Source organism: Megalops cyprinoides, chromosome 6 (assembly GCF_013368585.1).
Source record: "Megalops cyprinoides isolate fMegCyp1 chromosome 6, fMegCyp1.pri, whole genome shotgun sequence".
NCBI lineage: Eukaryota > Metazoa > Chordata > Actinopteri > Elopiformes > Megalopidae > Megalops > Megalops cyprinoides.
In genome coordinates this window covers 19054102-19198280 of record NC_050588.1, presented here as the reverse complement: position 1 = coordinate 19198280, position 144179 = coordinate 19054102, and the positions used below count along the sequence as shown (strand labels likewise).

The 144179-nt window shown below is 41.3% G+C and overlaps 4 protein-coding genes across 7 annotated transcripts; 3 read left to right on the top strand and 1 right to left on the bottom strand.

Annotated features, from left to right (window-relative positions):
- The first annotated feature begins 53274 nt into the window (after positions 1-53274).
- On the top strand, positions 53275-72671 carry LOC118780001 (beta-1,4-galactosyltransferase 5-like). 2 transcript variants are annotated; one of them, XR_005005045.1, is made up of 10 exons: positions 53275-53728; positions 63735-63857; positions 64230-64343; positions 64441-64568; positions 66277-66393; positions 68398-68585; positions 68835-68957; positions 69288-69389; positions 69845-71137; positions 72264-72671. XR_005005045.1 is itself a non-coding variant. In XM_036532386.1 (9 exons), the coding sequence occupies exons 1-9, from the start codon at positions 53623-53625 to the stop codon at positions 69993-69995; spliced, it is 1152 nt and encodes a 383-aa protein (XP_036388279.1). In that variant the 5' UTR covers positions 53275-53622; the 3' UTR covers positions 69996-71589. The 2 variants fall into 2 exon arrangements, 1 of the variants encoding a protein (XP_036388279.1); XM_036532386.1 differs by lacking the exon at positions 72264-72671 and having other exon boundaries at positions 69845-71589.
- A 3123-nt stretch (positions 72672-75794) lies between these two features.
- LOC118779016 (EMILIN-3-like) lies at positions 75795-89577 on the bottom strand. The gene is made up of 8 exons (XM_036530838.1): positions 89555-89577; positions 89281-89296; positions 88692-88731; positions 88103-88208; positions 80473-80679; positions 79074-79193; positions 77962-78269; positions 75795-77590 (listed from the first exon to the last, which is right to left on the bottom strand). The coding sequence occupies exons 1-8, from the start codon at positions 89575-89577 to the stop codon at positions 75795-75797; spliced, it is 2616 nt and encodes an 871-aa protein (XP_036386731.1).
- Positions 89578-95279: 5702 nt separating this feature from the next.
- LOC118779079 (sterile alpha motif domain-containing protein 10-like) lies at positions 95280-115535 on the top strand. The gene is made up of 5 exons (XM_036530956.1): positions 95280-95292; positions 105435-105616; positions 109860-110028; positions 111890-112030; positions 115369-115535. The coding sequence occupies exons 1-5, from the start codon at positions 95280-95282 to the stop codon at positions 115389-115391; spliced, it is 528 nt and encodes a 175-aa protein (XP_036386849.1). The 3' UTR covers positions 115392-115535.
- Positions 115536-119559: 4024 nt separating this feature from the next.
- Positions 119560-135629, top strand: LOC118779078 (uridine-cytidine kinase-like 1). 3 transcript variants are annotated; one of them, XM_036530954.1, is made up of 15 exons: positions 119560-119616; positions 124101-124282; positions 124531-124637; positions 125525-125695; positions 127273-127344; positions 127703-127892; positions 128688-128749; positions 130563-130579; positions 131785-131883; positions 132618-132711; positions 133070-133132; positions 133474-133596; positions 134252-134359; positions 135087-135243; positions 135497-135629. In XM_036530954.1, the coding sequence occupies exons 1-15, from the start codon at positions 119579-119581 to the stop codon at positions 135577-135579; spliced, it is 1566 nt and encodes a 521-aa protein (XP_036386847.1). In that variant the 5' UTR covers positions 119560-119578; the 3' UTR covers positions 135580-135629. The 3 variants fall into 3 exon arrangements, with proteins under 3 accessions (XP_036386847.1, XP_036386846.1, XP_036386848.1); XM_036530953.1 differs by lacking the exon at positions 119560-119616 and adding an exon at positions 121647-121717; XM_036530955.1 differs by lacking the exons at positions 119560-119616; positions 124101-124282 and adding an exon at positions 124794-124812 and having other exon boundaries at positions 124594-124637.
- Positions 135630-144179: the final 8550 nt, after the last annotated feature.

The following is a 144179-nucleotide window of genomic DNA, read 5'->3' as shown; positions in this document are numbered from 1 at the left end:
CAGTTTGCAATTTTTACATATTAACTTTTTACATAGCTGGACAGTTACCGAGGTAAATCAGGTTAAACACCTTCCAAAGGAGTGAAATGTGCACTGCCTGAGAACCAAACCATTGACCTTTGGGGTACAAACCCTGCTACTTATGGCTGCCGAAACCTGGGTATCAATGTTATGTTCTGTCAAGATTTATCCTAGGGTTGAATGAACTCAACAGACTACCCAACTGATGTTTAGTAGTAGTACAGGCTGGGATGGGTGAGGATGAACAGTGATAGGATGTGGATTTTCAGCCAGAGTATACAGTCCAGTCACAGACTGGGGGTGAGGATCGGGTGAGGTGTTTCAGTTGGAAAGTGGAGGGAAGGGGTCATCTTTGATGGGTTGACAGATTTACCCATATTCCCCTGTATTATTATTATTATTCCCCTGTAATATATATTATTATTACCAAACTAGACACTGCATCAGTGCCACACTAGACTTGAACTCATGCATGATGACTTTAACAAAGTTCTGAGCAAGTGAATGACACTTCAAGTCTGAAAGCTCACCAAAAATGGTGAGTTTTCAGACCTGACATGTTCCTGCTGCATTTGTGAAAGATCATAAGCGTGAGTTGCAACACATGCCATGAAAATGAGAAATTTACCACGTCTGCTCTCTGGAAAATATCCAGGTGTAATTAATGCTGTTTAATGCCTCTATGGAGTTATAATCTGTCTCCCTTCATCACATGATGTGCAGGCAGAACAAACGGTAGTGGTTGTACTCCAGCATCCAGCACTCAGACCCCTACTCCACATTGCTACCCATGACCCTCAGTTCCAGAGTCCAGTGCACGTACCACTAATCCATACTGCTGTCTGCAACTCCGAAGTTCAGAGTCCAGTGCTCCAGCCATTACTCCTATGATATGTGATTTAGAAGATGTATACTTCAGGATAACAATACAACAACAACAGCAAAACAGTCTGCACCCATAACATCCTCCCTCCCTCACACTACACTGAACTGTCCCTTTTCAGTGATACATGCTCTCCACTCTAGTTCAAGCGCTCTTTCAGTGAGCAATGATGAGATGATTAGTGTGTTAACATTCATGCCTTAGCAGTTCCTACAAGGCCTTGTATTGCCTTTTTGCTTCCTGCCTCAAGGCTGCTGCGAAACTGAAGCATTTGTTACAAAATACAACTTATTAAGCAAAGTCTGTTGTCTTTAAGTTTATTCCCTTTGAATCCTTACAACCCATAAAACATGGGAATAGAACTGTTGTGCCAATTTTCTTCTATCAAGTTTTTTTCTGGACATGTTATCTCAAGCCTTCAGGAGCCACTAAAACCCAAATGTAACTTGAGGTAATTCTCAGTGTAATCTTCTAATAACTCACCAGTTTTTTGGATGAGGTTTTTTTCAATGGGTAAAGTATCTAGCCAAATTGAGGTTAGGATAAATGGCTTTTCACGTGATTATGCTCTTAAGTTTCTGTTTTCTCAACCTAAGTTTTACAAACTGCACAGTCATCCCGCATCCAGAAATGCACCTTCCCTCACAGCATTGTCTGAAGTTGCCTTAAAATGTGTTATTGATGCTTATTCTCAGCTGGCTAATGGTATCCATTTCTATGGTTTAATTTGATAATGTCGGTAATTACAGTTTAGCTTGAATGACCTCATCAAATGGATGTGCCCAAAAGCAATGGGATGGTTGCCAACAGATGAGTAAATTGTGGATTAAAAAGTTGATCTTGTGGGTGTAAAAAGATGAATACTATTCAAAAAATCAAGAGATAATCTCTGGTGTCTATTTATAGATATTTAGGGCCTTCTTTAGTGAAAATCGATTTGAGAGCACTTCAATGCAGTATTAACTCATGTTGAAGGGACCAGACAGTTTTAGAGACACGCACCCCCTTTAGTCTTTTTTTTCTTTGGTCTACCCTAAGAGATGAAGATAGCCACGTTTCTTTGTTTTGTTATTTAACCATGCAGTAAATTGGGTAGATGTAAAACACATGCCTGAGGGGCATTCTCATTCAGTTTGAACACCAAATAAAACAAACCATTGCATCATCAGGATGTGCGCAACACCCACAGGAAACTGCCACGCAAGCATTTACTCAGCCCTTTCCATTTCTTTAGTAATATTGCACTGGACAAGCAACTACTACTGAACATATATACAAAGGTATCCATTGGCTGCACATGAATCGACAGTCTTGTCAGTAACTACCTGAGGGGACAGGTGTCAAGCTGGATTCCTATACCTTCTGGAATCCTCCTTTGCCAACAGTGCACAGACAGTTGGATTTGAGTTGGAGCACCTGCAGCGAAAGAACTTTTAATGGTACAGCGCTACTGCAGTTTCACCACTCCGATGTAATCAGCTGAAGGGAGATTGATTTCAGACACTGTGCCACTGTAACCCTTACTGAAAGAGTCCAATCTACCTGATCTTGGCTGTCAGGCTGTCCTAATTATGTTTCTCCCTGGTTACAAACTGTGATGCTGGCTGGCGGATTGGTCTGCATGCTTCCAAAATGCATGTCTTATGCGTAATAATGACTTTAAAGCAGAATTAAGTGAAGCATGTTCATTTCACAAATCCCATTCAGTTCAGTCCACAAAAATGAAACGCATTTTAGAAGGGATGCAAAGGCACTGGGTCAGTTTTGTTGACTGGCTCACAATGGTCATTGCTAAAATAGATGGATGGGATGAGGATCTTGGATCGGCTCTTCCTGTCCAGCCCAGATCAATATGATTCCATCATCGTATGTGTTTGTTCCTAAGCATCTCTGTCCCTTCAGCTGGTGCTGTCTTGCATACTAATAAGGGTCAGTAAGGATATTCTGCCTTTCACTGCTCAAGCAGTGTTTAATAGAAACTTTCCCTTTTCCCCCTACATAGTTCCAACATACAGCACATTGGAACTAAGGAGTTGCCTGAAAGGATCAACGCAGCAGGGAAACACCTGAGGAACCCTGACCAATGCAAACCCATCTCACCCCAGAGGGATGAATATGATTATGTTTTAACTCTGTAGATTCTTGGTTGTACTGGGATAATTTTTATTTTTTAAGTCTTTTACACACACACACACACACAGACACACAAGAGTATTTATTAAAGCTGGTATCTTCAGACTAAATGCTGCAAGGCTTGTCTGTGTATTAAAATGAATTCCTTTAAGACATTTGGAAATATGTGTGAATTATTTTAATAATTTCTTAAGGGCAGGAAATGTGTGCAAAACAGGAATTCAGTTTTTTTTTTTTATTTTGTCTTTTTCCCTAAAAAGAGGTGTTCATTTATGTACAGAGCAGTTTTAGTTACTGATCAAACCATATCAAAAATACAATTAGTGATGGAGAGCATCCATGAAACATCTGAACAAATTATAGTGTTTTGCTAAGAGTGAAGTTATTGCCAAGTTATCCTTTCTCATGCTGAGGCAACAACTACATGGCACACCACTGTTAACTCAGGCTATTATTGGAGACCACAGTGTAAGCCTCTGGAAGGAGAAATAGCTTTGTGTTTTTGTTTTTTAAGAGTATAACACTTTGATTTAAATCATCCTAATTACATTTTTATGCTGTAATTGTTTTACACTTTGATTATAATGATTGTAATCAATTGTTGTTTCTTAAAGTTTTAAATTAATAACACTTTGACTTTGTGATAATCCAAAGTACTTTTAATGTTGTCCTTGTAGGAAGAAAATCTCTGTTCATATCTGCTGCGCAACATTTTCAATAAACACTCAAAGGCAAGCATGATCCAGAAACCTTGCTCTCTTCACCCTTCTCTCTCATAGTCCCGACCCCAATATTATTTAGACCCCACGTGGTGCTATTATATTTCTCTAAGACCCCTACATCACAAAATGCAGCGAGTAATTCCATGTCTCTACTGAAACTTTGCCTTTCTAGTTCTTGTTTTTCCCCTCATGAGTACTTTTGGGTCAGTCTAGCAGCGTGTCCTTCATTAACCTCTCAAGTTTATTATTATGATTATTTTTATTTTTTGTAGTCTGTTCAAATTCACAGCTTCAATGAAAAAATAATCTTCAAAGTGATTCCATTTGCTCTTTTGTCTGTGAGCTGACTGTGATATCATAAGCAAGACCAGTTAGATTTCATCACCACACTTTAATACTCCCACTACATTCTATCCTGTGGCACACTTTAATGTCTCTTCTTTCTGGATGGGCCCACTTTATTTATTAAAGGTCTCTTTATATTGCTTTTGAAAGAATGAAATGATTTAAAATTTCCAATTTTAATGAAAGGCTTATACGGTGTTCAGTTGTGTTTTAGTTCTAGCCTTTCTCTGTTGTGCCACTCAAAATTCTGTAAAGGGTTTTATAAACACACAACACAATAACTTTAAAGAAAATGCACTCCCCTGTCAAACCCAGGTCTTGTCAGAGTGGTGCAATGCATTAACATCCAGCCACCCATGGGTCCAGTGGTACATGTAAAAGTAGTATAGCTATTGACAGCTCTACAGGGCTGTGTTACTAAAGACAACAAGAGAGAGCAAGAACGTGTTACAAGATGTACAATCTTTCTAAAGCAAAAACATTAAGCCACAGGGATCATACATTAAATCCATTTGTAAATCCATTCCTCCTCCCCATCAGCTTTGTTACTGTCCAGAGCAGTTAGCTCATCATTCCCCTGGTCTGCTTATAACCAGGGCCATCAGCAAAATAATGGGGCACAGTTAAACTGGTGGTTCTCACCTGGTTTGTACAAAAATAAAAAAATACGGTGTAGTTCTGGATGGAGCTGTATTGGGTCCAGGAGCAGTGGTATCATGAATGAATATTAGTTTATTAGATTCAGAACATTAGCCTGCCTGCCCTGACCTGAAAGATTTTCAAAGCATTTTATTCACAGCGTGGATTACCTGCAGGTAGGGATTTAATTATGTAAACACCTTGGCTTGGAAGGTGAATAAGCCGATTGGAAATAGCTCTGTGATGTCAGATTGTATTAACATGTTTATAAACAATACACGTCATAATTTTCCATAACATGAAAATTTGATGCTGTGTGCCATGAGGACAAAATTTTAAAAAAGAAAGAAAATAAACTCTGGTAGAGGATGTCTATGACTTTGTTAGATACTGATATTTCATTTGGGGACTTTGATGTTAGTGCATGCTGTTTTTTAAAACATTGAGGACCTTTTCTCTCACTAAATGCACCTCATGATCATGGCTGAGAGGAATGGATTTCTGTTTCTAACCCAAAAATGTGACTGGCGCAAATGAACATAAGGGCTGCAATTACATGGTCTCTTTGAGATAAAGACAAGGAGGACAATAGGATTTTTTGAAAAGAGTTTCCAGAGCCTTGTCTTTACAATAATAACAGAAATCCTATAATAAATGCTCTCCAAAGCTGTCTGTAAGAGACTATTAATAAATGCTATAACAACATAATATGAGCAAATGCTACTGAGAAGATCAGGAAACACAGAAAACAGGTGAAACTCTCTCTCTCTTTCTCTCTGTCTGTTCTCTCAATGTTTTTCTAGTTCTTTGCATGGACTCTGGAAGTTTTAAAAAGTGTTAGAGAGGGCATTAACCTTCAGATTGAGCAGTGTGAAAAGGCATTCTTTCTCCCTATCCATAAACTTCAGATTGAGCAGTGTGAAAAGGCATTCTTTCTCCCTATCCTCCTCTTTCTTTGTATCGCTCTTTGCCTCCCCACCGACCTACACACACACACACACACACACACGCACACACTCCTCCTCATCATCACACACAGTCCTCACTTTACACTGACTTTCTGTTTTCCTCTTCTTCTTTAAAACACACAAAATATGATGCTGTGAGAGTGGCTTCCAAAAGCCAGCATGTTCAGACTGAAGGGTCATTTATCTGGATGTCACTAATTGTCTGTCTTAATCCAGGCACAGGAACATCCAGGTTTGCCTGGAATTTACTCTCTCAAAAGTAAAGGCAGTAAAATGTACTTTTAACGAGATTTTTTTTTTTTTTTTTAAATGAGACCTCTCATCTTCTCTCTTGTCTCTCAGTTTTCCTCTTATTCCCTTACTTTTCAGTGATTGGACTGTGTATAACCAATATCAGTTCACATTTATTTGTATTGTTGTCAGTGTTGATTGACAGAGAGGGGAAAACCAGACCAGCGCTAGGAGATTCTGATCTGTCACAGAAACAGCTTAGTTGCTGGAGTCACCCTTAATAATAAAAAAGGAAAACAGCAGAGAAGCTGAGACTGTTGATTAGCAGGAGAATCTAAATAATAGCCATGCTTGTTTTATGACCCCTCCTTTTAACATTACACTAAGATGCACATTTGTAAACATTATGACATTTTTTAGCTGTGTCAGTTGAGAATCAATTCTCTTCAACAATGATGACGTGGAGGGAGGGATTTATCTCAGAAGGGAGGGATTATTTGATAACTAGACCGAAAGAGCCTGATTGGAAATATAGCAAGGACATAGGGGAAGCCCCTGCTCTTTACAGTAAGAGCCATGGGATCATAACAGAATCAGGACCTTGGTTTATCGTCTCATCTGAAAGACAGTGTCCCATCACTGCAGTAGGACAGTGGGTTTCCTGTAAGGTCCAGAGGGAAGACTGCCCCGCCAACACCACTTCCAGCAGCAACCTGGTTTACACAGAAGGGCTGCCAGCCAAGCACTAGCCCATCCCTACTTATCTTCAACCATCAGGCAGGAGAGAGTCTCAGGGTGGTAAGACTGAATGTTGTTTTACAGAACACTTTTCATCTCAATGTTCACTTCAGAATGGCCATCTTATCAAACATTACACTAGGATTTTGATTATGGTGAGTTTTTATTTTAGAGTTGTTTTCAACTTGATGCTACACATCATAATTCTAGTAATTCTGTACCTGTGTTTGTGTCCTGGTTGCTCCTCTAATAGGCATTTGATGTATCATCCAATATTATCTTTGTAAGTCGATCTGGATAAGAGTGTCTGCCACATAAATAAAATATGTTTTTCCAATATCTGTATCAGTGAAATGACACAATCAGGAAAAAGCCATTTAAGGTAATTCCCTGTTTCTGAGTAAAAGCGGCAGGGCCCATTCATAGCCACGCGTAGAGGAAGGGAAGAGCACGTGCATGGCTACTGCAGAAGATGGCGATGCCCTCTAGAGTCAGATCAAAAGCACAATTACTTCCCTCAGCTGGAGACCTTGGTCTTTAGCACACTCAGTTAGTCATATTTCCATGTGGCCATAATGATGGCGATTTAAAAAGCTGCAGCAGCCTCAACTCTGTTACATCTGTCAGAGTGAAATGTTTGCCGTTTGCATTTGAACCCGACAGGGGGTCGGACACAGGGTGCCGATATTTTGGAGGAATTCGGCTTCTCCTCACATACCTTTGCCTGACCTAATCTTTATGGCCCCTGGGCCTATCACCCCCCTTCTCCCCACAGCGCTGAAAGTGTCTGTGAAAGCCTGCCGCTGTCTGGCACAGTGAGGGGAGCTAAGCTGCATGATCGGAGCTGAGAAGCACCAACAGCTCAGAATAATTGTTACATCGCTAAAGGGTTCCTGGAGCAGCCTGTATTGGACTCGATGCCTTTGGCTGTGCATGCTCTTGCATCTCAGTCCGCATCTGGGCCATCGCGGGCACCTCTTTTTCCAGGTAATTTGGTGTGAGGAGTTTTGCCACCCGTTGCACTAAATACGAGGGAAATGTTTCCCAATGAATCTCTCCTTTACCTTGAATAAACTCCTGTCAGTGGGCCACAGGAGCAACTGGCATGCTGTGTAGATTGAGGAGAGTGGTAATTCATCAATCAATAAGATTTCATTTGACAAAAGTCTTTTTACAGCAAACAGAATACCTTACCCGCTTTCCTTTGTGGGGAGGTAACACAGAGACAGTTTTGTTTAGATGTCTTTGCCTTTTTACAGCACAAGTTTACTTGCTGTCACCACAGAGACAGTCTTGCTTTTGCAACAGATGGAAACGTGTGGTTCAGTTAAATGTGGTTACTAGTGGTCAAATATAATATTATAATTTATTTGATATGTTTAATGTTCTTTTTCATTTAAAGAAAACCCTTGGTCCATTGTTTGTAACACAGTCTTGCTGCTTTATGTATTTGAGGAATAGCGACAAGTGAGAGCCACAAGGTAGTGATGGGAGAGGGAGATGGGAAGGCTTTATGATCCATGCTATGTGATGGCAATCTCTTGTCAGAAGACATAAAATTGTGTTTGTGTCAATGAGGCACTGATAACACACCCCATTTCGAGGTTCATGAAAGCTCACTCTCTCATCACTTTAGTAAACTGATGCAAATCACACTTTGAAAATAAGGTCTAATGCCGCTGAAATGTACCAGTGTATGTAAAAAAAAAATCATTACTGTATCAGAAAGGAATTGTCCCTGTTTCAAAAAGTACAGCCAGGAACAAAATCAAGAGCCATTGACTAATCTAGACTCTTGTCTGAAACTGGGTCAGACAGCCCACACACAATTGACCAAACACCCACTGACCAAACACTCCCCTGATCTGAGATCGAAAAATGTAATTGATTTTTCTCTCCAGTCAAATCATTTGGAAGGGGCAACGTTATGAGCTTGAATCAAGTCTTCGATTTCACATGGCTGTTATGCCATGTACCTGAAATTTCATTGTGAAGCAGTACAGTTATGTGATAACTGGCTTGTCACCGGAGTCAAAGCAAGCATTCTTGTCATTCAGCTCTGCTGCATGTAAACAGACAGTGCTAGCCTGGTTTCTCCCCTCACTGCCCTCTACTTGTGCCACACCTTCTCTCATTGACCGAGGTGAAAAGAGGGTGGGTGAACTCAGAAGAGATCCGAAACTCAGTGGATTATCAGGTATACAATCTGTGAGCCTTAGTCGTGTTGGTCTGCCTTATTTTGCTGCTGCTTTTCATCAGCGTCTTTTGAAGGACATCAATATAAAGTGCAGTGGTATCCCATGAGTGAGCTGGAGGATACTCTTAGGGTGAAAACTTGTCCCAGTTTTTGTGTCATGGAGCAGTTTAATATAGATGTATATACACTGTAGAGCATGCTATTAAATCACAGGATAGTTAGTGCCTTGCCCATCTTTATTTCAGTGCTGGTTGGCAGCTAGAAGCAGCACTGATTAGCCAGTTTAATGCCCAGCCTTCTGGTATCGGGGCAAATACTGTTCCCACAATGCCTATGGTCCTCTAAATTGCTTTGAAGTGTTTTGCCCTACAAATGGCAACATGTGTTTAAAATAAGCTGTTTCTGGTGACTGGTGTAAAATAAGCTGTTACTGGTGACTGATATGAAAGTTTTTAGATACCAGATGTCCGACTATTCCCACTGCTATCAGCACCTGTCAGGGTGTAAACACTGAGATTATTTTGCTCCCGTTTCACGTTTATACTTTCGTTTTGCTAACTTATTTTACTTTTGAATCAGATTGTTTATTCTTAGACTGCAGCTGACTTTCATATCAGTGACAGCATACTATTTTTTTGTTTCTAGGCTGTTCTCTTCCTGATTCCTCATTTCATCTTAAAAGACATTATTTAGTCTCTCTGTTCTATCAATCTCAGTTGTAGATGGAAAAAGTTCCTTTAGGATCGTAAAGGATCATGAATTCATTCAGGGCACCGGCAGACAGCACTTTATTTCCTTTTTTTTTTTTTTGCATGCACATCATTCTGCATTCAGCTGACTGAGAAATACCAGAGGAAAGCCAGACAGTGAGCTGAAGCCATAAAAACCAAAACGAGAGAACAAAACAACCAAAAACCCCACTTCTTTCCATTTTTCTTGTCAATAACAAAAACATATAAATAAAAGCATTTCAGTGCATCTTCCTTGTACAGATATAGAAAGAAAGTCTTTTCGGTAAACTTGAAAGCTGATGGTTTGAATACACTCTGCCACCCTGTGAGTCACTGTGACGCCCGCTGCTCTTTCTGACTCTGACTCCCTCCAATGTTTGAGTGACGGCAGCTACATTAAGTGTCTGTGACATTCTGCAACGTTGCAGTTTTATTTGCTGAAAGACCAACAGCGGTACATGTAAGGGCTGTAATCATTAGTTTGCCCTTTAGTTATGCTGATCCTTCAACGGCTGTTCGTATTAGGAGCTATAATTCCCTTTCAGTACTGTTAACTGAAAGCAGCTTCCACTTGCTGAGACAGGGGGAGAGAGAGACAAGCAGAAGCCAGCCAGTTGCACACTTTCTGAGCGCTGAGTCTTTTCTGCAGTTAAGCCAGACTGTACAGAGAGCTGTGCTTGGACCTTGTGACATCCTTTGATGACCTTGTCTTTCACATCCTTGGATAATGGATATGTTTTTTCAGCTCTGGTTGCAGTTTGTTCTTTATGGGCTCCACAGCAGCGAAATACCTTACATCACATCTGATCAATATTCGACGTGCATGTTATGATGATATGCAGTTCAGGTTATGCAGTTATTAAACATTTCCTGTGAGACAGGCAGTGAAGAGAGTCAGAGCAGAGAAAGGGGATCTATCTCCCTGAGTTACTGTAGGCTGTTACAGCCCTAATGAGAACAAACTACACAATGTAAACTATCATTATGCAAGTCTATTTTTGTATTGATATAAGATAACATTTTTGATACATGTGTTAAAAAAATATACTTTGAAATTGAGCTACTGCACATTTTGCCCTTAATTTGGCAAAACATAAAAGTACAAAACTTACTGCCAAACAAAAGATTAAAATCAATACTGCCACCCACCTCCTGGCTCAATCTCCTCGGCTGCCTCCTCTGATACACACACATAAACCCTTAAATGCCCACGCTGTCTCACACACACATTTACATGTGGCACACATTCACACACACTGGCATGCATGCACACATAACAGCATGCATGCACATGCACAAAAAGCTTGACTGCATTATAATTTTCAGGGTGAACTGGCACACTGATTAAGCTGTTTAACAGTGAGTGTGAGTCACACCACTGTTCCTTTTACAAGTGACGGGAGAGCAGGCAAGATGTAAGTCCCTCTTTTTCAAATCCTTCATGGCCACAACCTCTATGTTTGTGCATATTTCACCACCATAAAAACAGATGAATAATAAAGCTTTTTTTTATTCTTTCTTTTCGATATCACACAAAGGCTTAGCCTGTCAAGGTAAAACAGATAGTCAGTGTGGGAAAGCACATAGCATTTATGATTCTGCTCAAGCCGTGACTGGCATCAAAAGCCAGAAAGCCAAAAGAGAGAACATGACCGTACAACGATAACAACAGCAACGAAAAAAACAACATTACAAAAAAAGCCTTCTGGGAACAGGCTAGAAATTATTATTTTAAGTAGACAGTCCTCAACTAGCAACACAAAAAGGAAGACACCCTTATGTCAAAAATCAATGTCACTTTGATATGCTTTCAGGACTGCACATGGGGGCAATGGTCACAATCCAATATTCTAACTGGGAAGTCACCTTGCAGACAAATATCTCCTTTGACAAATTCAGGCAACACTAAAAGCTGGGAAATATCTTTAAATCCTTTCATGTTTTGAACTGACTACACTTTAAAAAAGCACAGACTATACAATCAATATGAATTAAAAAACTATACTTTATGAATTGATCCTTTTGCCAGCCTTTTAAATCTGTCCATAAGTCTGTCACCAGTCTGCCTCTGTCCATGGATACAATCCAGTTAGTTGGGGCTCCTGAGTGGCTCAGTCGGTAAAAGCATTTGTTGCGAGTGTAGACTGAAGACTACGGCCTGGGTTCAATCACGACCGTGCCACTAGCCGACAGTGACCACGAGCTCACAGGCGGAACACTTTGGCTTCGTTTTGCCAGGGATAGGGGTGAGTACATCGGCAGGGGCTTCGGTCCCATTAGCAACAGCGACCCCTGCTGGTTGATCGGGCGCCTGTGGTCCACGTGCCAAAGCTGCATACGAAATGTGTTCCTCCAACTCATCTCTGTGCTAGCTTAGCTTGTGGACCACAGTGCAAAAAGAAGCAGTGGCTGACATAATGTGTCTCGGAGGAGGGCACGTGCTTGTCCACGCTCTCCCGGATTGACAGTGGGGGTTGTGCAATGCGACCGAACATCGATGACAAATTGGGCATTCCAAAAATTCGGGGAATTGGCCATTCCAAATTGGGGAGAAAATGGAAAAATGAAAAAAAAAAAAAAAAAACAAACCAGTTAGTCATAATGAATGATTTGCAAATCACCCAACCTTCATGCCTCACTCTCATTCCATTGTTTTTATTTTGATTCTCTTAGATTCGATTTCTGAGTCTGAGACTGCAAGCTCTCTAAGACAGGTAGTGATTTTTCTGAAATGCATCAAGGGCATTTTGACCAGCATTACCATTCATCACATCACTGAGAAGGTCCAGAGACAGCAGCTCAGATGTGAGGGTGGGGCAGAACATTGTTTGTACACAGAGATTGCTTAATTACTTAATTCCTTAAGAAATCAAAATAAGAAGCAAAATGATGAGAGCACAATATCAATGTTAATTGATTGTTAAAGTCATGTTTTAATAATCAGTGAAGAAACAGTGAGGAAGGCATAACACAATTTCCTCTGATATTTCACATACATAATGATATAACACCCCCTTTCCCCCAGCACCAGCTGGGACATCATCAGGCTCATCTGAACCTGGCAAACTGAATCTACCGACTGAGACTGAAGCTGGATTCATTACATTAGAGTATGCAATTTCAGTGGTTTTGTTTTATTTTTTCCAAATGAAATGGAGTCCAAGTAATCTGCTTACCAATGCTGAATGCTAACACAAACAATTTTCAGGTTTTTGTATGTGCTACAGATCTCTCCTCAGAATGCAACATCATTTTTTTTTTCCTTTTTAGCAGCATTGATCTCTCCAACAGTCCACCCACAGACCCACTTTCATGAGCACAAAAATGATGACTCAATGACTGTGGCAAACACAAATAAACAGACACACACACACACACTCACACACACATACTAGAGACATGAATGTCCTTTACATACACATACACACATGCACTCCCTTGCACACACTTAGCATATATCTTCTGGAATAGTTACATATTAATTCTGTGGATATTCACTACATAAACTCCTCAGTGACAACAAAGTCCATGTTAAATTCATTGACTGCCATCTCCTCAGTCAACACCAGTATGACAGTTAGCCACTTCAGCCGAAAAAGTTTCCTGAAGTAACATATCACTATTAATCTGCCTGAAAAAAATTAATTGATGAACGAAAGCAATTTCAGCCAGATGGACATTTTCTGTTCAGGGAATATAATTGGTGTCTATTTTCATAACTCTCATGTTCAGGTCTCAGATTGAGATTCTTCTTCATTGAATTCATCAAACCATTTTAACAGTGGCTCCAAGAACCCTGCTGTCCATCACAGTCCAGCCACAGTCTGTTCACGTCTCCCAGTAGCTGTTAGGCAACTACAGGTGATGCTGACAGCAGAACTGTGCATTTACTGGTGAAACATTATATAGCTTTATGCCTAGGTGATCAGGAAATCTCCCAAAAGCCACCAAGCATTGGTCTAACAATTGAAAACATCAAAACAGTTCTTTCTCCCAGTTAGAAACATTCTCTGTTGATTAGAATTATGCCCATGTCAGATGTAAGTATAAATTATTCATTAACATACATAGCTTTCATGTTATACATTAACACAGATGGATATTTCCTGAAACAATTAAGGTTAAGTGCCTCCCTCGAGGGTATGACAGCTGTCCCTCACCTGGAAATTGAAGCTGCAGCCTCATGATCACAAGCCCTTTAGCATCACAGCATCTTGTAGAATCTTGAATATTTGAACATGATAATGAATAGACTTATAAATCACACCATCATTAGTGCTTAATGCAAATGTTTAGTGTTTCACTAATCACTCAGGCATACTTATCGTCTTTCGCAAAACATTTGAAACATGTCAGTGAGCTGTGGTTGGACATTAACTGTACAGTAATCCATGTCAGTTGTCATGACTTCCTCAAGAGGATCTATCCAATATGCAACCTTACATAACAAAGAGCAAGATTATTGGGTCAGAGATAATTCATGAGTTATAAGAAACAAAGAAGAGATACACCCATATGTACAAATAGTCCTAATTCATTTTATCGGTCCATGGTCAGCTCCACGGTAATCAGATGTGATTACTGAAATCTGAACATCAAGAACAGATACAAACTACTTTGTTCTGCTGAGGACTACAAATGAGCATATCTGAAACGATCTTTGTCTGATTCTGAAATTTTATGCAATAATAATATCCTTGTAGTAATATTAATAGTTTCATTGATACAGGGCAGCAACATGTGTTTAGGGGGTTGAGAACATAAAAATCCATGTGGCAGGAAGCCTGAAAGTAAGTAACTATTCCCTTCATTGACTAGCCATGGGTATTGGAGTGTTCTGACGTTAGAATAAAAATTCTGCAATGAAAAAGGGAGTACTCTGGCTAACAGGGTTTCATGCACCTACCAACCAAATTGGCAGATTTGCTTGGTGGTTTAATGCTGCTTTAATAAGTGATGGTCCTAGGATGCTTAACAGAGTGCATTCGAAAGGAACAATGGAACCTATGACAGATGTAACACTCATGGTGAAATAAGGGCACTTACATAATGACAACAAAGGAAAGGTCACCTGAAGTTTAAAAAGAAAAAACTCAGATGCAGTGATGATTTGGAACATACTAAAGCTGTTCCTGAGGATATAGTTGTCACTTACTAACATGCCATGGTCATAGGGGAATATGGACACGAAGGATGATGTTACATAATTGTCTAAGGGGGGGTGGGGTTTATGTGCGCCTATGTAAGCACGCACGCGCGTGAGTGTGTGTTCATGTGTATGCATGTGTATCTGAGAAAGTGTGTGTTTGAGTCTGGGGGTATGTGTTGTGTGTGTGTGTATGTGTGAGTGTGTGTGTGTGTGTGTGTGTGTGTGTGTGTGTGTGTGTGTGTGTGTGTGTGTGTGTGTATGTGTATGTGTGTGTGTACTTTAAGCTGCCCTGTGAATTGTCACAATTTTGTGAAGATAGGGAAGTCTTGATTCTATACAGCAATCCATACAGTAAGGTATTGTGCATAGAAGTTACAGGGTTGGATAGCATACAAAACCTGCAATGATATAACTCAGACATGCTGCCATCACTGTCAATGACTGACTGGTCCTTTTCCCGTCCCAATCTATACAGTACTACCATTCCAAGTAATGCAAACACTTTTGACTTGACCTTGTGACATCTCTTGCTGCCTTTCTCTTTCCCTCACAAAGTTCACAAATTTAAATTCACCAAACCCAACCAATTAAAACACAGTACATTTATGGTATAAAAATAAGCAAGATTAATAATAAAATGCCTCTCTCTCATCCCCTCTCTCTCTTTCTTTATCTCCCAAAATCATATTTACTCTATTAGCATGAGAACACATTAAGAAGTGCCAAAGCAAATAATTTCTCAGGAGACACTTTTTGACATCATTTTCAGGCCCTATGGATCCAAGGACATAACGTCAGAATCCAAAAACAATGTGTTGATGTCAATGGTACATGAAACAACCACCCTCAATGAACAATGATATTGGGCTATCAAGACATGAATTGCCAGACTCTTCACAACAACCTCTGAATGGATCACATACCTTGCACGTTTAGAAACATGAAATTTGCTGACCCATGGGCAATCAAACAGGACCGTACCATCTGGCATGTAATAGCACACTGGTGTGTTAAACAAGCTGATCTCATTTTCACCTGCTCCTAAAGGTGCCATTACAATAAAATTGTAATAAAATCTGGCAGAGACCAGATTTTACAGTCAGAGCATCAATCTCAGGCTGAGCTGTGATATCCACAGGTTATAGGGGAGAAACAAACATAGAAAGAGCTATCTGAGTTTGGTGGTAAAAAGATCAGAGGAGGTATTATACCTGTCAATACCTGTGTCTCTTGACTCAGGTCATTGAAGAAGGATTTCTGCAGCCAGACCTCTCATGGAGTGGTTCAACTGAACTCTTTTAGATTCAATTTTTTTGACTACAAGCCATGGAAATAATGTCCCCAAACCACAATATGTCTGACCCAATTACACACCATCAGAACTCAAAACAGACCTGTCACCCTGCCAAAAAGACATCATCATCAGATATCATTTCTTTGATTTCCTATGATTGCCCTTCCAGCACAGGGTAGCTCTCACTGCTTACATTTGACATGTAATGTATTCACAGCAAGAGCAGACTCCCACCTGGGTTTTGAACCTGCAAACCTCTGATAAGCAGTTCAGCTCCTTACCCTGCTATGCCACGGCAATGGAAAACCCAGTAAAGACATGTAAACCCCCTCCCTCCCATCCTTCCCTGGACATTTAGCATTCGCTTCAGAATGCCCCAGTGCCTACCTTCTAGGGAGAGGATGCCAGTCTCTACAGAAACTCATGGAGTCCAGAACTTAAGCATCTTCCTTTCTCCCAAGAGGTGAAAGAATCATTCAGTCTTCAGACTTCAGAGTGAGCAGGAAAACAGAATATCAAGGATTCATGCTGCAGAAACCTAGCTGCCACCTCCTTACACATGCACGCACACACACTCACACACAGACAGACAGACACACACGCACGCACGCAAACACAAACACGCACGCACACACACATCAGGCTTGGTTAGGCTGTGAATCCTCAGGCTTCTACACCACAGCTCAGAGCGGTGACAATCCAACCAGCGACCGACAGGAGCAACACTGAGGAGCTCACCCTCTCTGACTCTACTCAGTACAGCCGTCTCTCTCTCTCTCTCTCTCTCTCTCCCTCTCCCTCTCTATGCCTCTGTCTCTCCCTCTCTCTCCTCCTTGCCCATTCCCTCTCTATGTCTTTCTCTCTGTTTATCTCCCTCTCTCCCGCCCCTTTCTCTGTCCCTCTCTCTCTGTACCTCTCAAAGTCAAATATGTATTATTGGCATGACTGCATATTGTAAAGTGCTGCCGAAGCAAATCCATTCTTAAAACATAAGGACAACCAAAAAATAACAATGTAAAAACAATGATGATTCATTAACATGAAAGTTAATACTAATAATGACAACTGTGCTAATCAAGATCAACAAAACAAAACAGTGGTAAAAATTATATACATAATTTTTAAAAACATTTCATAAATGTAATGCTCTCTCTTATTTCTACAGTTTAAATTGCCTTGAAGTTTGAAAAATTTGAAATAAAAGATGTTTCATTGCATTACAGAAAGAAGCATCTACCAAAATGACTGGCTAAAGGAAATGAGAACAGTGCAAAAGCGTATAAGAGTATAAAGAGTATAAGAATAGTAATAATAAGAATTATTAATAATTAATTAATAATAAGAATAGTTAACATTGCAATGACAATATCAATAGCACTGCAAACAGTATTAATACTAATACAAAGGAGTAGCTTTCAACAACCCCCCTGTCCTACAGACATAAATGAAAAAAAAAAACATAAAAGGATTTAACAGTTAAATCCTTCTTTTCACTCTACTTAGGCAGGAAGGCAAGGGCAGGTGAGGCAAGATCAATAGAGAATAGGGATTTGGTGCTATGGAGGGTGTAGCAAAGGACAACAGCAGTCACGCCACCCGGCCTCAAACCCGGATCTACAGGGCACATGTAGTGAGTGTAGATGATGCTGGCTTGGTAAATGCATAGCATGTATCCCACATGTGAAGCCCCCCCCCCACCCCCCCCACAAAAAAAAAACAATTTGCTTTAACGGTTAATTGTATTGTTTGTTTGTAAATGGTTAAGTGTAAATGTAAAGTGCTTAATTGAGAACTGTTGGTTTTCCACCTTTCATAATTAAAAAATAAAAAAAAACTCAATAAATTGTAGCCGTTTCAATAATCTTTTGGCTTCAAATGCGAAAATTATCAATTATCGATGACATTAAATACAGGTAATATAGGTGCATAACTGATGAACAGGCAGCTCACTTTTTCCAGTGATTGTTTGCTGTGGCTGTGTGCTCAGGCTGGTTCATGTATTTTGTAATGCTTTGAAATAAGTCATTTGTTTTTCACTAGAATTTTATCCCTTCCTGTTTTATTTATGTGAGAAGCATCAGCCAGGTTTTTCACATTACACCCTCCATGACTTAGCAAATTCACATATTCGCAGGCTGTGTATTTGCACGACTATGCAAGCATTGCCCAGGCAAGGCAAAACAAAATAACAGTGATGAAAAACGACATCACTAACAGCAACAGCCACTGCACTGATAGAAGTATTGCATGACATCAAAATGCAGTCCAGTTAGCATTTGTGTGACACATGTTAGCCATATGACAAAACTGACAAAACGACAAAACTGGCAGATTGATAAACTCAGTTAGGGATAAGTAAGAGTAAATAGTCCCACTGGTTCAAAAGAAATGCAGTGCAGAGCGGCACCCTCCAAAAACACAATTGCCAACCAGTCTTTCGTTCTGCTCCAGAGGTATGGGTAGTTGTGCATGCAAGACGTGCTGCAACAGCAGCCTATACAAATAAGAAAAGAGGGATGAGCACCACAGAAGGTGTCATGGTTTATTTCCTTGTTTGATAGCATAAATGTAGACTGTGAGCTCATAAAGCTTTAAAATCAGGACACACAACATGAAAACAAAATGGCTGTTCCCTGCACTCAGAACAAGGTGGGGTGTGTTTCACTCTTAGATGTTCTTCAACCACCAAAACACAACATGTGCCATTTTTTTTTATTTGTAAAAACACACAGACAAGCACACATGCGCATGCATGCACACACATACACACAAGCCTCCTCCATGTGATGTTAGCCTGTCCACGTACCCCTATGACTCCGTATGCTAGCAAGTGATGACTACACCTCCAGGAACTGCTGTGGTTTATTCCAAATTATCACTACAGAACTGAAGGAAGAATGTTATTCTGTTCATGCAACATGCATCAAAAACATTTTTAAGGAATCTTAAACAATAAAAATGTATCAGTAATTAAAACACCACTTTCAACATACTGTACAAGCAGTACAACCATACAAAGGATGTGCAGTTGAATTAATAAGGTATAACTGAAGCACTTACTATTTTGTGCAGCACCTCTGTTTTCAGAGGTGGCAATCTGTGACATATTGACACATTTTCAGATTTGGTCCTGCAGTTTCTTTATGCTCTGTTATTCATGTGAGATTATTAGATGTATTTTTGTATCCTTACTTTTGTATGTTGCTCCGGATAAGAGCATCTGACAATTGAATAAATGTGAATGGAATGTAAAAACAATAATTTGTCAATAATCAGACAATTTGACACGCATTGAGATGTTAGACTCTGCCACACAGTCAGAGTCAGGATTTTTACATGGCATCTTTCCAAAGTGTAGAGGGTGCTTAGTAATCCACTGTTTAATTCAATTTGCAATGTATATGTAAATTGAGGAAAGTGTTGTTTGTCACGCCTTAAGTGATTTTCACTGTCATCACAATCTTCCCAAAGAACACTGAACAGCTTTGAACAAATGAAAGCAAGAACTTTATAATAGTGAGAGAAGGCCATTGAGCCTGCCAAGGCTTGTCATTTGGCTTTTGTCTTTAGTAGTATAACGATACACTTTATTTTATGGTATTTCTCAAGAATTCAAAACAACAAAAAATATTAACGGCAATAAATACACCAGTAAAACTAAATAAAAAAATTCTGGTATTTGAGAAGGCTATAAAAAGTGAAATTATCACTGTCCAACTTGGGATGGAACAAGCATTTTTATGGTGACCTGATTTTATAACGAGCTATTTGTAAATTATTATGTCCCAATGTGTTTGAAATGAAGCATTGATTTTCCTGGCTCACAGCACTTAGGCAGGCGGAAGCTAATAGCTGATTAGTTTGATAAGTGTTTTTACAGTGCTCTCCAGAGTGTTTCTGCTGTACTGGATCATACACCACCATGGCTACAGTCTGATGTAAACTATTGGCATGCTCTTAGTGCTGTAAAAAGTCAACATCACTACACATTTCTACAACCATACTGCAGGCCTTCTTGAAGGCTGGCTTATTAATACAAGTGTCTCAGGTTTCATGACAGTCAGTTAAATTAATGCATCACTGTGCTTAACTACTCCATATCTGTGTTTTGCACTCCTCTATGCTCCTTAATATTCTATATTAGAGGGTCTGGATATTTGATCAATGTTCAAAATTTACTCAGCTGGTCTATCTATTTTTCTTGATATACAATTTTCTCCTGGAAAAGATTTCAAATCTTATATGGACCAGCTGGGTAAATCTGGGGAAAATGTTGGCCTGATTGCCAACAGTCTGATGCTCCCAAACAAATTCCTAGTTAATACCCCAAAAAACTCTGGTTTAGTGTCATGCACTGCATACAGACAAGCATTTGACACAGGTGGAACTTACTGATATGTATACAGATTACAGGCATGCAAAACATTGGCCTCTGCATTAAAGCCTGGGCACATGGCTACAGTATAATAAAATTGTGAGTATGTGGGAATTTTAACCAAAATATAGAGGGGAATGGGGATAAAGTGATTCCCTGCAGCTGTGATCAGTCAAAACAAACTGTACTTGTCTTAATTTCCAAAAAGTTAGAAAACAAACAAAAGCCATAGAAAAAGAGAGAAAATTCAAACAAAAGCAGTGCTGACCTCATTCCCAGCAAGTCTCTCCTGCACCCACAGCTTTGCAGACTAGAGCAATTCTGTGCTTAGCCTTATTTCAGATAGCGTGCATTCACCATCATACAGAGCAATGGCTTGCTGAGGATTCAGATGCCCTTCAAAGCAATCTGATGAATACTGTTCAAAAGTGTCTACAGCCCCAATTCCTGGCTAATCACATAATTAAATTAATTGTAATTATTAATGTAATAAGTAACTACTATATGTATAAAGTAATTTATGTATACTTTGTGTATAAAGTATATGCACATAGTGCACAGTGTGTCTAAAGAACAGCTTAATACTTTATGCGTTAATTGTTACATCTTGTCACATGTCTTAGAAGAGCTTATTGAATATGTTCAAAAACCACAAGTAGGAAATAAGTTTTAGATGTGTCCTCTGGCAGAAAGAGACAGAATCAAGTGCATGGTTTTGAAGCTATTTGGATTCTGCTTCAACAATTACATTAGACGAATAAAGTGCACAGATCTGTACTGATGTATGAAAATGTAAGGTCATGTGATACATACGCAATAATGACATAAAGGCATCTGACACCGGCTCTATTGGTATGGTTTTTACATGCTGTCTTGTATATGTGTTGAAAATTGCCCATTATTGTATATATATTTATAGTATATGTAGTATAAATCTGAACTCACTGTAAGACATTAGCATTGAAAGAAGCCATTACTATACAGCACTGCCTAATAACTCAGTTTCAGATGACATTTCATTGATTTCATTCTGGCTTTTGAGTTATTGACCTTGTGCTGCTACTGTTTGGCATGTGTTGCAGTGGGAATGCTTTTAGCTGAGCAGCATGTCCGCTTGAGTAGATAAGAACCCATTCAGGGAAGACATATCTTCTTTCTGCTCTCTTAACAGGAAGTTAATTTGTTCAAGTGTTTCACATGGCAGGGGTGTTTGCAAAACAAAATATCCATCAACAATGTCAGAAAGTACTTACAGTTGCAGCCTGGTTGACTAGCTGAAAACATTACAGGTCCTTTGAGAAATTTGCCTTGCCAAACACAGCTGTGAATTAGAATTGCTTCCACTGTTTCAGAAGTAAGCCTACTAACATTTTGTGTATGGTGTCAGAGAGATTAATTAGCAAAATTGGCAAATCTAAGATTTAGCTGTAACTTTGTTTAGTTAGTTTAGTTTAGCTGATTCTCTTTGGTACAATTAAAATGATTTCACTTAGTGCTGAAGGGTGAGCCCTCCTCAAACTGGCCTTGAATCAGGAAAAGTAAACCACATCAGATTTAGAAAAGTCACCAGTTTAAAAGGAAGGTCTCCACCTCCTCTGCCATTGGGGGAGTGCCTCTGCCACCCAGACACCAGAGATATGTGGGATCAGTCACCAGTCAGGTGGCACTAAACCCTAGAGATAGTACAGTATACTCACTGTTTCTGTGCCCCAGTCACTACAAAAGCTGGATTGTTGTCCTACGATGGTTGGTACTTGCATTTGTGGTTGCCTTTTTCTGCGATAACTGAAATGCACGTTGACCCAACGTGCCATCCAAGTGCAAACACAGCTCCCTCTCCTCAAACATGTATTTATGTTGAAAAAATATGTGTTTACAAAACTGTGTCAAATATTTACAACATTTTAGGCATTGTGCCTGAGGAAGACTCATCTTGTCAACTTGTCAAGCACAAAGATTTTTATTATTTATTACTCTTATCCACATAGCATATTGCACCCTCTGTGGGACAGAAAAGAAAATTGTCTAGTCTTGTAAAAACTCACACTCTTTATTGCAATAGAAGTATGACTTCATTTCATTGTATTTTCAGTTTTTACCTCATGAGAGGGTATAGCACAGCACCACCGGAATAGCCATTTCCATCACTTACTCAAAGGCTACACTAACCTGTAGAGGGGGATCTGATGGATAGAAACTAGCTCATATGAGCTTGAATGGGTGGCATTAACAGTAGCCATTACACTGGAGATGGGTAGCTCTGTGTTCCTTCCATCCTCCACATGTCTGCCCACAAGGTTCCCCTTGGTCATAGGTGTGTCTATGCTGGGGTAATAATAGGTGTATCTTGCTTATTAGTCTGTGTTTGCCCAGCCCCCTCACAAATATCATGAGTTCACCAAATCAGAACATATGTCACTTCAACAATGGCAGAGACAGAATTTTCATTTTTAAGCACAATGAGCTGAACCAGTGATGTTACTCAGCAGAACTGTTATCTATTATTAATAGAGAGAGGAGATTCTTAAACGTGATATGGACCCCATGTCAATCTATCCTGACCCAAGGCCCCCTCCATCTCCAGGGCTGGAATGGGTGGTGGCTGGTGTTAAGGACATCAATTGCATGGTGGCTGTCTGCAGAAAGAAAATCTGGAGAACGTTTTAGAACTGGGGCAATCAGCACTCCGAGGACATGTCATTTTGCGATTGCTTTATGTTGCTAAACTTTTGCAGGTTTCATCTTCAAATGATACATATTTACACTCTTTCTTTTCCCCAGATAACTTTAGAGCTAAGCTCAGTGTCCCAGTTATTATGCGGAAAATGATAAATTATCTCTTGCAACGGTCCAGGGCTGTTCATCTTCTCTTTTAGACAGTATTCCCTCCATAAGCCTCCTTTAAATCCCTCGTCTCTGATGGATGCTCTGCTATACGTTGACACTTTTGTTGTGCTGGCTACCAGACCATGTACTGAGCAACTGCAGTGACTTGCTTTGTGGTCCTGCTAGTGGACCGCTTGCAAATCCACTCTCTCCTCCAGCCTCATTTCAATGCTAAAGAGACAAGGACCTGAAAACGCCCACCGTCGAGATTCCTCTCCACTGCCGCTGCCAGGCTCATTTTCCCAGAGGTTGTTGGACTCTTGGCTGAAGCAAAGAACAACACTTCTTGAAAAACAAGATGTCCTTTACAGAGACAAAATGATGATCTTTTGCTCAGTTTGGCCACAGGGTGATAGTCAGCATTCCAGGATGCAATGCAAAGCAAAAAGCAAATTTTCATGCCCTTGAATACTTGGCTGGGCAAGGATTATATTGAAATGCTTTTTCTAATCTTATGCATTGCTCATTGCGTCTTGAAAAAACAAACTGTTCCTTGACTGAGGCACCTCACCTCTGCTGTTCTCCTAAAACGTACCTAAGGGTGCTGGTTCCCCTCATAAATGTGCAAAAGAATGGAATCTAGATGACAGTTTAATTGTCCTTTTCTCCACACAGAATTTTCTTTCTTGTGTCAGACTGCACTGCGCAGATATGTTCTGCCTGTTTATGCTAGGGGAGTGTTTGTTGCTAATCTTTCTTTAGTAGTGAGACAAGTAATATCCTTCTGTTGTTCCCTTTTGCCACGCCCTGTCATGAAAAGACTGATGTTCCTTGCCCCATTAAAGGAACAATTCAGATTGTGATAAATTGAAGTTCAGTGATTTTTAGGGGGTGCAGAGTTATAACACTGCTTTTTGAGCACCAGCAGTTTAACATTCATTGGCGGATATTGTGGGTCTTTGTATTTACGTGTCAAAAACCTGACCCATGATGGTGGAGATCTTCATTGTTTCGCAACTGTTAAACTGTGTGTTACAATAACGTGACTTCTGAATTCAAAACCACCAAGTCCTAAAAGTAACTTTGCTGTAACATGTCTGCAAATTAATCTGGGAGGGAAGGATGTTAGGGTGGCTGGTGGTTTGATCGAGTATATTTATCTCCAGGTATTCTCATTTTGTTAAGAGACTCATTAACATACATGCATAAAAAGTGAATTTTGAAAAGAAGTTGCAGCGCCTTGTCCCTTTCATACTGCCAACTACCAGGACATGTCTGACATTCAAATATTCAGGTTCAGTAGGCACACTCTGATCTGTTCCTGCTTCCAGTGAGGCAGTTATATTTCATCACTATTTTGCAATGGTTAATTTTGAAGGCGTCACACTAGAAGAAATTGTTTCCAGTTGCATTTAAATGGGACATTCATGTTTCACCAACATGCAGTGTTAGCTATTCTTGGAGACGTCACATTGGAAGATGATCTTTCTCATCTTATTTGATGGTGAGATAAAAAAGAAATGATTTTAGAAGGGTACAGGACACTGTATTATAAAAGGTTTCATTGATGCCTATGCGTAAATACCCCAGAGGGAATTTTTTTTGAGTTGAAAGTAATTATCTAAAATGTTATTTTCGTAATTCATTTTGCTTGTTTATGTCATTTATTCAAAGAGCACACCCAGACAGTGTACACACATCCATTATTATGGTTATTCTTCCCACTTGAATAGAACAAGTATGAGCCAAGCACCCTGGACTGAACAGTAAAAATATGCATTTTGTTTGTAGTTCATACTAGCATCTTCAGGCATTGTTGGCCTTCTGCTGGACACGACAAATAAAATTCAGTGTGATTTGAAATAATTTATTCATACAAGCAAAATGTATCATTTATATTAAATTGCAATCGGGAACAATTATGAAGTCAACAGTGACAGAATTAATTGACAAAAAATGATTTACAGAAAATTTGGCCCGTGTCTGTTTATGAAGATGGGGACAGATGGGATATTGTTATTGTTTTGATTAATTTCAGGATGTAACAGATCATCATGTAAATTACCTCTTAGAGGTTACACAGTGTGCAGCTGGAACATACATTAGATGTGTGGTTCATGATGCAGTGGAATAATTGCACATGGCTGCTTCCTTGACTCTAACAGATGAGCTGGCAGTAATTCTTTCATACATTTGGGGATAAGCATTTCCATATTGTAAACTAGCCTGTCAGACACTGGGACCCTCTGGACAATATATTGCATAGAGATTAGATGTATCTTTTGTGGTACTTATACCTGGATTCAGGCAAAACTGCCTAGCCATTTTAAGGGAAAGCACTATTCAATTATACAATTATATTCAATTATATTCAACTATTCAATAATAAAAGAAACCCCCTTCCCAAATTGTCCATATGTTGTATCACAACAAAAAAAATGGTGAAAATGTTAATCTGAGGCCTAAGAAAGATTGAACAAACATGTTGAGGGCTTTGTCTTTTTTAAAATCCATTCCAACAAACGGCAAGTCTTTTTGGGTATACTCCTCTTTTCATGAAATTGTTTTCCACAGGGGCTCTGTTACAAGAATCAAAGGTCATTTTAGCACCTGTTTATATTGAAATGTCATTTTCTTAGCAGTGTGGAAATGGCAGCTCATTCAAAAAAACAGTAATCATTCCACTGATGTAAACAACTTCTTAAACTGGAGGGTTGACATCAATTCCCACACACAAATTTGTGCTATAATAGGCAAATTATTGATAAGTGATTGCTATTTGGCATACAACAAACCCCATTTGAGAGTACAAACCTGACAGGTGTGCCACCCTTTTTTTCTTTACAATATCATAAAAAAAAATGTGTCCTTCTACTTTGTGTCTCGGGAAAAATTATGAATGTCTCACACATTGTCCATTGTCAGTGGTCAGCTCTGTAATAATCAGACATCTTTCCATTGCAAGAGCTTGGAAGCAGTATTATCCATAAGGTCAATCCTTCATAGTCAGTCTTCAGGGCACTGTTAACCAGACCTCGTTCCCATGCATTTGTTTTACAGTTGCAGCTGTTTGCAATTGCCTTCCTCTCTTCTTACAACAGATGGGAAAAAATTGTCATTAAATATATGGTATTTACCTAACTGGGTACTATGATGTTGTTGTTGCTGTTATCTGCCACATAAAGGTTTTACTGACCTCACCACACAGAGAACTGTTTCAAAACTCATTTATCTCAAGAAATTACTCTGAAGAATTGCAGGCTCTGTTTACTGTGAATGGACTTTCTCTGGGCAAACCATGACAGAAAGATGCAGCTTCCTCCACCACCGACCCCTGGCCAAAGTAATGTAAGACGCCATTCAGAGATAAATTTAGAAGGACACTCTGGGAATACTGTCACAAGCAACTTTCTGGCTCAGGAGAATATGGCAGCTGTATGTGGCACAGGAAGGATGATTTAGGTGCCCGTACCATAAGATGGGGAAGACATGGGGATGAAGGGGGTTATGGGAAGGGGGGAGGCAGCACCTTGTGATGGGGACACCACAGAAAGTGTGAAGTATCACAAGCAGGGAGAGGATAGGAAGGAAGGGTTGGCTTTACAAACCCCACAAACTCAAACAATTACACATGCAGTCATATAAATAAAGACATTCATATGGGCCTGGAGGATCAGTTCACTGTGAGCGGGGCTGGGAGGGTTACTTCAAAAATGTATTCCGTTACAATTACTAATTACCTGTCAAAAAACGTAGTCGGTAACCTAATCGAAGTATCACAATATGAAAGTAATGTAACTTGATTACTTTCCCTTACTTTTGGATTGCTTCAATACCAAATATGTTGGTAGCTAGCAGGCTAGCTAGCTAACAGTACTAAAGTTGTCAGAACAAGTTGCTTGCAGTGTCTGTGGTAAAATTAACTATTTGGTCAGAAGAGACGTGATGAGGTATTAGTTTGATAGCTAGCTAGATAGCTATTAGTTAGGGTGACCATACGTCCTCTTTTTCCCGGACACGTCCTCGTTTAGAGACGCATGTTTTAGGTCCCAAAAGGAGGACATGTCCAGGAAAAAGAGGACATATGGTCACCCTATATTAGTAATATGACATTTTAGCAAAGTGCGTGAAAGCCAAATTAGCTAGCAAGCTATCTAGCTTTCTGCATTTTTTTAAATTGTAGCTAGCTAGCTATGTGTTTGTTTGCAAGGTGATAATTGTATTTGTCAGTGGAATGTGATAGTAGCTAGCTAGTTACGTTTATTGTTTTGTTTGTGTTGTAGCTAGCTAGCTAGATTTGTCTTTTTAAGGTGGTATTTATACTTTTCAGTTGAATGTGCAAGTAGCTAGCTAGCTATCTAGCTGATTTGGCTTTCACGCACTTTACTAGCTATCAAACCAATAACAGCTTCATCATGTCCTTTCTGAACAAATAGTTAATTTTAGCATTCGTACTGCAAGCCAAGATATTGACTTCTGATCTTAAGTACCGTTTGCTAGCTAGCTAGCATTAGCTAGCTAACAAACATTAAATTTAGCTAACTGGATTTCTGTGTAGCTAATGTTAGCGGTTGGTCTTACCTGTAAATGTTTCTTTAGATTAGATGTTGAGTCCTTGGATGATGACAGCATTTTCACAGCTGGAAGGCATAACTTGCACTATACTGTGATGCTGTTCCCCAACCCCCTGGGTGCCATTGTTTCTGTATTAATATCTCAGCGATGGCACAAGCTACAGTGTTGATTCAAGTGTCATTTCCGCTGATTATGGATATCACCATGCTGAGAGTGATCATGTCTGTATGACTATTATGATAAAATTCACTTCCAAGTGATATAAGACCTTGCACTGAGACATTTTTTCATAAATCCACTCAAAATCACTAAATGGGTCTGGCACACAATATGTATAATCCAGCAGTGTACTGCAGTGGTAAGTGAGATTTATAAGAAACTTTGCATAAACATTCAAGAGATATTAAACTTTGAATTTATGAAGTTTTTTTCAAAGATCCTATGACTCAATAACTTTTTATTCCAGATAATTTCCTCTTTTTTCAATCGGCATGACTAATTTGAGGCCTTGTCTTAGGCTGGTAGTCTTTCTTAGAGTTGAATAAGAGGGCTCATTGTGTAGCCCTGGGTCTGCTGAAAACAATGATATACAGTATTAGTGTATGAGTAGGACAGATGGGGTTATACATGCACACAAGTAAAAGTAACAAAAATGGGCCAAAATACCCCTGGGACACAAGACAAAACAATGGTCAAATTTCCACCCGGTGAGAACATTTTTTTCACTAGAGGCCATGATAATGAATTGGCAACTGTAAGATTGGCTATGGTTTCACTCGAGACCAGAGTGGTGTTGTGAGACTCATGAAGTGTTGTAATGTGTGCGCATGGTAATATGTCATTCTTTATTTTAAAATGTATTTTAAAATTGTAATCCTGCTAATAATCCCCATTTTTACTAAATGTGTCGGTAATCTAATTCTAATCTTTTTTTTCTGTAACTGTAATGGAATACAGTTACATTTATTTTGTATCCTAATTACGTAATGCCGTTCCATGTATTCCGTTACTCCCCTAGCCTGACTGTGAGGGCTTCAATTGATCACTTCAGCATAAGAGATATTTTAATGCATTCTTCTCATTCTTATATTTGTTCAGCCTTGTTGTCAGTAATTGTTTTGACATCCATCAGCAAGGTACTTGTTTTGATTTTATGAATTTATTCTCCTGGAAACATCAAAACAATTCAAAACCAAACAATGTTTACTTCAAACAGATTATTCAATTCTAACGAGCTAATTTGAATTTGAAGTGCTGAACTATTTAAAGTCAGAGTGGGTGAAGCCTGCCTGGATTCATTTGAATTCTTAATATGAATTCAGTTGGATTTGGCGTTGAGATTCCTTTTTCCTCTAAATTTGTGTGCAGAATCCCTTGACAGAGTCTGATTTCCTCTCATGTAATTGAAGGTATTCTGAAGAAGCCTTACCTGCAGCTTTGAGCCTCAGTAGACAAAGCTAATGCAATACTTCAGAAACCAGCTGCAGGGTTGCTGGTGTGTCAGACTGGAACACAGATTTGAGCTGAATCATATGCAATAACATCATAAAAACACATGCTGAAGTGGTGATACAGTACATGTTGAATCCTGCTGGCCCTGTGAATACTGTATTGCTTCAAACAAATAGAAATACCACAATGTACTTCCAAACTTTATGGATCTGGGTCTATTAATGTAGGCAGGGGTAGAATATTTTTTTTCAAAACATCATGGGTACAGGTGGGTGTGGTACTGACAAATCAGCATCATGTAAAACTACAAGAGGAACGGAATAGAATGGTGGACTTCTTCCTCTGTTCATGGGGGAGGGCAGGAAAGAAAAAATGTTGTGTTTGCCATAGCCATCCACAAAAGTGAGGTGTATGTTTTATCCTAAAATTGGTACTGATTACACTGAAATTTGACATGGTGATGATTATGGCACAGTGGCATGTTTCCTGGTTTCCTGATTTTCCCGAGTTTCTGGACTCTGTGTGTGATGAATGTCTAGTTCCACTCAGTATATTCAAGACTCATGTTCACAGCATCTGTGAAATTTCATTTTGTCCCTTAGACAAATTGTCCGTGCATGATGGATGAATTCCACTGCATACTAGGTAATGACTTTACGGCTTCTGCACTTTGCAGGTCAAAAATCTTCTTTCTAACAAAACAATATCCATGAACATGGAAATTCATCATGTATTCATAGAAACTTTCAGGAAAAATAAAAATAAAATGAGAATGCCCCAGCGCAAAAATGACTGTAAAATAACTCTCACGCATGTTTATTTTATTCATTACTTACAGTTTACACATGTAAGTCCAAATTAGGGGAGCAAAGCTTAATAACTGCGAAAATAGTAAATAACTGTGCAAAAGGTACAGCTGCAGCACCATGCCCTGACATCAAAACCTCTACCTCTCTGTTCCAGATTCCAGTGCACCAGCCCATACCATTATGATCACTTCTTTTTGTGTCAAAAGGCACAATATTCCTTTGCACTACTGTTTGCCTACAGCAGAGAATTGACAATCAGGTCCTATTTGTGTAATACAGTAAGGAGGACAGGCATACGGGTTATTTTTCTGGAAGCCATTCAATTCAACTACATCCCTGTGCTCACTGAGTGTAGTGTTTGTTTGCTGCAAACAGGTTCTTTGTCCTCTTGGCTAATTGAGCTGTTAATTGGTTTCCTGGAGCTGTCGGCCCTAAGATTTATTGTTCTTTGAGGTATTTCTATTTAAAAACAGCAGAATAAACTCTGCTGAGGACATTGGGGTTTAGCATGTAAGAGTTCAGTTTTAAAACTGCTTAACATCCCTCAGTTTTCTTCATTGTCAAGAACTCATAGCCCAGTCACAGGTGATTCTCCTCCAAATAAGACAGCACTCAGTACCTGTATGTATCTTCAAATATGAGCAGTGTATAGAGACGTTTACTGAATACCTACAATAAAAGACTGCATACTTTATATCACTTTTTATCAGTGAGATTTAGATTTAGCTGAAACTCTCTCTCTCCATGTACAGTATTTTTAAACAGGCTCCATTTCAGCTAAAATGACTGAATAGCCATCTAAACTCCTATGGAAGCATTTCCGGCCCACAGGGCTGTTTGTTGTGCTCATCCATCACATGTTGTCATGCATGGAATGTGGTATACTAATGTAAGTTCTTAACTTTGCTTTCCCCCCCACTCATACAGTTCTATTTCTCTGTTGAATTTTTATACAATATTTGCTTATTTGCTTGCAGATGGGGGGGGGGGGGCATGTTGTCAGTAAAAAAAAAAGAAAGAGCAGTCATGATTCATTTCGCAAGGTCTTTTATCTACACCTCTCACATTACACAAACTGCCCGAAACTTGGACCAGTCCAGTCAGTGAAATTATAGCATGAAATTGATTATTTTCCTCCATTTTGTTATTGATTTTATAGTCCCGCCAAACGGTTGATTTTAGTCATGCTCTTCTTTTTTGGTGTATTGCACTTCCCCGTGCCTCTTTTGGGTTGTTTTTTTTCTCTGTCAACCTGTTTCTTTTTCTTTTTTCGTTTTTTGTTGGTGTTCAGTTTAATGTCACAATTGTCAGCAGCACCCACACCTTTGCCCCACCTTTGGAATAGTGTAGAATATTGGCAGACCCAATGAATTCCATGGATATAGCAAAAAAGATGGAAAGAAGTGAGAACCAAACAAAAAAAGAAGAAAAAGGAAACATTATTCCTTCTATTCTGTCACACACCTCTCCTAATTGTTCAGGGGAGTGTGAATGCCTCTTACCTGATAAGTGTCTCCAACACACCTGGTGACTTTTCTCACAAACACTTGAGATAATGAGGCTGAACAATCAATAAATCAAAAGGGCATGGAACAGTCTTGCAGGCATGACCACAGATGTCACCAGGCATATAGTCATGCATATGGGCGGTAAGCAAGGTTAGGGTTAGTTGGGCAGCATCAGTGGTATCTGACTGCATGACCTGGAGCCCCCTGTGAAATGTTGAAATGAACCCTAAACACAAGAGAGAGAGTCTTCAGAAAACAAAAACACCAGCCCCACAAGAGTAGGGGAAGGGGAAATGGAACAAATACAAATCTTGCTTCTGTCTGAGCAAACAGCAGAAACTCTGTTCCTGAGCTTTGCAGGCTCTGAGATGAGAACGATGGTTGTAATGATGATAATGAGGACGACGGTGATACTTAATAGTGATGATGATGTTGATGATGATGAGGATGGTGATGACACCTCTATTATCACTCTGTTATGTTTTTTTTTTTCAATGTAACACAAATACACAATACAAAAATACAATAATATATAAAAAAATGGGGGGAAGCGTGAATTCATTCACTGCTGGAATAATTGGTGTCTGGTTCCTTCTTTGGTGTATGTGCTACGGATGTATGTGTAAATAATTCACAATTAATTACTGTGTATAGCTATTAAAGAGACAGTAAACAACTTGGCCTTATTGTTCCTAGTTATTGGGGTTGAGAAGTGTTGTCCTAAGGAAAGTGTTTTAAATTCTTGTTCTGTGGTGTAAAGGGCTCCGTTTGTGTATAGGGCTCTTTATAAATATTTGCTGAGCATATTGCTTGCAGCATTGGCTGTTTTGCATTGTGTACTTATCTGAGTCATACTGACAATTCTTTACCAGCAATATATATATATATATATATATATGTGTAGTACGTTTTATCCTTTTGTAACATCCACAGCTAGATCCAAGGGTCATCAACTCTCTGAAGACATAGAGTTAGTGTCTTCCCAAAAGACACTAACTGTAACTGTTATTGACATGAAATACAGAGAATTGTGTTCTGTTGTCCAATGTGGTTTTTTTGACATCAATATAAATTTTTTGAAATTGTGTACAAAACATTTTTTTGCATTGTACGCCCTGCTTCAATTTCAAACTCCCATTCCATACTCTCTCTCTCTATGTCTCTCTCTCTCTCTCTCTCTCTCCCAACTCTTCCTCTCTCTCTCTCTCTCTCTCTCTCCCATACTCTGACTCATAAATCATCTTGTATTCATCAGTTTAGGACTCAGCTCATTCTGCCAAAGTGTCCAAAGTTGAGTTGGGGACTGATGCAGTATTTCTGTCCTTCTCTCCTCCTTTTTACAGAATTTTTTTTAACAGAATTACACTTTTACAGAATGAAAGACTGAGAGCGCCTCTCAGGACTGATCACTAAGTGGAAATGGTAATGTGCACTTAAACACCAGCACATAGTAAATGTGCATAGTACTTTCTGACACTATGGGGACCCATCAGAGAGCCACAGCCTTTTTCATGTCCGGTTTACACCACTGCACCAAGCACTATCTCCTCTCTTTCGTCTGTCATCAATCAACTTGTGCTATTTTTTGGATGTCATTCAATCCATCTGCTATGGTGCTTTGCTCTGGCCTTTGAGTGATGAATTTAATTGAGAATTTAACTGAGTGATGAAAACTGTTTTGCCATATTTACAAACCACTGTTGGGCAGCTGGGCAGTCACTCAAGTAAATCAGAAATATTTTGTGAACAGAATTTGCAACCCCCCATCAGAAAAGGAAATGTTCCCTCTCATGATTGCTCGTTAACCAATGCATTGTTGGCGCGAGTGATTAAAAGCGTTATTTTCTTCCATAGTTGCTCACCACCATGAGTTGGATGCTTTAATTAATGAGTGTAGTCTGAACCTGTGCTCAGACTTTTAGAGATTAGAGAGATAACCAGGTTCTCTCTGCAGGGCTCCCTTTCACATCAGACTCCATGGTTTCTCCATGACTTTTCAATGGCAATTTAAGGATAAATTTCTTGAGTTAGATTTTCAAGACATGTTTTATTGCTGCAATGGTCATATACCCATGAAATTGGATTACTTTGAAGATGGATTTGCAAGGGAGTCACGCAACTTCAGACAAGTATGTGCCTGTACTGATATACTTTTGCAGATACTCTTTGCTGGGAATCATGAAACAACCAATGCCCTTTGGTAGTGGGATAAATGTACAAGCTGACATGCTCATCCATTTGTTAGCCATATCAGCATACAGATTTTGCTAGACATGACAGGTGATGACACCATCTTGGTGATCATCTGTTCAGCATTTGGATTCAACAGTACCAGCTCTGAAATAATTTATTTTGAAAGTGTATTGCTTTTAAGTTTTTAATGTTAAAAAACCTAACTTCCACTGGCTCGCTCTGGATATGATCCAATCACAGTGTGCATTGCGATATTTCAATATATATCTGTTTCAAAATTATTTCACCATGCTTCTCTTAAACAGAGTTTAGTAAAAAAAAAATGAAAATAACATTTTCACATGGGAATATATTCTCATTTGTGAAGTTTTGCTGGGCTTCCCTGATCGTGTTTTGTGGGTTCATTTTGGACCTAATACCTTATTGGTAAATTACGTTCTATGCCTCCATTTAGCAAATGAAACAGTTCTCTGAACATTGTGACTGTGACATCATTGCAGAACCCCACTGGACAAGGATAGGTTTCACTGCTAGAGGTAGCACAGGAGGAATCATCAGTGTACTGAGCTGAGTAGACCTGACCAGCATACATTATAAGGGTAAGACACTTTTTCTTCCAGTATTGGCTCCCAGTGTTAGACAAGTTTGATTTCAAACTGGGAGCCAGCCTCTTTGACAGTTGTTGTTTTCCTTTAGTAAGTTATGTAACCTGATTTGCTTCAATACATAGCCAAAAGTATAAGAGGTATATATAATTTGTATCTTGTCCTATCTGGGCATGCATCTCTCCATTGCTTAACCTCTGTCTTTTGGCCTAGATATGGTTTAAAAAAATGAAAGAATTAAAAGTTCACTATTTTACTTCAGTTGGATGGAAAATAACAAAAGAAGGCAACAACACTACAGAGAATTGCACCGCAGCAGTCCAAGTTTATCCACTCCAGCAATCGCCTGCAGCGCTTCCTGATAATTCACAGGACATGGGAACATTGAGTCCAGGATTAGGCCCTTTTACCCACAAGGCCCCAGGGCCTCAGGGCTGCAAAACTCACGATCTTCTACTGGTGTCCACAGGTCAAGCAGACACGTTCGCCCCAACAGCACAAAGGCTCATCTGTCAGAGACAGTACGTGAAGACATCTCAAAAGACAGCATGACCCAGTGGCAATACACTGCTCATCCCTGTCTTTGTGAGTTCCTCAAGTGCGCCCCTGCATGCAAGGGGGTGTTTGCTTTAATTTTTGTTTCTTGTTGCCTTTTGTTAAAAGAAACAGTGAGTGTTGTTGTGTGTATCTCCGACAATCTATCACCTACAGCTACCAAACAGCACCTTTAAAATGTCCACACTCACATAACGTTTCCTTCTGGTTGCAGTGAGGTTTCCACAGTGCTCTGGTCTTGGGTTTACATACATACATGTCTCCCATGCTTATCCATTGATTTGAGGGGCAAGCAGATGAAGGAAAAGACCTCGGTCTTTTGCACCTCAGGCCTTTGAGAAAAGTAAGCGTGTGTGTGTGTGTATTGATAACGCTTATGTTAAAAAAATAACATATCTGAATCAATGGTCTCCATACAATAGTTCAATGGTTCATTCAATAGTTCATTTAAAACAGTGTAGTGTGGGAAAAAAGAGAAAGGTGTCTTGAATGTCTCTCAAGCTGTCATGAGGATTTGAACTTGTCTTAGAACAACACCTCCTTGTAGAAATTCATTGAAACACACCTGACCCACTTGTCCAGTCAAATCAGTGTGAAACTGGAGATGGACTCCAAGTGTCTCTGTCCTCCTGTTTTTCAGAACTGAGATGATCCCAGGAAGCCATGCATTGCCAGGTGACTCATTACAGTTGCCCCTAGACATGAATTAACTTGCCGATGACTAATTCGTATTTGGCAAGGCCTTGAATCCGTGGGGAAATCAGGGTTTCCAGGAGGAAATGATCGTTGGTAAGGAGACCTAGATTCATACACATAATGTACACCTCAGGGTTAGAAAATAACCATGCTAAACATATACAGTACCAGTAAAAAGTCTGGCCACAACTTTTATTCTTTATTTTTTACTATTTCCCACATTTTAGAACAATAGTCAAGACATAAAAACTATGAAATAACACAAATAAAATTATGCAGTGACCAAAAAGTGTTAAACAAATCAAACTGATCATATATTTTAGATTCTTCAAAGTAGCCAAAATTAAAAAAATATACATTTTCTTTGGAAAAGAAATTCATACATAGGCATCAGCTTTACTATTTATATTTAAGCATAAGTTTTATATATTTTAACTTTTGACTGGTACTGTATATAAAAACATACTTAAGTACATTAAATTGAACAATACATTTCTCAAAGTGAATTTTTCATGGGCAGTATCTTAATCCTCAGGAAACTCATCATCGCTGTTGAGTTTCACTTAATGTGTTCTTCTAATGATTCCCAATTGCACACACCAATCACTGGAGTAGTAAGTAAATACCAGGAAAATGTGTGATCCAGAAATGGACCAATTAAATGCATATTGAACCATGGATAAGGTAAAAGATCGCTGAAACTTCATACAGTTTATGATCTGTGTAGGTTCCCCAGTTTACAGGCCCGCAGATAGCTGGGGGCATTACTAGTTGCAGCAGTAGTAATAGGAGCAGCATCTCAGTGTTTAAATTCGATGGTTCCAAGAGTCAGCAAGCCATTTAAAGGGCCCAGTGATACAGCTTTTCGGCATCTGAAATGTCATTTGCATAATTTGCCTTACACACATAATCCATCTGTATACAGCAGCAGGATCCTCACCAGTGTTAAAGAGGTGAAACATCTTTTTGAAGAGCAGGATTTGAACCCATGACCAAGATTATAACCCCTTCAGATTATGAGCCTAGTGCTCTGGTCCCCCTGCCTGTTGTACCCCTCAACAAAGCATAGCCGTTCAGCAGAGAAAGGCCGCCACACAAACAGTAGCGTGTTGGACGCACAGCTGCCGGCCCTCTTAGTTACTCTGGATAAGGGCATCTGCCAGGCACACACAGTAAATAATGTAATATTGTCATTTCAGATATACACAAAGTTGCTGTTCTATTCCCAAAGGCCAACAGAAAAACAAGTTTTTGTGCTAGTACTAAGAGTCATCTGAGGAGAGACCATTGAGCATGGCCATTGAGAGGATGGAGCCATAAACAAATTAATTAATTAAAGTGTTTCTTGAATAATAAAGGGTATGGGTGTTTGTTGCTGGGAAAAAAAAAAACTTGTTATAAAAAGGTCAAACAAATCCAAAAAGTTCCAAGGCACTCTACATAATTGAGCTAAAAAGGCTTTATTACATCAGTGCAAGGCTCATTAAGAAGTGTTTTTTTTATTGAAAATGAGTTTGTGATGGTTTGAGAGGGAGGGGGGGCTGATTGCTCAGCATCTCAAAAAGCCTGAAGACACAGAGCACACTGGCCACTTTGACTTCATAAAAGAACACTGCAACTTTTTTGATTGATTCAAATTTAATCTTACTCAGTGTTGCACAAATTTGACCTTTTAATGAAAATTATTTTTCTTCTCCATGATCTGACCAACTGCTCCTTCTAACTTTCAGCCTCTAGCAGTGATGTTATACTCCACATTACACTAGACTACGTTTGGTTATGTCACCCCATCACCCATTATTTTTGCAAGACCCTGATGTGCTCCCTGACCCTGCTGCCAGTGTGTGTGTGTGTGTGTGTGTGTATGTCTATGCATGTTTGTGTGTTTGCATGTGGGCAGCAGGGGTACAGTGGTTAAACAGCTGGGCATGTAACCTGAGGGTTGCAGGTTTGATTCCAAACTAGGGCACTGCTGCTGTTACTTTTGAGCAGTAGGTGTAAACAAATAGCATGACAAGCTGGGCCAGTATGGTGTAGAGGGGGACGAGGAGACATGCTTGCTGCAGACTGAGCCAACAATGTAAGGATAAGCTTGCAGACTCAAATCCCAGGAGGGGCTCTGTCATCATATGCTCAATCAAAGGTCCTTAACCTGAACAATCGATCCATATAAATGGATGATATGAATAAATGTTAGCTATGCTAGTCATCCCTGACATGGGCCTCTGCTAAGCAAAGCAATAATGTAATGGATAATTTAATGTAATGTAATGTGATTTGATGTGATATGATGGGTGTCTGGGGCATCCCAGACTCTGGGTCCCTATTTCTGGGGGCCAGTTTTCACGGTCACAGCAGGACAGCCGGAGTGGACATCACATCTGTGAGTCCAGCTCATGGCAGCAGCAGACAATAGCGGGCAACAGAGGAACCGTTCAAATTCAGTCAAAGAGAAAAAAAAAAGATTCTTAAGAAAGCACCGTTCAAAGCACAATTGCCACAAGCGCCGAACACTAAAGGATGCAGGAGAGTGATCCGCAGAGCGTTAACAAGATTTAGAACACAGGCAGTGACTGCGCACTGCCGAAGATCAAATGTTAGCCAATAACAACAGTGAACAGTGATGATGAAGCAGAACAATGCGACCGTGGGAGCTCTCACCACTGAGGAGTGTTCAGCTGTGCAGAGGTGTGTGGATGTTTGCCAACTATTTTCTTCTAGCTGCGTGTTCCCCATTGCGATTTGCAAACATATACTCATGGGAGAATGAGGCTTCATTAAGCACAAAATGGGCAGAGCTGGGGCACGCTTTCAGTGCCTCATGTTTCTATGAAGAGGAAAGTCTTTTCATTCATTCATATATCTGTTTACTTTATCAGTTTTGTATATCAGCACATTGTAGCTCCATCCATGCTGGGGTTCATGAAACCTGTAACAAGCAACTTACTGTATGTTACTCTTCCACCATTGCCAACAGCTTGAAAACATAGTCTATGGTGAAGAGATGCTGTACGGTGCTGAGATTAACTGTGATTAGTTGAGATTTAGGTAGCTGTGAGTTCTGTTTGAGATGCATGCTCTGGAGATACTATATGAGGATAAAACAAGAAAAAAATATCTGGCTGTCCATAAGAAAGAGAAAATATAAGAGGGGCTGGGAAAGAATATTTTGCTATTTCTATGTACTTCATTGCATTTACTCTGCTGTCCTCGCTCATGCAGTATCAAGGGACCATATTGAACTCCTGTTTTTTTTGACACTTGTATCACTTTGTATGAGTAAAAACTGAAAATTGAATTGAATGAAAGTGCTGCAAAGGGCATTTATAAAAATAGCCGTCCGTAACGAGGTTACCAGCAACCACAGCTTCATCATGGAAATAGCCCTCTATAATGAGGTAGAGACTCCAGTCACAGCCTTGCCATGGAGACCAGCCTCTACAACTAGGTACAGCCTCAACAACCACGGCCTTTCCATGGAAACAAACTTGCACAACAAATTGCAGACTTAACAACTGTAGCTTCCCCATAGATGGACAGCATTACCCCAGTGTTAACCTTTTGGCAGTGAGATGTAGGCACAAGACACACATAGCTTTTATTACAAACTGCAGTTGTATTACATAGCATTTGGCACCATCACATAAATAAAATGAAAGTTTGAAATGACCTCTTTCAACAATGACTATATGAACTATTAAGTGTTGGGTGTGTAAGCTTTTCTTAGATGTAGATGTGTTTCCAACATACATTTGGAAGTCACAGATAGCATACGGTGTAGTTTTTGGTAAACCTACTGCACTATTAACATTTGTACAACAATTCACATCTGCATAGAGCACTGACTTCACCTTGGTTATGCTGCCATATATGCAAGCACACAATCAATCACACAAATTTCAGTCATTAGCATTCAATAGTATGAGTTATAACAAAAAAACATCTCAAATGTTTCCTCTTCTTTTTCAAACAGTTCTTCTTTCTCTTCAGAATGTTCCTATTGTAAATCTCTTCAATTTAAATCACTAGGGATGTGCCCAGTGTTTCTCAGTCCTAATCCTGGAGGCCCACTGTCCTGTATATCTTCTATCTATCTTTGCTCTACCTACCTGACTGAACTCATAGATAGATAGAAGATATGCAGGGCAGTGGGCCTCCAGGAGTAGGATTGAGAAACACTGATACAGGACACATAATATTCTGGAGTCAGCTGACCCAGTTTCAATACCTCCCTAACCAATGAGAAATAGGAGATTCTGTGGTTGCCATAGGTGGTGCTGGGAGAGTGGGTGGAGCCAGCAGTGCTGGCGATGTGATTGGGGAGGAGCTGAGTGAGCTGTACTGTCAGCTGTCTGTTGTAGATGTCTTTCTGTGCAGGGAGGAAATGGGGTTTTATATGGAGGGGTGGTATTGAGATTGAAAAATGTTTTTAGCTGGTGTTTGTAAGAGCAGTCTTGTTTGTTTCATGTACTAAAATGTTTGAACAAAAAAAGACTGAATTTAAAGAAAGGGACAGAGCAAAGGACAGTGAATGACAAAGGGGACACAGAAAGAGAGACAACAGGGTCTTGACACCCCCACACATTCTCCTGTCATTTTTTTATTTTCAGGTTACCATAGAGACGAGACTTTGTACTTCCATTGCTCTATTTCCCTAGTGTGTTTCGAAACAGACCATTGCAGGAGTTTGAAATATGTGTGCAACAGCTGCAGATGAACAATGCTGATAGAACTCTGAAAAATAAAATTCCAGTAAGGTCTCTTATCAGTCTAAAAAAGCCCATGTGCCCACGGGGAAAAATCAAACGTAAAACCCTTGAAAAATGGCCTTTCAACATGCTAAATTTCTGTCCAAGTTTGAAACATCACACTGCTGGGTTACATGGTTTGACAGACATATTGCTAATGCTAAAATCAGTCTAATGTCTCCCCTTCAGGCTTTGGGGTGATAAAAAGATCAGTACAAGAAGTGTTAGTCTCAGTTGTTGTGTTGTAGAGCAATGACTAGACATTCCTGGAATTCTGTAAAGATGCAGATTTTCTAGATATCTCTAAATGGTGACATGCAGAGACTCCTGTGGATGTGATCAACTGTATTCATTCAGCTGGAGACGTACTCTAATTATCAAAGGTTTCAGATGAAACAAAAACTAGAAACATCTCTGGTACAACAAGCTCTGGGACTAGGGTTATCTGCAGTGCCTCTCCTTGAAATACCTGTGTCTGTGTTACATTCAAAAAAGAGGCCTTACTAATGCATTGGTTTGCTATTCCACTCTTACACATGCACATGAATTTTCACATTCCTGTATATCCATAGTCCATATAAACAAAAAACTTGCTCTAATGGCTTCCTGTAAAGTTTGTGTGGAGTGATTGTTTCACTAAGCAGGCAAATATTCTCCAGCAATTAAAGATTAAGCACAAAATTGTGTAAGACAAGAAGTTTGTGTCTGGAGGGTAAAAAGATAAATTAAATTGGCTTAAAAAAATGCCACATGAAGCTTTTTTACAAAGAACTTGTGGATAATCATTGAAGCCTGCTGAATGAGGACAGTCTGTAATTTTAGCTGGAAGATGATTCATGTCAAGAACTGAGCAGAAATGGCTTCAGCTCCTTTCACACATACCGGTAGCTTGTTTGTTTGAGTGTTTTTTTTTATCTTTAGTCATTTATTTTTGAGAATGAAAAATGTCCTCCTGGTGAAAGCTCATTAGAAGTGCAGGATCTCATGGTGGCCTCTGCAGGCTCCTGAGCTTGTGGCAGAGCAGGTTAAAACATCGCCTGTTTATTTTCCATCATCACAGCCTGGCCTCTGTCCCGGACTGGAGAGAAGGGAGAGCCACTGCCTGGTTGGGGCGGGAGGGGGGCGACTGAACTTTAAATTCACAACACGTTAGGCCCGGGATGGAGTCACACAGCATTAGGACTTCTGTGGCTGGCTCTATCAAAGTGGACCATCAAAGACTTCCTTCATCTCCCTCAGACTCCTGTGGAGTGGGGCTCCACAGGGCTTCCATCACATGAGATTTTATGCATTTATCATGCTGATGATAATTATTATAATAATAAGAAGAATAGGAGATAGAATATAAGTCAATAGCAAGAAGTATACACTGGATATACAGTATTTGTGTTGCACCTGTCAGACAGTTACCCCAAAGTGCTTCACAGATGTAAGTGTGCAATGATTACCAAAATCATTTTTAAATGAAAAAATAAATTTCTCTGTCATATCAACTTTTGAACTTTCCTGGGAAGGAAGATGGGGCACGACAGAGTGCTGGTTGATGAAGTAATCATAGTGACTCAATCATATTTTGGGAGCCATTCCCCCAATTCCTCTACCACTTCAATCTCCCTATCCTTAGCATTTAATAATTTCTTTTTGTGCAGTACTTTAGAAGTATAATTATTATTGCAATCTTTCATACAGTCACACTTGTGTTTTTATAGTTATTATTGATTATTGTAGCACTTTGTGTTTTCAGCGGTGTTCAAACCCACAGATCCTTTCACTAAAAAATCCAATTTGTTGCTCATTATGTAGCACACCAAAAATTTCAACTCCTCACAATAAAATTGAAATGCCAGATCATTTCACAGAGGAATGAAATGCCAGTACACAACAAGGCGAAAACCACACAAGGTTAAAAGGTCAGCCTTTGACTGCTAGAAAACAGACTTCACAGCTGTAGCCCAGAATGGAGAAATTGAGCAGTATATTGCTGTTTCTCCCAAACTTAACTGGTTATTGTGTGTCTTCTTCTTGCTGTGGGAGATTGGAATCAGAGCACATCCTGGGGGTTGTCATTCTAGAAAAAAATGTTCATGGGTTTTTCGGAGAAAATGTTTGTCCTGTTCCGTGTGATCTGCACTGAACTAACATGTGCGTGCGTGTGATGGTGTGTATGCTTGAGCCTGCGGGTGTGTGGGTCTATGCCACTATGCTGGCAGCACTGCCCGAGTGTGTGTGTGTGTGTGTGTGTCTGTGTGTGTGTGCGCGCGTGTGTGTGTGTGTGATTATTGGTTGACTGATTGCCTGGTTTCTTTCCGTTTCAATGAAGGCCCACCTCTTTTCCAACATTTCCCATCTTTCTCTTGTGTGACATGCGGTGTGATCGGACTTGGGTCACCTGCATTACAGTACCTTTATTTCGCTTTTGCTTGTGTTTTACCCTGTTTGAGGCTGGTAATATGGCCAAGCATCATGATTTCAACTCAACATACATATTTTCTGTTTCCTATTAGAACATGTGTTTGCATATTTTCTGCAATACTTTATGAGTGTATGTTTTCTGGAAACACTTCATTTTGGTTGTTTGATCACTAATGCACCTCCTTTTGTTGTAACCCGGGCAGACTCAATGCAAACTCAAGCATCTGACAATGTTCCCAGTTGGGTTTTTTGGTTCTAACTGCATCTAAATCAGCAGCTTATCGGCTATTTGTTTTCCAACCTTATCTCTGTAGGCTGTAATGGCAAATGAGAATGAATTCCCCACTGACCTTCAGAGATGAAAAAAGGCAAACAAATTAATTAGTAATATACCATATATGCAAAGAGACTCAAAAACACTGCTAGTAATTATTACACTCTATTCTGTATACTCTATACTGCAAAACTAAATATACAAATGTATGGCGTAAAAAAACAACAGAGGCAGTGGAAAGCTGTGTGATCTGTAATATAATCTGTATAATGCAAATTATCACACTGAATAATATACAAGCAAATGTATCTGTTAATACAGTACTGTGTAGTGTATAGTGATAGAAACTAAATCATTTCACTGTCTGAATTGCAAACTAATTATCACATTTATTACAAAATCGGTTATCTGTCCAGTTAATTGTCCAACATAAAGGAATGCTCAGCATTCTGTGCACAGATAAGCTGTGTGATGCTTGGTGAAGTTTACTGAATTTGCAAATTGCTGCCAAATCGAATCATTTCAAATGCGGTCATCTTAAAAAGAGGCTGAAATCCCTCATGCTGAAAGATCTTATTGCAAGACTTAAACAGAGGTTTTCTTTGGAAGGGCAGAGTGGGGTTATGCATGTGAAACTCCATGGTGTGACTGTGGCAGAAACACAGTGGGGTGAGCAGGGAAAACTCCTATTGGCTCAGAGCAGGGTGATACAGAGCAGCACTGGAGAACCACCGGGGCATGGCGAGCCATCTGTCTGAGAGAGAGAAAGAGAGACTCTGAAGAGGAAATAGGGATAGCCATAGGGAGGAGGAGAGGGAGATGGAAGGAGAGAAGGCTTTAGGGAGAGACCAGGGGTATGGAGAGAAGATGAAAAGGGTGTGAGGCAGTGAGAGAGGGAGAGAGATGGAAAGAAAGGGGAGAGAAAGGAGAAAGAGAAACAGAGAGACAAAGAGAGGGAAAAAACAGGGAGGAAGGCAGGGTGCTACTGCCACCTTCAGGCCAGTTTTTCTCTGCAATACCATTGGCTGAGGGACAGATCCAGACAGCTCTCTGGTTCATTTAACACAGGGGTGTCCAAACCTCTCCTGGAGGGCCACTTGTCCTGCATGTTTTAGATCTCTCCCTGCTCCAACACAGCTGATTCAAATGATCAGTTTGTTGTTCAGCAGCTTCAGGAGTTCATAACGAGTTGATTATTTGAATCAGCTATGTTGGAGCAGGGAGAGATCTAAAACATGCAGGACAAGTGGCCCTGCAGGAGAGGTTTGGACACCCCTGATTTAACATGTCCTATAAACCTGCCCCTTTGCTAAAGCCTCCAGAATTGTCTGTCTCTCTTTCCTTGCTTCTTCTTGGGGTGTTATGGCAAAACTCTCTGTCAAGGCTGTCTTTGTTACATTTGTCCTCATTTAATTTTAAAAGTGCCATAAAAATGTCCCGTAACTAGATGTGGATAGTACATTAAGAATCTGAACATTCTAACACATGCAGCAAACGTCACAGTAGGTCTGCAATACCAGCCACAGATACTGATTGTCTCTCGAACAAAGCTTAACTATAAGTTACTACCATGCTAAAGCCAAATTAAAGTTTGTCTTCAAACTTTTATTTCTAGTTTTATTAAAAGTTACTTCAAGATAAGTGATTTCTGTTAGCAACAGTAATAGGTTTCAATAATATTAGTAAATGTTAATTACTGGAACCTTGATACAACACGTGATTTTCTCCTGGGCATTAAGGATGAGATTTAAGGAACCAAGTGAAGTTGAAACAGTACTACCAAAACTGCTCCAGCTGTGGATTGGCTGTCCTGTAGAAATATCTCTGAAACACACACTGAAATAATGAGAATTTCTTAATTACGTCACTTGTTTACTGAGCACTACTTTCACCAGACTTTTCTGTCCTTAATTAGTTCTCATCTCAGACAAAGAATAACTTGGCTCCCTCTAGTGGACAATCTAATAATCTCTCAAACCACAGTTTAATAATCCAAAAAAGTGATACAAGTCATACCTCCCAAAACCTCCTCTCCATATTCTGAAAATAAAACATAAAAGAAGTATGTTTCACAGTGAGAATGATAACTGACAGTCTAGTCTGCAGTCTAGTCTGCAGAGATGCCCTTTCCTTGATTATTCACATAATGCCAAAAAACTCAAAAATCATCTCTGAATTGCACACAGGACATTATTATCTTTTGGGATTACATTACATTTTTGACATTTAGCAGATGCTCATATCCATAACAATTTATAGGTTAAAATTTCTACATGTTATCCATTTATACAGATGGATGTTCACTGAGGCAATTGTGGATAAAGTACCTTGCCAAAGGGCACAGCAGCAGTGGCCCTGCAGGGAAACCAGAAAGCTTTCAGTTACAAGCCCTGTATTTACAACTATGCTGGTCCATAATTTTAATATGTGTATTGTTGTTATGCATTAAAAACATAATACAGGAATGACAGAAAAGGTAATGTTGTGTCTGTTAAAATAGCCTTTGCGAATAGGCAATACAAACATTTCACACAGGTCCATACTCTGCCTCAATGCTCACACATCTGAGAGCTCAATTTCATCTCCCAATGTGCAATTGCCTGTCTGAGGCAGACACACAGAGAAAAGGACCAAAGGCACATAGCCAGTGAGGATGGACAGACAATCAGACAGTTGAGCCAGAAGTGTGGCTGAGCATCAGAAAGAATGCCTCAGATTGTCTATAAATGTCCCCTAACCCTTTACATCTGCCTGCTGCTTCACAGTGTATGTATCTCCCAGCAGCATTACAATGCACTATGAGCCGTTTCCACACAGTGCTCTCTACAAACACCCTCTAGAGGGTGCTGATGTTCTGGACAAACTGAGAAACACTTTCTCTTACAAGCAACAAGAAAGTTGTTTCAGGCCACAAGAGGCCTGGATTTTTCTCTGCTATGAGATGCTTGAGTCTGCAACATCCAAAGCTGGAGCTTTCAAGGTAGACAGTCATGGCAGACACAGGGAACATAACACAACTGATATAACCTAACCCTAACCCTAACCCTCTCCTGGCCTCCTCCTCCTTCCCACAACATGTGAAACTGACCCATCGGTTTTCAGGAAACCTGTCAGGAAACTGCCTACCCTGTTCCTGCCGCCTCATTCATGTGAGGTTTTTCTTCGCTTGCTGGTCTCCTGCCGAGGTAATGACAGGCAGAGATGTCCACTTACTACAATATGTAAATCGGTCTGGAGGTTATGCATGCAGAGAGAGAGTGAAAGTGGGAAAGAGAACAGGAATTAGGAGAAAACATGCTACTTATTATAGCAGTCCAATATGTGGGGCCATGTCCCAGCCCGAGGGACACATGGTGAGCGCCATAGGGATGGACAGCTCTGATTTCTTCACTTGTACTGCTAGAATGGTACCTTTCAGTACTATAATTGTTGATTATAAATTATATTTTTGTTTCACAAGTATATTTTTATGTTTTCCTTACATACTGTATGTGTTTAAAACTGAGTGTTCCTTGCTGTTGTGATTCTAAGTGCACTTTATTATGTTTTTTTAAAAAACTTCACTCAAACCTCATGGAAAGATGGTTATATGTGATCACTGTGTGTGTGAGTGTGTGTGTATGTTGTGTGTGTGTGTGTGTGTGTATGAAATTTAAGTGTAACAGCATGAGTGGGAGGAGGGCAGAGTGTTTACAAGTGACCACAGCCTCATTTCTGTGGAAAGTACAGAGAAGGAAACACCTTATTGGCAGACACTTAACTCAGTCCCAACCCAGTTAACAATCTCCCTGTAATTACAGTAATCCTGGTGATCTCACTCTCATGGAGAGATGAGGAGCAAAGTCGAAATCATACAGCACTACAGCTTCTTTTTGTACTTTGTAAAAGACTTACCATATTCTCAGTTGTGTGTTATTGTAAAGGATGCTGAATGTAAGCCACAATACAAAAATTCTCATGCATTTTTTCCAGATCTAGAAATCCCAAATAAATCTCTTTTTTTAACATATATTCAGATTTAAACCATTTCAACCATGATTAAACCATTCAGATTTAAAAATTAAATATGGATTTCATGTACTGAACCAATGTGTGATTTGCACTGTAAAGAGAATGATGTTGCTCTATAAATATTTACATACTACTCTGTCACCACTGTGGGGTGGAGTACATCAAGGCATCTGCACTTATATTTATTACCCTATAGAAGGGCAGAGAGGTATAGAGAGGTATATGTGCTACAGAGAGAAAAGTGAGGCAGCCCAGTTGAAAATCCCTGCAATGTAGCATGCACTGTTTATCAGGGCAGCGGACTGTGGGAAAAGGAAACTCCCTATGACCTTGTCTTACATTTATAAACAAAAAAAAGCAGGAAAGCTGTTTGGTGACCATGTCAGAGACAAAAATGAGGTACATACAAACACTAATGTTGTTAAGAGCAGTGTCCTTGAATCAAAATATAAAAGTTAATACCTGGCTGAAAGGGGAAATAGCTAGCCTCACCTAAGTGACTGCTACATGTGAGTGGAAAAAAACAAGAAGCAAAGCTGAACTCATTGACTCACAGGATTTCCTGTCAGCCAGTACTATCCTCCAGACTACATCCGCTACAGGAACCACCGCAGTAGATTTTCTGTCATTTTATTTAATTTGTTTTATTGTATTTGTTATTTTATGTCAGGTTTAGATTATTTGATTGTATTTAAAACAGTGGCACAAAGGTGAAGGTGTGTGTGGTGTCTACAATGGTAATGTGAGGGAAAACAGAAAAATGAAAATACAAGTACAGCAACAAAATCCTTTCCTAAACAGGAATAACCAAAAAATTCCTCTTCCAGGAAATGTTGGGGATGTGCAGCTTCAAAAATGCTGTGTTATGAGTCCCACTGGAAGCCAAACAGCACAGTAAAAAGACTTATCCCTTTATTATTGTTGTGGGCCCAACTTAGCACTGTCTACTGGTCTCTCCACAAAAGAGCACTCTTCAAACTCAAATTCAGTCTGAGAAAAACAAACTGAACTCATTCAAAAGTCACTCATGGTTCCTCCTGTTTGAGCTCAGCCGCCCCTACTTATCAGAGGTTCATCCTTACATGTTCACTAGAATGGAGTCTGCCTCCAGCTCCGTGAAGACATCAGCAGCGGGTGCCAAATCATAGAAAGAAAACAGAAAAACGTACAAGTGCGATACACATGTACCCCAATCAAGACAATGCACACAGGCACACTCACACATACATGGCATTTGAATCTCTAAAATTACAAATAAAAATGTATATAAATAATAAATAAATAAAAATGTGTGGATAAAACATGTGATTTTATTTTTTGACTGTTGAAACGTACATACGAAATATACATACAGACACACTCGTAAGCATGCACGTACACACACACACACACACACACACACACACACATGCACGTGCACACACACACACACACACACACACACACAGGCTGCCAGGCAGGTGAGCTATACTTCTAGGTAGTCTGGTGATAAAAGCTGAGAACAGGCTTCCACTAAACTAGAAAGAGCATGTACCTGTGTGACATCACCGTGTCACCAAAGCTGGATTCCCTGAATACCTGGATGGAGGCGTTACTGAAAACCGCTCCACCTAGTCTTAAATAATGGATTTCAGAGAAGCTTACTCCAGGTGGGGGTGTTTCCAGGAATGGGATTACACCGAGTGGACAAAACTGACAGCTGAATACACAAATGGGTATGATGGTACTAACCATCCTGGCAACCAGGAGACAGCTATTATTATGAGAAACATTTTTTTCAAGGTTGAAGATATGCTTTAACCTGGAAACTATTCTGAGACTGCGAGATCCCCTGGGGAATGGAGGAACAGGACTATGAAATTCGTACTGCACTGTGCACAATCAAGGGAAAGTGTCTCTTGTTTACATAAATGTGTGGTGTCATAAACCCTGTCAGTTTCTCTTGCAGGCACATTGTGCCATAAGGGGTGCCCCCTTCCTCACTCCCTGGTTTATAGCAACAATACTGTTCACAGCTGTGAGGGGTAGACTGACTATGTTGAAATACCTCTCCTTGTATTGTAGAGCCAGAACTTCCACCATAGAAACCCCTCGGGTCAACAGTTTACACAGTCACCCAGATGTATCTGTTTGGAGTCATTCCCTGAGTCCTGACTCTATGCTTTACTTCATCCCTATGTCTAACCACAGGCCCAGATCTCCATCATATTATAATCATCAACACTTCAAGCACAGCAGTTTGGCAGAACCTTTTAATACAAACTTACAGTGTGCTGACAAATGCATTTTCCACCTGTGTCAAGCAATTGTGTAACAGCCAATTTAAAAATCAGTAACATTGTAATGAAACAGAATGGCCCAATAAGAACACTACAATTAGGGGAATGATCTACCTAATGACAAGGCTGAGGTGAGAATAGAAACCACTTTACTCCAACAATACACTCTGTGTCTCTCGTCTAGCTTGGAATGCACCCTTGTATAAACTGAAAGGCTCTTCCAGTCTTAGCCCTGTATAGTGACATAAGTGTTGTATTGTATTTGTCATGCAATTATTAAATGGTAATGGTAATTAAATGGTAAGTTGCGTAGTCAACATCCACCTTTTTGATATTATGGACTCTACCTTGGTACAGTACTGAAATCTTCCATTTCTGTGTATAGTACTTTAAGACCTTTTTTTGATAGTGGTTGTTGAATGTGGAGGTTTTTTGGTAGCCCTTTGTCTGTTTTCAGTATAGAATTATTGTAACAATGTGTGACTGATGTTTTATGAATGTACTGTTGATCAAGTGACCTTATAATCCATGGCTCTACACTTTTACTTTGTCGGAAGTTCTGGGTAAGAATGTCTGCCAAAAGACTAAATGTATTTCATATAAATTACCCACAATATGAAGTGAGACTGCCTGGGGTCTGTTTTGTGTTTCTATCATAGATTCCCTTTTGAAATGAACGGGGCTCCATTTGACTCATACATAGTATAAGGGGACATTTTGTGTTCCATTCCTCCAAAACAGAAATGTTTGTCGTTTTAGTTACTGTATGACAGGGGGAGGAAAAGGGAGTTTCTGAGGAAAGGGGACTTCTATCTTCAGGAACTGAAGCTCAGTCCTTCAGTAGGAAAATGAAACAATCAGGGAGACACAGCATATATGGCTTGCAAATTGGGGGGAGGGTACCCAGGAAAAAGGAAAGACTCAGAGTTCCTGCTGTTTTTTATCTAGTAGTCCATGCATATCTAAGCATCCATCTTAACAAACAGAGGAAATGTGTATTGTGCATGACTGAGGATATGGTGCCAATTCAAAAAGGGTGTGCGTAAAGAGAAAATTTAACCTAGGTGGCCTCAAATACTCCTGAGATGGCAGATGATACTCTGGTTATTTGAGGACACTTCTAAGAAGCATCCTTCCCCAAACATTAAACCCATGAACTTTTGCTTCCTGTTTTTTTTTTTTTTTTTTAATAATAGGAGTGGCTGGGTTTCAAAATGAGAGGACTGTATGAATATTCCATAATTGTTTCAAATGAAGGAGTGAAGTGAGGACAAAGACTGTGCAGTTCTGACAAAAACCACAAAGTATGAATTTTATTTAACAGAAAACTGAACCACAGGTGTTGGAAGAAAGAAAAGGTAGCAGGCCAGTGATCATCGTAATGAGAGTTTTTAGAGTTCAGGTGTTAACCTGGAACTGTGAGAGCTCTGCTTTCATGCAGACACCCAGCCACAATTCTCACAAAGAGGAACCACTGCTGAAGCCGGCTATCCTGGAGCACCAGTATGATTTAAAACTCTGAATATGGAGAGCAGAAGAGGCAGAAAAAGTGAGAGACAGAAACCGAGAGAGACTCATAGCTTTATACTCAGCTTATCATTTTTATAATCATTTTTTTCACATGTCAAGGGAGAGAGAGAATTTTCAGTTTTGACTAAAATTTGTTCTTTCCACACATGAAAAGCATCTTTAACATACTCGCGTAACTCACATCTTTAACAACCTCACTACACATCTTGAGCATTCTTCCCTTTGAGAGCCGTACTAAACAAACACAGCAGCTTGTCCGTTTTCAATGCTTCAGTAGCAGTTACTATGGAAATAAAACTACCCTACCACACCTGGGTTTATGTAATGCTTTCAAGCTGCTCCAATGCCTTATTTCCCTATTGAAAGCTGCTTTGGCAATGCTGGATGATGTGACAGCTGGCCAGTGAAAGTGAATCTGAATTGATCTGAACTGAAAATGAAATGGCAGTAGAGTAAGAGACAGATGTGGAGAAAGTGCTGTGATGAAGGAGAGAAAAAGATAATAAAAGAGATGGAGACTATGTGAAAAAAAGAGGTTTTGACAGTCAATACAGTCACCAAAACATACATTTCAAATGAGACTTCCTATATTATGTTTTGGTGTTTTGGCTCGTTGATACTATTATCTCCAATGTCTCTGATTATGTAATAGATTATAAATTATATGATTTTCTAAAATGATGGATAGATTGTGAAAATGAGATTTTTAAGTTATAACTACAGCAGCTACCTGCCTGCAGAGCATAAAACTGCCCAATACCGAGGGCTTAAAATCAGGGTGAATCACAAAACAAGCAAACCACAGCCAGAGAAAAAATAGACCCCCTTACACAGATGGTCACACACAACCTACCACACACCTTACAGGACTGCTAACAGGAGCTACCACAGAGCCAGGGGGACTCTAGGTTTGGTGGGTGGTACCACATTTCACCACTTACTTACAGGAACAAAACCTGGTCACAAACGAGCAATGACAGGTGGATGTGGGCACGAGAGTGAAGCCTGGAGGTGGAAGAGGAAGAGGTAACCTGAAAGATGTGAGCTGTGTTTCCACTTCCTCTGTAAGTTTAATAAGTTTACCTGTATTGCCCAATTTCACATAATAGGTCAGATTTATGGGTGGCTGTTAAATTGACAGAAGGTGAGATCAGAAAGCATGGGCATATACATGCATGAACATGTGTTCCCACTGTGTGTAGTCCATCCTCATGTGGTGCTTCAGATTGTCAAAACACTGGCTATACGACTCCGATCCCTCTGTGAAATTCCATTATGTCTGAATGCAAGATGATTCATCCAGCAGGCATAACTTACCTCAGTGGACCAAGTGAGCCTGTGAGCATCCTCACACCCACTCACTAATCAATTAGCTGATTACACCTTTTGGGTCCAAAACAGCAGGTTATTTTGTAATGTTGACAGCAGAAACAGGAATCCAAAATAGGAAAATGTGCTGTCGTGTCACTTTTAGCTTGTGATCTTTAGAAAATAAAGGAAAGGCTGGAGGGTACCAGGGTCAATCTGGTGTGTAGTGCAAATGAGGGGACTGCAGTTCAACACATTCTGCTCTGTTAAAATGGCAAAGAGGGGTGCAAATGACCCCTGCTGTATATATTATGAGACAGGTGTTACATGGTTCATATGTGTCATTACATGATTAGATTGTGTAAATTAATCAGGGCAAACAATTGCTGAGTGCAGAGAGTTGTTGTGTCATCTTCCCTTCGCAAGCATGACTGCATCGAATCTAAATTAACACAGAGCATGCATCATCATCACCCACAAGATTCTCGCATTGGGTAATATAATACCTTGATTTGTTTTTATTCATACCAATGTACATGCATGTAAAATTTCAGTTCTGCTTGTGCAAGATCAAAAAGTGTTTTGCGTGTGTTTTCAAAAGTGAGTGTGTGAATATTAAGCTCTAATATGTTTCTGTGTGCATTGTACGTGTGAACACAAGGTTGTAACAAAGTATGTTTTTGCGTATTCAAGCAGGAGTACAAAATATGTACAAAGGAGTACAAAAAAGGAGTGCAAAATATATATATCTGTATGTTGGAGTTTGAATAATATCTTGTACCTTGTATCAAAGCGGTATCTTAAATTCTTGTGATATTACCATGTTTGTTATATCTTTTTGTGAACAGTGGTGCTTATATGCAAAAAGTAAATAAATGAAAATGTCCTTAACACCCCACGTACGCACTTGTAATTACTAATGTGTTTTATGCTAGCATACAAGCTCCCTTAATGTCTGCGCAGAAAAGAAGTTCAGTGTTTTTAACGACGCTCCCTATGCTGGAGGTTCACGTGCGGACACTCCTTTATTTCATTCATATCTTTACGCTCTTTACGCCGCAGGAGTGCCCTTGCGCCTGGCATCGCAATGATGAAATTCGTCTGAAGGAGTATTAATTAGCTTAATAATAGTTTAGTATTAGCTTAGTGGTAGTAAATTCAATTATATTTATGTATCGAATTATGTTTGTATCGTAGCATTTTACAATTGTGTTTACAGCTAGTTATGTCAGACCTGACGTTGAAGATTTAAAACGGGATTCGTTTGTTGTCGCGTTCGCTCTGTATGTTACTTCCTCGCCGTGTAGTAATATACATCTAGATGACACAATTTTAACAGTTAAGTGTATCGCCCGTTTAACGTTCGGTATCTTAGAGGAATAAAAAACTTTGGTTCTTTTTGTAACTGTTATATAATGTGGAGACGGTTGCGATTCCCGAGAAGGTCGTTTTTGGGCATTATATTCCTGTTCTCTCTCTCGACCTCCGCAATGTACTTCATCTACTCAGCACCAGGAATCGGTAAGTCATGTGTTCATCCTACTAGCTATCAGTCTGTCTGCCGTTATACTGGCGTGTGTTCTGTTTAGCGATTTGTATTGATGAACTGCCTTTGTCTCACACTTACTTGACGTGTGCTTGAAGAAACCATAAAATGTGTTTGCTCACGAACACGAGGCACCCAACGAACATCACGCTGCCATTTCTACACCTGTCATGAGCAATGGGGCGGGTCAGTGGATGGTGAAGTTGCCCATGATTTAACCATGTACCTGAAGGGACAGGCTGTTTCTCGGATGCACCTGTGTTAGTTGCATTTATCCAGTCCTAAGTGTACAAGGGCGCAGCGGTCTTCGCATGTCAATAATGTCATTTTACAATGTAAATTTCGGCTGAGTGATTGCTAACCCGATGGGATTTGGCAGAAATACCGCTAAGGTTGTTTGGCAGTCACCGTTTAAGTTCTCGAGTTGTGAGTATAGATCGTTTGGAATTAAACAGCGTTGATCATGGAAAACCGATATGATATTAGTAAATGTCTGATATTATTGCCCGTGACTGGTACTGAGACGCTGGCGGTTGTTTGAAGTGCTGGTCTGGGAGTGAGGCGTGGACACGGAACATGAGGTTAGGACACTGCCAATATTACGGAATGCAGTGGACATCCAAAACGGGTTTCGAGTTGTTGTTTTCTGGCATCTGAGGAAATTTGAGTTACGAACAGTGTAGCGATAGACATTGATAGACATTGTTGCTGAATAACGTGTTTAATCTTAGGCGCTGCGTCATTACGTTTGTAAAGCGCATCAGTTACAGTAAGGGGCGTGAGTCACAAATGCACGTAACAGGGATTTTTAAAAAATCCAGTTTGGGAAGTTAATCCGAGACTTCCGTCTTTAGTGGTTGTCAGCTTTGCATTTATTACACCATTAATGTACAGTATGGTGTTACTATTTCGCTCCCTTTTCTTTGAGCTCCCCCACCATCTCTCCCATTATTGGTTGCACCTAAGTATAGTCAACGAGTCAATGTGAACAGTAATTTCCTTATTTATTCTTACATGTGTATGTGCAGTACGTATATGTGAACATACTTTACATTTGTTTGTACATCTCTCTCTCTCTCTCTCTCTCTCTCTCTCTCTCTCTCTCTCCTCCCTCCTTCCCCAAGACAGGCTGCACCCATAGTCATAAAACCTGCATTTTAATGCTGCTCACATGCTATAGCATGCAGTGCCCTTTAGAGTAAATTGCTTCTTGAAGGAAAAAACTACTAAGGCTTGACTTGAATGGGTGTGTCAGATACTAGCTGTTCCTATGTAACAGGCCATAGAGGTTCAGAGTGTTTTATTGAAAGGGCTACAGTGTCTTGCAGCAAAGAGATAATTATATATAATTGATGTTTCTCAGAAATTGCTCCCTTCTGCCTTGAAGAAAGGTAGTGGAAGAAGAGCACTGCAAATGTCAGGGATGCTGCTATATACACACTCTGTATTGACCACGTATAATATTACTGTACCTCTTTATAATTTATATTTATTTTTGGCCTTCACTGAATTGCTTGACAAAGATTAAATACAGGTTTGCAGATCAACTTGAACTGAAAGGCCATTAAAGGCTGTTGTTTCTGTTCTTCTGGGATGTTCTGTGGATTCCCACAGGGAGGCTGTTTGTGTGTGTGGGCGGGGAAAGGGATGGGGATGAGAATGGGCGCATTGGGGCTTCCAGAGCTGTATGTTGTGCGAGTTGCTGTGGTGCTGAAGGTGGGGCATTTGTTTCATCCCTTGGGGACAGGCAGAACACAGCTGGAATGTTAAAACATTCAGTAAAAATCTGAAAGTAGACACTTTAGCACTTCACATTTTCATCCTTCTGCCCACTGATTTTTTCCTATCATTTATGAACACAGTTTGGAAAAATGAAATCAATCTGCAGGAAGTATTGCAAAAAGAAAGACCTCACATGGGGTGCAATGCACAAAACCATTTCTTCAACATGTGAGTCCTGCTCCCATTAATATTCCAGTTGTAGCAGTTTAACTACATCTGGCTAAATGACAAAATGTAACTAACTTAAATGTTTTGTTTTTCTAGCTCATGACAATTGCTGCTTGTGAACCAAATAAATGTCATTATGATTGAGATTAGTTTGAGCCTTGAAATCGAGTCTGAGCTCTTTATAAGTTGCTCTTGATAAGGTCATCTGCCAAATATGCAAAGCTGTTTGTCAGAGATTCTATTCACGTCAAATTAAAATACACTGAAGCCATTTTGTTTCTTGACTGTGGGAGAAAAGTTAATTCATACAGAAAAATTCAGTACTATCATTGGTAAATTTATTTAAAATATAGAATTTTTGGGGGTTGCTGTGGTTGAGTGGAACTTTTGTAAAATTCAGATAAAGAGGTCATAGCAAACATGTGCCCTGGGATGTAAAAAATGAAAGGGATCCTGAGATTTAATGCTAAAGAGAAGTGTACAAGCATGCACTTCAAAGCAAGTTCCTTTTGCAGCATGTGACTCTGGCATTTTGAAGGGAAGTGCTTAGGGCAAGTGATCAAAAATGCAGATTGGAAGGCAGCTCCATTTTTTGGAGCAAAGCATCACTCCCCTCCCTTTGGGAGGATCATGTGAGGCTGTGCTGTATTTTTGCTTTCTGGAAAGCCCCATGATGTCATGTAGTCATTTTTTTGGAACTGCACATGAAGTCATGTTAGACACTCTCCCCTGGACACACCGCTGAGTCACAGCACAAGCCACTCCCAGCACAACAACACCGGCTCAGCATTCCTGACGCGTCGTTAATTTGGGGCAGTGTTACGACAGCATTGCAGAAGTGTCATAGCTGTTATTATACTCCTGTAGGCAGGTCTTTTTTTTGTTTTGTTTTTGTTGTCACTACTCAAGTTACTCACTGTGATAGAATACTACAGCTGCCAGCCAGAATACAAGCTGCCAGCCAATCACAAAAATAGACACAAAAGTTGGAGCTATGACACATCAAAACTGAAGTGCGTTAGTGAACAGAAATAGAAATCAATATTACATCAAGCTTAAGCTTGGAGTACATAATTGACCTAACCATAATATTATTCACAGTTTTACTCTTGGTCATGGAAGACCAGGACAAATCATGTGTCTTGTCAAGTCTTTGAGAACACATTTGGTTTCTAACTCCATGTCCCGATGAATACTCAACAGAGAGAGACCTTTTCATCTTTCATGGCACATTGTACTTCACACATATGTTGTAAGTCATTGAATGCAGCTAAATGATTTGTCACCTGAAGCAGGTCACACAGGCTCTCAGAATGGCCCACATGGTAGGGTATTGTTGGTGTGTAGGCTTGTGCCAGTCTTTTCACACTGAAATACAGAGGGCAAAAAAAGTGGTTGTTGGTGTTGTCTGGGATTCGTTGTCAAGTCTTGCAAAGTATAATTATTACTTGTGCCACAATAAAAGTACAAATAAATCACACTCTGACTGTTTCAAATCTTTAAATATCTCTTAAATTTGAATATTTCAAAAAGTTCTTAAAATAAGTATATTAGATGCATCAGGCTAACTGCTGCTGCCACTTATATCAGGTAATAAAGTCATCAGGAAGTCACAGTTCCTAGTAAGGCAGTTAAATTTGAGAAGTTAAAAAGTACAAGTAGCAAACAAAAAACAACTTAGGTTGCTTTGCTTGGGGTGTTTCCTGTTGCTAGTGAAAAATACTAATGTTACAGCTGGTGTCAAAAAAGACTGCTGTGTTCCACAGTGTTTCGTGTTTTTAGCAACAAGTCTTTTGTTTTTAGCTGTTTTTTTTTTCAGCAAGGCTGTCTGATACACCTATTTGCCGCTTATTGATACACACATGAGCAACCGTCGGTTTTCTTTTTGTGTATTATTTATGAACCGGTACCCGGGTACAAAAAAATAGTGCAGTGCCCTTTCGGAACTGTGTCATTCAGCATTGCTGAATACCAGTACCACACTACACTTATGTGATGCAGAGGGGAGAGCTCTTGCTGCCGCAGCTGTAGTTGGCACTCAGTGCTGCGTTAACAAAAACACTTCTGCACTCTTGCGTAATCTCTGCCATGTTTTCCTTATTAATATCCCTAATATATTTAGGCAGAAGGTGCTGGGGGTCTCACCTGTGTAGTACTGTAAACACCAATGTGCAGGGATCGCGGCTGACACAAAACCATATGTGAGTGTGGTATTATAACATAGTGCCATGTTAAGACATTATAGTGCTGTCTTTGTTGTTACAGTACAGTGGGGAAGTTTTTTTCTTCCCCCCCCCCCCCCCCCCCCCCCCCCCCCCCACTGGAAGCCCAGAGCTTCATGTTTTACATGGATCACTTCCTTCTTAATTATATGTTGAGGGTGGAGGTTTTCCTCTTTCCCAGAAAGGCTGAGAAAGTTTGACTTAAAATCTGACTGCAACCACACCGTGGTAAGTGAATACAGTTTCACAGACAGAAGGTTTTTGATGATTTTGCAACACAAATGATGACACAAGGTGACATTATGATTTTATCTATTGTACGTAATAAATAAAGAGCATTTTCATGCTCCCTATAGGTGTCTGCTTTCAACCACAGGCAGCAGTGATACTATACGATGTCATGAGGGCATGTAAAGCTAGTGTTGGTGGTCACAGCAGCTTTCAGGGAGCCATGCACTGTATCTGGGCCTTGTAGGGCCACACGCCACTGATGCTGGAGCCCTTTTAACGCTGACTGTGTGATTTCACCTCATGCAGAAGAACACATTTAAACCGAAATGCAATAAACCTCTGGCACAGAGACGCCACTCTGTCCAGTATAAGGGACTGAAGTCTGGCCGAATGAACACTGGAGCGGGCAGGTCTTCTCTTACACCATTACACACTCACTCTGCTGACTCATGTGTTGCTGATTTCTGTGTGCTGTGGGACAGCATGTGCCTTGAAATGGTGGTGCTGTATGCAGCGTGTGTTTTTTTTGATTGGTGGGAGGAAGCATTTGCTCATAATACTGTAGTTCAAAAATGTAATCCTGTGTTTCTTCCTGTTTGTCTGTGTGTGTGTGTGTGTGTGTGTGTGTGTGTGTGTGTGTGTGTGTGAGAGAGAGAGAGAGAGAGAGAGAGAGAGATGTGTGAGTATATGTCTGAGTGTGCATGTAAAACAGTATGTGCCTGTGTGTGTGTGAGCTCAATTGTATATTGTGTGTGTGCTTGGTGTGTATGTATTTATGTATGTGTGTGTGGTAACATTTCTTGTTCTTGGCAGGTTGTGTCTCTCTCTGTAACCCTGTAGACCAGAGCAGATTTGGATTTCCTTACATAGTTGTGTCTGGAAGAAAATGGGGAAGGAGGCTAATTTTGCTTATTGAAAAGGTTGTGCTTGTTTTAGATGAAGGGCTATGGAAAGCTCTTTCATCATCTAGAATAATTGTATGACATCATGCTAATAATGGCCTCAATAATGTCCTTGATTCCTGGAAACTGGATGTGTCATTTGCCTGGCACCCAGCACCTGATCACTAACATTGTGTGAAATCTGATATAGTGTAATGTAGCTCTGCCAGATCATTGTTAGGCACTGTGAGTACACTAGTATGGTGCAAACAATTGTTGTCTCTTTTGTGAATACTATGATGTAAGGCAGTGTTTCTTATACAGATCATATTTAAAAGTTAATAAGCTGATAAAGCTAATAATTTAGCATTGTTGCATGAATGTAACAGTTTCTAGTTTGAAGCCCAGCCGCTTATGGTTTTGCTCTCCTTGCCATGATGGCTTTGCCCTGGTAAGATTAACAAAGAGAGATTACATAGATACATAAAGAGAAGATAAAATACACACAAGGAAGAAATAATTCTAATGACAACAATACTACTAATAATAAGCATAGGAATTATAATCATCATGATGAAATAAATGGTAGAGAAAGCTAGGACACACCTGTTGCAGGAATTGATGGGTGTGTGTATAACCCAGTCTGCCTCCTCGCGGTCTTCTCTGAACTTCTCTGAACTTCTTGAAATACAAGTTGAAATAAATGAAGTTAGTCCCTGGTATCCTGCCACCATATGATTGGCTGGCACCTGTCACATGATTACCACACCATGGACCGTAGAACAGATGGTGGTCTGGGTGAAGGTAATTAGCCATGTAACCCGACCATTTTAAGGTGAATTTTATATCTCTGTTGTCCTTGCTGTTGCCATGGGACCAGAGAATATACAGTCATGTGATTGATTTGGTGCTGTTTGTTTTTCTGTCTGTTTTCTGATGGGGAATGGTCACTGAATGGTTTGACGAGCATGAAGACGATGTAACCCATATGCCATGGCAGTCTCAGTCACCTGATGTCAATCCAGTTGAAGGCTTTTTCATGCCAACTAAAAGTTTATCCGGCTGGTTATAAACACTGCACTCGTGCCTGTGTTAGAGGAAAAGAGAGACCTGGGCAATGACGGCATGCTATAACCAGAGTAAAGGCTGCTTTCGATGGCTGCTGACCCAGTCGACACCTGTAGCTGTGTTCTTGCCCAGTGGCCACTCCTATCACCCTGAGGTCTATCACAGGTCTTCTTTAGTGGATCATCAGAGGAGCTGTTGCTACTAGGCTAGGCCTGTTTAACTTGAGGGCAGCATCACATCATTCCTGAGGAGGGTGGCTTCTTTCAGATGCAAAAGCAGCTGTAGGCAAGAAAAGCATTTGATTCAAAGTGACTGTCTTTTGTAGCCATGATAGTCGGTAAAATCTGTCTTTTGTAGCCATGGTAGTCGGTTTGTGATGTGTACATGAGCTATGTCTATGAATGCACCTGCGACTCATTCTTCCTGTGGTGATCTCTCCCCAAAGGTGAACACTTCTCTAAAAGGGCAACGTTTTTGCTGCCCATTGTAATGGCATTCAAGTGTTGCCCATTTTGATTATTGTGGTAAAAGGTCACTTGCTCATCTTCAGTTAACCTCTTTCCCAGTAACAGCTTTGAGGGGAACTTGTGATGCATTTATCAGAATTGTCAGGTGGTTGTTGCTAGGGGATGGTGTGCTGAATTTTTTAATAAGTAGAGAAAGATATTTCTGAGGAGTTGTTGTGGGTAAAATTCACAGCAGGTTATTATAGTCATATTACAGTATTGTTTTTACAGTTGTGCACAGTGAGAATTATAAAACATTTTTTAAAAAGAGTTTTAAAGTATGAGAATTGTGAAAAGAGTTGGTTTGGCAATGGAACCAAGTAGCCGGTTTATTTTCTCTTCTCTCTCTAATTTTGTTCCTCTCCTGCCTCCCCTCTTCCCCCAATGTGGAAATACTAAGTGGAACAGTAAGTTCCCATTTTGAAGCCAACTTCATTATTATGATGAGAGTGTAGTGCCAAGACAAAGGGAAGGGCAGCAAATGAACAGAAACCAAAGCCACAGCCAATCTGTGTGTGTGTGTGTGTGTGTGTGTGTGTGTGTGTGTGTGTGTGTGTGTGTGTGTGTGTGTGTGTGTGTGTGTGTGTGTGTGTGTGGGGTGGAGGTGGGGGAAGGGGGCGGGGTTGTTATTCTTATTCCTGCTTGCCTTGCTTGTGGTGATGTTCAGAGCAAGAGGAAGTGTGAGAAGCAGCTTCACTTTCCCTCCTTCATCCCCCTGTTTCTTTGTGGTGAACATGACTTCTGGTCACAGAGAGACCATACAGGGCAGGGCAGGGCAGGGCAGGGAGGTCCCCTTCCTCTGTGACTGATTCTGAGTCTTCCACAGAAGTGACTGTGAAACTGGCAATAGACTGGGGCCGGACGTTCCTCTGAACTGTGAGGCAGTTTCTTGTTTTTTTTTTTTCCCTTTTCCCCAAGCACAGAGCTTAAACATAGCAAGGCATCGTATGACTCATTGGCACTTCAGATCTGTCTGTAAAATAGAGCACAGTGCAGAGACACACAGATCACATCACACTCTTTTGATCACATGAATCGGCTCGCATTGAGCCCCTTCACAGCTCTGTCCAGCCCTTATCACACAGTATGCACCCCCTGCGTACTGTGCTGACGTGTGTATGTTCCTGACCCTGCAGTGGCCCAGCTATAGCCTAGCTTTGGCCCAGTATTAGCCCAGTATTAGCCCAGTGTTGACCTAGTGTTAGCCTAATGTTAGTCCAACATTAGCCCAGTGTTAACCCAACATTAGCCTAGCATTAGCCTAGTTGTGACCCAGCATTGGCCCAGTTCTTGCATGTTGGGCAACTGTGCAGCTCCACAGAAGGCTTTGATATATGTGTCTCCGGGGAGCTGCAGCTCACCCACGCTATCCACAATGCCCACAGGAAATGAGTGGAGGGCTGGTGTGCAGGTGCATGCTGGGACTGACAGCCCCACAAAGTGGTTGAGGCACACCTACGCAAAGATCAGCCAAAAAATGCCAAAGGTCAGGCATTAGCCGAACGTGTGTCTTAAGAATCTGTTATTTATGGGGTTTTCTTTATATTTACTTGCTTTAGGTCACCTCTGCCCGTAACAATATTTAATTTTTTCTGTCCAAATTTTGCAGTTAAAATAGCGATTTTGAGATGGAGAAACATGATTATATGTTCTGTAGTGTTTCTTCCCCTGTGCCCCTGATTACTTTCTTAATTTTTCACTTGTACCTGTGGGTTATTGCACAAATTCTTCAGATCTGAGAGGAACTTTCTCAGTCTGGCAATGAAAGGATGATGGAAAGTGAAGCAAGAAAAATGAGCACAGTTTCTTGCTAGGATATGGTTTTGCAACAGAGGTGGTGTCTTTAGCTGTTCGGCATGAAAAGGTGTCTCCGTTGTGATGTGTGTAAGCATTCTGAGTAGGACTTGTATTCTTTCACATTTTGTTTGTGCCCTGCATTATTGTTGTGTGTTTGTGTGTGTGTGTGTGTGTGTGTGTGTGTGTGTTCTAAAATCTGCGAAGTGATTTACAGTGATTGCAATGAGTCCACTTTCAGTTTTAAAATAAAATACATGCATGAGCTTTCCAGTGCATTGCTAAAGCCATTTTAACAATGCGCTGAACTTCAGTGCTGCTTTTTTCCTCCCTCTCACTTTCACATACTGTGTGTCCTACTGTGGGCCACGTCAATCCATATTGTATGTTTTTGTGCTTGCACATAAAAAAAAAAAATGAAGTATGACCTTTCAGACTGAATACACGTTTCTACAGATTTTGTCATTTGTTGTGCATGTCTGTTCTGTACATTGATCTAATTTTCTGCTTTATTAGTCAGAAGAAAATGAAAGTGGAATGATTAGGCTGTTGGGAGTGGGATCATTTTGTGGTTATTAGCACTTGAAACTGAAAAATGAGGCCTAATACTAAGTTCACTCAGGCAGTATCATTACTGCAGAGAAAGATCAGAAATGGTGTAATGTTGGAATGCCTAAAAGATGAGGATATCCTAATCATCCAAGAGCTTATTCCATTGACACCTGGGTTTTAGTATGCTTTGCCAAGCATTTTAAATCAGTCTTAGATGTGCTGTTTTATTTGTGCAACTATGTTTTCCCTGAGTTCTACCCTCAAATGCTGATTCTTTTTTAAAGAAATCCAAATAAGTGTCAAACTTCACATATTATAGGACACTTTGTGTTTCTTTTACACTGAATCACAGGGAAAGATTTGTGATATGTTGGACATACTGTAACAAACAGTTGTGAATCTCCCTCATAAAGAGTATTGCTGCCTTGGTAAGTCCAACTAAATGACAGTTATGAATGATGAATAAATGAACAATTATGAAGAGTATTTCTGATGATTTCCAAAGAAACAGTCCTAGTCAAGGAAGACAACAACCATAGTTATTCTCATTGATTTTAACAGCAGATGCCCTAAATCAGACCTTCCATTTCATATATTTCTACTTTATTCCTTTGGATAGTTTTTACTAAAGCAACTTGGTTTACGTACTTTGCTCAAGGCTTAAGTGGCCCACACTGGAATCGAACCTGCACTCCTGTGATGAAAAGCACAGTGTTGTGATGTGATGCAGGGCCCTTGTCACAGTCCTTCTGAAGCTGGTCTTCCTCTATCCCACAGTGAATGAGTACCTCTTCATGGTCCAGGCCAGAGGAGTCTGGATCAGGGAGAATGTGCGGAGCATTGGAGCCCAGGTCCTGGACCAGGTCGTCCGGGGGGCCTACAGTGGCGTCAACGGCACAGGTACTGTACATGTCATGTGACGCAGATTATGGTCTCTGTCAGTTAAGAATAACAGAGCTCTCTGTAGTTTTGTGCCAGTTTCCATTAATCCTATTTTGTTATGGAGTTTTAATTAGAATAGCCTGCCTAACTGTTTTTATTGTTATATTTATCCCTTGCTATTTCAGTCCATTTGTATTCCTACTCTGTGGGGAAACTGAACTCTCAGACAGGCTTTAGACTGCTACAGATTTTGTTTTTATGCACAGTGCCACTATTGTGAATAACAGTACTGTATATACTTACAAATGCATGTAATACAGTGAAATTGATTTCATTAGGTGTTCTAAGTGTGTGCTGTGTGCTATCTGTGCATTCCCCCCATACCTGCAGATTATCCCAGTGACCTTAATTTCAGTGAGTCCTACATCCAGACTACCACCTACCTCCCCCCAGGGTTCACCTACCATCCTGACAGCACGTGCCCAGAGAGACTGCCCTCCATGAGTAAGCACTGCAGTAGAGCTGCTGTTAATGACATTGAGGAACTCCTCAACTTGGATTTGTAATGTAATGTGTGTGTGTGTGTGTGTGCTTTGTTCAGAGGGCCTGATGGAGGTGAACATGAGTGAGATTGCCCTGTCTGAGGTGGAGAGGGCTCTGCTGCAGGACGATCCCACCCTGCGCCCTGGGGGTCACTGGAAGCCCCAGGACTGCATCCCGCGATGGAAGGTGAGTGACAGACTCTGGGGTTCACTCCGGGATTCATCCCACTCCCCGTATTACAGCAGTGTCTCTCAAGCCCTCTTAGCTCTGCCTGAGCACCACTGGTTTCGGAGACGCACCAGAAACCTCTAAATTCAGCCCCCTTCCCGCCTCTGCCTTCCCTCATGTCCAGTTCCTTGCCCTCACTGTCCTCTGTGTAGCAATAGCATCAAGGCGTTTGCTCTTCTGAAGGACAAAATGAAAAAAGTATGATGTTGTATTATTCCCGTGCCTTTAGGCAACATAAGTGACTTTACTGCCTGTTTTCGTAAGAGGTTGGCTCACATGCCTTCTGTAGCAACAGGCAATTTGCACAGGGGTTTAAAAAAACGCATTGCAGAGACACAGAGACACTCTGTGTATAAGACAAGAGAGTGAAGGGTAAAAAAATACAGCAGAGCTCTGGATTGACCTGTTAAATGTGTAGCGTATGTTTTAACGTTTGCTGGAGAGCTCAGTAGTTTTGCTGTTGGTCTTTGGGGTGATCCACATATTTACTATGAAGCTTGGTTTTCACCTTGTGTCAGGAGGAAAACGTGCATCATCTATCTTAGCACCAGTTTCATAATGCTGGAATGTGCTTTCGTCACGAGAGACTTAGCAGTCTTATCATGTCAGGCAGCCCTTCCCTGCATAACAAGGCCCAGATGCCTCCTTTATGTCATCATCTAGTCTGAACTGTCCCTCTCCCATTTGCTTAGCTGCGCTGACGCTCATTTAAGAACGCAGGGTCTGAGTTTGCCTGTGGGAGAAGCCATCTCCAGGAAGTGGCCCTGTTAGGGTGCGATAAGGCAAGCGTTTTTATTATTTCTGCCACTTCCCTGTCAGAGTTTGATGTGACGCTCATGAATGGAGCAGCAGGAAGACAAAGCAAGGTCAACATGACACCAGCTTTACAGAAATTTTTTCTTTTGTTGTAGCTGCTGCTGTTGAAAGATACCCTTTCATTGGATAATGATAAAGAATAATATCGGTGTTTGACCAGAGCAAAATAAAGAGCAGGTTTCTGGGAGGTTGGCAGTTAAAGTAAACTGGATGCAATAGCAATTATGTCAAATTATTGTGGTCCTTTACAAATAAATGATCTGTCTGTATTCCTGCTCTCAGTATCAGACCTACGCTTTAAATTCCTTCTGATACAATAACAGTTTAAATATTCTCATGTATCTCCTGTTGTAGACATTACATGTCACCCAAATACGCATTAGTCAATGTACAGTAGAACTGAATATAATATTTTTTGTATTTCTAATCTTGGTAGGTTAGACCTAGATTATTTGTCATTTCCTATGAAACAGTTGCAGTTGCACAATTTGCAGAGGTGGAAAACCTCAGCTTCAGAAAGTAAAAGTCCTGCCACGTATTTGTTCCACCCATGCACTACACCAGTTGAATTTAATTAGCACAACTCTTCAGCCAGGTAGAGGAGCTAATTAGTGAAATCACCTTGTTTCGTGAATGGCTAGAACAAATACATGGTAGGACTTTTACTCTCTGAAGCCGGGGTTTTCCACCTCTGACAATTTGATTGGTAGTTTAATTCACCGACTACTGTGGCTTGAGTATTGGTTGGCAGTCATATATGGACAGCACTGCAGTAATGACCAACCATGACCTGCCCCCACCCTTGCCACCCCCCACCCCCCCCCCCCCACCTCCCCTGTCTGCTCCCCAGGTTGCCATCCTCGTCCCCTTTCGAAACCGTCATGAGCACCTACCCATCCTCCTCCGCCATCTTGTCCCAGTCCTGCAGCGCCAGCGGCTACAGTTTGGCTTCTACATCATTGAGCAGGTAAAAGAGACAGTTCTCAGATTCCCCCTAGGAATTTGAAAAATCAAACCCTGCAGAAAGTTTTACGGACATCCCAATCACATACACTTACTGTATGCCTTTTTATTTTGCATTTTTTTTTTTCCGCACGTGGTAGCCTTCCCTGTTGAAGTACTTTGTGCAATGACTTGAGAGGGGAAAAATTACCAAAGATAATGCAGAAAATGGTGCTACAGGCAAAAACACGTTGATTATGCTGCAAAATCTCACGACTGTTTATGTGAAGCCACGGATTGATAGACTGGGCCCTCATGGACCACATCCCCTCGTTCTCAAAGGAGATTATAATTTGGTTGTCTTTGATGTTGCTTTGAAGGCTGGTGGTTGAGCGTGCACAGTGCGTTCTGACTTTTTGTGCACATTGAACCGTGCCGGAGGGGGATCGGACGTGCCATTCAGCGACTGCATGGCATACACGTATTTGTATTGTAAACTTGCAAGGGATTCTCTTGCGCACTAAGACTTACGAAACAGTTACAGTTTTCATTTGTATTGCACTGCACTTTCAGTCTGAGGACCTCCGTCAGATCAATCGCCGTGCTACGGGTGGGTTACTCCTTATCAAGACAGTGTTCCACCCAACAAGTCCTCAAAAAATCTGTTATTAATCTAACACAGGGCAGGATATAAGTTTGCTCTTATGTTCCACCAGCCAGCCCTCAGGGCATCCGGCATCACTCACGCCACCAGGAAGGCACAGTTTTGATGAAGCATTATTACTGTTTTTAGTTTTGCACCCTTTTACAGGCCAGCTGGCATAGTTTATATATCATCCATTCATACAGCTGGGTGTTTCCTGCAGCAATTCAGGTTAAGCACCTTTCTCAAGACTACAACAGCACACAGGTGGAAATCAGCCTGGCAACCTTTGTGTTTGAAGATCTGCCCCTTAGCCACAATGCCACACAGTAGCAACAAGCTGGTCAGTCAACGGCTTAATAAAGTCATGTGGAACATTCGTTTGGCGCCGCAGTTGTATTTATTGATAAATACCACTACTCATTAAATTTCACTGGATTATGTTGTGGTCAGGCAGGAGGGTTCCTTTTATTCTGGCTTTGACAGGCTTAGTACCAAATATGAGACCGCTAACCATAGTAAAAAAAAAAAAAAAAGACATTTGATGGAACATGAATGAGATTATGACCCGTTCAGAACGATTTCAGATTTAAATTTAGTATTAAAAGTGAGTCAGGGAGCCATTGTTTCTACTGGAGGATGTGCTAGGATTAAGGATGTGGTTCAAGACAATGCCACCTTTTCTGTACCACAGCCCTATGTTTAGGGGCATGTTTTAATGAATGTGGAGGATCTTCTGCTCACAGGAATGGAAAGAAATGAGTAAATGTAGATATAGTCTGGAAGTTATTTTGTGAGGATCATGTCATCAACTCCTCAAACAGCTAATCACATGTCTGCAGACTTTAAAGAAGGAAGCAAATATTTCTTCTTTCCAGACAGCTCTGGCCAGTCTACCTATTATGATTACAGTGTAACACCCTTTTTGCGTCATCTTAATTATAACTGTGCCTTTGATGTTATGCACCAGTGTGTGAAGAGGGAGTAGAGGGTCATTACACCAAGAGCAGGATTATGGACTGTTGTCTTCTCAGATGCAACATTATTTTTTAACAGACAAACATAGTTTATTCAGACCAACTTACATATTTGTGTGCATATCATCCACTTTTATAGCTAGATATTCACTATAGTAACTGGGCTATGTTCCTTTCTCAAGGGTACAACTTCTTTCATTCTGCTTCAAATGAAACTAGCAACCTCTGGGTTGCGAGCCCTGCTCCTTAGTATTACACCCCATTGTGGCATACACACCAATGCTTGTCTTAAAGGTCTAGCCTCATTCCATGCATTCACATGCTCATGCAGTGTGTGGCCTGACTCTGTGATGAAGGGCTCCCCCCAGTGGTGTTTCCAGGGACTGAGTCGGTGTTTATTTGTGAACAGACAGGAGACCAGCCCTTTAACCGCGCCATGCTGTTCAATGTGGGCTTCCGGGAAGCTATGAAGGACTCGGACTGGGACTGCATGGTCTTCCACGACGTGGACCACATCCCGGAGAACGACCGCAACTACTACGGCTGCGGGAAGATGCCCCGCCACTTCGCCGTAGAGCTTGACAAGTACTCCTACATGTAAGCAACATGCATGCACACACATTTTCACCAACAGAGACAAATTTTGTCTAAATAAGGGTGCACTGTGTCTTCAGCTCTTCTCTGTCTAAAGTTGTGATGTAGTGTCGTTTCAGTGTTGTTGTTGCCAGTGTTGTTGTTGTAAGGACTAGTCATTATCACCATAGTTTTTACACCTCTGTTCTTCATTTTTTCCTCCCAATTCTTTTCCTTACACTAACAGTGTCTGGCCCTTTCTGACCCTTGTAGGCTGCCATACGAGGAGTTCTTTGGTGGGGTCAGTGGCCTAACCGTAGAGCAATTCCGGAAAATAAACGGCTTCCCCAATGGATTCTGGGGATGGGGCGGTGAGGACGATGACCTCTGGAACAGGTGAGGTCACACTGTGGCCCCTCCTTCTCTTTGTTCTCATTGTTCTGAGCTCTGAGCTGTGTGTGACTGTGCAGTATCTTGACTGTGTGGTGGGAGACTGCCTTGCGTGACAGTGTGGTGTCTAGCCTGTCCCCAATGTGAATATCTTGCCAGAATTGTGTGTGACTGAGCTATGATTTATCTGTGTTGTGTGTGAATGTGCCTTGGGTTATCTGTGTTGTGTGTGACTTGTACTTGCATTGCTTCCGCTTGCAGTGTGTGACTATGCAGTGTGTAACTTAGTCATGGCTTGCCCTTTCTGTGTGTGACTGTGTCGTGTATTCCTGGCAGGGTGCAGTTTGGGGGTTACAGCGTGAGTCGCCCCCCAAGAGATGTGGGACGCTACAGATCTATCCCTCACCACCATCGTGGCGAGGTGCAGTTCCTGGGCAGGTAAGTCTGTGCCCAGCATTGACATTAGGAGAGAGCGCCCCCTCTGACACACTGTGTATGATTCAAGCCCTTTCAAGAGAGTGCATTCTCCTAACACCCTAAAAATCAGACTGAGCCCTAAGTTACGACAATTTTGGTCAGAGACATGGCCTGTTTCTTGTAATATGTATATAATAACCCATTGTTGTTAAGCCACATACCAAGATCTATACATACACATAGTTGTCAGTAAACCCTCACGATGACAGGAAATAGTGCCCCCTAGCAGAGCAGTAGAATCCTATGACACCTTACTGCAGTGGTGTTCATATCTAGCTGAGCAGATCCAGTGTTCTGATGGTATTTGAGACATCTTTAAACCAGTGGCTGAGTGAGTGGAATAATAGGTGGAGTAGGCTTTTAGATGTTGGACGAGATGCGTAAAAGCCAACCCCTCTCCCATGGGTCTCTTACAGATACAAGCTGCTGCGATACTCCAAGGAGAGGCAAAGCCTCGACGGTCTCAACAATCTGCAATATACACCCCATGTGTCCCGATATCCCCTCTACACCAACGTCACTGTCCGCCTCACACGAGAGCTGGCCACTGTGGTGGCCGACTACTGACCCGAGCGTGGTCATCTTCTTCACAGCAGAGTTCTCCCTGTCAGGCTCCTCCAGATATTCACCAGTGGACTACACCATGCATTTAGCTTCCGTTTCACTCGTTGTCCATTTGCACGGCTACATGCACATTGAATCAGCGCACATGAAGTACCTCAGGAGAGCAGTTGGACTAATTTTCTTTGATCTTTGGATTCAAAGCTGCAACCTTATGATTATGCGATCAGGTCCCTGACCACTCCTCCACAAAGCAGCTAACTGGCTGTGCTTTCTGGAACAGCAGCCATATTTTGAAGGGCCTACTGACTTCGGAAGCAGGTGGAATTAGAACAGAGAAACATCATTCCATTCTTGCTATGGCAGAGAACATGGAGATGGCTTCTCACTCCCTCAGTGGCATCTGCCTCTCTTTGCCTCTGCCTCTAATTCCCTCTGCCTGTGTGCCTCTCACTGACTCTGCCTCAAGCCCTCACGCCTCTAACCCTCTCTGTCTGTAACCCTACCCTGCTGCTGAGCTTCTGGAGAGAAGCACACAGACATGTCTTTGATTCTCCTCCAGGTGATGGTTGAGAATATGCACCTGTGAGTTTTGATTTTATATGCACTGCTTGGTGGAAAGCTAGCTCATACACCATCAACACAATACATTTCCACAATATTGCTGTGCTGTTACAGTAACATTATCAGAAAAATTCTGCATGTTTTCCAGGCAATGCACTAAAATTAGCAGATGGCAGCTAATTTGGTTAGCACTATGCTTATAGAGACAACAACAAAGGAAACAATCTGGGCAGAAACCACACAAAACAAGATGTTTTTCTGTCGCTCCTCACCAAATCATTCAGATTTGGCAGCTCTGACTTGAGTCCTCTCTATGTATTAAGTTGTCTCTACATATTGAGTCCTGTCTGAATATCGAGTCCTCTCTGTGTATCGAGTCCTGTCTGCATATTGAGTCCTGTCTGTGTATCAAGTCTCCATGTAGCATCTGCACAGATGTGTCCATGCCACTACACTAGAGGTAGAAATCTGTCCGCACATTGGCTGTGATCTTGACTTCCTGTGGTTTGACCGCAGTGCACCGTGGGAAGGAAACTCCAGTCCTCCAGCAGAATTGTTCCTGCCTGTCCCTGTGCTTCCCTCAGGTTAGATTGATTTTAGTAGCATTGCAGGTTCGAGAGGTAAACCATCAACTTTACACTGTTAACTGTCCTGAGCCTCCTTTGGGGTGTTTTTTATCTAACAAATGTACTAGGTCAAGTAAATATCACCCATTGCAGCTGATTCCTTTTTTATTTAATTCCATTGAATTTGGTGCCATTTTTTTTTTAACAAAAACTGGGGACTAACCTTCATGTCCTATAATAATGTAAAAATTAAACAAAACGGTCAAAACCAAGTTCAGAACATAGCAGTCCAGGGCTGACATTTACTCTTTTTGTGTCAGTTGCAAGAGCCACTACTGGTCAGTTCCCCTGTTTAGAGTTCAGAACTCACATACTGGTTTCTGGTAAAACAATACTCAATACAGGTTAATACAAAAATTCATACACTGAAATGTTAACTTTGAAATGTGTTTATTTTATTTTTTGTTTAATAGTATCAGCATTTATCAGATGACACCTTCCAGTCGTTATTGTGAAAGTGTGGCATCATCACGATAATTTATGTGTTATGATACACTCTATGTAGTGTTTTTTAATGTTTATTACATATCAAAATATATGCTTTATATTTGGGGTTTTATTTTTTAATTTATTTCTTGAAAGAGCAGGCTTCGTAGTAGCTTCATTTTAGTGTTTTTCACGGAGCTCTACTGTTTTACAGTGTTAAAGTTTTGAGAATGCTGTCAAAAAATAGTAGCTGCTACTACAGTATGTGGACTGAATGCAAATTTTGCAGACACTGTGACGCTCGTGAAGCATGCATGAGCCCAATGCCTGCACTCACAGCTATATCACAAGGACCTGTTGTTGTGACCGTGTATTTGTGTGTTGCAGTACAGGAGCTAATCTCTATCCAGGCATTCATGCGATAGAGGTGCAAGCTCAGGCTTGGGTTGCTCCTCCACATTCACTTCCTTTAAACCCTATCCCGTATCTTCACCAAACTGCCATGCATAGACTTGGCATTATACTGTAAAATCCCTTAGTAGTTTCAGCGCTGGACCTTGCTTAATAGAGAGAAGGCAGTTACGTGAACTGAAACAGTCCAAACGTCAAACGACATTATTCTTTCATTCATTTTTTCTTTTCTTTTACTTATCTGCAGCAATACTTCTCTGCGCTCCTCCTGAATCTAACAAGCAGAACAGAAGGGACAGCACAGGTGGAAGGATTCTCTTCAGGGGTACTGATAAAGCGCACTGTTCTTTGCCTTTACTGTTCAATGGTGGATTTAAGAAAGTCTCACTTTTTCTTCCCTTTCCTTCTCACTCTTGCTTACTCTATGAATTCACCCGTCGCTGAAATTAACCGGACGCTTGCATAAGCAAAAGAAGATGAGAAATAAAAAGAATGTGTCATATGCTGTATCATTGAAAACACTGAGGTTGGAGTCAAGGTTGAGACTGTCTTGTCTCCTATATGCAAATCATATAGAGCGCACAGCATTTCACAAAGCTTCACTGAGGATTAGTTGAAGTTTACAAGTTTTTTTTTTCATAATACTCTCATAGAGGCGGGCCTCTATTTAATTTATTTGATTTTGTGTATGTTATTGTGCGTGTGTATGTGTGACAGTGTGTTGTTGATTTTTAGTTGTTGCCATGGTTGTGATTAAGATGAAAGCAGGGGTAAAGCCATTTCCAATGAAACCCCCCCAAGGGAACACTACAACAGGCTGTATTATGTCACATGATCACTCAATACCCCCTTATTACCTTGTCTTTAACATGGTGCTGCATTTCACACTGATCATACAGTACCAGTGAAAATATGGACGGTCATCCAGCATTTCACCCAGTCAGAAGCAGAAGCTGACTTTATGTAGCCAGTCACTTGTGGGGGCCGGTGCTTTGTGTGAGGTGTGGACAAAAGTGTCTGTTGTCAAGTATCTCTCTGGGTTTGAGTGAAATGGGTTTCCTTTGACTGTGTGTTGTGTTGATTGGTAGGCTGGTTTCCCCGGTCATGTGATTTCTGTACCTGCTGAGATGAAGGAGGGAGAGCGAATGGAGAGACACACATACGCGACTCCTCCTGAACAGCCGACCGCCTTAAAGCCATCTCTCAGAAATTCGAATGGTTGTTTATTTTGTTACAAATGTGTTGCTTTAAATGAAGCTGAAGATTTTAAAGTATAAATAGGTGGTTATACTGTACATGTTAAGATGTGCATTTAAATCTGTCTTATTACTACAGATCTTAGCCAATGAACAGGAATAGTGGTTCGCTGTGTTCATTTTTATTGAACCTTCAACCTCCATATATAGCATATGCAACTGCAACTCAGATTAGACAGATGTACCGTCAGCGGTGTACTAAGACAGTGAATTTTTGTGGAAGGCTTTCAGACTGTTCCTTCTGTGGCTTTGCAAGGCTATGTTTACTTGCTACTGTTACCAGGGCACAGATGTAGTGTGCCTTATGTAGCACACCTAGCATTGACTTCTTGAGAATGCTTATTACTGATGCTATGTCATGCCTACAGTTGAAATTCTGTTTAAGCGTTTATGAATGAAGTCATGTGGGCTACACAGGGTGCAGTGAAGTGCTCGAATGAATCTTACATATGGGTGGAGGTGCTGTGTGCTATCAGAGACTCACTCATTTGAAGGAATCCCAGTTTTTCCTATGGAGAGGCGAGACTGGTTGACAGGAGTCAGTGACTGACAGCATATGGTAGCTTCACCCATTGTGGGGTTCATGAATCTTTCTTCTGCCCACTCTAGCGCTTGTTTTGTTTTTCTTTTCTTTCAAAGTGGGAACAAACAGGACAAAACCCAGCACTGGAACTGACTCCCAGTGTAAATGGCTGGTACTGGTACAGTGATGGAGGCAAGGTTGCTGTGTCATAGGGCAGGGCCATTGCAGTTCAATAATCTCTCAATGTCTGATCTACACACTTTGTTTTTTTGTGTTCCTTTGGGACACCTCTCATTCCTTCTGTTTATGTCCAGCATTTCTTGAATTGTTTATGTGTAAAAGTGATCTATATAGTGGACAGTTCTTTTGGTCAGGGTGCTATATCATAGAAAACTGGTCTCATTTATTGATACATGCTTTTTTGAATGTAGTATATAAATGAGAAAAAACCTCAAGCCTCCATCATTGTACATTGTACAGGCAGTTCCTGTCTGTCTCCCTAAATTTAAGACCTTCCCTGTATAATTTAAACTTTTGGTACCAGTTTAATGGATGAACTCCTGTATGCATCTTTATTCTGGAGGTCTGTCTGTTTTTTAATCATAATTTGTATCATTCATATACACCAGTAAAACATTACTTTCCAGAACAACCTTGTTGGTTTGTTAATATTTCTGTACGTCTGTGTGAGTCCGGTTTTAATGTAGCCACTACCCAGTCATGAGTTCTGATTAGGGAGTGCTGCTTCACTATCATAATCAAACAGGCCTCTCTAGCACTGAACTCTCCCCGAAGGAAGGCACACACTCACTCACTCACTCCCTCACTCACACACTTACATTTGAAGGCACATTCATGTAAGCATGCACACAGAAATTCATGCACAAACATTTATTTTTGTCATTTAGCAGCCACTGGATCATTGAGCAAACCACCCAACCCAACCTGACTCAGTTTCCTCTCACACGTGCGCACACACACATATGAGTACACACACTCATTCTCAGCACACATAGTCTCTCTCTCCCTCTCTCTCTCATATGCATTCAGTGTCACTCTTAATGTTCAGAGTGGGTTGTTCTGTCCATGCTCCCAGTTGTTCTGGGTTGTTGTTAACCACCCCCTGCTGTGCCCTTCCTGTGGCCTTAATTACAGAATAACATGAAGTGCTCAACTCTGTCTCCAGTGCAGGGTATGGTGCAGCCCTTTCCCCCAGGGGAACAGTGCCCTCTTTTAATAAACCACAACAGCACTCCTCTCACTACCCACCACTCGCTGAGACAGAATAACCAGTAATCTACATCTTAAAAACATTTGCTGAATGGCACATATGTTTGAAGCAGGAAAAGCAGTCATTCATGAAAATATCCAAAGAGCCTTGGTAAGGAGTTGTAGAGTTTTTTTAATATTTTTAACAAAAATCAGAAAAAACTTTTTACAAAAATATTTGAGCACTTTTAATGTTCACATGTAGTATTTAAAATAGAAAAGGAAACAAACTAAAAAAAAATGAAGTAAACGTGAGACCCACAGCCAAGAGAAGAGACCCACTGCAGCCCATGCACTTTGGGTCCTTCACAGACATTTTTAAGACAGCAGAAAGCCAAACTTCAGTATAAAAGTCTATATATAATGTGTTTGAATCAATGTAAAAGATAAAACATCATAAGCAAACAAACTAAGCACGCAAAACTCACACACTGTATTTTTGTTTACTTATGAAAGGCATCTTCCATTTCATATGTATTTGTGACATATTGGCCTTTTATACAGCGGTAGGTAACTGGGGCTGATTGGGGTAGGTGCCTCAAGGATCCAGTAATGGCAGTTGGCTCAAGGGTATAATGGCAATGCCTTATCTCTGAATCAAGCTTACAATCAAGACAAGCCCAGTTCCTTTACCACTGTGTCATACCTGCAACCACTGTAATCGTATTCATTTGAAGACATGCTGGTACATATAGCCGGGAACCCTCATATACTGTCTCTGCAGGTCTGGCTATTGGTCGCCCCGCCCAGTGCACTCTTTGAGTCCCTCTCTCAGCTCGACCAGCTGTTGAGAGTGGTCGGTGAGAGTTCCGTTCACCTGGGACAGGTAGGCATCAGACTGTATCTCCAGCTCCTCCCGAATTCTCTCCAGGTGGTCGGCCAGCTCCCCAAGGCTGCTGCATTGTCCCTCGACGCGGGTGACACGGCCGTCCATTTCGGTCACCTCCTTCTGGACATCCTGAGCCGTGCTGCGGCAGCCCTGCAGTCCCCCGGCCAGACGGCGCTTCAGTCCCCTCAGCTCCCGCTTCAGCTGGGCCAGCCTGCGCTCGCCAGCTCCCAGCAGCGCCCCCTGCCTGTCCACCAGCTGTGTGACGCCCTGTACCTCACCGGCCAGTTGGTCCTGGTGCTGGTGCCAGCTGGCGTTAGCGTGGCTCGCTTCTTGGGCAAATAGGCCGACAGAGTCTTTCAGGGCCGTCAGCGTGTGGTTAACGGAGCTAAAGCTGATCTTCAGCAGTGTGATTTCACCCTGGACTTTGCCCTCCTTCTCCTCCTCCTGTTGCCTCACCCTCTTCAATAAGCCCTGCAGGGTGCTGTTCAACTGCTGCAGCTGAGCCATTTGGGAGTCCAGTTTCCCCGACAGCCCCACATCCACGCCTTCGCAGCACTCCTGTGGCTGCGCTGTTTCTGCATCGGGGGCTTTGGAGCAGGAGGAGCAGAGAAGCTCCAGGGCGACCAGCTGCTTCTGCACTCTGTCCACGTCCACCTCCAGCCTCTGCCGGAGTGACTCCACCTCTGTCTCCAGCGCCGGCACCGCCTGCCCGTGCAGAAGCGCAGGGGCCGTGACATTGCTCAGCTCATCCACCACCTCTATGAGACGCTCTTCCAGGGTCTTCAGTTTCCCCTCCAGTAGGGCCACGAAGCCATCCAGCTCAGCCTGCCGCTGGGTTTCTCCGCTCCCCTCCTGGGTGCCGTTGAGCCTGGCCTCTATGTCCTCCAGACGTGCCTGCAGCAGTGTCTCGGTGTGCTCGGCCTGCCCGCTCAGTTCATTCTGCAGCTGCCTCTGAGATTCTGTCAGGCCCTTTATAGACTCCTCTAGTTGCAGGACCCTGTGGGCCAGGGTGGACGCCTGGTCACCCAGCATGGTCAGGTCCTGCACCTGAGCCTGGAGCACCCCTAAGTCCTTCCGCAGGTCTGCCTCGCTCCCGTCCAGGGACAGTTGCATCTGCTCCTGCCCGTTCACCAGCTCTCTGTGGCACTGCTGCTGCACCTCCCCAAGGCGCTCCTGACAGCGCGTCTCCGCCCCCGTCAGCTGCGTTTCTAGGCCTGCCAGGATCTCAGCCCGAACCCTAGGCAGCCTGGTGTTCAGCATCTCCTCCAGGAGGCTTTTGGGGGCCTCTTGTGCCGGTCTCCCTGTCAACTCCTCCAGCAGGTGCTTGAGCTGTCCGTCATGGCCCAGAACCATACTCTGAACCTCCTCCAGCATGGTGCTCTGGGCCTTCAGCTTGTCCTTCACTTCTGTCACTGTCCCCACCAGGTCCCCCAAACCCGGGAAACCCTCTCCCCCATCTAGACCATCAAAGGTGCCAGCGGGGATAGTCCCAAAGCCGACAGAGGGCTCTGACAGGGGGGTGGTGCCGCTGAACACGGCACCGAGTGCAGCGTTGGCGTCCTCACGCAGGGACAGGCGCAGACGGCCCTCCAGCCCTGCCACCGTTCCGCTCAGGGTCTGCAGGCGCTGGGACAGCCGGCGGACATCCTCCTCTATCCGATTCAGACGCTCGCCGTCCACCTGGCTCAATTGCTGGGCTGAGACAGAGTAAGAAAGGGAGAGAGAAGGGGAGAGAGAGCAGGAGAGAGAAAGAAAGGGGGAGGGAAGGGGCAGAGAGTGAGGGGTGAGAGAGGAGAGAGGGAGATAAGGCAGAGAAAGAGATGAGGGGGAGAGACAGAGGTACCGATGATTTTGTGCTCTTATCTTCTCTATTCTTCATGAGTGACAGTAGGATCAACACCGGTAGGAAAGTGCTGTCACAGCATTTTTTCCATCTGTTCTTTCTATTGCAGTTTAACCAGCACAAATGATCATGTCATGACTGATAGGGCAAAAAAACAGCAGAACTTCCCACAGTGAGGCCATGCATATGGAATCACAACGTGAGTGCAGACAGACAGAAACTTACAGTGTGTGGGCTTTTTCTCTCCAGTAGGCACGCGTTTTGTGGGGGCAGGGCTATGCTTGGGGTGACCACCAGGGACTGACTTCTTTGGCCCCTGGGGGCTGCTGGGGAGGGACTTCTGGGGTGGGTGCAGCAGGGATTGGTACCAGGGGTGACCTTTCATCCCCGGGTGGGGCATGAGGCTCTTGCCAGGCATGGGGGCGGGGCCAACATCACAGCTTGGTCCAGAGTACCCGTGACAGCAGCGCCACTCCAGCTCAGTGACTGTCTTGTACCCAACCTTGTACTGGGGCTTGTGCAGCATACGGTACCTGGGGGAGGGGGAAAGAGACACTGAGTGAAACTGACAAAGCAACTGAGAGCACAGATGCTTAATGTGCTCTGTGTTACTGAACACCAGAGAACAGGCAAGCAGCTGATCATGGAGAGTGAAGCAGGGTACGGAGGAGACCATTTTGGCTCTTCTGAAACAGCACAACAATATTCCTCTGATTAAAAAGGTAAAAACATCTCAAAAGCCCTCACCATCTGAGAGGCTAATGTAACTTGTTGTCAATGCCACTTCTGAGTAATTCAAACCAAGGACACAAGGGGTCAGTATCAAGCCATTCCATACGTTTGGGTGATGATGTGTTTGATGCCATTTTAAAATTTAAGGGATTATGTGCATAGACATCTTAAGTGATGCAGATGTTAATTTATTCTATCCTCACAAATGGTCAACCACTACTGTAGGTTAATCTCTCTGCCAAGGTTTATTTTGTCATGAAGTGAAACTTACCCATTAAAAACACTAGGAATTTAGAGTGAGTATATGGTAGAATGAACTGTGAATGGGGACATATGGTTTCTACATTCTCAGATACCTATTCTTCTAAAAGACATATAGTAAGGTATCATGTTTCTTTCAGATTCCTCATAGAGTGTTTCTGGAAACAATTCCATCAATACATAAAAAAACATGGGGCTTTCCAACTTTAACTTTAAAAACCACCATATGAAATAAGAAGCCTGCACTAAATGACATGGTTGACCTATAAATACAATTAGCAATTATGATCAGGTTTATTGGTAGCTCCCCTGAGACCAGCTGGTGATTGACATGTGTCACTCACATAAGGGAAGGGCAGTTCTGTCCCCAGGCACACTTGTTGTACTCAGCCTTCACGTAGCTTGCTGACCCAGCCTGCACCACGCAGGAAACCTTCTTCTCCACCACGTAGGCGCAGTAGTTTCTAAGGAGAGAAGACAAGAGGAAGTGACGGTTGCATTTTTCCCCTCCTGAGAATGACCAGCAGAGCACAATCTGCTTTCAGAACTCTATGGTAGAAATGATATGTAATATGTGATGCGTAAAGCAATATGCAGCATGTGCTTGGTTTTGAGCCTTTTAATTCCTGGATTCACAGGAAGCACGGAAGCAGAATGTCCTCACAGTACATATGTCCCTCCTCATGAACCTGAATCTAATTGTGGGGGATTACCCAATAGGGTAATCTATTGGGACAGATGTATGGATAATCACTGTACCTACAACTGCGTGAGTGCAAGATGCCAGCTGCAGCTTAGCTAAATCAGGGAGAGAAAAATGTCATGTAAACACAGCGTAAATAATAGTTGTTCAGCATGTTTATTATGTGATAAGAAGCCATAACTCTGAAGAGGGACTGACTCAGGAGAAACCTCAGTTCTCTCAGTAGCAGTATTAGCTCTACTCTACAGAGCTCACTAAGGCCATCCTGCTGCTGTTTGAATTTTCAATGAATTTCCAAGTAAACATGTTACAGCATGTTATTATACCCAGAAAGAGTGTCTGGTCAGACACATTGTATAGATGGCCCTTAAAAGATAGACAGAGCAATAAATGCTTGCTGTGTACAAGCAGATGCTTACTTCTTAAAGGCAGTAGTACCCAAATTGAATCTGGATCTCTGAATCTAAAAGTTTATTACAGCCATAACTGTCAAAATCCCAGTGTTCTGATTGTCATAATTGCCATGTGTGCCATGAAAGATTTAGGAAATATGTTCATCACGTTACTCTAGAGTGGGAATGACATCAAAACTTGTGCCAAGCAGGTGTTCTTTAATCTAAGTCAAATCATTCTGATACATAAGGGAGTTGTTAGATGTGACAGGTATGTTAAATATAGATTATAGCAAGTGGGTTTGATTACGTTTGATTATACTGGCATGACCCCTCAATGTGTTAAATTATTTTTTTACATCTTAATTCTTGTTTATTAGCAGATGCACTTTCCCAGTCTTACGCTGATAGTCTTACATTGATTACATTTTACATATTATTGATGTATGCTACTGGATATTATTGAATCAGCTCAGGGCAGGTGTAGTACCACATCAGTCCCCCCACCTAAGATTTGAACCTACAATCCCCAGATTCCCGTTGCAGTTTCTTAATCGCTACTAGCATTTCAGAGCAGCTATGGGAGAGGACCATGCTGAATGAAGTGTTAGTGGATGCTCTAATGCTGATAATCAGAGGGGAACTCACTTGTGCCGGCTGGTGGGCTTTACAGCAGTGAAGTGGGAGCTGTCTCCTGACTTGTACAGGCTGTAACTGTTGGGTCCGTTGTAGAAGCTTCCTGTGGCATCTCCCAGGGACAAAACGATTCCAGCAAAGGCAGAACAAAAAGCAAACTGAAAAACCATAATCATCTTCATTTTCATCTTCAGCTGGCTTCTCTTATTGCAAAGAGGACTGGGAGAAAAAGAAAAAACTACTGCAGGAAGACAAAGAAGTCTGTCAAAAGAGAGTCTGCTTCATATGAAATAACACCTTAGCCCAAAAGAAATTAATCCAACCATTTCATTGTTCCTTTCAGGGTTCTCTTGGCTTTATCAATATCATCTTCAGATTGAAAGGAAAGATATATGAAGCTAAAGTACATGCGCTGACATCCTTTGGTGCTATTCCTTGTGGTGTAAGATGGAGAAAATATAAACAAGAAGGAGCAGGAGCAGGACAGAGTGGCACAAGAAAAGCAATGCAGACAGCAGCCCTCTGTGGACAGAAGCAGCCTTTAAGCTGGTCAGCCTCTCTCTGTAAGACCCCCTGGGCAGCCTCTCTTACCACAAGCAGCTCCCTGCTACCTTTTCAAAGGGGCAGAGAGTTGGGGCAGGATTTGCATGCCCCTCCCAAACCACTATCCTGTAGCACTATCCATACTAGACCAAATGAGACAGCCAGCCCACTCCCCAATCAGCAGCACAAATGGGTCAATACAGGTCCCCCATCACCTTTCATTCCTCTCTTTTTCTGTCATTCCCTCTCTCCATGTCACTCTCTCACTCTGTCCTCCACTCTTGCTTTCTGCTTTCTTACTCTTTCTCTCACATCAATGTATTTCTTTCTCTCACTTTCCCTCTCTCTCTACCATTCTTCCCCCCTGTACCTCTTTTAACATCTCTTGAAAATGGAACAGGTCTCATTCGATTTCCAACCTCACTTCATCAGAGTTGTGTGACAGATATTTAAAGACAGTTTATATTATGAGAACCAATGGTGCAATTCGCCATTGGGAAGATTTAGTACATCAGTGAAAAGATTTCAGAAAGCAGAGCATTCTTTATTTAATGAGCATGCTATTCCAAATAAAACAGGTATTCTACGCCCTAGTTGCTCATCATTTAAGGTGACCAAGGTAAAAACAAGTTTCTTACTCCAGTATATTGGGAGTCCACACTTCAGTACTTTTTGCCATACTGTGGCTTTAATTCTGCTGTTTCCAGGGAGATCATTTTCACCAGGCTCCTCATCTTTCAGCCCTTGAAACATCTGTGATCAGCATCAGATAAGCAGCGCTGTCAGCTCTGTTGAATCAAATCCATTCCTTCTGTTGTTGGGGAAAATCATAGCTATCTACTGTACAGGACTAGCTATTTATCACACTGCACATTAGAATGTCATTCATTTTAAGGAAGACTCTGAGTTCTCAGTTCAGAGAACAGTTCTTTTCTGTCTTTCTGTCCTTTTACTTACAACTCATAGAGATGGGTACTAAATACTATTTAATATTAATAATTATAGGGTTTTTTTGGTCATAACAGTCTAGCAACAGAGTTGATCTACTGAAACTAAAGCTGACATCATACAATAAAGATGTAGATTGGAAAATAATAAAAATGTAAATGTAATTCAATCATTTGTATTTCTAATGACTACCCACTGCCATTCATAACATTGATCTATTGATTAATGACTTTGGAGCATTCAGAACTGCACTCAGAGATTTTGGGTACCCCTGCTGTCACCCTCAAGCCACTTGGAGGAGCAAATACAACATCTGTTCATGACATTCTCAGCATGTGGTGTGGCGGTTAGCACTCTAGATTCTGGGGTTCTTGGTTCTGGGTTCAAACTATAGATTAACCATGACTGTTGTACCATTCACTATGATACTATTGACTCATGAGTATCTGGTAAGCATATTAACAACCTTTATTCTCTCTGTCTCCCTGTCATCAGTACAGCTGAGGCTTTATGTAAGAACATTACGAACCTTAATACTACCTTAATACTTAAATAACTTAAATAAATAACCTTAATACTGTACCTTTTAATTGCAATGCCAGCAACAGACATGTACATTGGAACCATTCATTGGAAATCAATGCATCAATCCCATTAGTCTGATCAATTTATCACATTCTGATTGCAGAGAAAAGGACTGCATTTGTTAAATAATGTCTTCAAAACAGAAAAGAATCCATTTCCCATTTTTACTTTGGAATGTCGGTCATTCAGAGACCAGCATGGGGGGAAATAGATTGGTGCCAGGCTAAAACATTGAGGAAATGTGAGGATGGATTCTTGAGTGAATGGTTGTGGGCGGATGGATGCCTGACCACAGTTATGACAGCAATACACCTCACCATGATCTTTACTCCTACGTTAGCTTGTGGCATGGCATGCATGTTGTTGTCAGTGTTTCTTTACTTCACAGAAACAGAGCATTTGGTTTTAATTACATCTCCCCACACACAAACACAACCCACAGCTCACACACTCCCCTAAAATGTCATTATTGCTAACCACCAAGCTCAAATACAATGGCTCTCTTTATTTAACACTAGTGGCTAATTAACTCAGTGTTTACCCAATTTCCCACAATGCTGTTAGTTTCACAAAGTGGCTGTAAGCTATCAAACCTGCCTGCAATTTTCAAATAAGCGAGTCCCTAAGTCAGACCTCATGGGTTTAGATTCTGACTTACTCCTACAATGCTGTGGATTGTGACTTGCTGAGTGCATTACAGTTGTGTATGTATGTCAGTAGTACTTTTTTCTCCTCAGGTGAACCAAGGGTAGACACATGTATTTTATAGAAATGTTCTGGATTCAGATGCAATTACAATTAGTTTACCAGTAAAAGTGCTATATTTCTTTGATCACTGATGCAAACCCAAAGCTTGTGAAAATGTTCACTCACCTACTTGTACTAAATCAAACAAAGATAAAGACATACCTTCACATACACACTGTTCAAATAAAATCAACACTCAAGGACTGTATTATATCCAAATACCTTGTCAAAAACTGTGACATATAATGATAAGCAGTCCAGCTGACAGGTAAAGGAGTGATGACACAAGTCCACCAATGATGTCATGTCTGCTTTCATGTTCATTAAAACCACTGTTTAGATTTCAATCTCTACACCTGGTGGCTGGTGATATTTCACAGAAACATGCAAATTCTGCCTAGTACAGATTCACAACATACTGATCACACAAAGAGAGAATTAGGGGATTTATTCTGCATTGAATTAGGTGGTGCTTATTTGATTGATTGATTGATTGATTGATTAGCCTGTGCTACTGTATGTTCGATTGGACTTTTTTGTGTTTGTGTTACTGTTAATGTCTTAGTGTTAATGTTTCTTTTGCTTGTTATTCACCTCCAATATTGATCTGAAAAAGGGCTAAGTTTAGGGTCCAGATGAGAAGCAAGAATCAGTATTAATTTAATTCCCTCTCATAAAATAAGAACATGCTTTTTATTATGAAAATTCAGAACTAACATATTATTTCTCTATTATAGCCATATGTAATGTTTTGGTTAATATGAAGGGGGTGGGGTTCTTTGTTAATGAATTTTAGTGATTTGTATCCCATTTTTACTGTTAGCCGGAACAAAACTGGCTCATTATTCCCTTTTTTCCACTGTAGATTTGCAACCTGGCTGGCTCATTATACCCCTTTTCATGTTAGTTCAGCTCACTAGTGTTTCTGGTATGCACCCACAGTGCTTGCTAGTTGTGTGTGGGCAGAGTCAGTGAGCTGTTCACTTTCACTGGATGCATCCTAATGTCAGAAAGCTAATATGATTCTGAAGACAAACCCTGTCCTTCAGTAGAACATCGGTTCTGACTCTAAGTACTGACCCAGGATCAGCTTTGCATTTTTCCTTCAATGTAATCTTTTTGCATGATTGACAATTGAGAGGAAAATACAGTGACCTAAACAGCATTCTCACATCTACTCTTATGAAGGCTGGAGGGCATGGATCAGTTTTACACTTTTAGCATTGAGTGGAAAATACAGCACTCTGAACAGCATTATCATACCTATGCTTATGAAAGCTGGAAAACCCAGACTCAAAGTTGATTCAAATTTAACATTGTTTGTAAATGTGGGACATTCAATCAAAATACATTAAATGGAACACTGCAAATTTGTTGGCTGTAAAATGTATGAATTTATGTTTTTGTTTCAGCTTCCCAGTGTTGCACAGTCTTCGATGTGCAACACAGGGTGGAATAAACCTCAGCAGTCAGAGTGGTAACTCATGACCTGTTTTTAGACCCTAATGTTTTTATCACCTGTTACCTAATGCATTCTGGGAAAACTGACACTTTGCCTCTTTTCTGTCTGGGTCAGGTATGTGATGGGGGTGGTGTGTTATGATGGAGGTAACAACCAGTGGCTGAGGTGAGTTCATTAGGCATTCACACAGACCCAGTCTGACACTGTGGCCATTGTGGGAAAGTCGATGGCTCTTCATTACCAGACTGATTCCTGACCGGGGTTTGGCACCACCACACCCTGGCACCTCACAACACAACAAACAATATGTGACTGTGTTTCCACCCTCCATCCCAGACCACCATGTAACAAGGTGTCATTATGATCTGTTTTTAGACCCTAACGCTTTATCACCTGTTTATGACTGATACACACATACCACACCCCCACCACTCATACACTCACATGTACACAAACCACAAACACACACACCAAAGAAACCAAAGATGCCCAGTTTAAACAAAGCACAGTCTCTCTTTGAGATTCCCTGCCTCTCTCACATCTGCATAATAATTAGACGTGCCAGAAGACAACACGCGTTTGTAACCTGTTCCATTGCAGTAACTATCAGTAACTGTAGATCAGTAACTTTAATGCACCACTGTGGAGTAACATGCAGAGTACCAAACACGCTAAAGAGAGCACAAATTCTCAATATTTTATGGCTATTAAACATCACACACAGACTGACACACACACACAGGGAAATGGTGTGATATCATTTTAAGAAAATTCTGATGATCTGAAGCATTCATTTGTTTCTTACCAGCAACACTGTCATTTCACAATATAAATATATATTGTTTGAGTTTAATATCAGAAGATGGATGACATTAAGCCTAAAAACATCAGGAAATATGGTGTAGAATGAAGAGCAGTTTCTCAGTCATATTGGAAAAAGCAACTGATTCCCAAGCGCCACAGTTGGCCAATAAAGACCACCCATCTGTACCTGATTCCCATGCATATTGCATATTAAACCATTTTAATTCTGAAGAAAAAAATGTGTTACAATAAATTGTATTAATATGACAGAGGCTGGAGATGAGACATATATCTATATAGCAGTCTTACATTTCAATGGTAATGCAATCACATCAAGTACAATCAAGCACATTAAAAAGGGGAATTGGATGTGGTACAGCTCCTCTGTGAGGATGTCCTGAGATGTTCTGAAAAAGCCTGTTAGTGTTCAGGCTAGGCAGAGTAAGTGGGTAAGTAAGGAAGGCTTTGTGGATGGTAAGTAACAGGATGAAATCCAAATCAAAGAAAACATGAGCCATGTGCGGCAGGAGAGCTCAGCATATTCCCGGAGGGGACATCACAAAAGTCTGGGAGGGGCAGTTTATGACACAACAGAGGGGATGGGGGACATTTTCTTCCACTTTCTGAAATCATGCTGAGTGGAGCCCATGATCCCAAACAAAGTTGTTTAAATCAAAAAGACTGCATGGAATTTGTAAGGGAACATCTGCAGGAGCGAATGATGACCTAATTTGCTGTGCATGGTTCTCCTAACCTGGAGCGCTTGTGTGTGCTAAAAACACACCACATTCCAGAGGATCTCCACTGGCAAAAAATGCACAACATCTGTGCTGAACCTGAACATATCTTCTAGAGAGGAGAGTGAGAAAGAGATTGTGTGGGTATGATAAAAGGAGGTAGTTTTTTTTTTCTTGGTGGGGTGGGGTGTATGCGTGCGGGGGTTTGCTGGAGTTTGCTGTTAGCACTGAGGGTGTACATTCGGACCCTGGCTGTTATGCTGTTTTGAATCACTCCAAACAAAGGCGGGAGTGTGTTTGTACAAACCAAGGAGGCCCAGGACAGTGGGAGATCAATCATCACAGTACCTCAGGTTTTAGGTTTACAGGGTGCCAAAGTGCATTCCTCACTGCCCCTGATCTGATGTTATATTCTGACATATGCACAGCTAAATTTATATTCTGACATATATTCTGCATGGGCCTGACACTGAAACCTGAGCATGACCCATTCCGCATGCTTTAATATCCAAACCAAACTCAGCCTGAAGATGATAACTTTATCTGTTTTCTGACCTGCCCTGAACCCAACTTGACAGGGGTAGGGGGCTTTAGCATGAAAATGCTAGTAATTACCAAACAGGCTATGAAATCACATTCAACAGCTTACATATATCAAAATGTTAAAATCCCATAGTATTTAATGTTCAGCACCTTAACAAGTGAGCACAATATAGACTGTTCTTGTTGGGCAAGCAGTGCACTATACAGTGAATAACGTCCAAGGAAACAAATAAAAATGGAATAATTATGCTCAGTTCAACAAAACAAGCAGTCCTCTTCAGGAAAACATAAGGCACTTTGGCGAAAATTAAGTTCTTCCTGTTTAAATAATAAATGAATTAATCCTCCATTCAAGTTCAAAATGTTTGGTAGGCTTGAAAAAGTTCGTTTCCTTTGTGCATATGTCATTCATTCAAAATGAGACTTTAGATTTTAGGATGCAGTACATTCAAAACTTGATATCCAGAAATGTTGAGTCCAATCCAACTTTCCAATCCAACTACAAGCAGCCCGAATCCGACATGTTTCTTCGGGTCCCATCAGGTTCACTTCAGGTTGAAGGGCTTTATGACATCCACACAGCTAAAGTTATATCCTGACCTACATGGCTGAGATGATATCCTGACATCTTAATAAGCAAGCCATCTCATATAAGAACAACTATCTGTGAAAAGAGAGATGTGTTTTGCGGATATTTGTGCATATATTTTTGCTACAGATACTACGGCCCATACAGGATCTTTTTAATTTGTCATTTGTTTTTACATGTTCCTCTATCGTGAGCAGGTTGAAGAGATCAGGCCTTTATTAGTATCAGGACTGTTTTCATTATGCTGATACATTAATTTTGTACTATGTTTTCACTGCTTCTCCAGTTCTGGATAGTAAGGCATCTCGGTAACGATCATATAAAACATATACTGAAGCTGCCTCAGATATGGTATGTTAAAAACAACAACCAGCAGAGAAGAATTAAATATTGTTTTTAGGGGACTGCTGAAACGTCCAGGCCCATGCGAGTCTCCGAGAACAAGCCCGCCTTTCTCTCTGCACTGGCAGTAAAGCAGGGTGTGTGTGAATGGTGCTGCACAGCTCCACATCAAGGTAGCTTATGCACATACAGCGCTGGAGCTGCCATTTTCACATTTCGCAAGCTTGTCAGATTTCATCAGATTTCGCAAGCTTGTCACTTTTTCAGTAGTGTTAAAAAGACAGCAAATTTGTCCTTATGTTGTTTTTTTCCCTGCCTTGTACTGCACCAGCTGTTTCTTACCCAAACGTCCTCTCAGCTCTTGCTGCAGAACAGCCAATCTCTTCCTGAAATGATACCATGTGACTGACATCACACATCCATAGTTCCTTCAAGACGCAATACCTGCCTATGACAAACTATGCACTGTCTCAAACAGGCTGTATAAACGTGCAATCTCAAAAATACAAAGATGCGTTGAAATCAATTTGAGTTTAAATGAAATATGAAAAAGAATTTCAAAAAAGAAATAAGAATAACACTCTCATTGTGATACGTTTACATCTAAAAATGTATGTAATGTAATACAGGGCTGTTTTATGTACCTTTAAGGTTTGTATCCTGCGTTTCAGAGCACTCAGTTTTGGTTTTGTTCTTGCTGAACACTGGTCTGAGATCCGTTACTCAACACAGTCCATGGCGTGTCCTGCACGTGACACAGTAAAGCTATTTCACTTTCAGAGCAGTTACACAGCAGTTAGAAAGTGGTTACAAGGCTATCATAGGGCAGTAGCAAAGCAATAATGCGGCACAGGGGAACAATCCACAGGAAATTACAGAGTAATAAGCACCCAGTATCACATCCCTTTATGGCCACTAATGTTTCCATTACCCTGGTTGATCTGTGGGTTACCGGCCCTGATGGACTTGTTCTGTCAAAAAAGAAAAGAAAACAACATCTGTATTTTCTGTGTCTGTGAGTTTGTGTGTTTATGATCAGGTCTTCATTTGCACCTACTTGTGAAGACACACAGGGCTAATTGCTTGTGATGATATCCACAGTCTTGTCTTACTGTCTGTCTCTTCCCTCTCTTCCACCCTTGCTTGTCCTAGTCCTTTACTTTTATGTCTCCCAAGGACACTTTGCAACCCTCCTGCCCTCCATGGCACAATGTCTCTTTCGTGAGATGCCTTTGGGATCGAAAAATGCTGCTGAAGGGCACAGTTGTGCTTGGCCACAGCACAGCTTGTTTGTTGAGTGTGATTGTCCTGTATTCTGTTTTCTGTTTGTGTTTGTGTGGAAGGCTAGCATTCACCAACCTTCCAAGATTCCAAACAATCACTGGAACACACCCCTGAGGGTAAAATATTGGGGGGGTGACATATCAGGGTGACGTAATTATAAAACAGAACACAGGATTAATTAGGGACAGGGAGAGAGAAGGGACAGGAAATCTGGGAATCTGGTTTAGCTCAGGTACCATGAGCAGTTTGGACCTGTAAAGAGAGAGGGGAAAGAACAATGGAACTGAGCCACACTGTTTGCTCACAGAGTACAGTCGTTGTGATCAGGGTCAGATTAAATCAGGTGGATGCCACAGCTCAAATTGGGTGGGATATGCCCAATTTTCATTGTAATTATATAGTAGGGAGGGATTATCCTGTGTAGGCCAGCAGAAAAATATAACCTGTCAAATGTGTGCTCTGAAACTAATAGGTAGGGTAAGGGCATGCTGGGATAGATCCAACTCTCACAGGACAGATGGCACCATGTCCATTTGGCCCCTAGCAACAGATGTTGCTAAAGGCCAGATGCAAGATCATCTTGCACATACTTGATCCTAATTCCAACCACTGATTGTAAAATGCTGACTCAGATCCAGGATCAGTTGCAAAGGCGAAAAAGTGCCTTTGGACTTTGGACATATGCATGCATGGAATGTGAACTGTTAAGATACTTCACCTTGTCAATCAACTGCCTTCTTCCTTAATATCTGAAAAACAGGGTGGAAATACTACTGTGTGCATCTGAGAGCTACTCCCTGCAAACTTAACCTCACATCAAACCAGAGCAGAACTGTTCTGAGGATATTGAAAGACTTGTAGTAAAAATTTATGATTTTTTCACTGGTGCCACCAGTTGCACTGCAATTCTCATTCAAGACACTCATGACACACAGGGGCAGACAAAAAAACTGCTCGAAATACTTGTCCATCTGAGAGCACGGCCTGTTTCTAACTGTGCGGAACATCAGTAGAGGCAGTGAGGCTCTGCTGTTTCCAGGCCCCTGAAAGTTCAGTCCCATTACAAGACCTAAAGTAATCACTATCTCAGTTGCAGGAATTGTAGAAGTGATGAGAACTGTTGACTGAAGAACACTAATGCTATAAGCAACATGGATCCAATATCTGTTTATTTCCTTAATGTCACAGAAAAGCTATAAATGCAGTCAGAAAAACCAAATTATCCTACCAAGCAGCCTCTCTTCTTCTCAGCTAATACATAACATTGTTATAATGTTACTGTTGTCAGTAATGCTAATACATTTCTGTAATTTAACACATCCACATCCAAAATAACAGTATGAAGCTTTATTTAGGCAGTGAATTACTATTCTTCTAATTATCTGAGATCTATCAGTTTGTACCTCAGTCCTGCATTTGTCTTAGGGTGACAAAATGTAAGATAAAAGCCTTCCATCTAGTGGTCATTACATATAAATGCATGGGAATTCAAAAATCTTAATCTCATGAATGCTTCCCCAAATGCCAAGAAAGATGGCTAAGAATGTGTGTTTGCAGTCTGACAACAGGAGGGACCATGCTACAGAGCCAAAACTATGACCAAAACTGTAACCCTCATCTCTAATCCATGTCAAGTACAAAGCGGCAACAAGTTCAAGCATAAACTGAAAATGCTGCATAAGGAATAAAATAGGGTCAGCACAGCAAAATGGTTATCTCCGAATAGGCACATCCTCCTTACATCTGTAATACTTGTAATAGATCAAAGATTTACATTCTACCTTACCTGCAAACAGGCAGGTGGAAACTGGTGACTATCATCAAACCATAGTGTAAAACTCCATTCCTGAAGTGCCTGTGCAAATGTGGGCACGTGCATAAAGAGGACCTTGGGGCATTGGTACATGCACTAAGGGAACAGGTGGTAGTGGGATTAAGAGGACATGAAGGAGATGTATTAAGAGGACATAACTGAGGGTTTAGATTTACTGGGTTCTGATCATACAATTTTATTACAATTGACGATTGAGTTGTCCACAGGAGAAGGCAATTTCCAATTTCATGTATTGTCCTGAAATATCCTTTTAAAGCATGACAGTCCTTACAAGTAAGGCAAAACAATACGATCATCTGTATTATGAAAACATGGAAGCCTGATATCTAGGTAACCACACTTAGCAGATTATGTAGCTCCTGCATGTAGAACCTTCAAATGCAAGATGCCCAAAAATCCATAATTCTTGCTCAACAAGTTGGAAGGAGAATCTTGTAGCATGATACTGACGGCATTCATTGTGTGTGTGTGTGTGTGTGTGTGTGCATATGCGTGTGTGTGTGTGTGTGTGTGTGTGTGTGTGTGTTTATGCGTGTATGACCCAAATACCAGCCAGTGTACATGTTCAGAATGAGAAGATCCATTTGAAATGTTGCACTGATGAACACAATCTGTCACAATAGACAACAATGGAGGACCAGGACCAGGAGGACAGCTTTCCCCAATAAGACTGTGACCCAGATTAATTAACATTCATTAAGGAGCAAAATGAAATTTTCCAGAACTCCTGCACAAGTGCAGGTTGTTGGGTTATTGATTTAGTATGCAGAAAGTGAGAGGATCATCCTTCATTTTTATCATGGTAGCACATAAGAAACTATAGATGGGACAATTTCTGTACAGATCTTAGAGGTTTGACTATTTTTGGGCATCAGTAATGTTGGCACTTGATATTAAATTATTTTCATTTTTACTTTTTACTTTTTGCCAGCTGAAAAAATGGCAGATCACACTGACCAGAAAACATTTCTTGTTTAATCGCATTTTGAAGCCACCAGGTTGAAAAACTCCACGGCCCTCGATATGCTGGTCTCAGAGAAAGGGAGGGTCATGGTCTCAGCTGATTCTGTGTGCAAAAATGGTTGTGTAAATAGCACAGCGCAGTCTCGTCTGACCACTGCACACAGTTTACTGAAGCTTGGGAAGGACCTGTCCTTTTAGGCAAGAACAGCCTGGCTGCACTGGTCTTTGGTTAAACTGAATGACCAGCCCTGCTTCATTCAGGGATTTGAGAAGGGCACAATTTAAATGCATGATGATGATGATGATGATGATGATGACGATTATTATTATTATTATTATTATTATTGGTTGTCAACACAGGGAAGTTGGGCTCTTAATGCTGGTGTGCCTTGGCACAGACAGAAATAAATTTAAAGAGGCCATGTGGGGATTTTGTACTATCCTTGGTTTACTTAAGAAGCTGGAACAGACTGGAGAACAGGCCTTTCACAAATATCCACAGGGTATGCATGAAAGTATTTATCAATTAAGAGCCTTTTGAAAACTGGTAAACCAGCAGCCAGCAAAGTTCTGATTGCACTGAGGAATGATTCACATTGAAATGACTGTGGTGGGCATGTAGAGAGAGCATGATCTATAGAACTGTACAAGTCTGACTTTGCTCAATAGCTGAACATCACATTCAAGAGAGCAGGAATATAAAATGAGATTCTGCAATGAAACAGCTGTTCTCTCATAATAGTATCAACTGTGACAGCACTCAAAGGTCATTAAACCAGCTTAATCAAGGTCATTTTTGTATCTGTAATTTAATTGCTTAAAATGTATAAAGTGTAAATTTGGTTTTATTGTTCTGTAGAAATGATAAGTGCTTCAAGTACTTCAATTTCCTGTGCTTCATAGTTCCTCTTTCTTTCTTTATTGAGGGCATGTTAGACTTGTTTTACATTTTGTTGCATTTTTGTGACAGCCATGCTTCTAGAATGTTCTACTCCAACTGCTCCCCCTAGTGGTGGACTTCACCTCTGGCTGTACCATGTTGGTTTGATCATTTCTGCTCTGATCCACCAAGCAATGAGTGCTGCCGTTAGAAAGCCCTCCATAACTACCTGCTACTGTCTAGGACTAAAAAATTCCACCTAAAGAAATAAGATAAATACCAACATCCATAACAAAAATATGTTTCATTCACTCAAATGTGAAAAGGTGCCCAAGAGCAAGCACTAACGTTTTGGTGGGATTTTTTAGTCCCAGACAATAACAGCGTGCCGCTTTAGTTTTGTTTCTATACACTGATGCACTTGTGATAAACTTGGAGTCCAGTGTTTGCTCACAGACACAGAATCAAACATTTTGTTACTGCATTTTTTTTTGTCACCCAAGCCAGTATTGGAATTCCTGCCATCTAGTAATAGACATCTATCTACGGCTCCACTTACTTGTGCATTTTCCACCATCTAGTAGAAGAACAAAGATGGTGTTGTTACTTTAGGGGAGCTGATCACTCCCTCAAAGAGTAACTGACTGAATGTGTGATGCTACCATTTCTAGAGCTGCTTAGGTTGTTCTTTCGTTCTTTTGTCCTTTTCATATGCATTTTTGTACCTTTGCTTTGTGATTCGCTCTGGATAAGAGCATTTGTCAAATGTCTAAATGTTACATAAGTCAAAAACAGGAAACTTGTCTGGAAATGAACAGGGATGTTGCAACTAAATCAGACCCTTTAGATAGGTATGATTTTCTGCCCTGCTGTCTCGTGTACACTCAGACATGAGATGAGTATGTTCTTTTACAAGACATACTTTCCCCTCACTGTCCTACAAAACAGGTGAGCATTCATGTGGCTTAGCAAGCAATGCACTGCATTCTGGCCACTAGGGCTGTGGGTTCAAATCCTACAAGGAACATCAGCCCCATGCCCTTCTTCTCAAATATTCTACAGTGAACATAACATGTATATGTGCTACCAGCTGTTAACAGAACATGGTGTCCCATTGTAGGGCTGACACATTATTGATCTGATATTGGCTTGGTTATGTGACTGCATTTACAAGTATCTTTCAATCAGAGCTCAGCTGGAATGGAGACAGTATACAGTAACCTCTGACTGACACAATCCCTTGGCTTTGGGGAGGCTCATCCTTGAGATTGCCAGCAAGCCCTTTACCCTGGGCTCGTCATACGCAGAGCATGTGTTGGTCCATTACAGTGGTTACAGAAAATGGCTTGTTTCCAGTAGCTGTCTTAAATTCCAAGCAAGAGTAAGGTGCTGATGTTTGCTCAACCTCAGTAAGGTAATTTACTTACTTTAAGTAAATCTCCAGATATGACATGTAAAAGTGTGAGGCACTCACTTGCATAGTAACTAAATAACAGCGCTGTTACAGGTATTGTATTCCCCACTGCAGGTGAATCACCGTAAAATTAATGTTATCACTTGCTTGTCAGTTTTCATTATCAAAAATATTTCCCAAGACACCTGTTTTTACCTTAACATCGTAGCATTATTTGCAGGACTCTCCCAGTCAAGAAAGCTGCTGTTGCACAAAAGAGCGCGCAACACCGAGCGGAACAAGGTAAAGCGTCTTAGGCATGAAACCGCTTATTAGTTCGCGCCATTACATGCTTGCTGCTGGACACAGAAAAAGTTCGTTCTTTTCAGTCTGTAACCAGTCTGTGGGTTTCTCCCGATAAGACAGTAGGTTAAAACTGGCTTTTCAAAAACATCACCAAAAAAGCGCTAATTATATGGTGTGGGACACCACTTGCACGTGGGAATGATATGGGCGGCAGTTTCTCACGATGGCATCTACCGTAAGAGTTCCATACCAGTTGAGTCAAACCGCCAGCAGGCTTCCTTCAAAAACGCCATTTCTCTACAATTATCTTCTCCACCACTTTTCCCATTTAGCTCTTCCCCGAGGACATCCTTCTTTTTCAAAAGGAGCGTGTGTTTTTTTTCCTTGTTAGAACATCAAATCTGACAGTTATTAGGAATACGTGGCACATGAAATATGGATTCTGCATACAGCGCTTAGCTCGTTTTACATAGCCAGAGGAAAGTAATATAAATGTGCCTCTTTAAATATGACGCCGAGTTGGCAAAGGTTTCTACGTAGCTACATACCCACAGGTGCTACTGTTCGGATGTAGACTCGACAGTCGGAGGCCGGTTTCAACGGTCAGGTATGGAAAGGAGGAGTTAAGCACACTGGGTTTCCCACGGTTTGTTATCGGCAAGAGGAAAGAGCAGGGGGTGGGGCGTAAACGGGAACGTTAACACTCGATCATTCAGTATTTGGACGACATACAACTGGGAAACACCGACGTGGTCGGTCGCAGTGATCTCGCAACGCACAAGTCGTTCCGGTCACCGGTAACTGAACATGGGTCACTGTTTCTGAAAAGATCAGAGGCAGGCACGGAGTGGGAAACAGCATGGCTGTTGACGGTAAGAAATGTGCGCCGTTATATTCACAGTACACGGAAACAAAATACTCCACTGTTATTTCTCATTTTGTTAACTACACTTGAATACATTTATTTTGTATTTAGAACTAGGTTTTTTTAGTCTGTGAAGTTAAGACATAACGACACAGCTGTGCATTTATCAAATTAAATACAAGGATATAGTCATGATAATAATAGGTCTTACTATGTTGTTGTCCTTGAATATTTCGCTCGTCATATAAAAGTATCCGCTGAAAATGTCATTTTACTAAATGGGGTGTGGTCTCTAGAATCTTGTGGCTACACCATTTGTTACCTGAAAGTTGGGAGATGTTTGCAGCCGTATTTGAGTTTCAGATGCTGCCTAACGGGAAAATTGTGTTATGAAGTTACACACTTGCCACAGTGTTTGCGGTTTATCCTTCGCATATTTTCATACCAGGGAATTATTGCGGAGTCCCATTTGCACAAGAGGGGTACCGTAGCTAACCGTGGTAGAATCCAAAAGGAAACCCGTAGCAGATTTTAAAATAGTGCAGCCTACCTCTCTGTCTGACTAATGAAGTATTTCCCTGTTGCATCGCACACACCTCAAATACAGTATTTGACCAGCAACATGTGAAATACCTCCCAATCGCCTAAACTCGAATTGTCCTTTGGGATACAAAGAGGAGATTCGAACGGCGCTGTTTTGAGTAAAACGTGGTGCTGAAATGGAAAGCTGGAGGTACTTCTGGATTTGGGCAACAGCTCGTGGCATGTGTTTGTCTGTGTACTCTCGTGTGAATGCATGATGTATGAATATATTTCTGTGTTTAGAATTGAAATGAAAGGATTAGGTGGTTAAGTTGCAAGATTCTTTCATGGCTTTCCCCTGGACACAGTGAAATTATAAATTTTAGCCAAGACATATATCTTTTCTTTTAATTATTTTGGGTATTAGGTGCTTCAAGAGTACAATCTATATAACTTAATTAATATTCACTTCTACATTAAGGAGTAGTGAAGGAATGAACACTGGTCCCAAAGAAGAGATTTGGAATATACTGGATAATATTACAACTATAAGTCTTGTTTGTGTGTGTGGAGGTTTGGGAACTGAACTTGTTCTATTAGATTGAAAATTAGGAACCCAGCTTGGGAGCTTCCATTGTGCCTTTGATCTGAACTGCATCTGAACCTGTGAAAGTGGATAACATGTAGAAAAGAGAGATTACCATGCAGATACCTAAGGTAAAGTTTTAATGTTCATACTGCAACTCTCTGAGCTTGACAGAATCTCTTTTGCATAAAAGACATATTTTTAGCTGGTTGACACTTTACCTACTTTTTGTTTCCAGTTTCAGAATTTCTGCTGTAGTCTTTTAAAAGTGTGTTTTAGAGCGTTCACACCATGTCATTGTGTAATGAGCATCACTAACCCTGCTTTCATGGGTGAGAGGGACTTCACCAAACATTTAAATGTAGACACAGGTGTGAATGCCAGCTGAAGCACTACTGTTCCACCTTAAGCCTGGCTGTGGAAGTAAACTCTAACCTGAGCTCAGGTGAAAGCCAGGAGGTGTTCTGTGGAAGGTGACTGAAGTTATGCCCCCTAAGCTTTCACTCACCCCCCCCCCCCCCCCCCCCCCGCCCCCCCACCCACACACCCCCACTGCACCCCACCCCTACTACCCCTACTACTGAAATAAAAATGTTGCTTTTATGTCTGTCAATGGAAGAAACATTCATTTAAGGGATTGTTTTCAAATTAGTGTCAAGCCATATTTTATTTTTTAGAAGAAGTCATCAATGTGGTTATTTTTTAAAACACTTTCTTTGTGTTGCCAGTAGGGGGCCTCCCTGGTCATTTGGTGATTGTCTCAGCAGGAGGCTAGAGTGCTTTGAAGTTGGTTTGCACTGAAGCCTGGCAGTTAAGAATATTTGATGTATGAGTTTGTGAGTGTGTTAGTTTTTGAGGGATTGTATAAGTGTGAGTGAGTGTGTTAGTGTTGAGTGTGTAAATAAGTGAGTTTGCAAGTGTCTGCATTTTAGAAAGTTTGAACTTCACAGTGATCATGTAATTGTTAATAGTCTGAGCTCAGGCAACAGTGGTAAGATGCTAAAGTAGAATACTAAATAAGCACCTGCTACTTGCTATTGCGCTTACAGGATTAGAACTGTTTGAATAAATTAGGTGATAAACATGTGTGTGTTCATCCCAGGGACTTAGATAAGATGATAAAGTGGAAGAAGGAGAAATCAATACATGGTAAAGTCAGTAACATTCTCCAGAGGATTTCAAGGGCACTTGGGAGCTGTGCTCTGAAACAGGCATCATTGCTTTTCCACATTATTATCATCCAACCTCAATATCAATAGATCATTAAACAGTTTATAATCTCCAGAAAAAATGGCAAGCAACTAGGATTTTGAAAAGATAACTCAGATTAAGTGTTTGGCTGGATATACTGTGCAAAAACTAATCAATGGATTTAAGCAGCATGTGCCCTTAACTTGTACTTAGTGAGAGTTTTCATTTATTCCAATATGAACACCTTTTTTCATCAATGTAGTTAATCACTGAAGTCACCAAGCTCTGCTAGTAAACTTTTTTTATTTAATTGTGAGTCAAGTTCAGGACAAATGTTTGCTGAATGCAGGAGTAAGTCAACAGCACTGCCAAGCACCAAAAAACGAATGCTTGAGATGTCGAATGAAACACCTTACCCTGGGGTTTCCCTTTTTGAAAGAACAGCCCCTTTGACAGCTTCCATTGCCAGTGGTGTTTTATCTGAGTGGACAACAGTGGGTGCTTCCTGCGGGTAAAGTGCAGATTTATTTGGTTTCAGCTGGTTTGAGGGAATGTCACTGTTGTGTTAGAGCTTCTAGTGTGTTTGTGTGCATTTGCAGAATGCATCATTGCAGCCTCCTTGGTGCCCCTCGTAAATCTCATTATCATGGGTCCAAACCTCTTTTTCCCTGCACACACTCCGCGCTCATTAAGGAAGCCAGGAGACCGTGTCCAATATCTCCACTTACATTAGCTTTAGCACTGACTGTGGTTCGGTTTTTAATGAGTATATATGGTACAAATGGTGGCTACTAATTAGGTCTTTTTAAAGATCCCCCCATAACCAGGCTCCTTCTGAAGGTCAGGGACAAATATATGGAACGCCCCCATCCCTTCTGTAAACCAAGGGAGGGTTGCCCTATTTGGCAATGTGTTTAACTTCATAAGATCATATCCAGCTGTATAAATAAGCAGTATATAAAGTACTGTCATAATTCTTGGTTGTAAAGGAATTTGCCAAACAAATCATTACTGGGGGCTGGAATGGGAAGGTACACACACTGGGATGAAAAGCCATTATTCCCATCTGGTTTTAATAAATTTGTTTGTTAGTGTGGAGAGTATCTCTAAGGGACTGGCCTGATGCCATGCATAGAGATATTGCTTTCCTTGTCCACTCCCCCCATAGCCCACTTGAATCCTTCATGCTATCCCTATGAACATCTAACAGTCTCTGAACTTGCATGCAATGTTTACTGTTTGTTAACATTCCACTGTTTTCCGGGTGTCTCACAACTGCAGTCAGGGAATAATTTTCCACTTTGTGAATATTACAGTAATTCACCATCCTCCTGACTGAACTGCATTCCTCTTAGTCCTCTCATTCCTTGTGTGAATGGGGGAGGGTCTGTCATTCGTGTCCTGAAGGTGTGTTGGACCCATATAGAGTTTGGAGCTGTGGTTTTCATTTGGATGTAATGCATTTGTGAGCCTGACTGGTGTAATGTGGACCCACAGCCCCCACCAGTAATAACACTGAAATAGGCTGCCTGCAGGCACCACAGCAGCACAAACGGGGCCCGCAATTCAGAGTGTCAGGTGGGCTAGACAGTGGAAAGCTGAGCTGAGTGCATGTATTATAATGCTGTCCCCCCCCCCCCCCCGCTCTTTTTCTCTCTCTCTCTCTCTCTTTCTTTCTCTCCCCACACCATCTATACCTCTTTCTCTGTCTCTTCTCCTCTCTCCCACTCTTTCTTTCTCTCTCCCTCCCTTCCTTCTCTTTCTCCCTCTTGGTATAATAATGCTGTGCCCTCTTTCCTCCTTTCATTTTCTCTGTCCATCTCCCATATCCACTACCTCTCTCCATCCATCTCCTTCAGTCTCATCCTTCTCACCCACTCCGTTTGCCTCTTTGGCCTGCCCTGTCTTGTCTGCCTGCCACTCTGAAACAGACTCAAATCAGTCCTGGAGCCCAGGCTCATCTAAGGAAAGTTTCATTTGCATGTTACTGTAGCATGTCTCCATATACCGTACACAGTATAGTTAAAGACGCTCAACCATGGTGACATACCATCGGAAGCCATTAGGTAATATGAATGTGATAAACCTGCATTCTGCATTAAATTCTACATGTCGACATTCCAGATTTTACTCTAAATTGTATTGTGTTTTAGTCTACACTCAGTTTGACACTGCCTATATTCTACACTTTGTACTCTCCGTATTACAATGTCTACAGCCTGTTGATCTTGATCTGCTGGTAATTCTGTTCTACAGTGTCTGCATTCCATTCTTCAAAGTATACATGCTTTTCTTTACTGGTCGCTCTGTTAGTTACTGTATAAAATCTACATGCTGTATTCTTTTCCACACTGTGTTCTGGACATGGTACATTCTGGTCTCGACTGTCTGCATCAGAATTGATCCAGGATGCTGTGAGACTGGTATTAAGGCTGGATGAGGCAGATTAAGGGAGGATCAGATGGTATCAGGAGGAATACAGAGATTGTTTTAATGATCCCTGTATTGGGACATGAATATCAGAAACCAGCTGTCTGCGGTTTTTACTTAAGAGAATTGAATTTCTCAAACTGTCTCATCACTGGCTTCTCTCCAGGTTTAGCTAACAGATGGAGTGTTTGTTATTAAACTAGGGGTATACCTTAGGATCTTGTAATGGTAGCCTCTGTCTGTTTGTTACTCAGCGCTATAATGTTAAATAATATTAGTAGCTCTGTGATGGATTAGTATACTATTCTGAGATTTAATTTGCACTTCAAGATGCATTATGTGGAAGAAACAGGGACCAGGCCCACTCCTTTAAGTTTTGGTAGAGTCCATTTTAATCCAGTTCTCCCCATAATTCTACAGCCATGCTGAATCCATTTGTTTCTTCAGCAGCAAGGACCGCAAGAGTGTTGCGTTGGGAGTGAGGATTAAACCAAACTATCTCTTAACACAAGTGTGTCAGAGTATTTGCTGCAGCTTAATCTCAAACCATTGGAAGCCACTTTACTTCCTAAAAACGATGACCAATTACATCTATAGGCCTGTGTTTCTTTGGCCCGCTAACATTAATTAAGGAAAGAGTATTGTCTCCAGAGAATTCACTGCAGGGACAGAGCCATCCACAGCAGCAGCCTGTCGATCTGTCCTCTGACCTGCAGACTGCTGGACCGCATCGCACGTGGTGCTGTAATTACACTCTCAGTTCCACATTTTCTGCTGGTCAGCCACAGATCTTACCTTTATTTAATGATGTTTCACAAAATGTGATATAGTCGCTGACACCTCAACACCACTTACCTGGAGTCAAATCTGATGTACAGTTACAGATCCATGGTGGGTGCTGTGTGTGTGTAAGGTGATCTAGCTCTTATGGCTGCTCTTATGCTCCTCTTCTGTTTTCTCTTGTGCCTTATTCCTAGGCCCCTACTATGCTGTGAGATCAGAAAAAGGAAACCTTCCTTATGATCTTTTCTACCACTCTGCATATTTTGTGTCTGCTTGTTTGTATTCTTATCTTGCCACTGAAATTTGGTGCGCAGCTCTGTCCATAGTCTCCACTCCATCTATCTTGAAAGTTTTGAATACTGGGAAACTATTGCATAAATTTAAAACTGCATGAAAAATACTTCCTAGTGTTAGTGTGAAATGTACTTTTACGTAATTTCCACCAATGCCCTCTTGTCCTGCAGGCAGAACTCAGCTTGGTCCTCTTTATTAATCCCTTTTAAAACTTAATCAAATCCCCTCCTGGGTCTGCTTTTGCTGAGCTTAAAGAGATTAAGTGTCTTAAATCTAAAGGTTTGGTCATTTCCTGTCTGTTATCTTTAACAGAATGAAACTGCATTCTCCCTCCCTCTCACTGTGTTTATATAATAGAATACAATTCATTTGGTGATTTCTGAATGGCAGATTTACATTTATATTGCCAACGCACATACAGGATCATCAGAAGATGAAATATACATCTCCTACAAGTTAGATATCATCAATGTTAGTCAATTGTTAAATAAGATTACACAGAATGACTTCTTTTAGTGTCTACCTTTGAGGGGGTGTGTACTTGTGGATCATTGTCTCCTTGCTGATCCTTGACAGACTGACCTCCCCACCCCTCTTCTCCCTCACACACACGCACACACACACACGCACACGCACACCACACCACACGCACACCTCTTATGACTTTCATGTTAATTCATATACACTCATTCAGAGAGCTGGAGGGCAGAGGAAGTAGATGAGCTCTGCAGATGCTGTGAAATATAATTACAGACAATTATCAGAAAAAGGAGGTCAGGTTTATAATGAACACAAGATGCGGGAAGATCATTTTTTGCCAAGTTCTGGTCTGAGAGACCACTCACTGAGCATCACACTTTCAGCTTTTGTTTTTCTATTCAGTTCTAATCTGTTCAGAGACACCCACGCGTCACTATGCATGCCTTTAGGTTGTTTGTGGAAACATCACTGTCGCATCTCCCAAATGACAATAAACTCACAGAGGTTGTCAAATACATGAATTATGTGCTGAATGCATACTTTAAAAGAGAAGATTGGCTGCTGAGCCATTGTGTTGCCTTTGGTTTTGCTTTGAAAAACCACAACAGATGGATAGGGGCAAGGCAGAGCACCCCTGGGGGTGGGGCAGACCACCACTGGGGAAGGGGGAGCAGACCACCACTGGAGGGGTGGGCAGTGCCATCTTGGAGGTGGAGTGGTGAACCAGTGAGGGTGGGACTGTTTTGTTAGAAACATTTGGCTCGATGTGCTTGCACATATACACACATGCATTCATGCGTGCGCGCGCACACACACACACACACACACACACACACATACATGCATGCATGAAGTGTCAGTGCAGTGCTCTCCTCATTGCTGTGGAAGACACTGCCACACCTGTGGAACACCAGAATCCACACGGCTGTTGGTTCTCATACATTCCCATTACGCGTCTCTTATCTCTTAGTCTTACCTCTAACTATTGTGCAACAGTGTTGAGAGCAATCAGCTGACTTCACCAGAGGGTCTTGTGTGCAAATCCTGTTTGGGGCAAGACAGAAGTCTTCTGCCTCAGTTGTTCCCCATGAAATAACTCCTTCTGTATTAATAAGTTGTAGAACGTGCAAAACCATGCTCTGTGAAGTTATCCTGGTTAAGGGCATCTGCTTAGCAAGTTCATCGATCTGATTCTCCAAACAACGTTGATTTAACTACACAGCAGGCGCTTGTGTAATGTTTCATGGGGTAGAAGCACAATGGCCATGGTGCTGATGCTTCGTGTACCACATTTGTGATGCCAGTGATTTGCCAGTGTGTGGAACGAATCTTTCTCCAGCATGTCCACAGTCTCTCTTGTGAGTGAAAGTCAGCTTCAATCAATTTGCACCCCTGTTTGCCACATCCCCCCTAATTCCTCCCCCCACTACCCCCCCCTCCCTGATTTGATTTATTACCCAGCCTGCAGTTTTTTCCCTGGGCTCACAGATCCCCTGGACGTCTCCCTGTCAGGGGTAAATACGACAGCAGTGAACGCCAGCATGCGTCTCTCCCTGCTACCGTATTTGGCAGAGCTGCAAGATGTGATAATGACCGTCTCTGCTCTTGGGATTAACAATGTTCTGCTGTAATAGTTTGCTGATGATATGACAAGTTAAATAGCCATCTATGAATATTATAGTAATGTTGGTTATTGAGGTGGTGACAATGCAGTCACCAGTAGCCTGCAGAGAGTGGCATGTCTGATGATGAGTGCGATCACAGCTGTGCTGTTTGTGGCACGGGGACACATATCTGCCATTTTGTTTGCTTTTATCCTCTGTTCCCTTATAGTTGTAATGAAGAAGAGTTGCTTGGGCTCTCTTCTTTATAGTCATGAAGTATTGTGGAGACTTGTACCATTGTAGGCTACTGCAAGCAAGTATTGGAGGGATTTGGGTACCCTCTTAGAGATAGGTTGCATAATTACAAATGTGGCTTTAACATAGAAACTAAACTGAATGAGTGGTAAACACCTGTCAGTATATGATCTGCACAGGTCTTTATAAGGACGAATACCATATAACTGAAATAGGTTTGTGCTTTGTTATGTCCTCAGCAATACAATAAGTGTATTGTTGAGTAGGACATCGATCCATTATTGCAGACATTTAAGGTAAAGAGGGTAATCCAGCTTGTTTTGATAGTGATTCAGTGCAGTCTAGACTCCAGGTCTTGCAGTTTAAAGTATTTCATTCCGCTGGTCCTCTGTGAGGAAGGAGAAGAAAAAAAATGTTCGCTTCCAGACCTTTGTCATGAACTTTTCAAATCCTTTTCATTAATCATGGTTCATATTTTGGCATGACTAATGGAAAGGTGCATTGTGGGAACCCTCTGGGTATAAAATCACTTTAGTTTATGGTGCCTACAGTTTATTATCGGTTCTATTTCAAGATGAAATATTGTTATGCCTGGTTCCCAGGGTTAGAAAAATGGCTCTCCACAGTGAATGTGGGCATTAGGCTGTTGTGCTTGCTGAAAAGGGACTTTCACTGTAGAGACTTAAATTGTCATGTTTTTCATTCTACGTTCATTCCTTTGTATATGATTTATAAAGCAGCTATGAAATTTGAAATTGGTGCTACAGTAGATTAAATTTAATTCTTCAATAGTAATGTGACAGTAGTTTTTTTTAAAAATGTAGTTGAAATCTGTAAAAGGGTTCATTCACTGTGACATTTGATGCAAAAATGAACTTGAACTTGACTGTGATAATGTGGTTTAAGGGCAGATTTTTTTCACAAATGAGGATGCACTGATAAACTGTCCTGTCTGCAGCTTTTTAAAGCTTTTTAGCTTTGCAAATTGTTAGCATGGAATGTAACATGGGATACTTGTATCAGATGTTCAAGGTACTGGGCAGTGCATAAAATATGATTGCATTCTTCTTTATTTCAGTCCTGTCAAAACATACAGTGGGGATTTATAAAAGCATTTCGTTTCCAGATATCAGCAGTAGAATAACTACACTGGCTGAATCTTTCATTTTGATTTTAGTTGTAAGAACTACACAGGGGGCAGAGCTAGGCCTACATGATGTTCTGGAATCTTAACAGCCTCTAGTGCATAGACTTTGAATTTGAATAAAGATTCTGATTCCATGTTATTCCATGTCCATCCAGTTCTATGAGCCTCACAAGGGGAACTGGTTAACGTCAGCAAACTCTGTTCAAGCCCTCTGTCTTCAGACACCACCACACAGAACCTTCCCTAATGAAGCTGCTAACTTGTCATTCTTATCACTTTTGAGACGAACACATTGTGTGTTAATCATAAGCAAGACAACACTTCGTCAGTCTCCAAGGACGATGTAAATCCTTCTGGCCACATAACTCATAATCCATAATGGAATGTTTAATGCACTGTCGGTAGCATCATAATGCACTGGCATATATCCAGCCCAGAAGTTATGCACATAAAGAGAGGCAAACAAGCTGTCGGGGGATAACAAGTGGTATTGACCACACAGCAAGGACATAAACACTGATGACAATTTCTTTACACACCAATGCTCTGTTGCTTCTCATTAGAAAGAACTACTGGACTGCTCCCTACACACCTCTACAGTTGACAAAATCAATGTAAGCTTTTATGACACTGAGGAAGCAGACAGAAGCTCCTCTCCACTCCTTCCACTCTGCTCTTTCCTCCCTTGTTCTGTTTTACTCTCTCTCCACCCTCTGTCTCTCTTTTCTCTCTTCCTCATTTCTCTACTCTCCACCTCTGTCTCCTCTTTTTTCTCCTCTTTGTTTCTCCATCTCTATCTCTCCTCTCTCATTTTATTATCAGTAGTGTCTGAGCCGTCATCTGCCTTCGTCCCACAGCAGGGTCCAGTTTCAGGTTTTGTCGGGCGGTGCTAGACCACGCCCTCTCGGCAGAGGACCTGAGCTTCCAGCGGGCCCGGAAGGCGGGCGGAAACCTGACCTGGCACGACGGGCGTGGGCAGAAGACAGCCGGCGGCAGGACAGTGAAGCTCCTACAGCAGCCTGGGACAGAGGCCCTACAGGTACCTCTCAGCATGCATCTCACCTCTATCTGTCAGTCTCCTCCTTCTCCATATCTATCTGTCTATCCATCTCACTTTTTCTCTGTCTACATCTTTCTCTGTCTGTTATCTCAAACTCTCAGTCTCTGTCCATCTCTCTCCCTTCTCTTCTCCTCTATTTTCTGCTTTTACATTATTCATTTGTCCTCTGCGCATGGTCAGACTCATTTACATGAGAACAATACAAGAGTGATGTGACAGAATAAAGCGTTATAACTGTAGTTAATGTTCTAAGTTTGCCTTTAAGAATGTGTCTGGAAAATCAACCAATCAGTGAGTCAATCAATCAATCAATCGGTCAGTTAATCAATCAGTCAACCAAGTAATCAAAATTTGTCATAACACATCTGAACAAATGTTGAACAGAATGTGCTTTCCTGAGACAATCTGAAAAATTAGAAAATAGATCAGGGCAAAAAAAAAAATTTCCTTGGCCCCAACAAGAAAAGGCTCTTGGAAACCAGAACAAAAGGAACCATACAGTGGACTGGAAAAAATGCAGGCTAGCAAATGAAAGTCTCTATCAGCCTTTTGATTTCATATCTGCAGCTTGTTCGTAGATCATTATTTCATTATTTATTTGATGAATAACAAGACCATCATGGCACTGGAAGGATTCATAAAGTGCATGTTGTAAGATCGGTAAGAACAAGATACAGTTATAAACCAATGATTAAACATTAAGCTGGAAAACAGTGCTAAAATAAGCCTTTTATCCTCTATACAATAGTCTTATGAGGCTGAGCATTGAAGCATAAGACATGCCCAGCATTACCTGTGTGCTGAGCTGGTCTGTGAGAAAGCATTGTGAGCCCCTGATGCAGAGCCATGTGCTGATAAAAAGAGCATGGGAATAAACACTGAGCTGCTGTGTTCCAGGACTCAGATGCGCACTGAATTATGACGCCTGATTTTGACGAATGCGTGTAGGGGTCCCGTGTCATTTTTTTTATGCCGTGCTGGCTTTTAGTCATCATTCTTGCCTGAATTCATATTTTAGGCCTAAAAGACAAGCTTCATGAAATGATTTTTTTTCTTTTCTACATCAGTCAAATGGATTCTTTGTTTTGAAATACTGAGCTGGCTGGCAGAGGCAGTCTTCTTTTTCTCTCTCAAATGGGCTCTCACAAAAGCTTTTCAACAAGGAAACAAATGGAGTCTATTTAGTCTGGGTCCTTCCTTCCAAACGACCACTTTGTTCCCAGAGAATGGAAACAAGCCATTAGCCAGTGAAGCTTTCCTTCTTGCTTGAAGTAGAGCATTCTTAAATGTCCATTAAAAACGGAACAAGCCTTTAAATTCTTGAATTACTAGATTAGTCCCGTGTTTTTTGAGTGGAGGAAAAGTGGAAATGTTCTGCTCAGTACACTATAAAATTACAATATGTCATGCCATATTTTGTAGATGTGTTTTTGGTTTGGTGAAAGTTAAATGATGCAAGCTATGCCAACTTAATGAGGGAAAAAGAATCCAAATGAAATAATGTTGCATCTCTTATGAGGTATGTCCCTCAGGGAAAGCCAGTTTACTGGTGGAAGTACAAATACATCAATTAGTATGCCTACTTTATAGATTTTTTTTATATCTGACAGTTTTTCTACATTTGAAAACATTTGAAACACTGTGTAAGCCAGTTAAGTAAAATTAGTGATGAGCTCCCACAGGTGGTTTGTTTTGTGTATCTGAAATTAAAATCCCTTCCCTGGTGTCTGTTGTAACTGCATGACTGGCAGGATCAGGACAGCCTCATGTTGTTGAAATACTAAATTCATATTTAAGGAGAGATCTCCTGAAATATTCATGTTTCAAAAATAGTAGGATGCGCTGATGCCGGTAATCTGTACTACAGTCTACACACACACACACACACACATACATATATATAAAACCACTCACCTAAATTTAAAAAAAGTGATTTAAGGTAAAAATTTTGCCTGAGGGGTAATTTCCACAGGAGAAAAGGTACAGTTAATATCAGGAACATACAAGATGGTCAAGCCAAAAATGGGCTGATTTCACACAGAAGGACACAATAGTTTAAAAATAAATACCTCTTGAACTGAAGGTAAGACCTGGATGGCTGTTTGAATTCAGCAGCCAGAGCTCATTACAGGGAATCCAAGAATGTCAGAGAAGGCTGGAGAGAGTGGCCCTTGATTTGACGAGCTCCCTCTTCACCACGGTTTGCTGACCCCAGTCCAGTGGCAAGAGAGAAGCGAGACTAATCTTAATGACTCCATCACTCTTTGTAAGCACCTGTGCAGACAAGCAAGAGTACAGGACCTTGCCTTCCTGGGTAGCACCCCTGTCACAGTCAAGGTTTTATCACTTTCTAATCAGTGACTTTTTTTTTTTTTAACTGAGGGTGGGCTGGTGTAAAGCGCTCATTGACAGCACTGTCATCTGCGTAGCAGCCTGTCTTCTGTCAGATCTCATGGGCTGAAATACTGCTTAACATCATATTGCTCAGAGTCAGACTCAGTGTGTGTGGAAAATCGGTGTCGTCTGAGACAAAACAGGATAAATAATGCAAAGAAGTGCTTGAAAGATTGACAGTGCAGGCCATAGTTCGGCAGTTAGTGGCTTCCAAACTCCAGACTGAGGCAGCGAGTTTACAGTGAAAAGTGTCCATGGAAAAAAAGAGAAAACACAGTTCAGACAGACTGCTGTAGCTTGGTGGCCGACTCACATTGTTCCCTGACAGAAAGTTTTCTATGAGTCTGGGGGTAGGGCAGAATGTTGGGACTCCTCTAGGACACGGAGTTGGTTTAAGGCTCCAGACCCACACCCTTACCGTTGCTATAATTCTGATTCCACTCCTTATGGCTTATGAAAGGGGGTGTAAAAAGGTCCCCCACAGGCCATACCAAGGGTATCAAAAGTAACAAAAGTTAAAGGAAGCATGTGGGGCAGGCAGAGAGATGGACCAAGGATACAAGTCTCATTTTGAATTTGTGGAACCACTGCTACAGGAGAAGCATTATGCAAGATTCAAACCTGAGCTGTCGGCATGGCTACCAGGCAGAGTTAGGTAACATCGGCTGGATACATGTTTCAGATCTGTTTTTTTTTTGGCTCACATATGCTGTATTTCAGCACAGCAGGACAAGGTCTTAGTATCCCTAAAAGGCTAACTCTGCAAAGTTGCTGTAGCGATGTCATGTGTAAGGTGGTGGTTTCTGATTGGGCAAAAGTGTGTCGAAGAAGGCGCAGCTAAACCCAGTCTGTAAAATATTGATTTAGTGCTGTCATTTGCTATCCCCATGCATCATTCAACTTGGCCTGTGGAAATGCCATATTAGCTGCTGAACAGATTTATACCCTCCTTCTCCCTATCTCTCTCTTCCTCATGGTGTCCCTGTGTGACTGCTTTGTAACTCTTTCCCACTATTGGTCTCCCCAGCATCTTCCATTCGCCCCCTGTTTGTTGTGTGCTGCTCTCACAGACAGGTTTGCGGTAGTTTGATGTTTGAGGGGACTTTGGAGCATTTGTGTTCATCGCTGCTGTGGGGCACAGCAGTGCACAGCGATGAGGTGGGATGTTCTGTGTGCCTGTGCCTCAGCAGAGCACTCTGCAGTGAAGAGAGCCCATCATGCTGGGCGCCTCTGGGATGGATCTGTGAACGTTTCAGCTGCTGTGTTTCGGGGAACGTTTGCGCTCCAGCGTGTCTGTGAGCTCCTGTATTTCTGAGAGCGCTTGAGCTCCTGCGTTTCTGCATCAGCACAACATTCATCCCGCTACACTGTCAGTTGAGGCTCCTCACAGTGGGAATTTGCATGTGTACACACACATGCATGCACATGCAGACACAAGCACACACACACACACACACACACACACACACACAATGCACACAAGTATGTATTTGTACACAGTAATGATCCACTTGTCAGGGGATATCATCTGTAATTGTCATCTCACTTTGATAGTTTTTGCTGAGTCTGCATTAACATAGTGCTTACTTCACCTCCTCACTTTCCAATCTCACGCATGTTTCATGTACCTGTCATTGTAAACGACTCTGGCCTTCTTCAGTTTCTTGCTATAACTGAAACAGCCTAAGCGACTTCAGGCCTGACATGACGTGAAATGTCCTCTATATCCAAGGAAAAAAACAAAGGCAGCATGTTTAGTAACACTCCTTCTTTTCTGCTGTGTGCGTGTGTATGTGGGCGTGTTTGTGTGTGTGTGCGTGCGTTCCAGCTGCGGCCGGGTGAGGCCTTCGCAGTGTACCACACTAGCCCTACCCTCTCGGGTCTGTCCAGGCCTGTGGTTCTGTGGAGCCAGCAGGATGTCTGCCGGTGGCTGAAGAGACACTGCCCACACAACTACCTGACCTACGTGGAGGTCTTCTCCCACCACGCCATTACAGGTAATGTCCCAAGGACCAACATCATTAACCAGCCAGTGACGGTTATAGTCATAGAGAATGCCACTATTAACCAGCCAATGAGGAGCTCAATTACAGTAACACCCATCATTAACCAGCCAATTAGGGCCTCAATTACAGTGACCACCCCCCCTCTTATTAACCAGCCAATGAAGGAATCCATCACAGTGACATCCACCATTAAGAAAAATAGTGAGGGACTCAATCACATTGTTGCTCAACATTAACCAGTCAATGAGGGATTCCATTAAAGTAAAATCACTGTTGTACATTAATGGGGATATTTAAAGGGACAAGCTACCCGTACAAGGGTTTGGCACCCTCAGGAGGGTTTGTGGGATTAACAGATGAGGCAGGGAGAGGGACATTAAATCAAAGACCTTCTCTCTGTTGCAGTTATACGTCCCATGGTGCATGGTTCATGTTTTTATATGATTTGCAGTCATGCATATGAGGTTTATAGCACCAACCCCAGGATGCAGAGGTTGTGCCTTTTGCAGGAAATCAGTCTGTATCTACATGGATGACAGGCAGTTAACTCCTGAACAATCTTCTGAAGTGGAATTAGACATTGGACACATGTTATTTTTAGACTAGACTTAATCATTATTAATAGGCATGATGAAATTCTGTACATGTGCTCCAGTTTATGCTGTTTTCACTATGTAAAAAATGCCTTATTTAAAGTAGATGCCTTCCTATTCCTTTGATTTAATTCTATCTCCTTAAGGAGACAATGCTCTGAAAATACCTGCTTTCATTTGCTTTGTGATGGCCTTCCTCTTGTTTTTTTGCTTTTAGTATTCATAACTCATGTTGTGATATTGGGAGTTTCTTTCTCCCCCAGCCTTGCGTGCCTGCTGTAGTTTTTATAATGACTTTGTGGGTGTGTTCACACAGTCCCCGTAGAGAGAGGAGTTTGTGCTGGTGGTGGGATCTTAACACAGCAAGCACTGCCTTCAGGCAAGTAATAGGAAGTATGTCAAGCCTGCGAGGGGGGAATTAATCTGCACTTTATTCAGCTCCTTTGTCTAATTGTACACAAAGGATCAAGGGCAGCAGCACTGAAGGACAAAGTATTGCTGAGGGCTGAATACGGATGCACTTAAAAGGAAGAGTGAATTATCTCTGCTGGTTGCTGCAGCTTCCAGAGTAGGGGCTTGCTGACCTTACCTCAGCTGCTCCAGTTAAATTCCAGCAGTGTAAATGGGTCAGAGAGTGAGTCGGGGAGGGAAGAAAATGTGAGAACTACAAGTCACTCTGGAGCAGGGCATCTGCTCAACTTGAGCTTTGTGTCAACTGACATGAGAACCCTACAGCACAGCCATGCCCTGCTTCTGTTCGACAGTGGCGCTTGACTTTGATCAGACTGTCAGGCACTAGACTGTCAGATACGCTAGATCTGAGGTTGGAACACCTTTTCCAATTAACTGTTAAATCCATAAGGAGCTTGGAGTGTGAACACTCTACATCTAAACCAGTACTATCTGCAAGTGAGACATAGAGGTTAAGGTAATGTGACTGATATCCAAAGGCTGCTAGTTCAGTGCCGAGCTGGGATACATGTGCATGGTATTTCACCAGAATTGCCTTCAGAAAATGTTTTTTTTTTTGTTTGGGTATACTAAAAACTGCTTGGTGATCACAGTATTTCAAACATTGAGCTCTCTCTCCCTCTCTGTCCTTCTTTCTCACTCCCTCTCTCCTGTCTTTTCTCTCCCATCCTCCCTCTCTCTCCCCCCCCCTCCCCTTCCACCCTCCTTCCCCCTCTCCCTCTATCCTTCCACTCCCCCCCCCCATCCCCTCTCCCTTCCCCTCACTCATGTCTTCCTCTTTGTCCCAGGTCGTGCATTGCTCAGGTTGAATGGTGAAAAACTGGGCCGTATGGGTATAGTTCAGGACGCGCTGCGGCAGGAAGTTCTACAGCAGGTGCTGCAGCTTCAGGTGCAGGAAGAAGTGCGAAACCTGCAGCAGCTCAGCCGGGGTGAGGAGTGGGCTGAAATCCTGAACCCTATTCACTTACTGTTATCCCAATTCCCAACCCTAGCTCAAACACTAACCCCTAATCTCTGAATCTAAAAATTACCCTTTATCCCCAACATAACTCTAAACCCAATCTCCAATTCTAACCCTAACTGGGTGGCAGTTTAGCATAGTGGTTAAGGAGCAGGACTCGTAACCAAAAGGTTGCTGGTTCAATCCCCTGCTGGGACAGTGCTGCTTGGGCAAAGTACTCAACTCACAATTGCCTCAGTAATTATTCAACTATATAAATGAATAACATTGTAAAGAACTGTAACCTATGTAAGTCACTCTAACACTACGCCTAATCCCTAGCCTGTGAACCTAAACTTGAACATAATCCTAACCTTTACACAACTCCTAACTACCAAACCCCAGACCCCAACAACCTGCTAGATATATATTCGGTAGTAAGTGGCTAGAGCAATTTGTATTGTTTTGATCTCATAGGAAATAATCAGGAATTACTAGTTCTATAGGTCATGAAGGTTTATGTCTACAGTTGATGTTATCATGATTTCTCACTGAATTTGAAGCAGGGGGTACTGTGGGGGTGAGTGATACTGATACTGAATCATATTCAGTTTCAGAATTCTTTAGTATTCATATCAAAAACATGGTGCAAACACAGGTCATTAAAAAGGCAAGCACAGCATGAGCAACAGTAAATGCACACAAAACCATTAAAATATGAAAACTAGTTTAAAAGTGCAAGTCAGTAATGTATGCAATATGGGCCTGGTTATTAAAAGAGTCTTATTATAAAGGCGTATGGCACATAGAATGAAAGTCTCTTGAGTGGTTTTCGCAGGTTTTGAGTAATCATTCTACCGAACTACTGAAAGAAATTGCAGAGCGAAGTGGGTGGGTTTCATCAGAAGGGATGTTTTTTCTAGGATTGCCCTCTGGTAAACAATACACTGGAGTTTCTTCAGTTTTTGTTTTAAGAGACCATTTATCCATGCAGCTGGATGCAAGGTGATGGCTGACTGTATTGCAGTGGGGTAGGAAGAGAGCATGATGTCCCGATCCACTTGAAAGAGTCTCTGCTTATGCAGACAATTCGGATGCTGGTTGCTTTGGAATACGTTGTTTTCTGTACAGATTTTCAGGTTGAGGTTATTGTCAAGATGTGTTATTGTCGATTTCTACCTCCTTGCCCAGAACTTTCAGGGGTATGTACCATTTGTTTGGTCTTCTTTAAGTTTAGAAATAAATGATGATCTTCACACCACTTCACTAAACTCTCCTCCTCACCAAGCATATGTCTTATTACAGTAGTATCACCACCATATTTCATTATGGAGAATTGGCTACTGTTGCATCTTAGACCATTGCTGTAGCGAGTGAACACTAGTAGAGACAGAACAGTGACATGGCGCTCTTGTGTTTGACGGTATACTTTAGAAAATGATGTAAAAAAAACTGTGATTTGGACAGTAAACAAATTAGTAGTTTTCAAGAGCAGACTGGGAGTGATACTTATTGATGCAGGAGGAGGGTGGGTGTGATACTCATTGAATCAGGAGCAGACCGAGAGCGATACTCATTGAATCAGGAGCAGACTGGGAGTGATACTCATTGAATCAGGAGCAGAACAGAAGTGATACTCATTGAATCAGGAGCAGACTGGGAGTGATACTCATTGGATCAGGAGTAGGGTAGGAGCATTCTCAGGGGTGGCTGAGGAAGACTGTAGTTTAAGGGACATAAACCCTGATTCACAGAAACAAGCATTTTTAAATGCTCATGTCATGGTGATGCTTGACTGATGTGCATTTCATAGTTTTCTTTTTTTTTCATATTTGCTTTTTCAAATTGTTGAAGCCTCACACAGACCCTAGAGGCTGCACTGCAGTGCATGAGGGGTTAATTCTTTATAACTTGCGCCTGCAGTTTATTTATCCGCTGGGCTGTATCAGCTTTCACGGAGCTCTTCGGTAGAAAGGCAATCTTATGTGGGCTCCATAGGGGGAGGGGCAACAGAAGCATGCATCCCTGTAATTGCTTTTCAAAATGAATGCTATTTTTTTCCATGCGGCCATTTTTTTCTCCACATTTCCACAGAATATTATGAAAATCAGTTTTTGGGGGCTGGGGGGGGGGGGGGGGGGGGGTAGGCTGTTTGTGTCGGTAAACGTATTACATTCCTACTTCTCCTAACACCCATCAGCTGCACTGCTCTCCCAGGCCCCAGTGTAGCACACTGGCTGAGATATGCTTAATGTGCATTTAGTCCCTGTTAATTGCACTGGTTTTCCTTTCTCATTGAAAACTCTAGCAGTTTTCTCAGCATGCATTCTGCATCTTATTTAATTCCATAAACAACAGTACACTCCTGCACTGTGCCGGGTTGATAAATCTTTTCATGAGTTTTTTTAATTAACGACACATTCTTTCTTCAGCTATTCAGACATAGGCTGTAGAATCTCTCAAAGCACATCAGTTTAATTGCTAATTTTGCAGCTCACATAATATTCTCTCACATGTCTCTTTTCTTCTGGGTGTCAAAACATGGCCGGAGGGGACAAGATAATACAGAGAGAGGTATCATAGGTGAAATAAGTTAGCATAGCCATTGATTTTTCAGAATGAAACCCACAGGAATGCATTTGCTTGGACCTACCAATCACATATTGAGAAGACGGCAGTAATAAGACAATAATCTATATACTGTATGCATACTCATGGTGTTAAAAGCCAACGAATATATTTTTATTCATGTGCTGTATAAAACTTGAATGTCATGTCCATCAAGGATATTAGTGATGTAATATAATGTTGTGGGTTGGATTTGTAATTTCATTCTCCTCAGTCCACAGTGGCTCTTCTGGGACCCTGCATGGAGGCAGCAGCTAAAATTTTAGGCAAGGCTAGGCCTCAAATTAGTGATTGGAGAGTGTGGCTTCATGAGCATGACTCATGCGCGGTCAGTTGCTCATTTGTATGAACCAATCCAAAGTCTGCGCTCCATGGCAAAACTCCTAAATAGGTTCAAATCAGTCGCTAACAGCACACAGTATTTACAACTGTGCTTCATAAAGATTTAGAGAATGAAGCTCTTGTGCGGACTCTTGCAGTCGTGTAATGGCTGAGACAATGCCCTTTGGAGAAATAACCTGTCCTATCAGTAGGTCCTACCTGTACTTCTGCCTGTACCTGTAGATTTACTGTCACCTCTTTCTAGTGAGCACTACATCATTGGCTCAGATTAGTGTGTTGCTGGTAATCATTTCCACTGCTTCAGACCCTTCCATTCTATCCTGTATGATGCATCTATGTCCTGTCCCCTCTTTCCAGCCTCTTTCGGAAACCTCTGGTAGAAGTGTCCGTCCATTTGGCAATTCGTGCTGGTACCGATGACCCGCCTGACCTGTCCAGAACTGCTAAAGGAAGTGTGCCGGTCAGATGGTTTCACAGGAAGTCCCGTCCCACCCCGCCCAGTGAAGGAAGGGCCCCTTTCATCCCACCCCCCCAGCACGAGGACTTACTCTATACTCGCCCTGTTGGACATTTGGATCAGAATGTTGTGATGTATACCAGGGACTGATTGTGTCATACAGTAATAAGATTAAAGATCTGTGATATAACACCATGCCCAGGTGTGGGGAAGGCAATCTGAGACTCTCAGACTGTTAATATATTTATTTAATTTTTTTTTCTGTGGTAGGGGGCTTGTGAATGTTAAATGTCCCTCATATGGTAATTTTTGAGTGAGAAATGATAAATCCTTGTATATTACATTGTGTTTACATTAGCATTACATTTGATTGGTGTAAATACCCAGTCTAGGTATGAAGCGGCAACCAGTGAACATCAGCTTTTGCAGGCCAGAAAGAGGATGAGTTGGTCACCCCAAAGTTTCCATGGCAAGTCCTCACAGGGAGACAGCATCTGGTTTCATTAAATCCTGCTGAGGATGTTACCTCCTGCAGCACACGGGATCCAAATGTATGAGTGGCTCACCAAGCTTTGCTGAGCTGAGCTGCTGATTCTACTCCAGCTGAATCAAACCACACTGCACTTTGACCAAAATCTTGTGTTTAAAAATGACATAAGTGTTACTTCTTTTTTGTTTTATTGTTTGTTTGTTTTGTTTTTCTATTACCAATCTTTCAATTTTTTTTTGGCCTTTCCTGTGTCCAAAATGTTTACGATATTGTCTTTGTACAAAAAACGTAATACTTGTTTACATACATTTCTCAGTCAGGAAAAAGCAGTTGTCTTCTGGGCCTGCATGTGGGCAGGTGGTGGCACTTCCTTTGGTTCTTCCAGTGTTTTCTTTGATTTGTCAGTGTCAGTTTCAGTCAACCAACAATAAGGTCACCTAACTTTACCAATCTGCCTGTCAGGAGTCAAACATTTAACAGTTTTTTTTTTAGATTTTTTTCTGAGGCAACTGATATCTTTCCTTTGCATGACATGAATACCCATCCCCCAATATACTGATATTTTAAAATTATTCTATAAAGCCTCACCATACAAAAATACTCACTTATGTAACCAGCATATGCTTGATCTTACCGAGGACTATAACAAATACGTGTTACAATAATGATGCGTTTTAAAAAGGTACATTCATTCAAGGATTTACAGATATTATTCCTTTGAAATAATGAAGGTTAAATAATACCTGATGAAGCCATAATTCAAAAATATTAATTAGTAAGAACATAACCCATGATTGTTTTAGAGCTCCTTCATTCTGTGATATAACAGTGTATTGTATTATTTCAGATGCAATTTTGCATGCAAACACCGCCTTCCTTCAAAAACATCTGGCTGTCTGCCAGAATAAGCACAGTCCTCTCAAAAAAGAGCCACGAATGTTCTTCAGTTCATAATACTATGTCAGTGATACATTACTCTATGCTTAAAACAGAGGATCCCAAATGTTATAAATATACTTTAAAATATGCATCTTGTATGTATGTTCCATACAAACATATGAATTATTTTACAAATACACTGTAGTCCATATTGTAAAATTACATATATTACTAAATTTACTGTCAATACATTTATTTCAACACAAATGGACTCATATGACTTTCATAGGGGGTCGATTGGTGTAGAACAAGTGTGTCAGACTTCTGGGGGGCTGTGTGTATGCCAGTTTTTGTTCAATCAATCCAATTAATTAATCAGCTCCTCAGCATTTATACCTTTGCATTTCTCCAAAAAAGAGTAAAATATTTCTTGACCAAAGGGCACATGTATAATCTTAAGATGTTACCTAAAATTAAAATAAGAAAGAATCCTAGTACTCATTTGACTAGTTATGTAATTATGAGCAGACGGAAGCTATAAGCCACCTCGGTACTGAGGGAGATCTGTTTCCACTTTTTTCTGTATATTCATGAGGTTCCAAAATAGTTTCTATGCTCATTTAGTTTTGGCAGTAACAGATATAGTAAGTCACTACAGCAAGAGGCACAAGTAACAGTACACCAGCAAGGAAACATTGAGTTTTGCTGTGACTTATAACCATCAGTGAAGTGGGCTACAGCAGTGACCCTGAGCTGACTGGAGGTTGCAAGTACAGACTGATATCAGACATATTTCTTTGCATTTTGCCATACGAAGCAAAAAGGGAGCTGGCTTGAGAGTGTGCTGTAAATATCTTTACTATTGGTTCAGAAATTCAAATAAACAATAATACAAGAAGGGGAAATAAAATCATTTTTTCATGGAAAACTGAAAGTCACGCCTCTTTTTTATTTATTGATTTTTCATTTTTCTTAAATCAGCTAAATATTGGTTCATTTTCTGTTTATAACATCTAATGTATGAGGCACAGGAGAAAACCTTTAGAAATGTAACCTGATGATGTTGGTAATAATGCTGTTTTCTGTGTGTGGACACGTCAGACACATCAGCTGGGTGAAGTAATGGAAGGGGCCTTGATTCTAAACCAGTGGGTTCCAGACCTGAGTGGTTTTCCCTTGAACTTGTTACTTTGCCCCATTTATGCCAGTTACCTAGCTGCTTACATCACAGGGTGTGGCAGGGGTCAGTAAACAGTGAACTCAGGTTCCGGTATCTGTGTCGCCTGAGGTTTACAGAGAACTGCAGCAGAGCCATAACCTGGATCCAGTCCTCAGAGCCACAGTCCATGCTCTGAACAAGTGATTCCAGAAGAATCTATTTTCTATCATCTATTTTCCAGTCAAACAAGAATAAATGTGTAAATAAATTAAATGAAGGTGTAGAAGGACACAAACACATACTGTATTATCTACAGGATTTGAATGGTTTTAATCTGAAAGAAGTCATCTACTGCCATCTTCTGGAGTCTTTAGTCATAGCTACTTCTGGGGTACTCTGGGTTATTACAAAGCAATGATTACTCACTTAGAAAAGGTACATAAGTATTTATGACCAACTGCTACCGTAGCCCTGTCGATGGGTTCCACCAGAGACCTCTATTATATGAACCAAATCCTAACCCTATTTCCATCCCTAAATGTCACCCTAAATCTGACCCAAACACAATTGTAACTCAACTGTGAGCAAAATGCAACCGTTGCATGCATGTTTGTTGCCCATGCAGTAAGCCTAACCTTAACCCTATGCATAACCTTAATTTCAGCCCTAATCCTAACCCTAACACTAGCCCAAAGTTACTTTGAAGCAAAAATCTCAAAAAAAAAAAATAAATAAAAAATGCAGCCACAAAGGCTCAAGATGACAATTAAAGAAGCAAACATAATAATAATTAATTTATAATGCCAATGAACTTTAAATCCAGACAGAGGAACGCAATATAAATAAATATTCCACAAAGCCATGACCTTTTCACCTCGGGTGCGCACTATAAATGCTATTGAATCATTATTAGTAGAAGAATTCAGCATAGCATAGAATCAGTTCCGGTGACAGTTTGCTACAGCCTAGTGTATGCCACATCTCAGTGATCATATGAAAAAGTCATGATCATATTCATCTATACTATATTTTTTATATAGATGAATCACAGATCAATGACAGCACTGCAAGGAAAGCACAAATAATTTAAAGAGTTGAATATACCAGCTTTGTTCTCTCACTGGAGTGAAGAGAAAAAAATACACACATATATAATATAATGTACAGTGACAGGCACATTTTGCAATCTATAATCCAATTTTTACATGACGAGAACAAAGCAGCATCAGTGAGTGTTAGTCATCTTTTTGTATTTCTCTCTGTTATGGCTGTATACTCTTTGGTGGCGGATTTCGCTCAGTATTTCTGCGATCTTGTTGCAATGCAATCAGGTCAGTGTTGCGTTAGCCTGGCACTGTATGTGTTTTTGAAGTGTATATGTTAATTACTTTAATTTATACTTTAACCATGTTTGCATGTTTTTACAACACACCGACCTTGTGAGGACTGTCAGGCTGAGAGTGTGGCATATCTGGCATCAGTGACAGGTGCCGGAACTAAATTTCCCAGGATGCAGTTCGAGCAGCTCTAACAGCTGATTGTCAGAAGGTACAATGACACAATGTCTGTAGCGTGCAGCGAAATGGAGCGCGGGGAGAAGGCTGCCTCCCGAACAGACAGGTACAACGTTACGTCAGACAATATCTAAAGCATACTTTTCTGGGAAATGCTTACTATAAGAGCACTGACAATACCATGAAACTTAGCCGTTCCTTTATTTGATTTGTAGCTGTAGCTAGCGATCAAATAGTGAAGTCACAATGGGACACATACTGCTTAGCGACAGGACCTCACTTTGCTAACCTTTCTTCTTCGGGAAAATAATTGCCGATGTACGTATGAAATGAGGCAAAGTAAGTCACTACTGTCAGCTGTGTCTAAGGAAGAGTTACTGCACCGGTCATGCCAATACTACTCATTATTTTCAAGGTCGACGAATGCTGATACCCAGTTTATTGCCAGTCTATCGCTGACATGGATTCATAGAATGAAGTGATGTCACTCGCAGAAGATGCGGAATTGTTATACGAAGTTAAAGCCCACTTTGCTGGAGTGCGCTGCAGTGCTTCTGCTGATTCTGCACTCCACTTGCTGCGGAAGCAATTTCAGTAGTGTTTATGGTGGGTTAAGTAAGCACGGTGGCGTTCCTGAGAGACAAAGGTGTTTTTGTTTTTTTTCCTGCGCTACTAAATTGTGGTTGGTTTTCTCAATTCACTTGGGATGGCAACCTATCCTGGCCTTGGCAACTATCACTAGACGGTGTTTAAACTGCCCTTAACTGTGTCACAATCAGACACTTAAGAGGATTAGTTGCATGTTTACTTAAGAAAGGAGAGCGGAAAAGTAAAGTGGCCAAGACCGTAAGTGCCCATCCGCAATAATGACTGTCAAAAAAATCTATGCATGTCCCATAAGTGGCCATTGATTTGTTACTGTGTAGCTGTTTTGTTTTTGGTGCCTGTATTTTAATAGAAAATGCAAGTGTTTAATTCGACTCAATTCTAACTTAATTAAATATAAGTAGAAACAATCAAATAAATGGGTAATCACCTAAATAAAATGTCGGATCAACTTGTGCTCATCAGTGAGTGATGGTATACAATGCGGCAACACCCTCCTGAAAATAATAATGGTAGTAGTTACCTAATTATTAGTGGTAGTAGTAAGAAGAAGAGTTTTTCAGGTACCTGTATCTCCCAGTCGTATGGCCAAGAGGCTTACTGTCTCAAGCAGAAGATTTGCTGTCATTGAATTATTGAATTTAACATGCCTCTGCTTAGAAAGGGATGTAATCGTGTTCTACATATGATTGGGGATCTTCATATACGTACCTTCGCATTGCGCTATGACTCCAATTAAATGCGTTTACTTTACTAACGCGAACTTATTTCTTGGAGCAGTGCTTTATATACGCCACAAGAGGGAAGTGCATCACTACTAATGCGATTCTACCAAAGGTAGTTGTACTCTAGAAAGATGAGACAGACAGAACTGCATAGCTGTTTAACATGTTCATCCTTGTTGTCAAAACGAACAAAATGCATTCATGTTTTAAAACTGGAAGGTTATATATGTGCCTGTCTGTATTTGTTTGAATTTGTTTAGAAAATAAATTCAAAGTCTTTAGAGCAGAAGGAGGGACCGTGTGTGGGGGGAGAGAGAGACAGAAAAGGAGAGAATGGAAATAAGGATAGATAGTGAAGGAGGGATAGATGATCCCCCCCCCCCCCCCCCCATCTTTCTCTGTCTCTTTTGATTAATCACAATGGGAGTTGTTTGTGCCAAAATGATTTATCTGTATCGGGTAGTGGCAGGGACGTCACTCACGAAACCACTGCTATTAGTAACACTTGTAATCTGGGAGATAAGTTATCCTCTTACAGTGGCTGGCGGAGCAGCCAAAGTGTTTGTAGCGTGTGGAGGCGTTGCTCTGTCTCACTGTAGAGGAGGGCCACAGCATGTTCAGTGAGCTGTGAATGCACATAGAAGCAGATGTCAGCAAACAGCTCCGCTGCACCCGATCGTCATATCTGCTAGGTCTGTCCTAGAGCGGGACCCAGGCCCAGGACAGCAGGGCAGGGGGGCTGTGCAATAGTCCCACTGACTCCTGGAGTTTCAGAGGAAATATAGCAAAAAATTGGGCTGGGATTAGCATGGCCACTCTGTCAGCGTATTCTGGTGCCAGGATCTCTGGGCGATGGGCTCTGAATGCAGATGGCAGGTAAGCTTTTACACTCTCTTCATTTGTCCTGTAGATGCTTCAGGGTGGCATTATTATTATTATTATTATTATCATTATTATCATTATTATTTTTATTATTATTATTGCTGTTGTTGTTGTTCTTGTTATAAAAATAATGGTAATATAACTGAGGTCTGGTGGTTTTCCTAATGTTCATAATTATTGCATTGTTTACTGTGCAGTCACCTGTGCTGCAGTTTAGGGAATGCCTGTTGCTGAATGTGTTATACATAATTGGCTGTGGTAGAATAGTTGTTTTGCAAGGCTTGTCTCTGACATGCAAAACCAAAGGGGAGCAATTTTTTGCATCCTGCAAAGTAGGCTTTCCTGTTTTTCCAAGACAGTCAAGCCTGTCTGTTCTAGTTACTCTTTTCGCACGAGTCAGTAAAAACTGTGAAGTAGTAGTCTTGGTTCATTCATAAGTGACTTAAGTACAAGTGAGACATTGTTTTTGTAGTTTTCTAAAGCAAATGCATTCCATTTCACTCCGGAATTAAAAGCTCAATATGATCCCACAAAAGTCTGGAGGTTGCAAAGGGTTTATTTTCAGACCCCTGTAACTAGGGCCACCCTCACTGGAGAATATCACATCGACCATTTGTCTGTCTGTCTGCCTGACCGCCATTCTTTATACATCATATGGGGTGCAATAATGATGTTTTTCCACTGGAGGTCAAGGACTGCAATCTGTGATTGCACTTGCACTTACTGTATAACTTTTTTTTTTTCTGGTAAACTGGAATATATAAGTCACATACACACATATACTTATATCAATAGGAAATATGGCTGAATTGGCTTAATGAATGAAAAAATATAAAATGTTATCACCTAATGATGAGTGTTTGTCCCTGTGTTTAAAGACAACAGTGCTGTGCTGTGAATGGTGCACCTCTTTGCTTTAACAGCCCTCCATCCCCCAGCTTTCACTAGTGAACTGGTGTCTAAAAGGGCTGTGTTTTCCAAAGACAGATGCAGCAATTCTTCTATATGTGTCACAGCACGAAGATGTGTGTTTTCGTAACGATACCTGTTTAGTCTAGTTAACTTACTGCTCAGGTAAACAGCAGGAGAGGTGTGTGCTGCTGTGAAGGAACAATGTGAAACTAATAACACCCTGTTCCATGTGCAATCAAACAGACTGTGCAAATTGCCCCAAGTGATCGCAGTCTGTAAGTGTGGATGGGGGCAGGCCTGAAGGGGGAATAAAATGAACAGCTGTTTGGTGACACGCCAGAATGTGAGTCAACTGCAGGTGAACTTGGCGTGAAAGTGACCTGGAGGCTGAGCATCTTAGGAAAGGCTGCACACAACGTGGCCTTTAAACATTGACAAAGGCACGATCCTCAATAAGTAGGCTAATCTTTTATCTCATTGCCAGTGCTCTTTATCCTCCCTGATAACCTGTGATGGAAGGTGTGCTTTCATTTCTCTGCGTGTGCGTGAAGCCATAAAGCTGCCTGCCTCAGTTCCTGCGCTCAGCTTGTACCGTAAAGGAGTTGCACATTAAATTTGAAAATAAAATGTAACTAGATGACAAAGCAAACATGGGCGTTTGTAAATGTGTGCCTTATTTCTATTTTGCTTTCAGAGCATGCTTTTCAGAGATGTTTGAAAAGTTTTTAACAGAAAATGGTTATTACCAGTGCTGTTATTGTCATTGTTACTAGTCGGGGAGGGATGCTGTGGTTCTCCAGGTCTCCTGCAAATTACTGGACTAGCAAAGAGGGTTGCAAGTGTGAATCTCTTTGTAAAGACTGTGTGTGTGTGTGTGTGTATGGGGGGGGGGGGTTGCTTGAAAGGTGGAGACCTTGCAAGAGGGAGACGTACACTATTCCCATCTTACTTAGAGTTACCAGTTCCTCCAGTTCCTGCTGGATGACCCATGGCCCCTAGTGGATCAAACTTACCACTGATTCCTTATGGTGACTCTCTTTCTACAAAATCAGCATGGGATTCAGGCTTCTTCTTCCTGTAAAGCCTTAGTTACTATGATTCAAAGTGCTGGTCATTATGGCTGTGACTAAATTGTCCAGAGTTATATGCTTTTTCATGACTTCATGCTGCACAGTATCTTTAATTCCCTCCTACACTACAGCAGTCTCAGGGCGTACAATAAGAAGACCTGGTTCAGGGTCAAAATGCACTGTTCTCTTTTCATTAATGTTTTCACATGCTTTATTCTCTTTGAGAGCCATGAAGCTCCTGTGATCACTACTATGCAATTAAACACTGCACTTTAAAATCAATAAACCTCAAACTTAATTGTGTGCTTTCCTATGTATTACTACCAGTATTTAAGCTGAGCCAAGGAGAATTTTTCACTGTCAGTTAACTCTGAAAAACCCTTGCTGTCTTTCAGTGGGAGTGAGGAGGCCTTGGACAGGCTCCTGGCTCCCGTTGGCACCCCCCGCAGGAAGAGCAGCAGCCTGGGAAAGCCAGATCCTCCCCTCCTGCGGACCAGCAAGCGGACCATCTACACCGCTGGTCGCCCGCCGTGGTACAATGAACACGGCACACAGTCTAAAGACGCCTTCGTCATTGGTATGAGACATCATGAACTGTTACAAACCAAGATTTACCTCTTTGTATGTCCCTAAATTATAAAGTGTTTTGCTATTTGACAGCACATGTTTTGCAGTGGAGGGGGTTTTCATTTGTTTGCTGTACATAGTCCTTTAGGTAAAGAGTTCTTTCTTTGGCTAACAGGACATGGTTTTTCAGTGAACGCGGTTTCTACTGGTTGACAGCACTTTGTTTTTCAATAAAAGTATTTTTTATTGGTCACACAGGATTGTGTGGGGGCAGCGCCTCAGGGAAGACCACAGTGGCCAATAAGATCATTGAGGCACTGGATGTCCCCTGGGTGGTTCTGCTCTCCATGGATTCCTTCTACAAGGTGAGTAGGAGATCTCACTGAGGAGCACTGCCTCTACACATTCGAATGACTCCTAATTTGAATGTTATGTTAAGAGTGAATCTATCCCTTAGAATTACATGGTGAGCGGACTGGATTGGAGGTTTGGTCCCTACGAAGTACTGTTGTTCACTTCAGAGCTGCTTTACCCCACAGAGTTTGGGATATGAACCACCCAGGACCGATTGGCACTTCAGGGAAAGCTGGAAATGTAGAGCTGGTGGCTCTTCAGTCCTCCTTCAGTCTGAGTAACAGGGTCGCTTCAGCCCAATGACTGAGGGAAAAGTGTCACATGACAAAGTTCTGCATGTCCTATCTGTCAGCCAGTCAGTAAAACTCCCTACTAGAGATAAGTTAATGAGATTTCAGTGTGACCTGCATGTGTGTGTGTGTGTGTGTGTGTGTGTGTGAGAGAGAGAGAGAGAGAGAGAGAGAGAGAGAGAGAGAGAGAGAGAAAGAGAAGGGGGGGAGCCAGCAACGATTACCATCTTTGCTTGTTGTTATGTAATGATTCACCAACTGTAACCTCAGGCCAGCTCAGACACAATTAGCACCAGGTCGAGGAAGCTTAAAACAGGCTATACTTAGACAAACCTCCATATTTTGTCATGCTAACTCTACCACATACAGCCCTGTACTAACAGCCTACTACTGTCCCATTTTAATGACTCTCAGGTGGACTCCCCAAATATCTTATTTGATTCAAATTGAATCAGATTGTAATTGTTATTCATTTTCACTTAATCAAACTAACTCTTAATTTTCTTAATCTTTTCTAGTTCAGGTATAAGTATAGGTATGGATTGGAATTATGGATTCTGATTCCAATTCACATTCTGATAATAATTCTCATTCATATTCTCTCCAAGGTTCTTTCTCCAGAGGAGGAAGCTCTGGCTGCCAACAACGACTACAACTTCGATCACCCCAGCGCCTTTGACTTTGACCTGCTGGTGCACACACTCCGCAAGCTGAAACAGGGCAAGAGCGTGAAGATCCCTGTGTATGACTTCACCACACATGGACGGCAGAAAGACTGGGTAGGGATTGATCCAAGCTTGTCCTTTGTAAATGTTGTGGTATGATCTGTAAAATAAGTCAAAATGAATCACTTGACTACTACCATTACTAATTGTAATAGTAGTAGCAGTATTTAATAAGGGGTCACTAAAACTTTCTCAGAACTATGAGAGCATGTATCTGATTGATGATTTGTCAAATAAATAGATTTATGAGTAAATAACAATTGCAATAATACAATAATTTTTTAACACATGTCAACACATTCAAGACAGACACAATTCACAACATGATACTATTTCAAAATGTTGAATGGTGACATAATTCTGGTTTGTTGAGGAAAGATCTTTCAAGGTACTCATACAGTGATGATGCCTGCAGTGTACGTAGTCATAGCTAAGCAATCTACTTTAACCGTTAAACCAGACTGGAAAAACAAGCTCATAAATAAAACCTGACAGGTAGAATGAGGATGGTAGAATCCTGAGCCATACTGTGTTACACGCTGTATTGTTATGTAGACATATAATTCCAAGCACACAGCTTAATACCAATGAACTTGGCAGACTGTCAGTAGGATACCATCACACAGCTGAGCTGTTTGCCAACAGATTTGGCCTAATGCTGAGGCACCTGCAGCTTCCATATATCAGTGCCACGTGAGTGGATGCATTCAAGTCAAATCAAAAAGACAATGGCTGTAAATAACTATTCCTACAGAGACCAGCTTCTTCAGGTATCACATATCGTGTGATGCTACCGTAACTAAGGATGACAGTGGAACAATGTATTATGCAATACTGATGCCTGGATTCAGTCAACGTTTGACCCTGACTTTGACTGGCAATTAAATGCAGTTGTTCCTTTTTTTCCACATGATTTGGAGAGTTCATAGGTGAAAAAAATGAATGCAAAAAATGTTTGCATCAGAAAATAATAAGACTTGCATTAAATTAAGAGTAAAAGTTAGAGTCTGAGAGTGTACATTAGTAAAGAAAAAGCAAGGGTTCTCTATCCACAAAATTGGTGGTGGTACCATGTTGTCAGTGACTCAATAATTTAAACAAATCATTGTGTTTTTACATGGAGAGCAAAGTCTTTTTATTGGTTCATACAAATCAGTGATTGACAGCTCATTGCGGTTTTGCATTATGGGGTACATGAACGTCACTTTCTTATCACTATTGAAATCAATCAGTCAATAAAAATATGAACAAATGTTATCTTGCAATTATTATGATTGTATTGCCATAAAGCACTGTACCATGTATGCAGTCCAGAGGGAATCAATAAGCCAAAGAAAATCCCAGAGCCAAACTCGGGGAAAAAATGTAAAATTATTCTTTTACCCCATGAAAAAGTCTGTTGAGAATCACTTCTGGGACAACATGGAAAAGAATGCAGACAGTGGAGTGGGAAACTGTGTTCCGCCTTAATGACTGCCCAACATCTCCAAGATTTCTGCCTGGAGATTCAGAGCATAAAGTTCAAGTAGTGCTGCTGTAGGTATGGTACAGTGCAGTGGTACGATTTCTATGCCATCTCATGCTTTGCATATCTCTCTTCCACCTCTCCTACCCTCTCCTGCTCTCTCCAGAAAACAGTGTATGGAGCCAGCGTTATTATTTTCGAAGGAATCATGGCTTTTGCAGATAAAGAATTACTGCAGGTGAGAAGATGACACGTGTTACTTTGTTTGGTTTCTGTAAAGAAGGACAAACAGTGATATTAATATAGGGAATTGAAGGACAATTCTAATTATATTGTGTTATATTTCACAAATAGAAATACTTATCAATTCATACAAGAATTGGAAAAAAAAAGTTCTGCAATGTAAGCAAAAAGTTACTTAATATGCCAGCATACATTTCTAATTATATACATTTAGACTTATCCATGTTTTACTGTGTTGCATAAAACTGGTAGTTGAAAAGCAATTGCTCTGTGCAGCTCTCTCATATGTATGTGAGTATGTGTTCTGTTCCCGTGTGCCCTGTCTTACGCTGCACGTGTGCTTTGTATTCCAGCTGCTGGACATGAAGATCTTTGTGGACACGGACTCTGATATCCGGCTGGTGCGGCGCCTGCGCAGGGACATCACGGAGCGCGGGCGGGACATCGAGGGCGTCATCAAGCAGTACAACAAGTTTGTAAAGCCCGCCTTCGAGCAATACATCGAGCCAACCATGCGCCTGGCGGACATCGTGGTGCCTCGCGGTAAGCCCAGACGTAATGTTACCACACTCCACACCAGAATGGATTCACACATGCAGACACACGTATACACACTCTATACACACGCACACAGACACGCATACACACACACACACACACACACATAAACCTTCTACACATACACACACATACACACATACCCAATTGTGTGTACATGCAGAACTGTGTGATACATATCCATAGGTGCTGGCAAAACTGCAGGAAAGCCATCCATTATGCCTCAATGAGTGCCAGTTCCAGGCATACCTTTTTTGGGCTGGATGCTGATCCATTGCAGAGCTATTCACCTTGGCTAGTTTTACTTGTTGTTTGGTTTTTACAGTGTTATAATTATAGGCTGTTGTAAAGTACAGCAGATGCAAGAAGTTCGATTTTTTTAAAAAGATGATTATTTTATATTAGCAAGCAAATCTCATGTTACAGTATTTTCACTCAAGGCAAATGTCCTCTGAGGTTTAAATTTTTTGAATGTTCTTTCTATACAAATCTATACAAATGTTCTCTCTATACAAATCTTGTTAAGACACTCAGTGGAGGGATTCTTGCATGAACCCAAGCATATAGTTAAGGTTAAGTTGTGTTTCTTCTGTTTTTGACCAGAGGGTCAGCTGAGGAAGCAACTCTTTGCAATGTTAGTGCCCATAACTTAGTGACGTGCTATATATACTGCAATATCAACCTTTTTACTATTAAAAGGAGAAGTAGACATTGAACATGGCCTATTCAGATCTTGTTTAAAGACATATTATATAGCTTTCTTTCCCTATGCTTATGCAGGGGGTGGAAACATGGTGGCCATTGATCTGATCGTCCAGCATGTCCACAGCCAATTAGAGGAGGTGAGCAAGAGTCTCTGTTATTTCCAACGCACATAATAATGATGGGCAACACCGTCCATGGTTTAGCATCTCCTCTCTTTTAAAAGGCAAATGTGTGACTGTGATCAGGAGTTCACAGCTATGGGGCATGATTAGCATTATCCTGCTACAGTAGAGTGGGGCATACATCAACAAGCCTTCCTCATCATATTACACATATGTACCTCCTAATAATTCATGAACTACTTTTCAAAGTTTGCATAATTGAGAGGTTCTTCCATTCTGGATTTAATGTTGGCTGCCCTGTGGTGCATAGCGGGACTTGTAGTGCAGGGGCAACTTGGGTACACGAGAACTTCTGAGTGCTCAGCTGATGTCAGGGTGCAAAGGAGTGGAAAATAATGACGTAAAAAATATAAGCCAAACATGTCATAAACAGTATTTAGTCTTATCATTCATATTCTCTATTCAACTTGCCTCTTTGGGAACATTTGTAATGATCACATTACAGGATTGCACTGGGCTTAAGAGTACAGCAGGAGCACACCCTCAGGGATCTGAACCAGCAGCCCTGCAAAACTAATGCAGTACCCAGTACTCCTCCCTTCAACTGCACCCTAAAGAGACTGGAAAGTGAACTGTGATGTACTCGTTAAACTGAAAAGATTATCCTCATTCATATGAATCATTATTCACCAGCAGTTTTGAATCTTTACATGGAGCTCTGCGGTCCCACTCTCCCTTTCATTAGGACATAAACATCAGAGGAAGTTCATAACATGAGACATGTTTCCTATCCTGAACCACCTCACCCTTGAACCCCCCCCCCCCCCTTAACAAGACACATACTTTTTGTCTTTGCCATGCATGATACCATTTGAAACTTGGCTTTACTGATGGTAAAAATCTTAATAACTGATCAGGTGTATGTTACTGTCTCTACACCATATCAATGAGCATATCAGTTAGCAGATCACCATATCACCATATCAATTAGCAGAGCATCATGAACTGCATGTACATGTGTGCCCTCTAGTGGAAGACACATGATGTTCTTGTAGAGCCTTGCTACTTAACATCTGTCCTTGCTACTTAACATCTGTCCAGCTGATCATTCTGACTGAACCAATTTAGCTTTACCCCCCCCCCCCCCCCCCCCCCAAGTTTCTAAGAGTGAAGGAAGAGCAATAAGATAATACCCTTAAGGAAAAGACAAAAACAAGCATTCACTTAGCAGGTGGCTCAGATGTCTCAGTCCATCCATGAGCAGCACTAAGATCACTGTTGAAATCAGGACTGAAAGTTTGTATTGCAGTAAGAAAACGTCTGTTAAGGAAGGGGAATGAGATTCCAAATCTGAAATACATAAAGTTTCCATTTCTTTTGCACAGCAGTATATCTGCAGAAGGATACCCCCGGATACACTTGCTGACACATCTTCTATGATATTTTAGTTCTGTAGACATACTCACCCAGGGCCACTTGCTCAGCTTACATTTTAGATATCATCTACTTTAAGAGACAGGCATTTACTAAAACAATTCAGGTCAGGTACTGTTGTCTAGGACACGGTTCAACAGCAGAGTTTTGCCCTGGATTTGAGGCCACAGCTTCCTGAGCACAAGAATACCTCCACTTAACCGCTGTGGCACATTGCCAGCACGTCAGCTGCTAATGTCCTAAGGGTGGCACACGTGAAGCAGGGGTGCTGTGGTCGCACGAAATGTATGTGCTTACCACCAGAACGCTAACAGGATGGAAATAAAAGGTGACATTCTGTTCTGTCTCCTTTCTGGATCTCGCCTCGCCCCCACCTGTCTCTGTGTCCTCTCAGCGGGAACTCAGCGTCAGGTAGAGTAAGACACGTGCGCTTGGTCTCCTCTCGCTCCTCTCTCTCCTCTCGCTCGCTGCCTCTCACACCTCCTCTGTAACATTAAGGCTAGCATTTTCATTGCATGTCTGTATGGTCCGTGCAAAGCTCACAGCTCATGAGTAGCCCTGCTCCCGCTGATCTCCCGCTGATCTCCTGTTGCATCCTGTGTCTAAACATTGCGTGCACTGGTGCTGCATTTGCTTCTCACATCTCATCTCTCATCTTTCGCAGTACACCGCTTCAAACACTTCATGCATTTAAATAAAGTTCCAGTTGGCCAAGATCACTGCAACAAAAGCTGAGAATGGAAGGCTGTCTCATTTGTTCAGACACAGGAAGTAGTGGGGTCAAGAACTACCCCCTCCCTCTCCTCCCCTTCTCTTTCCTAACTCAAATATATTTGAATGACTCTGAGTGACAGCTCAAGCACAGTGAACATTCAGCAAACAAAAGGCATCACAGGCACCTACAGAAAGGGCAGGGTTTCCACTCTCAGAAAGTGAGTGTTCTGTAAACAGTACATGGTTGCACAACAGACTTCCCCAAAGACTGTAAAGAGTAGATTGGGGTTTTAAACAAGGAGAATGGTGCTGGAAGATGTTTGGGGCTAGCTGTTTTCTCAATGCAAATGAGTTATTTAATTCTAATTCTGTATCTTGAGCTTCAGCTGAAAGGATGTGAGATAGCCAGAAGGACGGGGTGTGTTTAAATCTCAAAGAATTCCAACTGTTCTGTCTGTCCAGGTCACCAGCAGCAGTGATAGAAACAAGCCCTGTTCCGTTTAATTTCCAGCGCCTCTTCATTGTTGAGACTCAAGTTGCAGATGATATCTTTGAACATTTTTCAAGTACCTTTAGCTGTTGTTTGATAGTTTTTTTCCCCAGCCATCTAATATGGCTCTCCAGTTCCTCCACAAAGGGAATCGCGTGAGGATCAGTGAGAGAAGAAGCATATGATCGCTTTTCAGTGTGTCTCAGGCAGTTTTTAATGCTTCAGACAACAGATAAAAAATATCCTAGTTTTCAGGAACACAGACTGAATGCAAATTATCACAGTTGGGCAGTGCTTTGTATCTGTCTATATGTGCCAGTGGTCATGCTACTCTCTCTCTCTCTCTCTCTCTCTCTCTCTCTCTCTCTCTCTCTCTCTCTCTCTCCTCCAATCCTGATTGACATGGCTACAGGGCAGCCCTGGCATCTGCCCATCAGGCTCAGCCTCTCCCCGAGACTCTCAGCATTCTTGAGAACACGCCCCAGGTCAGGGGCATGCACACCTTCCTCAGGTCAGATACTGTCATTACTCTCCATAGAACTGACCTCAGATCATTGTTCCGCACCTTCCTCAGGTCAGATACTGTCGTTACTCTCCATAGAACTGACCTCAGATCATTGTTCCACACCTTCCTCAGGTCAGATACTGTCATTACTCTCCATAGAACTGACCTCAGATCATTGTTCCGCACCTTCCTCAGGTTACATACGGTCTGTACTCACCGCTGAACTGAGGCTTTGGTCAAAGCCATCACTCTCAACAGCTTTTTTTTTCATTCTTTTTTTTTGTCCTTCCTCCAGCTTACTCATTCCTCTTCCTCCTCCTCTTCATCTCTCAGTGTCTGTAATCGGTTTCCACAACAGTAAATTATTTTATCAGCCATGGTGGAAATCCTTCTGTATGTGTGTGTTGACTTTATTTATTTGCTTAAATAATTGTTTTCTCTATAATCAGGATACCATATTTCCATGACTAAAGACAGGTCTTCAATATTGTCATATCAGCAAGATCTGTGGTGGAATTTAAGCACCTCTGTGATCACAAATTAATTTCCTTAAACTATAAAAAAATATATCATTAATATGTGGAGGAATCTGGTGCATGTTTTGCCTTCCGAGCAGCACAGAAGCTTGAGAAGTGAGCCTCAGACTATCACAGGTGTTGAAACTGAGTGACTTTGCAGCTGTTCCAGCATCTCATGTTGATTGAGGTTGATGATTGATGTTGTTTCCTCTCTGGGGTCAGGGATAGGGAGACCAGTCGAGATGAGTTTATCTTCTACTCCAAGAGACTAATGCGCCTGCTAATTGAGCATGCTCTGTCCTTCCTGCCGTCTCAGGTCAGTGCATGTGTGTGTGTGCGTGTGGGTGTCTGTGTGTGTGTGTCTTGTGACATTTGTGACATTTCCTCTGTAAATTTCTGCTGTATGTGTAAAACGTATGAACAGTTCAATTTTACACAGGAAATGACGAGAACAAGACTGAATGAAGTTAGGATATCATTGTGTGTATTTATCATTAGATAAATTCTCTGGCATGCTATGTTAAAATTCAATATTAGTTGCAGAGTTGTGGAATAGCTCATTTACAAGTGATTTTTTAACATTTCATAATGGGAAGGTCACACACAGTATGTGTGCAGTCCTATTATGTTTTACAATAGCCCGCTTGATCCCATGATGCATTTCTCACATACAGAGCCGCACGGTGCAGACACCACAAGGTCAAGAATACGAGGGCCAGTCCTTTTGTGGGAGGGGGGTGAGTCTAACATGAAAGCTGTGCATGTGTGACCTGTTAATTTCAGCCAGCAAATAGCAAATAGTTCAAATATGAAAATCAGTGGAGCAAAACTGTTGAGAAAGATAGCCAAGTAGTTTACAAAAAGAAGAAAAATTTCAAAACTTTTTTTTTCATTGTAAATATTCTTCTATGATATTTTATTCCTTTCAGTTTGTCCAGTATGTGCTTACTTTTTTATCTTCTCACTTTTTAGTAGGGTTTACACTTTGAGCACCAACGTTATTTTTTTTTCCTTTTGAGCCACCATACTATAGTAGCGCATAGGCGATATGTAGTGAGGCTGTTTTTTCACTCGGCAGATTACAGGTGTGTCCATCCTCCGTGCGGGTGAGACCATGGAGCCTGCCCTCAGGGCTGTGTGCAAAGATGTCCGGATAGGAAAAATACTGATCCAGACCAACCAGGACTCGGGTGAACCGGAGGTGCCAGCCCATTCGCACTGACATCACAGCCGGCTTTTCTGTGTGCTTACACACGCATGTGGTTACAGGTAGCAGTGTCACACTGTCAGGAAACTAAAGGTGTGACCAGAGGGTTGCCGGGTCTGGGGTACTTTACCTGAATGACTTTTGTTAATATCCATTTGTATACATGGAATAAGTGTGTGCAAGGTATGTAAAATGTAACATTTGTAAGGAAGTAGTACTAAGTATATGTTATGTAATTGATTGGAATGTTGACCTATCTGGATTAAAAGACTAGATTAAAAGCATATATACACAGTGAATGAACAGATTTGAGAATCATCCCTACACAGAATAGGAACTTTCTGGGTGTTCTGTGTTCTAGAAGTAAGCTGAAGTCCCTCCCCCACACACTCAATAGCTGTTGCCATTACATTCAGCATGTATACCGACTATCCTTTATCCATGAGGAAGTCTTGCTCTCTTGAGTTCTATGCCAACTGCACCTGCGTCCATGGAGCATACCATTGACTTCACATCCACTCTGCAACAGGAACCGTGCTGCCTCTATTAGAAACACCTCAGCAGCGTCCACTGTCTTTATACTTCCTTCTCACTATGTCCTTCTTCCACTTTGACTCACGCCTCTCTCCTCCTCTCTCCTCCCTTCCAGCTGCACTACCTACGCCTGCCCAAGGACATCAGCGAGGACCATGTCATCCTCATGGACTGCACTGTGTCCACTGGTGCCGCTGCCATGATGGCCATCCGAGTCTTACTGGTGAGTCAGCAGCACCTCAACGCTCCCTAATCTGTTGCGTAACGTAATTGTGGTTGGCCCTGGTGCACATATTTTTTCTTGCCCCACCCCCACCCCAAACACAAGCGCACGCTTGTGCCCACACACACACACACACACACACAACCACTCCAGACAATTGCAAAGCAGACAATTGCTATGTCACCATGGAGAGAACGTGCTATATATAGCTATCACAATTGCAAGTAATTTTAGTGATATCATTGAATGGTTACTTTGAAGACTGCGTGAAACGGTCAATGCGCGAGAGGGCCCACCTACAATAGTAAAGCAGCAAAAAATCGCCTTCCTGCACGGGCCCCTGACAGCTTCTGGGCCCCGATGCGATGCACCGTTTGCACTGTCCATATTTACTCCAGTGAGTGTGACGCAGTGTGTAATGAGTGCATACTGCATTTTTTTCAATTACGTTCAATCCAGTTTTAATCTAACATGGTAAATGTTAGACATGGTAACATGGTCACGTGGTCACATGGTAATTTAATTTCGTGGTATGGTCTCAGGGCTTTGAAAAATTTTATCGTCTGATTTTGTGAAATTAAAATTTGTGACATTTTATCTCATGCCTAACAGAGGGCGTAATGCTGTATGTTCTGGATGTGTGATGAAGAATGTAATGCAGTGAGCAAAGAGTGTGTAATGACTGTGTAATGAGTGCATACGCTCCTGGGTTACGCCCCCCCCCCAGGACCATGATGTTCAGGAGGACAAGATCCTGCTGGTGTCTCTGCTGATGGCTGAGATGGGCGTGCACTCCGTCGCTTACGCCTTCCCTCAGGTCAAGATCATCACCACTGCTGTCGACAAGAACGTAGATGACCTCTTCCACATCATCCCAGGGATAGGTGAGTGAAGCCAGGACCAGGCTGAGGTTAGGGGCCACAACTAGTGTAGAGTAGCCCTGCTGACACTGTGACCCTCCAGGACCAGGGTAAAGTAGGCCAGCAGACCCTGTGGCCTTCTAGAACCAGGGTAGAGTAGCCCTGCAGACACTGCAGAATCACAAAGGTATAAACTGGGTTGTGCCTCTGTGTCCTTTATGTTTTCCCTATGTCACAAGGCAACGTGGTCTGATTTCTTTTCCATTTCTTGTTGAAGGGAACTTTGGGGATCGATACTTCGGGACAGATGCTCCACCAGACTGGAGTGACGAAGAGGAGCTAGGCAGGGCCAGTTGCTGATGGCAACAGGCTTGCTGATAAGGAAGAGTCTCAGGGACACCTGCCACTACACACACACACACACACACACACACACACACACACACACTCACCACTACCAACCCCAGCTATAATACAGTCCAGGAAGTGGTCTCAGTAGAGACCATTAATATGGAGGACCACAGTGTCACCCCTGACTAACAGACAATGTTCTCACAATGTCTGCTTGCTTAGAGCAACGTTCACACCATCGCATCCACATTGACAGGACAGTATGTGTCAGTGGGGTCTGTGCACGCTCACAGCAAATGGATTGGTCAAAAGAAGATAATATATATGCAGCATGAATAGGTACACTGAATATGTTTTTATTTAATAGATTTTATTTTAAAGATGTTATTTTGGATTTTATGTCATTTAAGGCTATATACAATATTTTTTATGAAATGTCATGATAATGACTTGACAAAGAAATTCTTAAACCATGATTCTCCATAGGTTCACAAAAGAAGAAACTGTGGCATTAAAAAATCACATGATTCCGTTTCTGTGAGAGAATGTTTTAAATCAGTAGACAGCAGAGAGGGATGTATTATGTTTTTAATTGTTGTATATGTGTTGACAATTGCTCAAAACATATCTAAAGTCATTATTAGTCTACCTCAAAGGAACAGAAACCACAAAACACCACAAAAAAACTGTTGTTTTCTTCTCTACTCATGAGGTTTTCTCTTTCAAGGGCTATCTCATCGGAAAGTGTGTGGGTGTAGTTTTTTTTTTGACTTCTTAGTTTCACCTCCTTTTCTAAAACCTTATTGACCACACCTCTATCTTGCAAAGTAATCACAGAGAAGAAGATAAAGGAGGATACATAAAATGAGACTTGCATATCTAAGTCGTCTTCCCTAACTTGAAGGGCACAGAGTGATCTCATCAAAGATCTTTCAGAGTGGAAGCATATTCTCAGCTTCTGTACGCTGCACCATTAAAGCAGTATGTGTGTGAGGGAGCTTGCCTGTGTGTCTGCATATGTTTGCTTGTCTGGCTTTGTGTGTGTGTGTGTGTGTACGCATGCGCACGTGTGTGTGTGCACGTGTGTCTTTTGTGTGTGTGCGTGTTTGTATGTATGTCTGTGTGTGCCTTTGTGCAAATGTGTGTGTGCATGGGCACATATATACGTGTGGTTTTGTGTGTAAGTGTGACAAAGGTCCTGTGCAAAAACCTGAACTTTTCTGAAATTACTGCCCAATTGCTGTCTGATCATTACAGTGGATCCTTTAAAATGATTTTGATGATTGGTTCATGCAGCTCATCAGGTCATCAGAGACCCCATCATACAGGTGTTTTATGCTCCCTTGGAACATCACTTGGACTGCACAATGCCATTGTGTAGGTTCCCATGTTTTACATTTTTAAAGTGCTGGCACAGCCATAGCACATATCTATATTATTCCTGAGATCAATCTATGAAACATATTTTCATAGATGGGTAATATTGTATGTTCTCTGATTTGTTTTCAGACATCGCATTCTGAGAGATGTGGTCATGCAGGGTGGTGGAACATGAAATGATACTAGTTTCAGGGGGCACAAAATTGTAGCAGGCAAGACAGGTGCTGCAGTTTGGTGTTATATAAGGTCACCCCCCCCCAATTTACTGTAAGACGATAGACAAAGGTAGCAGTCATTTGAGTCATTTTCTTCCAGAAAGCAAGCTGACCTAGTCTTACCTTGAGGTCAACGTACAGCTCCTGCTCTGCCTTTACCATATACGGTGGTGCAAATGCAGAAGGCGCCATTGGCAACTTTAGCAATACCCTGTGTTGCTGTTACTTTGTGTGAACATACTGAGTACATCCACCTGATTTCGTACAGATGTGTACTGTGTACAGGTACTGTGTCTTGATTTTTATTTATTAAATGTTGGGTTTGTTTCATGTGTGTGTTTCATGTGTATCATTTCAGAATTGGTGGTGTTCATCATTCCTTTTGTAAAAAAAAAAAAAAAAAAAAAGCTTATTAATTGTTATGAAAAATTGCGTGATGACAATAAAAATCAAGCACGGGGAATAATAATCACCATTAACTCAGTAGTTGTTGGACTGTACTGGGCCGTATAAGAGAGCTTGTTCAAGTCACTGTGACCTTCCAATGCTACGGAGCAATATGCCCTGATTTTCTCTTTGTTGTAGTGAGCAGTGGTTTTATTTCCCTGATGGAAACACAATATCTGTGAGTAAAGAAAATGCTATGATAGACATCTGACAGATGCAGAGGAAAAAGCAAATGGGCGTGGGAGGGCATATTGCACGTATGCAGTCACCCTTAGTGAAACTCGTACGTGCTATGGGGTTCAGCCTCTGGGTGCTACACTTCAGTGCAAAGACACTCTCTGCAGGAGGGGACTGGATACTGATCACACTTCTGTCTCACTTAAGTCTCTGGTCCCTTTCGCTCTGGTTACACCTGCATTCCTGATCCCAAAAGGTTCTGTCAACATAAATTGTAATGCATTTTAAAAATGATCCATTGAACCAGTGCTGTGGGTGTCATGTGTCATGTCTAATGTGTTCTTTTTTGCATAAAATGTTTCTAAGCAAACAATAGAGCAATAAAGGTACTGAATCACTACTGCCTGAAAAATATCTTTGCTGGTGTTAAGGTCTATCGTCATGACGTTATTTTCCTGTCCTGTACAGTTGTTTTTTTTTTTAATTATAATTACTCATCTTGTGTTACTCATCTTTAATTGCAGCTTTGAAAATTCTGCATTTTAGCCATCATGTGTTAAAAATAACTGTAGTATTTGCACTTCCATTTTCCGTTTCTTTCTGAACACCAGGACATTGCTGCACAGCCTACCGAGGGGACTCAAAACCTCAAACCCTGAAATTAAGGGGGGTTTCAAAAGACCTCAGTTTCTGACAGTTATTTGTGACCTCTGTCACATCATCATCCCACAGGTTCATGACAGGACATTAATTGCAGGCAGATCGTTCAAGTGCTTCAAAGGACACATACATGTTATGGAAATGTTTATGTTACATTTTTAGCACATAAACAGAAGTAATTTTATAATGCAGTAACCTATGGTTACAAACAAGGGAAGCACTGAGCATTCAAGTGCATCTGAAAGGAAACCAAGTATACAAGGTATTATTCTCAGCATTTTCAACATGTTGAACAACAAAGCACCACTGTGCAATAATCCAAAGCCATTCTATTAGGTGACTGCTTGGACTTCATCTGCAGTCCAAGGCTGAGGCTTTCCTGAAATAAAAGTTTCCACATTACTTCTACCTCTCATTCTTTGCTGTGATCAGTGATGGTGATATACTCCTTCCCCCAATCCGCTTTTATCTCCTTGTTTTTAGCACTGGGACCATGGAAACAATGTAGTTACAGAGCTTTCCAGCTCCTCCCACAGCTTGCGTGTAAGTAGGCTGATACAAGAAACACTGGCGGGCTGAGAAGACACGGGTCAGCATAATGAATACAGACACAGCAAAACCACTCATAACCTGAAATAACCTCAACTAAGCCTGAAATAACCTGACCTGGGCCAGCCTGGTTTCAGTTCTACAGTGGGAAAGGAGTAAAATGAGACAGCCTAGTTCCAGCTCTACAGTGGGAAAGGGGTTTAATGAGTCAGTCTCATTCCAGCTCAACAGCGGAAAAGGAGTTGCAGGGCACAGAAGACCAAGGACCAACAGACACCAACAGACATTTGTATTTGAATTGCCTTTGAGCTCCAAGCCTCAAGGCCGTCCTTGATGTTAGAACTGCATACTGTCACTTGCACTTTCTAAGTGTTTCCGTGGGAGACATGTGCCATGGACACGTGCCATCGGCAATAACATGAACCATGCCATGAAAATATAGTCCCCATAGTAAGCTGCCATAGAAGGCAGCTTTGGAAGCAGAGAGAGAAGAAAGAAAAGGTTGTTCATGTATCTGATTACTGATACATTGAAGTACTGAGCACTACATCAATGCAGACAGGTGTCTGAGCCATGTGCAAATATGTCTATGTCAGTAATATTCTAAGATGACCTTCTCGCAGGGGAGAAAAGTGTGTGGCAAACAAGACAGATAAATAAATAAATAAAACACCACAAATGAGTACCATTTGAAGTTAGCCAAACAGAGAAGGTGGGTTTCCTCCCATTAGACCGCCGTGTCTTTACTTCCTTTTGTACATAAGGTCCTCTGAAAGAGGCAGAACAACTTGAAAGGGTTTTTCTGCCGCGCATGGACAGACCAGACATCACAGCAACTTTCTGGTGTAGCAGAGCTGAGCCACAGTCACTCAGCCAAGGGTGAGGGTATAAGTGTCTTATAACTCTCATGCCTGGTTCCACCTCATTTTCTCTGTTTGCCCATGCAATGTTTCTGTGCCCGCGCCAATAGAAGCCGAATGGTTACTCTGCTTAAAGTATTAACTTGAATTCTGCGGAACAAGCAGGCAAAGACCCGATTCCTCAGTTAATGAATTCTGTCCGGGCTTCATGTCGAGTTTTGTTTTTGTGACAGTACGGCACAGTACAGTACAGCACAGTAATGTCCTCTCTTTGAGCACCCTGTGTTTTAGTGGTGCTGATTATGCATTTAAAATAATTAAAAAGAAAGTATGGTTTCATTCAGGTTGAAAGAACACAGGAAGGATGTGGTGTTCCCCCTTCAAATGGAAACTAACCTCCATGTCTTTCATCAGTTTCCATTATTAGCATGCTCGACGGGGCGGAGGTGACCCAGCGTGTGTGACACAAGAAGGAGGGAAGATGAAGCAATCTCACTCTACGGGCGCCTGAAATGGACCAGAGCACCAGGTAATGTGCCTCAGCCTCTTGCTACACTGTTCACTTCATTAAACATCTAATGCTGTCATACCTGGAGAGATAGAAACGCATGGAGCAGCTTACCAGGATTCATAGTGAAGGCAGAGAAGGTTACAGTGCTAAAGATCACGCATGACGCTGTGGTAGATACTTTAGATGACAGGCTGCACGATGAGCCAAACGAAGTCAAATGGCCTGCTTGTATGAATCTGACTGGCAAACATCCTTGTCTAGGGTGACATGATGAAATATTCTTCTTCTTCTATTATTATTATTATTATTATTATTATTATCGTTATTATTGATTTATTTAGCAGACGCACAACTACGTGCACAGCTTATATCACTTCGTTAAATGCATATCATAGGAGCAACTAGAATGACTTTAATAACAGGGAACAGCCAGATTACGACAAACAGAAATCAGTTTGAAAACAATTTGCACTATTAGTGTACATTTGACCAAAGTAAAGCAAAGCAGAGCTTGATAATGATCTATAAAATCAGCGCTGCACATACTGTCCAGAATGACTCTCTTCAGCTAACTCCAAGCACATCTCTGTTTATTTGCCTCGAGTAAACCTGGCAAGTAAATTATGACAAATTTTGTGTCGAACCTGTTGTTGACAGCACATTTCCAGTTTCCTCTGGCTCACATCACACACTTATACTGTTGGCTACATGCTGAATTCAAGGGAGACATTTGTAAAGGCAAAGCATAAACCTGGGCTTCAAACCAGTAACCTTTCTGTCTTTGGGAAGCGGCCACACAACCTCCTTGTTGTTGCAGCATGCTGGTAAAGTACTTTATATGTGAATATATCAATTGATCAATAATGATTTTCAAGTCTCTCGACCACCTTTTCTTGGGGACAGGGGAGTAATTTACCAGTTTTTTTCCCAATTTGCCATGGATTGTCTGGTTTTTTTGATTCCATTTGAAAAATCCACTATACTACGTGTGGAGCAGTTTGTGATAATCTTGATTATAAAATTGTACAATAACAAATTATTACATTGATTGATTGATTGAATTGAATCACATTTTATTTGTCATAGAGCATTTTTTGCAATGGAAATTGTCACAAAGTTGTGAACAGTGTCAATCAATCTTAAACCTAGGGTGAATTTGGAAAAAAAAATGAAAATCTTTTTTTGACCACAGGAAAAGGTGATCATGTCACTTCTCGAAAACAGTGGAATGGTAAAAAATATACATTGGTTGATCGAATCGGCTCACGTCTAGAGGCAGTTTGGCGGCCAAGGGATGGTATGACGGTCTCAGGTGGGACCTTCCATCCAGCCAGGCAAAGAAATCATGGGTATTACATGGGTATTATGCAGCAAATGTCCAGGCATCTTGTCTGTTCCGCCAAAGTCCTGGTCAGCAACACATCTGTGTGTAAAATTGTAAGACTGTCTCTAAATGTGCAGCCTGTCATTGCAAAAAGTGAGGTCAGGGGTTTAGATCCAGTCAAGCATGATCATTTAAAGGTGAGTGAAAGCTGAGAACAAGCGTTATTTAGTGTTGGTAACTATAGACTTTACTAATAAGGGAAGAAGCTTTACTGACAGTATTCTTGAGCAGTTAATGACATTCATTTTACTGAATGGCAGAAAAAAAAGTTCCATGACTTTCAGAAAATACTTGTAAAATGTTTTCTGCTTTCTTAATGCTAATGTTGTCAACATCACCCATTTGTTTTTGTTTTTTTTACATTTACTGAATAAATATTCAGTAAGTGATGACATATGTAGACAAACCTTAAACATAAGGCTGCACTAAGAGCATAATCGCATAAATTGAGGCATGTGGCTGAGTGTAAAGAAATTAACACCGGATGCTTGGTCACTGTAAAATAAAGGAAGTTCTGTAACAGAAGGCCATTGGTGGCAATGTAGATTTTCACATTCTCTAAAATGATGAATGACTGATCTCCCTGCAGACAAGGTGCAATGGAAAGTTTATAAAGTGCTGGAACAAGTGACAAACAGGAAGAAGAGTGTGCAGTGTGGTAGGCTGCCAGGTCAGGGGGGTGTTAGGGGTGTGTGTGTAACGCAAAGCAGAGGCGAGTGTTGGTGGCTTAGATCATTCTTCAGATTCTGAAGGTCTTTGGTCAGACGGAGTCTGTCTCTCTCTTTTCTCTGTCTCTCTTTTACTCACTTTCTCACTGTCTCTCTCAGGTCAATTCAATTCAATTCAATGGTGCTTGATCGGCATGATAAATTTACTTTACTGTAAAGGTCTGTTTTAACAATAATTGTGAAGATGAAGACAATAACTTTAATAACATCACACAAGGGAGAACGAACCAAATACACACACAAAGTGCACACACCATGAAATGATTCTGACATTCAAGGAGAGATTTTAGAGAAAAATAATGACTTTAACAGTTAAGTGTATTGAATGAAAACAATAGTAAAGAAACATAGATGAAGTGATACATTAGTAAATGAATGATAATAATTCTGTGTAATATTCACTAACTGTCCCTGAGATAGGCAGCAGTGTATTGTGCTGCCAACACAGAGCATGTGTGTGTGTGTGTGTGTGTGTGTGTGTGTGTGTGTGTGTGTGTGTGTGTGTGTGTGTGTGTGCGTGCGCGTGTGTGTGTGTGCGTGCGCGTGCGTGTGTGTGTGTGTGTGTGCCCGTGCGTGTGTGTGCGCACACGTCTGTGCATGCATGTGTGTGCGCACACGCTCTGTCCCTTTCTCTTTCAGGAAACTTGGTGTGGAAATGTTCCATTAGCAGAGTAATCTGCATTCTCTCTCCTACAGAATATCTCAGTGTTTCCGATATACTTACTGCTTATTTTCTAGCACAGATTCATGATACAGGCGAAAAGCTGACGCAGGAACATTAGCGTCATTTTATACCTCTGTCTATATTCAGTGTGGGTGGTCTATCTTTTTTATAATTACTTTTTTGTGGGTTTTCTCCTTTTTGAAAAGAGGGTGGTCAAGCGAGGCCGGGGTAAGGTTTAATGAAGTTTCTTTATGGATTTATTTAAAGAATGGGATTTATGAATGGCTGTCAAGGTTTTCCAGGTGATTTTCCTCATGTTTGCAGTTTTATGCCAAAATATGATTCATTTTTTGGCCTTGCTTAATATTTGTTTGTTTGTATGTTCGTTCTTTAATTCTTTGTGAAGAAAATTTGGTTGATTTTTTACACAGTACAACAAAATGTTATTTCTGATGTAACGGTTAGGAGCAGGGCTTATAACCGAAAGGTTGCCTTTTTTATTCCCAGATGGTCCCTGCTGTAGTATCCTTGGGCAGGATATTCACACTGACTTGCCTCAGCACATATCCAATTGTATAAACAGATGTATGCAAAAGTCATAAGATATGTAATTTTCTCTGGATAAGAATGTAAAGAATGTAAAAGACAGTTATAATTGTGGCAAAGATTTTACAGTTCCGTCTATTTCATAAGTCTGAAAAACAGACAGCGTTGGTCTCAAATTTGTAAAAACATGACGATTCTTACATTATTTGTGAATAATCCCATTTTCTCTTCTATACAAACATGATGAATAAACCCATTTTATCTCCTGTATGTCACTGTGAGGTGTGAAAAACTGTCTGCATTTTGGCCAGTGTAAGTGATGCTGTTCTCTCTTGCTCAGTGGAGCACACATATGTGTGGTGAAAAGCACCACACAAATGCAATGAAAAAATTCATGATTCTCTTTGTGAAATACCTGTACTCACTGGATTAGGGAAAAAAATGAAAATGAAAAAATGAAATATTTCAACTGGAAGCTGCAGTCATCA

Bases quoted from the DNA above. Each gene is read 5' to 3' on its own strand.
- LOC118780001 (XM_036532386.1), top strand. From the start codon at position 53,623: ATGTGGAGACGGTTGCGATTCCCGAGAAGGTCGTTTTTGGGCATTATA. The intron at 53,729-63,734 runs GTAAGTCATGTG...TCTATCCCACAG, and splicing joins CTACTCAGCACCAGGAATCG to TGAATGAGTACCTCTTCATG. The intron at 64,344-64,440 runs GTAAGCACTGCA...TGCTTTGTTCAG, and splicing joins AGAGAGACTGCCCTCCATGA to AGGGCCTGATGGAGGTGAAC.
- LOC118779016 (XM_036530838.1), bottom strand. From the start codon at position 89,577: ATGGACATGGTGCCATCTGTCCT. The intron at 88,209-88,691 runs GTAATGGAAACA...AGTTTGTCATAG, and splicing joins TAACCCACAGATCAACCAGG to GCAGGTATTGCGTCTTGAAG. The intron at 80,680-88,102 runs GTAAGAAACAGC...TTTTTCTCCCAG, and splicing joins AGAGCTGAGAGGACGTTTGG to TCCTCTTTGCAATAAGAGAA.
- LOC118779079 (XM_036530956.1), top strand. The intron at 105,617-109,859 runs GTACCTCTCAGC...CGTGCGTTCCAG, and splicing joins CTGGGACAGAGGCCCTACAG to CTGCGGCCGGGTGAGGCCTT. The intron at 110,029-111,889 runs GTAATGTCCCAA...TCTTTGTCCCAG, and splicing joins CTCCCACCACGCCATTACAG to GTCGTGCATTGCTCAGGTTG.
- LOC118779078 (XM_036530953.1), top strand. From the start codon at position 121,650: ATGGCCACTCTGTCAGCGTATTCTGGTGCCAGGATCTCTGGGCGATGG. The intron at 132,712-133,069 runs GTCAGTGCATGT...TCTCACATACAG, and splicing joins TGTCCTTCCTGCCGTCTCAG to AGCCGCACGGTGCAGACACC. The intron at 133,597-134,251 runs GTGCCAGCCCAT...CCTCCCTTCCAG, and splicing joins AGGACTCGGGTGAACCGGAG to CTGCACTACCTACGCCTGCC.